Raw genomic sequence first — 139,451 nt, forward strand, 5'->3', positions numbered from 1 at the left:
TGACTCTGGTTAAAAAAACTTAACCTTTGCTTGCCTCAGTTTCCCCAACTGTAAAATAATAATAATAATAGCACTCTAGGGGCAGCTAGGTAGCATAGTAATGGAACACTGGATCTGGAGTCAGAAAGACTCATCTTTATGAGTTCAGATACCTACTAGCTGGGTGACCCTGGATAAGTCATTTAATCATGATTGTCTCAGTTTCCTCATCTGTAAAATGAGTTGGAGAAGGAAATGGCAAACAACTCTAGTATCCTCGCCAAGAAAACCCTATAATGAGTTAGACACAACTGAAAAATGACTGAACAATAACAGCAATTACCATACAAAATTGTATGAACATCGTATGAGACAATATTTGTAAAACTCCCTAAAACAGGATGCCTAATACATGTAGGTGACTATTTTCTTCTTCCTCCCTCCCATGTGTACTCTAGGACAGGAACCCACAAAGTAGCAAGGTTAGGAATCAATCCTTAATATCCTTGGTTCACTTCCTGGTTTCTAACCATTAATCTTGCTAAGTTTGAGGGCAAAGAGGAGTCAATGGCAGGTGAATGGAATTCATAGAAAGGTAAAGAGAACTTACCTAGTGCCAGAGCCCAAAGAGAGCAAGGTTCATGACATTTAGCACACCTAGAAACTATGGGGCTTCCATCAGGGTTCCCGCTGAAGCCTTCAGCTCTCTCTACACTTTCTCTAAAGGAAGCCACCTCATCAGTTCTCCATGTTTAAATCATACAGATGACTCCTAAAACTAGAGAAATAGCCCCGGTAGCTGTCCTGAATTTTAGTTTTTCAAAAGTAGTATCTAGCATTTCAAACTCTATGCCTCAGAGAAATCTCAAACTCAGCATGTTCAAAAGAGAATTGATTCTATTCCTCACCCCCATCTTGGAAACTCTACCCTCTTCCAAATTTTTCAATTAAGTACTCCCTCCAAGCCACCCAGGTTCATCATCTCAGCATTATCCTGTACTACTCTTTCTCACCCACATAAGCAATTACTACCAATTCTTGTTATTTCTACTTCCACAGCATCGCTCACATTTGACCCCTTCTCTCCACCAACACAGTCACCCAACTGGAGGAGACTCTCATCACCTCTCATCTAAAGTATTGCAATGGCTTTCTAATTGCTTACTTTGCCAATCCTATACACAGCTACCAAAGTGGTTTTTCTTGGGGCTGCTAGGTGACAGAGTGGATAGAGAACCAGCCCTGGAATCAGGAGGACCTGAGTTCAGATCTGGACTCAGACACTTAATAATTACTTAGCTGTATGACCTTGGGCAAGCTACTTAACCCCACTGCCTTGCAAAAAAAATTTTTTAAGTGTTTTTTTCTTAAATTCAGATCTGTCATTTCCACTGGAGTACTGATAAGGAAAAATGATTCTTCTCACTATCTTCACTTTCCCTTATTTCTGGTCAATGAACCTGAGATAGAAGGCAGATAATGTTCTCATGAACTAAGAATGAGCATGGTCAGACTTTCTCCAGACCACACTAGAAAATATAGGAGGACAATTTAGGTCTGTGGTTTATTCTGGGAGATGATTAGAAGGGGATTCTTCATGCAGAAGTTATTTGGTCTAGTTCCTTTTTATTTTATTCTTCATTGTCTATAAATTATGTGATCATATCAGGCTGTCTCTGAATCTGTAAATGGAATAGACAGTGAACTGAAAGACGGGATTCCCAAATAGAGTGGATAAGAGATTTAATATTTTAATATTTTGGGCAATATTCTATTTAACCCCTCGAATTCATTTCAGAACTGATCAGTGAAAGTTCATCTAGGGGAAGCTGGGTGGCGCAGTGGATAGAGTACCAGCCCTGGAGTCAGGAGGACCTGAGTTCAAATCCAGCCTCAGACACCTAATAATTGCCAAGCTGTGTGACCTTGGGCAAGTCACTTAACCCCATTGCCTTGCAAAAAACAAACAAATAAATTGTGACAAGGGAAGGTTAATCTAAGACTACAATATTAAGTTCAAATGTAGTCCCTGATGCATCTTTGGTTTGAGAGCTAGTGCCCAGATATTGGAAGATTCAGTGTCTTCTGAATACAAAAAGTTTTAGAAAAAATAATCCCTAAGCACATGCTAAGACAGGATCCAATTGTTGACTCAAGGAAGGTATCACTTGATGGGTAAATCATCTATTTCTCTCAGCTAATCAAATGCCCTGTTGGATAATTAATACTATAACAAGCTGCCTTTTTTAAAAAATTGTTTGTTTGTTTTCATCCATTTGTACATGCATATTTCCAAGTTACAAAATTTCCCTCCACCCTCCCTTCCCACCTCCCTCCCCTCAGCAGGGAACAGTCAAGTTAGCATTTTACAGACACTTTTTGTTAAACATATTTACAAATTAGTAATTTTTGGCATAAGGAATTAGGATTAAGGGAAAGAGATCCATAAGAGATCATTTTTATTAAGAGTTCATCAGATTCGGAAGGGTTGTTTTTTACCTGCGTGTTTTGTTCTGTTTTGTTTTTCTTCCTCTGGTTGGGGATAATATAGTTCAGAAGCAGTCAAATAAAGTTGTCCTAGCTCTCTGGACTGTGGAGAGGACTTCGTTCCATCAAGGCTGTTCATCCTGTAATGCCGTTGATGTGTACATTGTTCTCTTGGCTCTACTCCTTTCTCTCAGCATCAGATCCCGTTCCATGCTTCTCAAGTCCAACCATTTATGGTTTCTTATAGAACAATAATATTCCATAGTATTCATGTACCTTAACTTGTTTAGCCATTCCCCAATGGCTGGGCATCCCCTCAATTTCCAATTCTTTGCCACTACAAAAACAGCTGCTAAGAATATTTTGGAACATGTAAGACTTCACATTTTTTACAATTTCTTCTGGGTACAGTCCTAGAATTAGAATTGCTGGGTCAAAGGGTATGAACATAGTCACATATTACAAACTGCTTTTCTACAGGATAAAGATGTCAGAACCAGAGTCACACAACCCAAGGGACCCAAGTGGGGCACCATTGTCACAATTAGGAAGTTTGTCCTTACTCAAGCCTGAATCTATCTCTTGGCAATTTCTATCCACTGATCCTCTTTTTAGTCTCTGAGGCTAAAAGGAAGGCTAATTCCTCTTCCAAATGAGAGCCTTCCAAATAAAGACAGTTATTATATCCCTTCCAAATTTTTGTTTCTCTGATCTCAAACATCCCTGATTCCTTTCAGCAGTCATCATGTGAAATGAACTTGAGCAACTTCACTGTCCTGGTTGCCCTCCCCTATTGGTGAATGCCATTCCAAATCTATCAAAGACAATACTCCAAATGTGCTTTGAACAGGAGAGAGCTAGGAAACCTCTTAAGGCTTTTTTTTTTTTGCAAGGCAAACAGGGTTAAGTGGCTTGCCCAAGGCCACACAGCTAGGTCATTATTAAGTGTTTGAGGTCGGATTTGAACCCAGGTCCTCCTGACTCCAGGGCCGGTGCTCTATCCACTGCGCCACCTAGCCGCCCCGCTAGGGAACCTCTTGATGATCAAATTGGCTTCTACTGAACTGAACCTAAGAATCTCATCCTACTTACTCAGAGGAAGCACAGATGAAGTATTCCAGATTCAAGGCAGGCTCAAAACAAAGCTCAGGAGCCTGTACCAATGGGGCTACTTTTGCTAATCATCCAAAAATTAGCAAAAGCTCAAGGAAAAGGTGTGTCATAAAGACAAAACATGCATCCCTCCCCATAAATCTGGGATACCACAGATATGTTCAGTCCTTTAGTCATGTACAATTCTTCAGGATCCCATGAACCATGGCATGCCAATAACTGTTCATGGGGTTTTCTTGGTAAAATTACTGGAGGTTTGCCATTTTCTTTTGCAATGAATTAAAGCAAACAGAGGTTAAATAACTTGCTCAGAGTCGGTGTCTGAGAACAGATTTAAAGTTAGGAAGATGAGTCTAAGAAAACTCATGCTCTGATGCCTTATAGCACCCCCCCCAATTGCCACCCCCAAATAAGAAAACTAGATATGTAAAGGTATCCTAGGTAAAGCACACATATGCAGAATATCTCCCAAGCTCCCCGTCCCGGGGATGCTATCCTGAGCCCAGGGACTGCCACAGAGGAGGTGCTTGCTGGTTGAATGGATAGTGTGAAGTTAAACCGAGGCTGCTTCTGTGCCCCTCCGCTGCCACCTAGTGGGCATCAGTGGGGAGTCCTCAACTGAGGTCCTGCCCCTTTTCGAGAGGAGGAAGACCAGACCCCACCATTTCTCTTTGAATAAAGCCAAGAGATCAAGTTCAAGCCCTTTAAATTAGCTAGAAAATCCTCCCACCCCACAATTCAAAATTTTCTGGAACATAGATCACTGCCTAGGGACTTGTTTTCAGTTACTTAGCCTTGGAAATCCTTCTGCCCCGAGCATCTTTCTGATTTAGGGTTAAAGGGTTCTTCTGTCTTCCCTTTGATCCTTTATGGGAAGTCTATGCCCCCCAACGTCCGTGAGGGAAGGGGGATGAGGGAGGGAAGGGGATGCATGTAGAAAGACTATAGAGGGATGGCTAGGTGGCGCAGTGGATAAAGCACCGGCCTTGGAGTCAGGAGTACCTGGGTTCAAATCTTGTCTCAGACACTTAATAATTACCTAGCTGTGTGGCCTTGGGCAAGCCACTTAATCCCATTGCCTAGCAAAAAAAAAAAAAAGACTATGGAGATGAATGCTTCTGATGGACACTCTGACCTCTCAAATCTTTTAGAACTATCATGCAAATGAGACAAGAACAAAGAGGCTGGAGTGCCCCTTCCCAATCACATATCTTTGGCATCATTTAGTTCAATTTCCTTACTTCATCAAAAAGGAATGAAGTCTTTGCTCCAAATTCTTAGCTGTATGCAAATGTAGTCAGTCACCCACCACAAGCCCTGCAGGCATGGAGCTGGTGGGTATCCAGTTGTTATATTTTATTTGTGTTGTTTCATTATTTTTTCAATCTTGTCCTTTTCTTGACCCATGTTTACCATTTCCTTCTCCAGCTCATTTTATAGATGAAGAAATAGAGACAGATAGGATTAAGTGACTTTCCCAGGGTCACAGAGCTAGTAGGTAACCTGAAGCCAGATTTGAACTTGGGAAGATGAGTCATCTTGACTTCAGGCCAGGCACCCTATCCACTATGGCAGCACCTAGCTGCTCTAGATGGCACAGTGAATAGAGCATTGGACTTGGCATCAGGAGGACAGGAGTTCGAATCCAACTTCAGACACTTGTTACTCATTAGCTGTGTGACCTTGGGCAAGTCACTTAACCCTGATTGCCTTGCATCCAGGGCCATCTCCAATCATCCTGCTCCATATTTAGTCAGTGGATCCAGATCACTCTGAAGGAGAAAGTGAGGCTGGGGACTTAGCACAACCTCCCCTCACTCAAATCCAATTCATGTGCTTGTCATGGCATCGCCTCCCTGATGTCATGGTCTTCGAGAAAGAAGGATAAACATTATCATCATCACCTAGCTACCCAAAATATTTGCTGAAGATCTCTGTAAAATGGAGATTAGGGTATTAAACCCACCCCATCCCCTCCCATAGGTTATTGTGAGAATCACAAATGAGAATACTGAAGAATCACAAATGAGAATATTGCTTTGCAAACCTTAGAGGGCTATGTGAAAGTTAGTTTACTAGTAGTAGGTTGGATTAATGGGAGCGCAGTGTCTAGAATTCTGTCTCAAGAGGGACAGATGAACAGGAAGATCCTTCTAGGGCGGAAGCAGTCCCAGCACAGGTGCATTTGTGAAACCAGGAAGAGATTCCTAGGGTAAGGGCAGAGGAGAGAATTGAGGGAGCCAAAGATTTTAGAGGCTGGGCAGGCAAGCAAGTCAATCTGGACTCCCTCCAGAAAGCCCAAGGCAATCCCATCACCATAATAAGAGCTGACATTTATATTGAACTGTTGGGCTTACAGCACTTTACAAGCATTATCTCATTTGATCTGGTAGCATGAATATTCTGGATTCTAGCAAGCAGCTGTGCCCAAACAAAGTAGCACGTGATAGATACCAACTGGGAGACTGCAGTTTATTAAAAATACACATCAGTAGAAAATGGACATACAAGTCTCACAATTCTGCAAAGCACATGTACAATATCTGGTGCTGAGCAGACCTGGTAATTTCTGGGTAGGGCCCAGAAAAAGCTACCTATAGAAATAAAACAGCTGTTATAAAGGGGGAAAAAGTGTCCTTGTTAATATAACCATATAAACCTGCACCCAAAAGAAATTATCAATAAGTGAATCACTTAGCTGCTTTATCAGATAGGATGGAATGGATAGAGAGGATGATTTCTTTCAAATTAGTCAGATTCTTAGGTTTTGTTTTATAGAATGAAAGGGATTTTGTATGTACAGATGTGTGTGTTCAGCCATTAAACTGGTAGTCCACTCCTCCTGATTCCATTTGAAGTTTTCTTGGCAAAGATTCTGGAGTAGTTTGCCATTTCCTTCTGCAGTTCAATTTATAGATGAAGAAACTGAGACAAACAGGGCAGTTAGGTGGCATGGTGGATAGAGTGCTAGCAACCTCAGACACTTTTGTCCCCAGATTTGTCACTTAATCCTGGTTGCCTCAGTTTCCTCATTTTTAAAAATGAGTTCAAAAAGGAAATGGCAAACCACTCCAGTATCTTTGTCAAAAAAACTAAATAGGGTCACAAAGAGTAGGTCATAACTGAATAACAACAAGGTTCCGTGTTTCTTGCCACATCTGTGATTCTACTATTCTTCTGACTTCAGATCCAATAGTCTTTCTACAAAGCTATACTGTGTTCTGTTTTTAAGTTTTATTTTATTTTCACTTCCAAATTCTTCCCATTGCAAATGTGTATAGTAATGCAAACCAAAATCCCCTGATTAGCCATGTCTTTAAAAAAAAAAAAAAATGAGGCAGCTAGGTGGCACAGTAGATAAAGTCCTGAGCCTGGGTTCAGAACTACCTCAGTTCAAATCTGGTCTCAGAAACCAGATGTATAACTTTGGGCAAATTTCTTATCCCTGTTTACCTCAGTTTCCTCATCAGTAAAATGAGCTGGAGAAGAATGGCAAGCCACTCCAGTATCTTTGCCAAGAAAATCCCCAATGGGAGAAGCTAGAAGTATCCCCAATAGGATCAGGGGTGAAACAAGGATCACCACTATTATTCAATGTTATATTTGAAATCTTAGCTTTAGCAATAAGAGAAGAAAAAGAAATTGAAGGAATTAGGAATGGGAATGAAGAAACAATACTCTCACTTTTTGCAGATGATATAATGGCATACTTAGAGAGCCCTAAAAAAATCATCTTAAACTTACTAGAAACAATTAGCAATTTTAGCAAAGTCACAGAGTATAAAATAAACCCACATAAATTCTCAGCTTTTCTATATATTACTAACAAGATACAGCAGTAAGAGATAGAAAGAGAAATCCCATTTAAAAGAACTTCAGGGGGCGACTAGGTGGTGCAATGGATAGAGCACCAGCCCTGGAGTCAGGAGGACCTGAGTTCAAATCCCACCTCAGACACTTAATTACCTGGCTGTGTGGCCTTGGGCAAGCGACTTAACCCCATTGCCTTGCAAAACCCTAAAAAAAAATAAAAATTTTAAAAAAATTTTAAAAAAATAAAAGAACTTCAGACAACATAAAATACTACCTGCCAAGGCAGACTCAGAAACTCTATGAAAACAACTATTAAACACTTTTCACATAAATAAAATCAGATCTAAATAACTGAGTAAATATATAATAAAAATGATAATTCTATTTAAATTAAACTACTTATTTGGTGTCATACCAATCAAACTTCCAAAAAAATTACTTTAGTGAGTTAGAAAAAAATAGCAACTAAACTTATATGGAGGAACAAAAGGTCAAGAATACCAAGGGAATTAATGAAAAAAATGCAAAAGAAAGTGGCCTAGCCATACCAGATATAAAATTATATAAAATTGTATTAAAAAGCATCAGTCATAAAAACTGGTACTGGTTAAGAAATAGAATGGAGGATCAGTGGAATGAATTAAGTGCAAAAGAGATAGCAGGAAATGATTATAGTAATACTGTTTGATAAACCCGGAGTCCAGCTCCTGGGATAAGAACTCACACTTCAGTAAAGATCTGCTGGGAAAACTGGAAGACAGTATGGCAGAAACTAGGATTAGACCAACATTTCACATTCTATACCAAGATAAGGTCAAAATGGGTTCAGGATTTAGACATAAAAGACATTATAAGCAGATTAGGAAAACAAGGAACAGTTTATATCTAAAGAAGAGATAGAGAACATTATAAAAAACAAACTGGATAATTTTGATTACATTAAATTAAAAAATTTTGCACAAGCAAAACCACTATAACCAAGCTCAAAAAGAATATAGTAATTGGGAAACAATTTTTTACAATTAGTATTTCTGACAAAGGACTCATTTCTAAAATATATAGAAAATCGAATAAAATTTACAAAATAAAAAGTCATTCTACAATTGACAAATAGTCAAAGGATATGCAAAGGTAATTCTTGGACAAGGAAATCAAAGATTTCTATAGTCATATGAAAAATTATTCTAAATCATCATTGATTAGAGAAATGCAAATTAAAGCATCTCTGATATACCAGCTCACACACCTCTCAGATTGACTAATATGACCAGAAAGAATAATGATCTAGGACACTGATGCATTGTTAGTGGAGTTGTGAACTGATCCAACTTTTATGGAAAGCAATTTGGAATTATGCCCAAAGGGCAAGAAAAATGTGCATATTTTTTGATCCAACAATACCACTACTGGATCTGTATCCTAAAGAGATCATGAAAAAGGATAAAAATCTCACATGTATAAAAATATTCATAGTAATGCTGTTTGTAGTGGCAAAGAATTAGAAACTGAGGGGATGTCCATCAATTGGGGAATGGGTGAACAAACTGTGGTATATGTATATGATGGAACACTATTGTCCTATTAGAAATCGGGAGGGACAGGATTTCAGAAAAGCCTGGAAAGACTTGCATGAATTGATTAGTGAGATGAGCAGAACCAGAAGAACATTGTACACCTTAACAGCAACATGGGGTGATGAGCAACCTTGATGGACTTGCTCACTCTATCAGTGCAATAATCAAGGACAATTTTAGGGGATCTGTGATGGAGAATACCATCTGTATCCAGAGAAGGAATTGTGGAATCTGAATGAAGACCAAAGTTTATTATTTTCAATTTTTTTAAAGTTGTCTTATTTTACGTAATTTTGCTGTCTCTAATGTTTTCTTTCTTCCTTTTGAATCTGATTCTTCTCTCACAATACATTCAGTTTCGATCTATGCTTATCATAGATACAAATGTGAAGTCTATATCAGAATGCCTTCTTTTGGAGGGAGGGGCAAGGAAAGGGAGGGAGGGAGAAAAAATTGTGCAACTCAAAACCATGCAAAAAAATAAATGGTACAAACTACCAGTGTATGTAATTGGAAAACAAAATATTTATATAATTTTTAAAAATAAAATAGGGATAATCAAAAAAGGAAAAAAGAAGATCCTCAATGAGATTACAGAGTCAAACAAGATTGAAGAACAACAAAAAGGAAGAAAATTAAATATGATTCAGTCTCTATTCTTGAATCCATCAATTCTCTATCATGTTTCATTATGTGTTCTCTGAAATTGGGGTGAGTCTTTGTATCAGTAAGCTACCAAGTCTTTAGAAGTTGTTTCTCTTAACAAGACTGTAGTCATCATATATTCTCCTGGCTCTCCTCACTTCACATCGTTTCATGTACATCTTCCCAAGAATTTTTTTAAACCAGTCCCTTCAATATTTCTTTTTTTTTTTTTTTTTTTTAGGTTTTTGCAAGGCAAATGGGGTTAAGTGGCTTGCCCAAGGCCACACAGCGAGGTTATTATTAAGTGTCTGAGACCAGATTTGAACCCAGGTCCTGCTGACTCCAGGGCCAGTGCTTTATCCACTGCGCCACCTAGCCGCCCCTCCTTCAACATTTCTTACAGGACGATGACATTTCATTGTGTTGAAAGAAAATGTCAGTTAGGTTTCACCCCAATGAATCAGACAAACTCAGGAAACTGGGACCTGAACTTTATTCTAGCTGGACCAGGTGCCAATTTCAAACAGGCCTCTGCTTTTAATAAGTCAACTTTTCCTTTTCCTACTAGAACAAGAAAATTCTGATAGAATTGCGTCTCAGTTCCTCCCCCATTGAAACATTACGGGGAAAAAGGCTAAGATATAAAGGGAATGGCATGAAAGCAGTGGTGACTATGTGGTGACTAGCGCTAGCTGACTAATACAAAGGGAAAAGGGATGGGATCAAAGTACGTGATGCCTCTCCTAAAAGTCAAGGAAGATAAGCAAGACTGGAAACAATGAGGTCACTTGGTCTAAGCCAGCATAAATTGTGATGACTGCATTGATATAATATATCATATATATCATAATATATCATAATCCATCTAATGACCATCATCCCTATACAGCCACCACAAAAAGAGCTACTATAAATATTTTTGAGTTAAAGACCTAGTAGCTAGGCCAAAGGGTTTAATCAATGTGGAATATAGTTCAAAATTGTTTTTTATATAGGTTGAAATAGTTCATAGTTCCACCAACGGTGCATTAGTATATCTGTTTTCCCATATCTCTTCCAGCATTTGTCATTCTCTTTTTCTTTGTCATCTTAGCCCATCTGATGGATGTGAGTTATTTTAATTTATATTTCTCTAATTATTAGTGAGGACATCTAGGTGGTATACTGGATAGAGCAGGAAGGCCTGAGTTCAAATCTGCTCTGAGATATATTTTAGCAGTGTGACCCTAAGCAAGTCACTCAACCTATTTGCCTTAGTTCCTCTTCCATAAATTCAGTTGGAGAAGGAAATGGCAAGCCACTCCAGGATCCTTGCCAAGAAAACTCCAAATGACATGATGAAGAGTCAGACATAACTGAAGCAATTTGAAAACAGCAATTATTAGTAATTTAGAGCAATTAGTGATTTTAGCATTATTATTTTTTCATATCTATTAATAGCTTGAATTTCTTCTTCCAAAGATTCCCTATTCATATGCCTTGACTATAAACTGGAGAAAAGCTCTTATTCTTGTAAATTTATTTCATGTCCCTACATATCTTAGAAATGCAATCTTTGGTTGGAAATTGAGAGGATTGCCCATCAATTGAGGAATAGTCAAACAAATTGTGGTATATGTATGTGTACATTATATTTCTATAAGAAATTATGAGGGAGGGGATTTCAGAAAAGCCTGGAAAGACTTGCATGAACTGATGCTGAGTGAGATGAGTAGAGCCAGAAGATTCTTATCACAAAAGGATGGGGTGATGATCAACCGTGATGGACTTGCTCACTCCATCAGCGCAATGATCTAGGACAATTTTAGGAGATCTGTGATGGAGAATACCATCTGTTTCCAGAGAAGGAACTATGTAGTTTAAACAAAGACCAAAGTTATCTTCAACCTTTTTTAATTTTAGAAAGGTTTTATTTATTTCAAGTTTTACAATTTTTCCCCCAGGCTCATTTCCCTCCCCCCACCCCCCCACAGAAGGCAGTCTGTCAGTCTTTACATCATTCCCCTAGTATGGATTGATCTAAGTTGAATGTGATGAGAGAGAAATCATATTTTTAAGGAAGAAACACATAGTATGAGATATAGCAGAAGTAATAGTCAGGGGGCAGCTAGGTGGTGCAGTGGATAAAGCACTGGCCCTGGAGTCAGGAGGACCTGGGTTCAAATACAGTCTCAAACACTTAATAATTACCTAGCTGTGTGGCCTTGGGCAAGCCACTTAACCCCATTTGCCTTGCAAAAACCTAAAAAAAAAAGGTAATAGTCCTTGGAAAACAAATATTTATAAGATATTAAAAAAAGAAATGAAATATTTGTAAAGGAACCTTATTATAAATATTTTTCCCATTTTCCTCCTTTTCTTCTAATTTTAGATAATTGCTTTTATGGAACAGTGGATAGATAGTTCACCGACTCTGGAGTTAGGAACGCCTGAATTCAAATCTGATCTCAGATCCTTATTAACTTTGTGACTTTGGGCAAATCACTTAACTTCAGTTTGCTTCAGTTTCTGTCTCTATAAAACTAGGATGATAATAATAATAATAATACCTACTTTCCAGGGTTGTTGTAAGGGTTAAATGAGAATTGTAAGACCTGGCACCTAGTAGGTGCTGTTGAGTTATCCCTTCCACATCAAGATTCTTTCCATAATGTTTTGCTATGTCACACGTTGGTATAAGAAATTAAGTGGGAATTTTGGAGTTTTACGGAAAGCATAGATGACATGAAAAAATCAGATGATGACAGAGTCTATGACCAAAATTTTACAATAATGTACTGTAAATCTCTCATAAAAAAAAAAGAAAAATTCAGATTTCTTCTCTGGCACAAAGGGAGAGTCAAAAAATTCTAATGTTGATTTTCCATTTCCCAGAGGCACCACTCCCCTAATCCTTGCAATGTGGAAGAGATAATGATAGAAGTATTTGCTTTGTAATTTTACATATCAGAATTGTTACTTCCTATGTTACCTCTCTGTCTCTTGTTTGGTCATGAAATTCTCCCCTATCCATAGATCTTACAGGTAATTTCTATCATCATCATCCATGTTCCCCTAAAAGCTACCTTTATATCTAAATCATGGAACCATTTTGAGTTGCTCTTGATATATTGTTTGAGATGTTGGTCTACACCTAATTTTTGCCGAAAATTTCTAGTTTTCCCAGCAATTTTTACTTAATGGTAAGTTCTAGCCCTAATAGCTGGGATCTCTGAATTTATCAAACACTAGGTAACTATGCCGATTTGCTTCTATATAGAATATCCCAAATCTATTCCACTGATCAACTCCTTTATTTCTTATCCAGTACCAAATTATTAAGAACAGCTAAGTGGCATAGTAGATAGCAAGCTAGACTGGAATCAGGAAGATTCTTCTTATGTTCAAATCCAGCCTCAAACACCAGATGTGTGACCCTGTGACTTAACCTTCTTTGCCTCAGTTACCTCACCTATAAAATGAACTGAGAAAGAAATGACAAGCCACTCCAATATTTTTGCCAAGAAAACCCCAATGTAATCACAAAGAGTCAGACATGACTGAATATCACCATCAAATTGTTTTGATCATTATAATTTTGTAATATAGTTTAAGATCTGATACAGCTTATTCCAATTCATTCACTTTTTTCATTTATTCCCTTGATATTCTTGACCTTTTGTCTTTTTTGATGAATTGTTATGTTTTTCTAGCTCTAAAAAAGTAATTCTTTGATAGTTTGATTTGTATGGAACTGAATAAATTGGTTAGGCACATCCATGAGCAATTATTATTTCTCTGATTATTTAGCTCTTTATTTGTGTGAAGAATATTTTGTGACTGTTCATTTAATTCCTGTGTGTTCCTTGACTATCAATTATTTTACATTATCCAGAGTTATTTCAAATGAAATTTCTCTACCTTTTCCTGCTAGATATAGTTGATTAAATGTACAAAAGCATATGATTTGTGTGGATTCATTTTATATCCTGCAAACTTTGGTGAAGATGTTAATTGCTTCAGTGAGTTTTTTGACTGACTCTAAAAACCCTTCTCTAAGCAAACCATTACATCTGCAAAAAGTAATACTTTCTTTTCCTTCTTTGCCTAAGCTTATAATTTCCATTTCTTTTTCTTGTCTTGTCATAGCTTTTGTTTTTAGCTATATATATATATATATATATATATATATATATATATATATATATATACAGAGAGAGAGAGAGAGAGAGAGAGAGAGAGAGAATAGCAATGATAATGGACATTCCTTCATTCTTCATCTTACTGGAAAGACTTCCAGCATATCCCCATTACAGATAATGCTTGCTCTTAGCTTTAGATAAATACTCAGTATCATTTTAAAGAAAGCTCCATTTATTCCTATGCTTTCTAATGTTTTTAAGAGGAATAGATGTTACATTTTATCAAAAGCTTTTCCTGCATTTATTGAAAATTTTGTTGATTTTGTCATTAATATGATCCATTATGTTTACAGTTTTTCTAATATTGAGCCAACCTCGAATTCCTGGTATAAATCGATTCTAGTAATAGTCATGACTAGTGAGTCATAGGCTTTGTGATGGATTGTAGTCTTCATGCTAATATTTTATTTAAAGGGGGGTTTTGCATCAATATTCATTAGAGAACTACATTGCTTTCCAATGCAAGAATAACAACAATGGAAAGAATCTTCAGGTTTATTTGATCCCACTTTCCTTATTTCATAAACTGAAAAAATGAGATCTAGAAGACAATCCACATTCTCCAATATCACTCAGATAATTTGTGTCAAAGAGAGGAAAAGGGAGCATAGTCACCCAACTTTCTGAATGAAGAAGCAATATGAAAAAATATTCTAGGAGGATTGCAGAGGTATTTCTAAGGATAAGGGGTTGTAAATAGGATAAAATTCTACCAAATTCTTTGAGAACCTAGAATTTAAATATGCCTCTGACTGCAAGGAGGTAGATGATAAGAATGGAAAGGAGACTAGACGATGCATAGAGAGAACAGAAGTCAAGTCCTGGTTTGCACTGGAAAATGAGGAGACTATTACTGTCTCTGTGACACTGGGAAAGTCCCTTCCTCTCTTTCTCTTTGATTTATTACCCACTTGAAACAAGAAAGCCACTGATGATTATATACTCTTTTAAAATAGACAAATCAAAGGTCCTTTCCAGTTCTAACATTGTATATTCCAAGGTCCCTCCCTTAGCATTAATATTGTGTGGTCTTTTCAAGTTCCGATATCACATTTTCCAAGCCTCTTTCAAGGTATGATATTGTGATATTTTTCGTTCTGTGCAAGAAATCTCCCAGTTTTGCCATTCCATGCTCTAAAGCTAGTTTTATTTCTTCCAGTTTCAAGTCAGCATTTCTTGGGCTATTGTAATCTTCACCCTTCACATACACACACACACACACACACACACACACACACACACACACACTCCACCCCCCCCCCCAAGCTTCTAAATCAGCTAGCAAAAAAGCTCCCTTTCACCTTAAGAGGCAAAGATGAAGAAAAGAATGGGAGACACATTTACAGACTTGACTTCACCTCTCTCAAGTTACCTCTCTTCCTATCTCAAGAAAGCCTCTGGCTCTGGTGCTGAAAGTGCCTGATCAAAATATTAGTGAAGCACGTCTGCCCCCTTGTGGCAAAATATGGGGCATGCGTCTATTTGGCTCATCCACTGATCAACTACGTTATTTCTTATCCAGTACCAAATTATTCAGGAGTAGTCAGGTGGCATAGTAGGCAGGTAACCACATTCACATCTGGCAGAGAGAAATTGTTGAGGATGGAAGGCCTGCATTACTGAAGCAGGCCTCACAACACAAACATAAAGCTACTGAAAGTTTGGGACAGAGTGGGCAAGAGATTTCAGGGGGTCTATGACCTTGGGGAGGGAGAAAAAACCCTCCATCTTTACTAGCATCTTTCTACAAAATGTACATACAACTTTATTTCAAATACAATTGGTTTCCTTTGTTTTATTTTATGCATTAAAAGCTTTGAGAAGCTTATAGGCTTCACCAGACTGACAGCCAAAGGGATCCCTCACACATCAGGATTGGCTAAAATGACAGGAAAGAAAAACGATAAATGTTGGAGGGGATGTGTAAAATAAGAGCTGTGAGTTGGTCCAAGAAGCATTTTGGAATTATGCCCAAAGGACTATAAAACTGCTCTTTAACTCAGCAAGATCACTAGTGGGTCTGTATCCCAAAGAAATCAAAGGAAAAAGGGAAAGGGCCTATATGTACCAAATATTTGTAGCAGCTCTTTTTGTGGTAGCAAAGAATTGGAAATTGAAGCTCTGTCCATCAATTGGCAAATAGCTGAATGAATTGTAGTATATGGTTGTATGGGAACAGTTATATGAACTCATGCAAAGTGCAACAAGTAGAACAAAGAGAACACTGTATACAGTAATAGCAATATTGTAACAGTGATGACCAATTATGAAAGACTCTGACCAAGACAATGATGCAAGATATTTCCAAAGGATCCATGATGAAAAATGCTATCCACCTCCTGAAAGAGAAATGATGAACTATGAACACAGATTGAAGCATATTTGTTTGTACTGTTTTATTTTCTTTATGTTTTCTTTTGCAACATGGCTAATACAGAAATAAATTTATCATGATCTTCCATGTATAAATGAAATCAAATTTCTTGCCTTCTCAAGGAGGGGGAGAGGGAATGAGAAAGGGGAGAATTTGGGATTCAATTTTTTTAGATGATTGTTCTAAAAAGTTGACATGTAATGGGGAAACAGCTAATGAAATAAAAATAATTTCAATTTAAAAAAAAAAAAAAGACCTCCTGGTATAGGAGAAATACCACTGTATTAGAAGTATTCATTACAGACACATAATCAGGAAGATTCATCTTCCTCAGTTCAAATCTGACCTCAAGACACTTCCTAGCTGTGACCCTGAACAAGTCACTTCACCTTATTTGCCTCAGTTTCCTCATCTATAAACTGAGCTAGAGAAGGGAATCGCAAACCTTCCCAGTATCTTTGCCAAGAAAACACCAAATGGGGTCACAGAGAGTCAAACACTACTGGAAAAGGACTAAACAAAAATTCCTCTGATTCTTTCAAAAAATATCCAGGTCCATTAAATTCATCAAACAAGTCGTTTTTCAGAAAAGGATATTTAAATAAATGCTTTTTATGAATTGATCGATCAATATAAAGCTGAGTCAGAACCCCATGATGACCCACAAAAGGCACTCTATTTACAGTCAGCACTTCCAAGTTTAAATTTTGTCTCTCTGATACTATCTGTGTGACCTTGTACAAGTCCTCCTTGGCCTCGGTTTATTTCTCTATAAAATAATAATGATTGCTAGGATCTATTATAAATTGAAATTCTATGTCCAGTCCTCTGTTAGATGGAGATTAGATGGTAGAAAAAATGGGGCAGAAAGGAAAGGGGGAAGGACCCTAGAGCCTTTAAAGTTAAGTCACAACAAGAAAGAAGAATGAGCTGGGCCCTTTGAGGTATAAGAAAGTCTTTATCCTCCAAAGAATTAAGTTGTGGACCTAAAGGTTCTTTCAAGTGTGAGATCATTCATGTAGATTCTGAGGAAGAAGGGCTGGTCAGAGATGGTTGATGACTCTCAGCGCAAGGATACTGAGGCAGCTAATTGCCAACCTTACAATAACAAGATGAAGATTCTGAAGCATGCAACCTTCCAAGACTTGTCAAACTTGATGCCTAATATTTATTCCTGGTAACATATATGAACAAAAAATGACACTGCTAGAAAGGATTATGAAAGCATTGTGAAAGATTGTGAAAGATTGTGAAATATACTCAAGAAAAACTTAACAAAGTAAAAAGTACAATGTGACATGGGTAATATAAATTTGAGGTTTTCTGGGACAAAACATGACCCATAGTGCAGTGGGTAGAGAGCTGGCTCTGAAGTCAAGAGAATCTGAGTTCAAATCCAGCCTCAGATACTTACTAAGTGATCTTGGGCAAGTCACTTAAGTCTGATTGCCTCAAGGCCATCTCCAGTCATCCTGATTCAGATCTGGCCACTGAAGCCAGATGGCTCCAACAGAAAAAACAAGACTGGTGATTTAGTCTAGCACCCCTTCACCCAAATCCAATCCATGTGTTTGTCATGGCATCACCTCCCTATGTCATGGTCTTCTTTGAGAACAAAGGACAAAAAAACCCATCATTATCATCATATAATAACTTAAAATAGATAGATATATAACATATTCTTGGGGAGAGGTGGGAAGTCCCAAGGAAGAATGGTAAAAATACATTTGCATCAAAGTTTAAAAATCTATTCCCAGGACTTGAAGCAGCAGCCTACCTTTGCAGACTTATGATATAAATTTACTCCAGTTAACTAAATACTCTATTTGACATTCCCATACATGAAATTCCATCTCCCACCTCCATGTCTTTGTACTTCATCCTTATCTCTTAAAACTTATAATTCATCTCAAGGTTCAATTCAATTGCCTCAATAGAACTATCATGATTTCTCTAATTGCTAGTCCCTATATTTCTCCACTCCTTTCATCAAATCACTTTGAACCTGGAGTAAGGAAAAACTGATTTCAAATCTAACCTCAGACACTCACTCACTAGATGTTTGATCCTGGTCAAGTCACTAAAAAAAATTCTATGAGCCTCAGTTTCCTCATTTGTAAAATGAGGACAATAATAATCTCAAAAGGATCAAAGGAGCAACAATTACAATGTTCATTATTATTATTATTATTGATTATTATTATGATGATGTACTTATCTTCCTGGTAGACTATGAGTTCTATGAAGAAAGGACCTGGCTCATTTGTGTCTTGGGTGCTTAATAAATGCTCATTCTGCAGAATTCAGTGGAAGTGGTACTTTGAATTTAAAATGAGATTATTAGAGAGGTGAGGCAGTGCTCTGTCCACTCTTTCACCTCTCCCCTTTACTTTCTGATCTCTAACAACCACCATCCTTCATCTGGATTTTGATAGGAAACACCTGGTAAAAACATTCTGAAGGGATGCCAGGAAAATGACCCAGTTTCTATAAGCTCTCTGTTTTTATTAGAAGATGGGAGTTTACTTTTTTCTTTTTTGAAGATGGGGTGGCATTTGGGGGGATTTTTTTCTCTTTCCTTTGTTTTTCAGGGACAGGAGTACAGGGATGGGCTCTATTCTATAGGAAGACACCAAAATATAATCCCAATTTGGACCACCACACTCTTTTCCTAGTACTAATGGTTAGTTACCTTACAATTTTTGGTGAATATTCAGTTTTCTTCTATTCCCATTCCCTAGGGGAAAGGATTTTTTCCCATTATTTTCAAAGCTTATGATTTCTTTACCTTAATTTCCAGATTGAATTTCCACCAAGCTGAAGTACATGGTTAGAAGTTTTTACTTTTGTTTCCTGTCTTGTCTATAAAACTTTACATATCTAGGACAGGACACATAAACTCTGAATAGAATAGAAGTTTTGGGGTTTTTTTGCTTTTTTCTCCTCTGGAAAACAAACAACCACATCAACACAAAATCATCATCAAGATCTGCCTTCTTAAAGCTTCACTGTGGACTTCAGCTAAACAGATGCTGTTACTATCTCAAAGTACTTTCTTAGAGCACTGAATCTGAAGGCTCCTGGTGGAGTTTAATTTTAATGCCTCCTGAGTTTTGTTTTAATTACCTCCTGAGAACAGCCAGTCAGGGTTTTCCTTCATTCCCCACCCATTCCCTCTGCCCACCCTGCCAAAGGAAATTCATTCCAAATGTTTCATTTTCTTCCAGGATTTTTGAAGGATTTAAAAAATTTCAGATTGCAATCCCATGTGACCTCAGGTTGCTAGAGTAAACACTTTCAAATTTCAAAGATCCAGATAGTTATTTTTGACTGCAATAGTGATGGTCCTAACAAATACCAAAACTCTTAACACTTGTGTATCTATTTAAATAACTATATGGTGACTTTTTAATCGATCTCATGTTATATGATCCAGTCTTATTCTTGCACTACAGTCACTTGATTAAATACAAAAAGTGGTTTTTGTACCAGAAATAAAAGAATGAATGAATGAATGAATGATTAAATAATGAAAATGAATGAAAGGACAAATAAATAAATAAGCAGACAAATAAATAAACAGATGATCACCCTGGCTCTGTCATTTTATACCACTGACCTTGGGCACTTACTCCTCCCTCTGTGGGCCTCAGTTTCCTCATCTATAAAATGGGAAGGTTGTACCAAATGACCTTGGGCACTTACTCCTCCTTCTGTGGGCCTCAGCTTCCTCATCTATAAAATGGGAAGGTTGTACCAGATGACCTTGGGCACTTACTCCTCCCTCTGTGGGCCTCAGTTTCCTCATCTATAAAATGGGAAGTTGTATCAGATGATCTCAAAGGTCTCTATCTAGCTCCAACTCAACATTCTTTTGACTGACTAATTGAGATAGCATCTGTACTGAGCCTTGGAAGAGGCCAAAAATGCCAAGAGGCTGAGGTGGGAATGAAAAGTATTATAGGAATGGGAGGCAGGGTGTGCCAAAGTAAGGGGGAAACAGAGAACAGAAGGGAGGATGGTTTTGCTGATATGGAAATTATGAAGGGGAAGTGGTATAAATGGAAAGTATTTTGAAATAAGTACTGAAATATAGGCTGGAACCATGTTATGCAGGGTATTAAATGACAACAGAAGAGGTTGCATTTCTCCCCTTTGAAGGCTAACCACCAGGGCCAGCCTCTAGGTGGTACATTAGGGCGGCTAGGTGGTACAGGAGTACCTGAGTTCAAATCTGACCTCAAGACACTTAATAATTACCTAGAGTGGACAGAGCACTGCCTCACCTCTCTAGTAATCTCATTTTAAATTTTTGCCTTGCAAAAACCTAAAAAAAAGGAAAAAAAGGCTAACCATCTGAGAAGTATTTGCTCTTCCTTTCCTCACTTTCTCTTCTAAACTCCTTTGCAGTCTGAATTCTGAGCTCTGACCTCATCATTCAACCTCAATCTCCCTTCAAATTTATCAGTCACCTTTTAATTACCAAATCCAATGATCTTTTCTCATATTCTCACCCTTCTTGACCTCTGGGCAGACTTTGAAACTGCCCAGCACCCACTGCTCCTTTCTCTTCTCCTCTTTCCTGCTTCTTCTTATCGATCTAATCCCTCCTCAGTCTTTTTTTTTTTTTTGCTGGATATTCTTCCAGGTCATGGCCACAAATCATGACTGTTCCTCAAGGTTTTGTCCAAGGTTTTGGACCTCTTCTCCTTCTAGATTTTTCTTAGTGATCTCATCAGCTCCCATGGATTCAATTATCATCCCTGTGCAAACCATTCTCAGATCTATTTATCAAGACCTGATCTCTGCTGACTTCCAGTTTCATATCTCCAATGTCCCATTGATATCTGACCCTCCACATGTTCATAACTGAACTCATTATCTTTCTCCCCAAATCTCCTTTCACCCTAACTTCTTTTTTACTGCTAAGTAAACTCCCAGGGACCCAGGCTCTCAATCTATAGGTCATCCTTGACTCCTCAGTCTCTGTCACCTTCTAAATCCAATCAGTTGTCAAGTCTTATTGATTTTCTTCACTAAGTAACATTTCTCATGTACATCCCACTTCTCTCCATTACTGCCCCCCCCACCCTGGGGCAAGCCCTCATCACTTCATGCCTGAACTTTTAGAGTGGCTGCTGGGACATCTGCCTGCTGCATCTACTTCCCATTCCATCCTTCATTAAATCATCAAAGTGATCTTCCTAAAGCATAAATCTGACGATGCCATCCCCCCTACTCAATAAACTCCAGTGGCTCTCCAATATCTTCAGGATCAACTACAAAATTCTCTATTTGGCTTCTAAAGACCTGCATAGCTTAGGTATTCTGACCTTTCCAGTCTTCTTTCCCCCTCCTTCCTCCATCCTTGAGATGGAGTAACACTGACTTCTTTACCTTTCTAGAATACTCCAAATCAGTGAAACCTGGCAGTCCCTCAAGTCTGACATTCTCTCTCCTCATCTCTGTCTCCTGGATTCCCTGGCTTTCCTTTAGATCACAGTTAAAAATCCCTCCTCCAAGAAGTCTTTGCCACTCCCCCAACCCAATTTGGGTCACTTCCCTCCACCAATTATTTCCAGTTTATCTTACATAGATCTTATTTCTACATGCTTCTTTTCAAGTTATCTCCCTCATTAAATTACAAACTTCTCAAGAGTAAGGACTTACTTTTGTTTGTTTTTTAAGGGTTGGGCTTTTGGATTTGTGATGGGTTGTTTTTCTTTTCTTTCCTTTTTCTTTTTTCTTTTTTTTTTTTTTTTTTTGCCTTTAGTACAATGCGTAGCATTGTATAGGCTCTCCATAAATACTTCTTGCTTGTTCAGTCATTTCAGTTGTGTCTGACTCTCTGTGACCTCTTTTTGGGGCTCAATCACTCTAAACTAAGTATTCACAAGCCATTGATAACAATAATGACATGGTAAAAGTCATGGAGTTAAGGAGGCTGAAGAACATGGATGCCAAGATGGGGCTGATGAACATGCAGGTCAGGAAGGGGAAAATGAGCATGGAGGCCAGGATGGGGAGGATGAACAGGAGGCCAGGATAGGGATGATGAACATGGAGGCTGGGATAGGGGTAAGGAACATAGAGGCCAGGTAGAGTTTGACTAGGAGCTAGGCACTAAAGCTGGGATAATTCAATGGAGAACCAGGTTTAATGAGTTTTAAGTGACAATAGTCACATAGTTACTAAAGGTCAAGGGAAAAATCTGAACTCAGGTCTTTCTGACTCCAAGTGTATACATAACTATTACACTGACTTGGGACATGACTACAAGCAGGATTGAATGGGGTGAGATAAACAAATGGAGAGCCTATCAAAAGGAGAAAGCATGCCCAGGGATAGAGGTAAAGGTGAAGAGGAAATGTCTAGATGGATCATTGAGAAGACAGGAGGATGCCTAGCCTCTTGACATGAAACAAGCAAAGGTGCATCTCAAACTAAAAAGGGTCTGGAGGGTATTTGAAGAGAGCCAGCAAGAAGACAGAAGGAATGCAGGTGAAAGTTCTTGAGCTCTAATAGAACAGGTTTCTAGGTGGCACCATGGATGGGATAAAAGGGAAAAGAAGAACAGGATAGGGACTTGAGTGAGCCTGAAACATAGAAGGAGCTTAATAATTATTTACTGATTAACTGCAGAATGGGGTTGAGGTAGATGTTTTGTCTTTAGTTCTCAAAGACCATGACATCAGGGAGGTGATGCCATGACATACATGTGAATTGGATTTGAGTGGTGGGGAGGGAGATTATACTAAGTCACTAACTTCACTTTCTTCCCCAGGGTCATCTGAGTCCAGGGTTCAGATGCAATTGGAGATGGCCCTGGATATAAGGCAATTAGGGTTAAATGACTTGCCCAAGGTCACACAGCCGATAAGTATCTGAAAGCAAATTTTAACTCAGATCCTTCTGATTTCAGGGTGGCACTCTATCCATTAGCTGTCCTTGATGTGTAAGAGCATGTATAGCAGCACTAGGGAAGGAGATCTTCTCTCATTCTGAATCAAAAGTTTTGGGAGAGAAGCTGGAAGCTTTCTAGCCACAGGACAGAGAAGTAGGTTCATACATTTAAAAGAATCTCAGGGATCACCTAAGCCAACCCCTTCATTTTATAGATGTGGTCACTAAAATTGTCCCACCTACAATAAAAGAGACTGAGGCAGAGTTCTGAGCCAATGGCACTTTATTAAAGGGTCCGTGATCTCCTCTAATGAAGTGCACCTCAGATTTTCCTCCCAACCCAAGATATTCTCTCTTTCCAGGGTCCTATATTTATAGGGGTTGATATCTAGACATTCAAGAATGACAATCTCAAATATAGAATTAATTCCCCAGTTGACACATGATAAAAGAGGCAAAATCAAATGTCAGGAGAGTCACAAGTTGGGTAAGGCAGGAAAGGTCTGTGCTGTTTAAGTGGTCATAAGATGGATGGGCCCTCCTTGGTTAGCCTGGAGGAGACAGTACAGAATATGTATGTATATATATATATATATATATATATATATATATATATATATATATATATATATATATATATGTATGTATATATGTATATATGTATATATGTATATATGTATATATGTATATATGTATGTATATATGTATATACGTATGTGTGTATGTATGTATATATGTATGTATATATGTGTGTGTATATATGTATGTATATATGTGTGTATATATATGTGTGTGTATGTATGTATATGTATGTGTGTATGTATGTATATATGTGTATATATATATGTGTATTGTTGACTAGGCGATCATAAGATGGTCATATCAGACAAGAGAGAATGGTGTGGAGGTACAATAATAATAATACTTTGCATGTAGCTTGAGTCACCTCTGCCACACTGGGCTTTATCACCAAGATATCAAAAGCCAAGGGTGGAGGGCCTCTAGCCGGCTTCCTCTAATTATGCGAACGATCTTATCATCTGCTCTTCTCAGCTCTAGAATACAACGTACAGAACTTATAATCACTACCTCTATGGAATCACATCAGATTGATATTAATTGGGATAGATGGCATTTTCCCAACTTTAAAAAGGCAGCAAAGTGGCAGTACAGTGGTTAGCACTGGGTCTAGAGGCAGGAAGTCTTACCTTCAAATCCAGCCTCAGATATTTACCTGTTATGTGTCCCTGGGCAAGTCGCTTCACTCTGTTTTCCTCAGTTTCCTCATCTGTAAAATGAGCCAGAGAAGGCAACAGCAAACCACTCCAGACTGTTTGCCAAGAAATAAGGGATCACAAAGAGTCAGATACAACTGAACTACTGAACACCCCAAAAGATCTAAAAGTGATTTCAATTAAAAGATATACATCTTCACTTGGAAAGATTAGATTTCTTTGGCTTGGTCAGATTTGGGATTACTTAAAGATGATGGAAGTAGAGGTGCATCTTTAATAAAGATAAAATTTTTAAAAAAAGGAAGTAGAGGTGCTTCAGACCAACCCTTCTCCACTATAGCTCCCACTGCACCAAAAGATATCCAGTAAATTCAGCCTTTTATTTTGAAGTTTGCATGTGGACATGCAACGGTAAAGTTAGAGTTTTGACTTCTTATGAGCAGAGCCATTTTCTGAATTATCATTGTCTCAAGGAAGAAATCTAATGGAATCTGGTTATGTTCACTTTTGATTTTTAATGTGTATATACTGTGAGGTACTAGAGATAAGCTAATTTGGGAGAACTGTCTGATAAGTTTTCAGCTTGAGCATTTATACTTTAGAAATTAGGATGTTATAAAATCAGAATTTAATTGATAACTTTTTTAATTTGTCTAGACTAAAGAAAGTGATAGAGAAAATAATACTCAAGGTTAAACTAAAAATGTACAGTGCAAACATTTTTTTCAGCAAGCCAGTTATTAAACACTTACCAGCACACCTTCTTGTACATCCCTGACTTCCCTCCCCAGCTACCTGGCTCTTTGTGGGCCAAAATTGTCTAAAAGTCTACAGTTCTTTAGACTACCAACTAGTCAGACTAGAAGGAATCTTAGAGACCATTTAATCCAACCTCCTCATGTTACAGATATGGAAGCATACTAAAATCTCAATTTAATTTTTCTAAAAAGATGAAGAAATATTATTTTTCCAGCCTGAAACTTCTCAGACTTTTCCCTTTAGGAAAGCAGGAAGAACAAGAAGCTGAGACCTTCCTTTTTTGAAATTGAATTAGGCTACAATCGAACCCAACTCTTGTCTAGATGGGATCACTGCCTTCCCACCAACCTGGAGAGACTGGTTCCATCATTCACTGTCTCAAAATGCAAGGTTGAGAAAGTGACCCCATAAGGGTCTCTGGACAGTGGTCCAGGAAGGAATGATTAGGGAAGATAGAGCACTGACCTTGGAGTCAGCAAGGGAGTCCAAATCCAGCCTCAGAGACTTGCCACTTACTAGCTGTGTGACCTTGCACAAGTCACTTAACCTTGATTGCCTTGCATCCAGGGCCATCTCCAGACATCCTGAATCATATCTGGCTCCTGGATCCACATGGCTCTGGAAGAGAAAGTGAGACTGGTAATTTAGCACAACACCCCCTCACTCAAAATTCAATCCATGTGCTTGTCATGACATCACCTCCCTGATGTTATAGTCTTCTTTGAGAACCAAGGATAAACATTATCATGGTGACCATTCAGGAATGTTAACCTCAAAGTGTTATTTTAACATATCATGATCTTTATTGAATATTCCAATAAATATAAAGTAGAAGAAATGTTTAAGAGAAATATGTTCTCTAATTAAGCAATACTTAAATAAACCTTTTGATCTCTAAAATTTCTTCTGAGTCAGACTGGGTCTTTTACATGAATTCTTTAAAGTTCCTCCAACCTTAGCTGGTTACTTTTTCCCTAGCATCAAACATTACCTCGAATTGACTTAGGGATAATCGTTAAAAAGTAGAGGCTATACCTGTTGGACCTCTCTCTCCAAATTAGAAATATTTTAGATACATATTAAATAAAATTATTTCTGGGAGACCTAAGCCTAATCACAAATTACATTATTAGTATTAATTTATTACAACAGTTGAGGAAATGTGAAGCAGAAAGGGAAGAAGGTTAGAGGTTAGAGGCCTCCTGAACTCCAGCCCACTGTTCTTTCCTGTTGCCTCAGGACATCTGAGGAAACACTCTCCAGAAGCCTTAAGGAGGAACAAAACCAAATCAAGTTAAAAGCAAATTCATCGGGCAGCTAGGTAGTACAGTGGATAGAGCAGTGACTCTGGAGTGAAAAGGGCCTGAGTTCAAATTCAGCCTCAGACACTTGTGTGACCTTGGGCAAATCACTTAACCCCATTGCCTTGCAAAAAAAAAAAAACCAAACAAACCAAAAAATATTGAGGAAAAAAAAATCAAATTCATAGATACCTTGGCTAAGTTTCAGCCTTCTTAGGGGAATGCAGTCTTAGGACTTGATCCCAAATGATGGGAAAATGTCATTTCCAGCTATCCAATCAAAGAAAGGTATAGACCCCAAGGCAGGATGGGGCGGGTGCAGGCTAGGTAGGACAAGTTGAGGAAGGAGGCATTCCAGTAAAGATCTTGAAAGTAAAAGTAGACTTCAAAGGGCTTTTAGAAGGTGAGCCTTTTTCTTTATTTTACTATTAAGGGATTATCTCTAAGAACTCTTTTCAAATGCAAATTAGCTTAGTTACCAGAAGGTACTTTAGTATCTTGCTTCCTTTCTGTTCCCTAATTTGATTCATAGGAAGCTTTAAGAAAGAAATAGGGGGATTTCCAGTCACTTGATACAAATATAAAAGTGTAAAACTTATTCACTTTTGATACATCTCATTGCCAAATGCCTTTCCTTTCTCCTCCCCCACAGAACCTAGGCTCAGGTGTTTGCACTTTCACCAGCCCTCAATAAATATTTGTGGACTCTCGAAGTTTCTACCAGAAAGGAACTATTTAGAAAGTAGGAGGGCAAGGATATTTTTTTAAGTGGCTGACTCATTTCTTGTCCTTTCATTTCATCTTGAAGAAACAAGTTGTCCTCTTCTTTCCCTTTGCCCAGATTTAGTTCCAGGAAAGATAAATTTTCAGAGCTACACAAATCCTGCCAGATTTTTCAGCCTAATCCCTCCTATTCCCTTTTCTTACCCAACCCAAGATAGGTGCAAGGCCTCATATGGGGGAACAATTAATATTTAATTTGAAAATGACAAGATTATAAAATATTACTATCAAGACATCTTCAGCCATTTACCTTATGCTGGCAGACACACACTAGGAAGCCCACCTGTCTCAACTAATTAATTCTACTGACAAAGGTCACCATCAATAGCTGGTCCCTCTTTAGTTTCTATTCTGCAAAGGCCTCTCCCTGGGCCCTGGGGCAAAGTTAGCTAACTTTCCCATTATTCTTTGTGGATCCTGTGAAAGGAAATTAACCTTTTTTGTCAAAAGACTTGGAGAGACAGTGAAGAATAGGATAGAAGGCTCTGGCATGCCATGTTCCTTGGGATCATAAAGAGTCAAACCATGTCTGAACAACTTAACAACAACAACATTCCAGCCCTTTGAGCCTCAGTTTCCTCATCTATCAAATGAACAAATCAGACAATATGATTTGCAAGATCCCTCCCAGTTCTGGTAATACATGTTCAAAGGTCCCTTTCAGCTCTAACATTCCATGTTCTAAGTTCTAAGGTCATTCCAAGCTTTGAAAGTTTCTACTTCAAGGGCTCCTTCCAGCCATAACATATTCTGTGTTCTTAAAATCTCTCCAGTTCTAACCACCTAGTTTTAACCAGCTCTATTTTCTCCTAATCCTACTGAAGCAGGGAAACTCTGAGCAAAGAGAAATGTAATCTTTTTGTATTGTATAAAGTTTTCTATACCATGGTGGGTGTTGTCCAGTCTGTGAAGATTCTTTGTGAACTCTACCACTTTGGACTTTAACAGTAAGGCTGACCTTGGATATCCTCTTTGTGGCAGGAGCAAGTGTAGTTCTGATGAATTCTGCTAATGTTCATTGAGAGCTGTCTTACAATCAGACATTAGCAACTCCTTGGGGACTACCCCTGAGGCATGAGCATTGGAGGATACTTGAAGCCAGGTGCTAAACCACTCCTCAAGTACCACCCTTATTCTACCCCCTGCAGAAATATATTTGAGCGTGGTTCTGCCCAGGTTTGGCCTTTTTTCCTACTTGACTACCAGTCAGGTTGCTTTGGTTTCTTCTCCCTTTCCTTTTCCTTTCTCTAAGCTAGATCCATAGATTCCGGCTCCATGCTGCCGGACCAATATGGTCTCAGCCTCCTTTCCTTCCCTTTTTCCTTTTTAATTTGACTATCCCTGTTGCCATTCTCTGTCAACCATTTCTTTTTGCTTAACTTTATTAGCTTCTTAGAAACTATCTCCTTTAAGAAACTCACAAACTGCTTCTCCAAAGGATCTAACTTGTAAACTTTACATTAGTCTTCGGACTTTTTGTGATAACTTATAAACTGTTTGTGTAACCTGTGAATTAAATTCTAAGTCTATCTTACTTCCCTGAGTCAGAGATTGGAGAGTTCTTCTCAAAACAAATCCTTTCCCCAAATCCCATTTTCTCCCATCTTTACGATCAGTCCCTGGGAGACCTGGTTTCTTCATCTGGATAGGAAATCTTGTCCCATTTTTCCCTTTTCCCCACAAATTTATCATCTAAATCAGAGGTGGGAAACTTTAGCCCTAGGCCTATTGGTCAGACATTGCCAAGGTAACTACAGGCAGGACTCAAAACTGAATAAATTTAGGAGTGTTCTAGGGGTAAATTAAAGGTTTGACCAAATCTAGCCCACAAATGATGCTATATTCAAATGGCCCTTGCTGAAAAAAGGTTCCCTATACCTGATATAAGCAAAGAAAACAAATTTCTGAAAATCAAATTTCAATTTAATATTTATTTTAAAAAACTGACTATAAATCAACAAGCATTTTTTAAACACTTTTTGTGGGATACTATGGGGTATAGGTGTGCCTGTTCCCAATCCAGGGTTCTTTTGGAAAAACATCAGAATATAGTTCTGATAGAATTCATGTCTGTGTAACAGGAAACTTGCCAATGAAGTAGCTATCTGAGGAGGCTGTTTCCAGGCCTATGTGATGGAAAGTAGTCTATAGTTGTCTATGCTCCTCTTAGAATGATGTAAGGAAAGACTTGGATTGGCATCAAGCAGAAATGCATGCAAAAGGCCCCAAAGACTTGATTTTGCTTTCTTTCCTGCCTAGTTGGGCAGCAAGATGGCACAGTGGATAGAGCACTGGCCTTGGAGTCAGGAGAACAGGGGTTGGAATCCAGCTTCAGACACTTCACTTTTTCTAGCTGTGTGACCTTGGGCAAGTCATTTAACTCTGGTTGCCTCACATCCAGGGCCATCTCTAGTCCTCCTGATTCATAACTGGCCACTGGACCCCCCATGGCTCTTGGAGCAGAAAGTGAGGCTGGTGCCTTATCATAGCACCTACTTAAATCCAATTCATATTCTTGTCATAGGATCACCTCCCTCATGTTGTGACTGTCTTCAGAAATGAAGGACAAACATTATTATCCATAGAGTGAGCAAGATAGTTGCTGTAGGTTTCCAGGCAGGGAAGGGACCTCAACCCTCTCACACCTCGGACACAATTGTGAGCAATGAACACACAGTCCTACCATTGCTCTGTCCCTTATTAAGACTATTCTTTCCTGCCTTAAATAAAAAACAAGCTTTGTATATAGAACAGAATAGCTGTGACCACATAAACTTAGAAAGGTCAAGAGAGTACTAGAAGTCCAGGATCTAATAACCTTCATAAGTTTGGCCTAATAAAAATTAAACTACTGTGTTGCCCTTCTGAGTTTACACTAAAAGGAAACAAATGGAATCAGGCCAACATGTTAATCTCTAAAGACTGATGTTAGGAACAAATGGAATTAGGTTAACATATGTGTCTATTGTTTTTAAGTTTGTGGTTTATGAATTTATGGGGTTCCAACTAGGGAAGTGAGATTTGATAACACCTATTTATAGGAATTTAAAAAAAAGACCATAAAATTAAAAACAGGATCCAATTAAATTCCAAATTCTATCATAAAATGTCACAGAATATACTATAGTTTTCCTTCTCTGATTAAGGATATCACTTCATATCATGACTGTTAGAAATATCATTAGGGGGATGGCTAGGTGGTACAGTGGATAGAGCACTGGCCCTGGAGTCAGGAGTACCTGAGTTCAAATCCGGCCTCAGACACTTAATAATTACCTAGCTGTGTAGCCTTGGGCAAGTCACTTTAACCCCACTGCCTAGCAAAAACTAAAAAAAAAAAAAATTAGGGAAGGGGTGTGCCTCCTCCTAATTCAGGATAATTATGCCTTTTCAATTATGTTAGACTTGCATAAAACATAAGAATCTTTCTCCCCTTCCAGGATATCTATGCCAGCCTGTGACTGTGGATACAATGAGGAGATTTATGGTTATTAGAGAGAAGTAGACAAAAATTTATATTTCACCAGAACTAACAGCCATATCGGATTTTACAGGCAGCTGAGGCAACCCATTCTAGCAGTGACTCAACACTAAGTTGCTGGGTTTTGCCAGCAAGGGAGTGGCTTATTCCATCAGCACATTCAGAGATGAGCTTAGTGGGGTCCAGAGACTAAGGTGGCATTGCCAAGAATGTGACCCTAACTTGGTGGGGGTAAAGAGTGGGGAAGGTGGCAATGTTTGTCATCAAATTCTTTATCTTCTTTGCAAATATTTCTTGGTAAAAGTTAATTGATGTTCATTGGTTAAATAATCCTAATCACTGGTGATCAAAAACACTAGGAGGCCAAGCTAAGAACTTTAGAGAAATCCCCATCTCCCCAGTTGTGATAGGTCCAGCATTTCCCTTACATAATTTCTTTCTTCTGCCCTTCTTCCTCCAATCCCAACATAAAGAGGCTTTATAAACCAAAACAAGAAAAAGTTGTCCCTGGGATCTGAGAGACCTGAGCTTCCCCAACACAGGCTCTTCCTAGGGGAATGCGAAATCCCAGACTCGGGAGTCTGACTTTCTCTGACTTAGTGGGTACCTATATGACCAGAGGTGTCAACCAGAAACAGATTAATATATAACTAGGGATGTGGAAGAGCTAATGAAAAGTGAAGTGAGCAGAACCTGGAGAACATTCTACACAGTAACAGCAATAATGAAACAATGACCAACTGAGAAAGACTTGTTACTCTAGTGGAAACAAATGATCCAAAACAATTTCAAAGATTTTATGATGAAATATGTTTTCTGCCTCCAGAGAGAAAAATAAACTCCAAGTACAGATTGAAGCATGGTTTTTTTTTTCATTTTTTCTTGGTTTTTTTCCCTCCTAGGATTTGGCTAATATGGAAATATGTTTGGCATGAGTTCATATGTTTAATGGATTTCATATGTCTTGCCTTCTCAACGGATGAGTAAGAGGGTAAAGGTAGGGAAAGAATTTGGAACTGGACATTAATATTATAAATGTAATTGGGAAATATTTTTTAAAAATAAAAATATAAAATATACTATGTATTTTTCTAACTCAATATGTAGCTCAGAAGGATCCTTATGTACATTTTAGTGGGCCCCATTTCCATTTGAGTCTGACATCACTTGAGTCTCCATTGCTTGATGGCCTATTGGCCATACATGTCTCCATTAGGAGACAGTGACAAGGGGACTACATCCAAAGAAGCTTAGTGACAGAGGGTCAGTCACATTTGTCCTTGATGTATTAGGGCAAAGTAGACTTTTTGTAAATGTCAGATGACTTACAAGTGCCTCATTTCATCCACAAACCCAACCTGAACTAAGGAAGCATTGGCATTAGACCTATGCCTCAAAGAATCCTTAGAACCTCTAGAACCCCACAAAATTGTTTCATGTTCTGGGAACCCAATTTGCCAACAAGAATGGAGTTCAAATAAAAGCTACAGGAGTGTGGCCTATTGTAAAAACTAATTGGTAGTTACTAGTTAACTAACTCATCCCTGATTATTGGCAATCATTTGGGGAGAAAATGCATCAGAATAGAGGGCTGAGCCAAAAACCATAGAAAAACACCCCAATCCCTCAACTATACCTTTACTCAAACTTGCTTTGGGAACCTGACTTAACAGGAATCTGGCAAGGGGATAAAGATGCTCAGAGTCTACCACCAGCTGTGCCCTTGGAGACCCAATTTGCTATGGAAATTGAGAGATGGGATCAGGAACCCAGAACTTATAAAAGTGACATAGACCTTAAGTTCACACAGATGTGCCTAAGAGGTTCTTAAGGCTCTAGGCAGATAGATGATGATCCTAGATTTTATCCCACCTACCCCAGCAAGACTTCAAAAACCCACAAACAAGGGGCAGCTAGGTGGTGTAGTGGTTAAAGCACCGGCCCTGGAGTCAGGAGTATGTGGGTTCAAATCTAGACACTAATTACCTAGCTATCTGACCTTGGGCATTGCCTTACAAAGACAAACTTCAAAAAAGCCCACAGATAACCAAATTAATCCTCCTCCTCCCACTCTAGCAAATCCAACACACGCCCCTAGGCTCAGGGCAACATACTATTGTTCAAACTATGTGCAGGGTTGAAGCTGCTACTGGGACCCCAGGGCATCCACACATGATGAGCCAGGGTAGGATGAGAACTGAGAGCAGGGATTACCTGAACAAATCTGGCCTCAAACACTAGCTGTATAATCTTGGGCAAGTCACTTAACCATGAATGTCTTGAACTGAGGGCCATTTCCAATTCATATCTGGCCACTTGTCATGGCATCACTTTCATGATGTCATGGTCTTGAGAACAAAGGACAAACATCATCATCATCATTGTTCAAACTCCTCTCAGAAAGGCCTCTGAGGAGGCAATATCCCCAAACGCTGAGGATCCATCTCACTTTACCTCCAGGGACCTAGTAAAGATTTCCAGTCTTAAGAAAACTATACTGAGTTCTTAAGAAGGCAACTCCCTTCCCATGGGACCTTCACTGTCCAAATGATTCATGGGAAGAGCATGGGCCTGATTCTCCCCTTTTGTACCTTGATCTCTTACAGCTCTCTCAGCTAGTCAACAAGTATTTTATTCAGTGTTCCTACATGTCAGAATTCAAAGTGATTCAGTCCTGCACAAGGAGCTCACATTGTCCAACTAAGGGAATCAGGAATGACCTCTTGATGGGTGTGGCATTGAGGGGATATGAGATTCCAAGAGTCATCTGTGATGTGGAAGGGATAGCCTGGTAGAGTCCTGGAGTCACATGGAGAGAGCCTCAAGCAGGCCTGTTTGGAGACAGTACAGACCAAGGAATCTCTACTGGGTCAGAGAACTTGTCTCTTTTCCATGATCACTGGTTTTCTTGAGAACATGATGTCTTATATTTTGTATTTACTTTTAAATGTTATTTTATTTTTCCAATTACATTCAAAGATAGTTTTCAATATATTTTGCACTTAGAAACATGATTGGGAGAGGAGGGGGAAAAGGGTCCATAGACTTCATCAGCCTAATAGCCAAAGTGGGCCAGACCCTACTGAATCAGGTAGCCTAAGAGACAGGCTGGAGGCTTTAAAAGCCAAATGGAAATGACAGAGCTTTGGAAGCTCCTTGGGCAGAGAGATGACCCTCCTTGAACTCTAGTGGGTGGAGGAGCCTGTGTGTGACCCCAATAGGCTGATCCTTCCTGGGAACTCCCCCTTCTCTCTGGGAGATTGGATTCCTGGATTCTCTTGGACAATACCAGGAAGTTAGTACTGTCAGAATTTGAAATTCTCTAGAAAATCTCTCCCCAGTTCCAAACCCACCCCAATCTGGAATTCAGGAGCTCCCCTCTTGAGCTGAGGGAGTGAAAACATGAGAGGCTACCATTTGCCAGTTCCAAGGCAACCTTTACCAACTCCCAGGGTTTCAGGGATTGCTTATAGGCACAGACTCCCAGCCATCCTCATCCCTGGAACACAATCTGATTGTAGATCTGCTGTTCCCCAGTTTTTTCTCAAAAAGGGGGAAGAGGAAAAGGCTAGCTCTTAAAGTGACCCCCTGTTTTTTACATCCAGGGAAAGGGATGTTTTCTACAATCCAATCAACTCATTTCCAGTTGATCCCACAGTAACCCAGGTCAAATTATTTCATCTTCCACTAATGATCCCTGACCAAAGCCTTACCCATAGATAAATAAATCTGTGACTAATTTGAGAGGAAAAGAACCCTAACAACTGGAAGAGATGGCTGGTGAGCTGGGCCCTGATGTGGAGAGAAGACATTATGAGCAACCAACACAAATGGTGAGAAGATGGAAAGTAAAGTCTAAATAACAGTTTGGTAAGCCAGTTGGGCTGCAGCATCAAGTTTATGAATAGGAATCATTCCATGTCATAAGGTCTAAAGGTAGGTTGAATGAGGTCTGGGATGGGCCTTAAATGACAGACCACAGAGTTCTAATTTTATTCCAAAGGTGATAGGGAGCCACTGAAGGTTCCTGAGTAGGGGAATAATATGGCATCTGGCTCAGGTTGACTGGCATTTGTTGGAGGAAGTGACTGTGGAAGATGGATTAGAGGGAGAAACTTAAAGCTGTGGCACCAAGCAGACAGCTGTGATAGCTGTAACAGTCTGGGCAAGATGGTGACTACCTCAACAAGGACAATGAGCTTGTGGGTAGAAAGAAGAGAGAGATTTAAGAAACACTTGACAAGTGACTGATCAAGTGAGGTCAGGAAGAAAGAGTGTTTAGGACCACAGCACCATAGGTTTAGAGCTAGATGGTATGTGTTTCTTTATCTGAGCCCGTTTATCTAAAACCCATGGAGGTTTCTACTTTGGTCAAAGTAGACAACCTACCCTGCCCATCCCATCTCTTTTTTTCCCTAAAGATTTTATTTATTTTGAGTTTTACAATTTTTCCCCTAATCTTACTTCCCTCCCCCCACAGAAGGCAATTTGCCAGTCTTTACACTGTCTCCATGTTATACATTGATCCAAATTGAATGTGATGAGAGAGAAATCACATCCTTAAGGAAGAAACATGAAGTATAAGAAATAGCAAGATCAGACAATAAGATATCAGCATCCCATCTCTTGACTATGGTCTCTTTGAGGGGTGAGAAGGCAAGGAGGCACCTCTTTTTCACTCCTAAAGGGATCTGTCTAGGGCTTAGATGTGCAGTAACCCAGTTTTGGAGAGTCAGCAGGGATTTACCTGCCCTCCCTTTTGTGGCTTAATCTCTCAACTGGTCAACAAGTATTTTATTCAATGTTCCTACATGTCAAAATTCAAAGTGATTCAGTCCTGCACAAGGAGCTCACATTGTCCAACTAAGGGAATCAGGAATGGTCTCTTAATGGGTGTGGCATTGAGGGGTATCAAGTTCAACCTCTAATTTTTACATTTGGGGAAACTGAAGACCAGAGAGGTTAGGGGATTGACCAAAGTCATAAAGCTGTCCAGCATTTGGAGCAGGATTTGAAACCAGATTTTTCTACCTCAATGTCTAAGCAACTTGGAGGATTGTAGAGCCCATGACCAAAACAGGAAGGTTAGGAGAAGTGGGCTTAGGTGGGAAGATGTGCCTCATTTGAACATGACAGGTCTGAAGTAACAATAGAACATCCCTCTGCCTCTTACCAAGGATAACTTCCATTTCAAGAGGTGCCCTCTGGGGCACAGGCAGGGAAGAGGTTCCATGTCTGCTGCTTCTGCCAAGACTCTTCTCCATTCATCCCTCTGTTGGCCATTGTGCTGGGGAAAGGCTGTCACCACAAGGAAATGGAGACCAGAGGGACTCACAAGAAGAGGCGGGACGGACTTGGGGCTGCTGCCAAGCTATCACTCACTTACCTGCGCTCTCAAAGTTCTTTTTTTTCTTTCCTTTGTTTAATCATTTTTGCCTCCTAGATTCCCGTAAAGCACATGGTCTCACCTATAACCTGAATATCAACTTCATACCACCCTCCAAACTGCTCCTCCAATGGAAAGACGTGCGTTAGATTAAAGAGGAGGCCAAAGAGGAGGCGACCAACAACCCTTAACTCACACCTGAGCAAGCTTCCTCTCCCACAGGGACCCAGTTCCTACACACTGGATCCAAGACTCAGTAGAACCACAGCAAAATGAGAGCCCCAATCTTCTCCCTCTTGCTCTTGCTGCTGCCACCACTGTCAAAGGCTTCCTTCCACAGCTCCAATCCAGGTAAATGAATTCAGTTTTCTAGGTGAGGAAGAAAGAAGCTTCTGGGGGACCCATAATTAGAAACAGGAGGCACAGCCAAGATTGGGAGGGAGAAGGGTTCTAAGTTTCTGGATGGTGAGAGGACCTGCTGGCCAATACTTGCTAGAAACTAGGGAGCCCACATACAGGGTTCACTGTCCAGTCCAAGGCCATCTCAATGATTCCAGACTCACAGTTCACTACCCAGCCTTCCTGATCCGGCTTTGACTCAGGAACATAACTGGATTAGAACTCAGAGGATTTGGATTTTTATTTTGTGTCCACTCTTGAAATTGACTGTTTTCTTTTCCCTCTCTCTGGGTCTGTTACCTCATCAAGTAAAAGGAAGGTACAAGACAAGGCATTTTTCTCTAAAATCAAAGAGGCACTGCCATACAGTGCTTCATAAAGGAAAGCAGATTGGTCCAGTTGCATAAGGCAGCTGAAGTCACCAGTCCTGATGCCTTAACCACTGATCTTGTGTAGAATTGATCCTGGGTATGCTCTCATTTTTCTTAACTGCAAAATGTGCATGGGGAAATGGTGGTGGGGGGGAGGAATAGATATAACTCTGCTAATATCACTTTTAGCTCTAAAAGTCTGTGTTTTATATTCTAATATTGTATCTTAGAAAAGTTGCTCATTATCTCTCTCTGAGCCTGTTTTTTTAATCTGAAACCCATGGAGGTTTCTACTTTGGTCAAAGTAGACAACCTACCCTGGCCATCCCATCTCTTGACTATGGTCTCTTTGAGGGGTAAGAAGGCAAGGAGGCACCTCTTTTTCATTCCTAAAGGGATCTATCTAGGGCTTCAATGTGCTGTAATCCATTTCTGGAGAGTCAGCAGGGATTTACCTGCCCTCCCCATTTTGCCTGCCCTCCCCACTTGTTAGTAATCTGAGGGAACTCCAGTTAAGTACCTCTTTCACATAGATCTACTCTTTAGAAAAATACTTCTGCCCTCCCACATCAAACAGGAAAGAGCCTAGAAGCAGAACTGGGGGGGGGGGGGGGGAACAGGTCTCTTATCTCCTAAATTCAATATTCAGAATAAATGGGGCTCAAATAACATTTTAAAAACTCTTTTGTTAACAGAGTCTCAGAAGGGTAGAGTTTGAAGGAACCTCCCAATTTAGAGATAACAAATGTGAAGCCTGGGGCTCCATCAGATTAAAATGTCCTTGGAAAATGTTTAACTAAACGTTTTAACAAGAACATTTTGAAAAGTTTAACAAAATAAACAAAAAATCAATACAATAGAGGTAATGTTAATTTTTTGATTTTCTAAATTAATATGCTCCTGCTAGGATCCATTTCTATTTGAATTGTATACTACTGCCCTAAATAGCCCTCATTTTTCAGAAGAAGTGAAACTTATGGTTGGGAGTAGGGTCCTAGAAAGAAGAGGTAATGTGAATCCTAAGGTCAAAAAAGTCCCTGACAGGGACTGGAAGTACTGAGGTACCCCTCAGGTTCTGCCAGGATTTACCCATTGAAAAGACATTTTCAACCCATCGACATTAACTAGCTTTATCATTTGTAAAGGGAAGAGTTGTGGTGTAGGGGGGGCTAGGTGGCGCAGTGGATAGAGCACTGGCCTTGGAGTCAGGAGTACCTGAGTTCAAATCCAGCCTCAGATACTTAATAATTACCTAGCTGTGTGGCTGTGGGCAAGCCACTTAACCGCATTGCCTTGAAAAATCTAAAAAAAAAAAAAAAGTTGTGGTGTGGAGTCTAGGATGACTCATGTGTTGCCAGCAGGAAGTTCTGGGAAGATAATAGGACCCTAAATAGTAATAGAGAAGACTAGGTTGGGGCAGGGGGAGGGGGGAAGGAGAGCCATTACTTCAGTTTTAGACAGTTTAAAATGTCAATGGGAGCACTGTACATTATACATATTTTTCAGACTTTTTCAATATATTAATCAGTTATGTTGATTTTTTTCCTCATTTTCTTTTTCTTGTCTTAAAATACTGTTTAGGGGCAGCTAGGTGGTGCAATGGATAGAGCACCAGCCCTGGAGTCAGGAGTACCTGAGTTCAAATCCGGTCTCAGATACTTAAAAATTACCTTTGTGGCCTTGGGCAAGCCACTTAACCCCATTGCCCTGCAAAAAAAAAAAAAAACTAAAAAAATACTGTTTGTTCTACAAAATGACTGAGAGGAGGAAACTATGGTGATATTAAAAAAAACCCCTGTATATAAACTAATTTTTTAGGAAAAACTATTGGGCATCCAATTTGAGATATCCAATAAGCAGTTAGAGATGTAAGACTGTAGGATCAGGGAGAAGTTAGGGTTGGACAAGCTCATCTGCATAGAGATGAGAATTGATACCCAAGAGTTGATGAGATCACCAAGAGAAATAGTACAGAGAGAGACAAGGCCAGAGTCCTCAGTCAGATGCTCTGTGACACAGATGAAGATCTAGCAAAGGAGAGGAGGAGAAATCATACAGGGAAGAGAAGAACCAGGAGGAAGTTGTGTCATGAAAACCTAGAGAAGGAGAAGATCAAAAAGAAGAGTGATCATCAGTATTAAAGGCTACAGAGAGATCAGGAAAGGTGAAGGTTGACATTTAAATGATATGTCAGTTGATGACTTTGGAGAAAGTACTTTCAGAGGGATGATGAGATTGGAAGTTAGACTACAAGGGGCGGCTAGGTGGCTTAGTGGATAAAGCACCAGCCCTGAAGTCAGGAGTACCTGGGTTCAAATCCGGTCTCCGACATTTAATAATTACCTAGCTGTGTGTCCTTGGGCAAGCCACTTAACCCCATTTGCCTTGCAAAAACCTAAAAAAAAAAAAAAAAGTAGAAGGGAAGTTAGACTACAGAGTGAAGAAGAAAGTGAGAGGAAAGGAAGTGGAGGCACTGATTATAGACAACTTTTCCAAGAAGTTTATTCACATAAGGGAGAACAGAAATCCAAATAGGCAGCTAGGTGGCACAGCAGACAGAGCACTGGCCTTGGAGTCAGGGAGTTTGAATCCTGCCTCAGACACTTGACACTTAGTAGCCGTGTGACCTCAGGCAAGTCACTTAACCATGATTGACTCACATCCAGGTCATCTCCAGTTGTCTTGATTCATATTTGACCACAGGACCCCTATGGCTCTGGAGGAGAAAGTAAGGCTGGTGGCTTAGCACAGCACTCCCTCACTCAAACCCATTTCATATGCTTGTCATGGCATCACCTCCTTGATGTCATGGTCTTCTTCGAAAATGAAGGACAAACATTCAACAGATCAAGTTAGGGTTTCTCCAAGGCCTGGAGAGAAATGGGAAATGTCTGTAGGCATCAAAGAAGTAGCCAAAAGACAGGGAGAGCTTGAAGATTAGTGAGAGTGAGGAAGATAGAGGGGAAGATCTGCTGCAAAAGAATGGAATGGCCTCACTTGGGCAAGGTGAGGGGTTTACCTTGGCCAGAAAAGAGGCTGTATCTTCATGTGAGACAAGGGAGAAGAAAGCATCTGAGTGATGGGAAGGGAAAGCTCTTGGTTTCCAGGAACCAAGAAACAGAATGGCTTCAATTTTTTTGCCATATTTTATTTATTTTATTAAATCTTTCCCAATTATATTTCTAAAAATTAACATTAACTTTATAAAATTTCAGATTCCAAATTATCTTCCTATCCCCTTTCACCCTTTGAGAAGGCTAGCAGTACGTTTTCAATGAGACATGTGGAGTCATGCAAAACTTATTTCCATATTAGCTGTGTTGCAAATGAAAATACAGACAGAAAAAAAATTTTAAAAATATGCTTCAGTATGATCAGATCTCACTGACAAGGTGGAGAGCACTTTTTCAGCATGAGTCCTTGAGGACTGTCCTGGATCATTGTCTTGATCAGAGTAGACAAGTCTCTCAGAGCTGACAATATCCTTTTTTCATAAGTACTGAAATGAATTTCTCATTGGAGAGAGTGAGGGAAGCGGAAGGCGGGGCCCTGTATGAAGCGTTAAAGAGGAATGAAAAGGTTTACAAGACCCACTCTGGTGAATGGGCTTGTGAAGTAATTAGGGAAGTATAAAAGAATGTCTTGCTAAAGTAAAGACTCAATGAGATTAGGGGAGATAATAAATTGAGCCTTAGGACACTGAACTCACCTCCTCCTATGACTGAGACTCTACTGGGACTGATTCTAGGACTCAGAAAGGGAAACAGATTGGCCTGAAGTCACAAAGTAAATCTATCCATATCAAAGGTCCTAGCAAAATGACTTAGCCAAGAGAGCTGGCAAGAGTCCCCAGAGGCCCTCGCCCTGGAAGCCCATCTGGTAGATCAGCCCAGCTGCTACACTTCCAACAAGTAGTCACCCAGATATCACTGGCATGGCTCCAGTGAACAAGACCCCTAGGGCCTTGACCAACAAGTTGCTAGCCAGAGGGGGCAGGTTCTCTTGCCCTCCTGCCTTTCTTCCCACTGCTTTGCTGAGCTATTGGACCCATATCAGCCTTCATCTCCAGGACCCACTTCAAGCTAGGGTTCTCAGTACCTTGCCCCACCAGTTGTCAGAGAAATAGTTTGGCAGCACAAAGCAGAGAATAAAGCAACCTAGGGATGAATTAGACAGGCTAAAGTGGGAAGGACAGAATGATACAGATATGGGAGCAAAAGGAGGGGTTACTTTTCTTTTTTTGTTTGTTTGGTTTTTTTGCAAGGAAATGAGTTAAGTGACTTGCCCAAGGTCACACAGCTACATAATTATTATGTGTCTGAGGCTGGATTTGAACTCAGGTACTCCTGACTCCAGGGCTGGTGCTCTATCCACTACCACCACCTAGCGGCCCCCCCAGGGTTATTTTTCAATATTAGAATTTTTAGACTCAGTTTCCAGATGGCCCAACAACTTGGGGGGTTAAAGTAAGTCCTGGTTTACCAATCTCCTCCTTACTTCTTTTTTTTCCCTTATGTTTTTGCAAGGCAAATGGGGTTAAGTGGCTTGCCCAAGGCCACACAGCTAGGTAATTATTAAGTGTCTGAGACCGGATTTGAACCCAGGTACTCCTGACTCCAAGGCCGGTGCTGTATCCACTAAGCCACCTAGTCGCCCCCTCCTCCTTACTTCTTAATGTTACTATGAGGCATTTCTGGTCAGGTAAAGAGATTTGATAACTTTAAAGTCTACCAATTTAGAGGAAAAAGACAATACCAATCTCCTGAATCCAGACTGTAAAATCCAATTTCTCATCTCCAGAACTAAGCAGCCTAACCTCTCTGCAATCGAAGTAGTGCTATAACAACAGACATTGATATGTGTGGGTTAGGACTTACAAGCTATCTTTTACCTATAAAGCTGCTTTGATCCTCACACACACTATAATACAAAGTATGCAACATTGTTTTTCCATTTTATGGAGAGAGAAACTGTTAGCTTAATAAGATGGTAGAGCTTGCTCATGATCACACAGCTATATGGGCCTGGATTTAAACCTGAGGCTTCACACTCCAAATCGAGTGCATTTTCCAGGGCTCTGGTATTCAGAACCACAGAAAAGTGACTTCTGTTTCCTTCCTTCAGTGGCAACTGAAGTTCAGAAGGACAGCAAACTGCCTGCAGAGAGGTTTCCCAGGAGCACAAAGCAGGATTGTCCTTGTGAAGGTGAGTGATATCATTTATATTCATTCCCCCTTGGGCCCATCTTGGCACTAGAGGAGGGGGGAAGAGATGCTATCTCATCAACACCCTTTCCCCCTTCCTCTCCCCGGGCAGGTGGGTACAGTGCTCATGTTTCTGTTTCCCAAGGAGTGAAGTCCTGGGTAGGCAGGGCTGGAGACCCACTTGAACAGCATCACAGAATCCAAAGACTAATGAGCTTGAATTTTCAATCTCATATACTAATCCTTCCAATTCTAAATTCTTGCTATTAGAGCTAGAAGGATTCCATTGTCATGTCTTCAAATGATGGATGGGAAAACTGATGTCCAGAGAGAGGAAGGGCAATGCCCCCCTGGCATGTTGTTGTTCCTAACTTCTGTCTACAGGGATCAGCTGGAAAGGACCTCGGGGTCCACTTATACTTTCACAACACATGAGCACCCAGTCTTTATCTGAAACCCTCCAGCCATGAGATACCACTAAGCCTTAAATTCCCTTTCCTCTTTGGGAGAGCCATGATTGATTGTCAGGTTCTCAATTAAATGGAATAGGGAGAAAGGTCCTCTACAGTATTACTTCTAGTCTTGTCCTAGGGGCTCAACGGATCCAGGTCTACACTATGTGGTGAATGAACGAATGGGAAAACATAAGAGTTTGTTCTAGGCCAAGTACACTGTTCAGCTCCCTCACTGGGAACACAAGTACAAAGCCTGGAAAAGTAGGTCATGGCCTCAAGTGCTTGGCTGAGGAGTCTCATGCTCTCCCATGGGCAGGGGGAACCCTTACTGGCTTCTGAGCAAGGGAGACCAACAAATCAGAAAAACTGGGGAGCTGGGTGGAGGCTGGGTCCAAGAAGTCAGAAACTAAAGGGAAGGAGATGGATTAAAAAGCAGTCAGCTACAAGAATCTTCAAGACCAAGACAAACTTTGTCTTCTAAAAGAGGCAGCTCAGTGTCACAGTCAATAGAGCCTGAAGTCAAGCAGATCTGAGTTCAAATCCAGCCTCATCTATTTAATTACTAGCTGTATGACCCTAGGCAAGTCACTTAACCTCTGTTTGCTCAGATTACTCATCTATAAAATGGTCAAATAAGAATAACCCCACCCAGTTCTCACAGGTGGTTGTGAAGATCAAATGCTATCATGTTTGCAAAGTGACTGATATACAGTAGGTGCTACATAAAAGCTCCCCCCCCCCCCCAGTAGGAACATACAACCCTTGCTGGAGAATAGTGGCCAAGGAAGGATTGTTTTGGTCTGGAAAGCCATGGGGATGGTGAACAGATCAATGGGACAGGTCACTGACACAGCATCACCTCCAAAGCAGCCGGTGGAAGGAAAGGCGGGGTGATCCACTTCCACTGCAGAGGGCTGGGACACCATCTGGGCTGAGGTCTCCAGCAAGATCAGCTCCTCAGGGCCCAGGCCTCGCACTACCAGCCTTCACACAGTTCCCCACATTTTTCTAACTCATTGGCCTTCCTCTATGATTCCCTGGCTCAAAAAAGTCTTCAAGGGTCCCCCAGTGGCCATGGGAGAAGAGAGAACATCCTGTGCCAAGTACTTCTGTCCCTTCCAGCATCATTTCACCCTATTCTCTTTCCCATTCTCTGTGTTCCAACCACATTTCCCCACTCTAAATCTCATCCTCATACACTCTCCCAGCTTTGGACAGCATTCCCTCCCATTTCTGCCCACTGAAATTCTCTTTTTCCTCCAAGTCTCAGTCCAGGTGCCACATCCCCCTCCCAACCCCACCATTGACAGAGAGAGAGGAAGGGCATTTCCCATGACTGCAATGGCCCCCTTACATGTTGTTGATCCTGACTTCTGTCTACCTGGCTTATCTACCTATGTCTCTCTGCCCTATTAGATTACAAGTTCTTGGAGACATCATTTTTTATTTAGTATCCTCTGCAGCTGGTCCAATATCTTGTGAATCATTTGGGTTTAATATATGTTTGTTGAATCCAATTGATGACCTTGAGAAGCAGCACAAGGTTCCCACAACATCCACTTGAGAATTTTAAACAGCCTAATGATGAAAAACATGGCAGTCCCTTCTTGACTCCATAAGGCACTGAAGACAGTCCTCATGTTCCTCCCCTCCCAGACAGTTGTCTTTTTGCCAGGCAAAATACCCCTGGTTCTTTCAACAGATCCTTCTAAGTCTTTCAAGACTTTAAGAGCCAGCAGATGCCCAAGAAGCCCAGCCCTGGGGAAAGCTCTCCCCCTTCCCTTCTTCGGTGCTTCAGTTGTAAAATGATGCTAATGCCTACACTACCTACTGCCCAAATCATTCAAATCAGGAAGCGTTAAGTTCCTACTACACATTGGCTGTTACATTAAGCTCCAGGGCTACAAAGAAAGGCTCTCCAGGAGCTTCTGATCTAACAGAGGAAAACAGCATGTAAATAACTACAAACAAGCTCTAGATGGGGTAAACTGGAAGTGATCTACTGAGAGAAAACCCTAGAATTAAGGGAGATATGAACAGGCTTTTTTTAGAAAGTGAGATTTAAGCTAGGCCTTAAGGATGCCAGGGAAGTTGGGAGGCATGAAGAGATAAGGAGGGAGTGCTCCTGAACAGGAGGCAGCCAGGAAAGATGCCCAGAGTCTGGAAATGGATTGATTTGTGTGAATAGCCATCAGAAGGTTGGAGAATTAAGTGTGAAAAGAATCAAAGTCCCTCCCAGCTATAAATTCTTGATCCTATATAAATGTGTGTTGTGAATTATTAGCAGTGCAAACTTGGGCCTACAGGCCCCAGTTTCGTCATCTGTCTCTGAAAGTCCTTTAAATCTCAGGATCCTTTTATCAATTATTCTTACCCTGAATTGATGGTCACTGGATGGGAAATGGGGGGTTTTTCAGATGCCTTCCAGATCATTCATGGAGGAAAGAGGGCATGGGTAGCCAAGTCACCTGCAAGCAAGTGTCCATGTGACCACCTTAAATACAAACGGAGAAAAACAAGTAAGTTGTCAGTGAAGGCGCCAATTTAAATAAAACAGAGTCATTTGGGAGGGAGGGAGGGAGAGTAAATATAGGAAAATTAAGATTTGAGTCCAAGTTTGAGGATTTTTGCTACATCACAAACTTGAAGAGCTTAGAAATCTAGATCCCTGAAAGTCTTTATTGAGTCTATCCCTGGGAAGAAACTGAGACCAGCAAGGTGAAGTGGTTTGTGGGAGATCACACCTTTGTCCACAGCCTGGCTGTAATGGGAATTCAGATCCTCTGACCCCAAATGCTTCTCCTTCCTGTCCTGCCCAGGTCCCATCCAGGTTATGTCCAAGAAGCAGTGAGGGTGGGGGAGACAGGGAGAAGGGAAGACACCAACTTGGACTAACTCTCCAACCTCCCCATGCAGGGGAGGTGGTGACACCCTTAATATCCATCACTGAATCACCAACTTCTGACGCCAGAAGGCCTGGCTCTGATTCCCCACCTGTAGAACTATGGACTCCTCATTTAACTGTTCTGAGCCTCAGTTTCTTCCTCTATCAAATGAGGATAATAATCACTGTGAGCCACTGGGAAGGAAGCAGAGGAAAGGAAGACAGGCTGAAACACCATGCCCCGGGGGCAAGTCCTAGTTCTGGCCCTCCCAAGCTGTGGGACCATATGGAGCAGCTCACCTCCCAGAGGTCTCCTTTACAAGGTCGTCCTGAGAAATGATTCACATACCTCCAAGTGGTTAGAGAAATGGGAGGAATTCTGATTCATATCCACCAGAAGGCCAACCTTGATGCAATATCCAGGGTCATTAAAACTTAGCTGGTTCTAAATATCTTTTGTGTCCTGGACACCTTGGGCAGATGGTCTGGTGAAATCAATGAAACTCTTTTCAGAGAAAAGGTTTGAAATGTGTAAAATAAAGGATACAAGATTACAATAGAAACCCATTGTATTGAAATAGTTATTACAATACTAAAACAAAAGAAAAAACTTTATGGACTCCCATGTGAAGACTCCTTGGGCTAAATCCTGTTATGGGGGAATATCGGGGATGCAGGTCATAACAGTTTCTATGGTGATTGCAGCTTTCCTCCTCACAAAAACCCTAGGAAGTAAATGGTAGCAGTGTAGTCTCCCCATTTGACAGCTAGAGAAAATGAGGCTCAGAAAGGCTGGTGTCCTGACCCCAGGTGACACAAGCAGGGTGAGGGGCAGGATTCAAAGTCTTTCCAGACTCTTAACACCACACTAGCCCATAGTCTTTGAAAATGGCACTGCTCAGGGCCACTCCCCTAGCCCCCACCAATAACACACTGCAACCCCACACATGAGGTGATCCCAGACCCTCAAGGGGTATGGCAGAGAGGTGTGGCAGGCAGTGAGAAGGTCTGGCCTACAAGCCCAGGAATGATCTGTGACTTTTGTCAAGGAAAGCCTAACAGTACAGAGGGTCACTAACAGAAGGCCAGTCAGTTCAAGGGGATGAGTTTATCATATATGGTGCCTTAAACTAAGAGGAAGATTCAAAGATGAAAAATGCCAGAAGCCTCGCCTGCACACAAGTAGCCAAAAAATCTAATAGTTGGGGTGGGGGGGAGAGATTGCCTGTGCTACAATGGCAGAACATGATGGGGTTTGGGTGGGACAGCCCAGCAAAGTCACGAAACAACAAAGGTGGTGCCAACAAGCTCTACTGGCGCAGGGGTCAGGAGGGAGGAGCTGGCCTGCCCCTGGCAGGGGGAGACATCTAGGCTGAGTCTCCAAACAAGATGGATGGAAGGCAGTGTGTGTCCTAAGCAAAGGAGTTGGCCTAAGCCAAACACGGAGATGGGCAGGCAAGGCAAAGCAAGACCAAGAGAGATGGCAAATCATCCAGGATGGTCTCCTTTGATCCTCACAATCATATTGGGAGGTAGATGTCATTGCTGTTTTACATCTGAGGAAACTGAGACAAACAGAGGTTAGGTGACTCGTCTAAGATCACATAGATAGTGTCTGAAGCCAGGCAGGAACTTGGGTTTTTCTGACCCTGGCCTTAGGACTGAGCCACCAGATTCCTCAGGAAGGGCAGGAGAATAAAATAATGTTGGAAAGGCAGGCTTCAGGGGAGACTGGGGTGGGCCTTGAATGCCAGAACTAGAAATTTAAAGCATCTAACAAGATAGTCAAGAATTGGCTATCTACAGCAGTGGAGGGTATAGCCATAACAAAGGCATAATGGGTCTTTCAATACTCAATGGAGTATTAAAATAAAAAGAATCACAAGCTTTCAGGGCAAAACAACCTCATTTGACATAAGAAAAGGAGGAAAAGAGAGGAAAACAGAAGTCAGTAAAGGTCTGAGTCAGAAGGAAGCATGGAACCATAGAAAAAACACTAGGTTTGATGTGAGAAGCTCAAGTTCAAATGCTGGTACTTTTGTTTTATCAACCATGTGATCTTCGGCAGGTCCCTTAACTCTGGAGGCCTCCATTTTCTATTCTGTAAAATACCAGGGCCCTGAACCTGGGTGATTCATCTCTGATGGAACCCCTGACTTCCAGTCCTGTGTTTTCTCCACACCTCAGAACCAGGTTGTGGACTTACAAGAGAAGGGCTAATCTCACCTCTCTTTTTGGGCTTAGGGCATCAGAAGCACCAGAGACAAAGCTGCCTCCGGTTTCTGAAGCAATGTCAACTGCGGGACATTACTCTGCCTTTGTAAGCACTCCAGTCTATCTGAAGGGCAGCAAGGTAATCCCTGTTCTCCCAAGATTGCTTTAATTCCCCAAAAATATCCCCCAGGGACATGTGGACTTCAGACTACCCTGTTTGATCTCTCTGGGGAAAAAAAAAGCAGCTCACCTCTCTTCCCTGTCTCTGCCCATCCTTTCACAGATCCAAACTGGACAAAGAGAGGAAGCATCAGTCCTTAGATCCCTTAATCACTTGGGAAATTTGCCTTCCGGGCCATCTGCCCGATTCTCAACAATCTGAACAACCACCAACATGCAGCAATACACGGCACCCTGGGGATCAGTATTCAATAAAGAAAACATTTCACCAGCTGAAGTGGTTGGATTCCTTTCCTAAGGCCCTGGCAGCCTGCTGAAACCCCTCAGGCCAATCCCCTTTCCTCAGATACTGGAGAGACCTTAGAAAAGGGCAGAGGCATCAGGTCTGGGAGGGACCTTAGGAATTATCACCTCCTACCTAGTCATCAAAAAGAGGAAGCCACTCAGACCCAGCCAGGGCCAGTGGGTGGCAGGGCCCCTCAGGAGAATGCTACGCTAGAATAAACAATAAGTCATTGATACTCTGGCATCTAGGGTAGGTTTTAAGAATGGGCATGACCCACTGCCCAGAGAACTATCAAGGCAGGAAGCTCCTCTTCTGACAGGCCCTGGTTTTGTGAACTCTTGGTAAATCACTCCTTTCAGGCCCCAACAATTCTTCAAAGTTATAAGGGGCTGAGTCTATGAATTAGTATAGGGGAATTTATTCACCAGGATTTTCTGGCACCTGTAAAATCACAGGCCTGTCCAAAAATCCCAATAATAAACTTTTTATGGCACCTTCAGGATGATAAAGTCCCTTACATGGGGCAAAGGGCAGGGAAGGCTAGAAGCAGGAAGGTCACAGTATCAGGATCACAGCCAAGGGCAAGGGAGGCAGGCCCAGATGCCAGTTGTTGTGGAGATGAGATCATCCACAGTAATGGTCTGGCAGTGGGAGGTAAGAGACAAAGAAGATCCCAACCAAGGCAATACCATGGGAGTGGAGTTGCTCCAAAAGGAAATGGGAAAACCAGCTGGCTTAAAGAGGAAAGGTCATGAACCCAGTTGGTTTGGGGAATGGTAAGTCTGTGGTGTTAGTGGCAGCTGGAGATCCAGAGAGAAGGATCCAAATCCAAGAACCATCCAGCAGACAGGTCAGCCAGCATTGAAGTTAGCTAACTGAATGAGTTTGCCAAGAGAATGAATGAAGTAAGCATGCTAACTGGAGGTTAAAACCAGTGCTAAAGGCTGGGAAAAGAAAGAAAAACAAACAGTCCCCCCTCTGAAGGAGTGACAATACACAGAAATGCTGGATGGATGGATGGATGGATGGATAGATGGAAATGCCCCAAGTCCTAAGGGGAGCAGCAGAAGAATAGATGACAAGGCCCAGGGTTGTTGGGGGGGTTTTTTTTAATGGATTATAATGTATTTTTTTAATGGAAAAATAAAGAATGCTTCAGTGTGTATTTAGATGCCACCAGCTCTGTCTTTGTATGGATAGCATTCTTTTAATTTTTGCAAGGCAATGGGGTTAAGTGACTTGCCCAAGGTCACACAGCTAAGTATATATATTAAGTGTATGAGTCCATATTTGAACTCAGATCCTCCTGACTCTATGACTGGTACTCTATCCACTGCTTCACCTAGCTGTCCTGATAGCATTATTTTTTTTTTAGGTTTTTTGCAAGGCAAACAGGGTTAAGTGGCTTGCCCAAGGCCACACAGCTAGGTAATTATTAAGTGTCTGAGACTGGATTTGAACTCAGGTACTCCTGACTCCAGGGCCGATGCTTTATCCATGGCACCACCTAGCTGCCCACCTGATAGCATTCTTTATCATAAATCCTCCAGAGTTCTCTTGGGTCACAGCTTTGCTGAGAAAAGGTAGGTCATTCTCAGCTGATTATCCAGCAATGTTGCTGTTACTTAGTATACAGTTCATTTCTCATTGCATCTGCTCTTACAAGTCTTTTTAGGTTTTACTGAGAGCATCCTGCTCATCATTTCCCATAACAGAACAGCATTTCGTCTCAATCATATACCATGATTTGTTCTGTCATTCCCCAACAGCATCCCTCAATCTCTAGCTCCCCATCTCCAGAAAAGGCCCTGGGGTCTTTAGGAGCACCAGTCAGATAGCAGATGAGAAGGCCCAGAGGACTTTAAGACAGGTGGGTGCCTGATAGTCACCAGAAGAAGTTCAGTTGTCATTCCCTGGCTCTCCCAAGTGATGTAAGCAGCCAGATCATTCTCCAGTGTTCCCCAATGGAGTGTGGCATCCCAGGTTCTTTACAGGAGGGCACCCCTCCCTATAAACATCTCTATGGGGTCAAAGCTACTCAGAGCTTGGGGCAGCTAGGTGGCACAGTGGATAATGCACTGGCCCTGGAGTCAGGAGTACCTGAGTTCAAATCCAGTCTCAGACACTTAATAATTACCTAGCTGTGTGGCTTTGGGCCACTTAACCCCATTGCCTTGCAAAAATCTAAAAAAAAAAAAAAAAAGCTACTCAGAGCTGAAGAAGGAAAGAAGGGAAGGGGACCAAGCTAGTGGAACAGACCCTTGGAAAATGAGAAATGCAATGTCAAAGGATCATTCCAACCCCAACTCAGCCACTGCATGACCTCAGCAAAGTCCCTGAATTCACCCTCTCTGGGCCTCAGTTTCTTCATCTGTTCAATGAATGGGTGGGACTGCCTTCCTAAATCCTATAGTCCTAGGGGTTTGTGAAGATGCTAAAGAAGCAACTAGAGAACTAGGATGAGAACCAGGAGAACGTGGCAGCTCTAAAGGCAAGAAGAAAAAGAATGCCCTCTGGGGGGGAGGAAGGAAGGGGTCAAAAGACCCCCATCTATCTCTGTGACAGGTATCTCTCCTTAAACACTAAGATGTTTTTCTGGGGGGGGGGGAAGATCTTTGTTCCAAGATCTGGACCCTATCTCCAAAAGACCATGAAAAACAAGGGATAAAGTTGGGATGCCTGCTTTGGGGGGAGGAGGGGGGTCCCCTGAATGAGGAGGAGGCGGGGTCCTGTCTATGACACAAGAGGCTGGGCCCCTCCCCTACCAGGGGAGAGCCAGTGGCACAGGCCCCTCCTTTCCACCCCATTGGAAAGGACAGAAGTGGCATCACTGGGTACAGCAGAAGGGGCCAAGTGTTCAAAACACACACCAACCAGGCTCAAGTGTAGGGAACTGGAGATGCCAGGATGAAGGAAAGCAGGAAGGAAATCAACGGGATGCACAGACATGAGGAACCAGTGAGAGATCTGTGAAGGGAGTGACCTGGGGGAGGGTCAGAGGGATGGAGGCTGGGCTGTCAGTGCCTCCCCTAACAACAGAGGAGCAGGGCTCTGCCTCTGAACAAGGACCTACATCACAGAAGGGGCCTGCCTTCAAGCAGGGACCCGGATTACAGCAAGAAACTTCATTAGAGCAGGAACCTGTCACTAAGAATGAACCTGAGCAGGGCTCAGAGTCTGAACAGACACCAATAGCACAGCTGGGACCTGCCCCTGAGCAGACCCCCCTTACACAGCTGGGGTTGCATGCTCCTGAGCAGACCCTTCTAATACAGCTAGGACCACATGCTCCTGAGCAGACCCCTCTAACACAGCTTGGACCATGTACTCCTGAGCAGATCCCTCTAGCAAGTCTGGGACAACATAACCCTGATCAGACCCCTCTAACACAATTGGGACCACACGCTCCTGAGAAGACCCCTCTAACACAATTGGGACCACACGCTCCTGAGATGACCCCTCTAACACAATTGGGACCACACGCTCCTGAGGAGACCCCTCTAACACAGTTGGGACCACATGCTCCTGAGAAGGCCCCTCTAACACAGTTGGAACCATGTGCTCCTGAGAAGGCTCCTCTATCACGGTTGGGACCTGCCCCTGAACAAAAGCTAACCTTCCAGTTAGGATCACTATCTCATCAAGAATCTGCTTCAGAGAGAGATTCGTCCCCACCATCACAGCAAGGCTACACCTTCAGACAGAAATCCATGATGCATCTAAACCTTAAATCTCTGGAGGACTCAGCCACAGATATGGGATTTCAACAGGACTCAGACTCGGAGAATGAATTCACAACCCAACTCCGGGCTGGAGCAGAGGTAAAGGTATCACAGCCCGAAGCTGCCTCAGAGAGCAAGCTTCCAGTCCAACCGAGGCCCGAGTCAAGACAGGAGCACATAATACAGCTGGAATCCCCCAGGTACCTGGGATCCAAGACAAAACAGGAATCGAGCTTTGAGCAAGGACTGGCATCCCGGCAGGCCTCTCCCTTTGTTGCATGGCCCCAAGAAGTGACCCTAGAGCAGCAACAGGCCACGGTGGAGCTAGAAGCTGGCTCGGAGAAGAGGCTGTTCATGTCCCAGTCTTCACCAGGGCAGTCGCTTGTCACAGAGAAGGAGAGCGAGACCCCGGACAGCACAGCCAAGGAGGATCCTCCTTCCCAACAGAACTATATCCCCCATAAGGCGGTATCAGCAATAGAGGGAACCTTGGACTCTGACGGGAAGATGCACATCAATCAGGACGGGGTTCCTAAGGATACAGGTGAGTCTTTAAAGGAAATGGGGGAGAGGGGAGGGGGGCAGTTATTGGTCTAGGTCATCCCCCAAGCCCCAACCTCAGAGAATCCCAGAGCTCGGGGCTGGTGGTCTGAGGGCTGGCTCCGGTCTCTTGCCGCCTGCCTGGGCAGAGTCACCTCTTGGACTGGGTCTGTAATTCCTTATGTATCATAAAGGAGGGGTGCTGGCCTGGATGTAGCCCCCAAGGCCCCTTTCACCTCTTCCCCACCTATGATCCTGTGACTGATGGGAAGGGGGAGGGATGGAGGAGAGGGAAGTCACAGCCGCTTGGCCCGGGACTCGGGGGCTGGCCCGGGACTCGGGGGGCTGGCCCGGGACTCGGGGGGCTGGCCCGGGACTCGGGGGGCTGGCCCGGGACTCGGGGGGCTGGCCCGGGACTCGGGGGGCTGGCCCGCCTGTGCAAGCCTGGTGGCCCCCGGACCCAGCAGATGCAGGGCTCAGCCCCGACCCCCAGTCCCTTTCCGGGGGGGCTCCCACTACAGGCATGTGCGCCCCTCGGGCCAGGACTTAGGACTCGAACCCTGTTCTGGACCACGGAACCCCCTGGGAGGGGGGCGGGGCAGGACTTCCAGTCACGTGGTCCATGGGGCGGTCCGAGCCACGCCCCCACACCTAGGCCACACCCCGCCGGCCCACTCCACCAGTCTCCTTTAGGCCACGCCTTCTCTCGGGCCACACCCCCTCTGACCCCGCCCCGTCCTGAGCCCCGGGCCCGAGGCGGGGGAAGGGAGCCTCGCACTTTCCTCTGCCTTCCCGCCTTTTCCGAACCCCGGTGAAACAGAGCTCCCACGTCACCCATAATGCGCAAGCGCCGCACTCGGTCCCTCCCACTGCCCGGTCAGGAGAGGGCTCCGAGGGCGGGAGGGGGTGAGGAGGGTGTCGCGGTCGGCCCAGCCCACTGGCTTCCTGCTCCCGCGGCCCTTTAAGGGCCTGGGAGGGCGGGGCCCTAGCCACCCAGAGCGGACGCCGATTGGCCCGCGGGGCAGGGGCCGGGCTGTGGCGCGGGGAAGGGATTGGTCCGGCGGCCGGGAACGGCCGAGGACGATGGAGGCGCCGGGGGGAGACCGGGTCTCCGCGATCCAGCCCAGAGCGGGCAGCCGGAGCCGCCTGCGATGGCGGCGAGGCCGGGCCAAAGGTGAGAGGGAGCGGAGCCGGCGCTGGGTCCGAGCGCGGCGGGCAGAGCAGGGCGGTGATCGGCCCCCCGGTGCGCCGCGGACTGCCTCTGTCCCGGGAGGGGGGAGAGCCGGGTGTCCCCAGTGTCCCTGGACGCGCCGTGGGGAGGGGGAGGGGGCAGTGGGACGTACCATGTGGGGGTGCGGACAGGGTGGGCTGTACCATGTACAGCTGATGGGGGGGATGCTAGAGAGGATGCGCGGGGAGACGGGAGAGTGGGGCCCCGCATGAGGGGAAGGCCATGGGTGAGTGGGGTACCCCATGGGAGGGGGATGGAGTGGGGAACAGGTAATGTGGTGTGTACCACTGACCCTGAGAAGGGGATGGGGAGCAGGGTGGGGCGGCCCCCTGTGGTCTGGAGGGGACGCAGCTTGGGTGGGGGCCACCCCCATGGCCCGGGCTGCCTCCGAGGTGGAGAGCAGCAGTGGGGGACCCACCCAGGGAGGACCAGTTAGGACTGGGAACCTCCAGGTGACCCCCGCCTTGACTCGATGAGGGACTAAAGCAAAGTCCCAGCGGCACCAAACGCCCCAGGCAGGACTTGAACCCAAGCCCCTAGGCTTGCAGGTGCAGACTCAGTCCGGCCTCACTTCACAGAAGGGGACACCGAGGCGTGTGGAGTATGTGGGACTGGAACCCAAAGCCTCTGCCCCCCATCCACTTGCTTAACTCACCGCTCTGAAGCTCCATTCTCCCATATGTGAGAGTTCCTAAGATGTCCCAAGAGAAGGGAGAGCTAGCTGATGCACTGGAGGGGGGGCCTGCAGATAACTGAGGAAGCTGGGGTGGGGTGATTCATACACGTGGGAGGAGGAGGAAGGGGTGCCTACCGGAGAGCGCCAGCTCGGAAGGGCCCGCCTGAATGAGCGGTGAGTCCCCGTCCCACCCCCACAGGCTGCCCAGCCCGGCTTGAAGAATGACAGGCCTCACCCAGCCCCTGGCCCAGTGGCCCCAGAGCGCCTCTTCCACCCATCTTGTAGCACAGGGACAGGAACGTCTGGCCCTGGAGCACTCTAAGACCCAAACCTGAAATCATGTGCTCTGGCACTGCCAAGGCAACCAGCCACAGGTCTTGGCACAGGACTAGAATCGACAAATCCAGGAGTTTAGGGATGAATTAAATGTTTGATCAAATATGGATTGATCTTTAAGTCGCATGGCCTGCGAAGGATGTTCTATCCAAACGGCCCTTGGCAGAAAATAAGGTTCCCCGCCCATTATGGTACACACCCAGGCCTCCCACAGCCCCTCCTCCACTGATCCCCGTGTTTCATGGGAGAGCAAGGCTGAGGTGATCCTGTCCCACCTTCTCCATGCAAGGACGGTGTTGAAAGGACCATTCCCCACCCCACCTACTGCCCGGGACAGAATGGAGCTAAGTTTTTCTAGGAATAAGCCCTGAGCTTTCTGGGGACAGCTGTTTTCCTCACTACAAAGTCATCCTTGTCATTTCTCCGAGAACCCCAGGCCTTCCTGGGAATTAAAGACACCCTTCTCCTAATCTGTAGGGAAGGAACTGCCTTGGGGCAGCAAGCACCTGCTCCTTCTGGGGCAGCATCTTCACCTCAGCTCAGTGGGTGGTTCCTAAAATTAGACCTCTAGCAGTCTGGGAAAGAGCCTGCCTTGGGGCGACAAGCACCCCAGCTCATCTGGATCCCCATCCTCACCTCGGCTCAGAGGATGGCTCATCAAAGGAGGAGACCAAATTAGACCGATGACTGTACATTGTGATGCCCACGCCCCCCAGGCAGCCTCAGAACACGGGCCATGCCCTGGTGTTTACCAGCCCTCCCTGAAGCCAGTGAACCATTTTGACTGAGGCATCTCCCTAGCCAAGGCCCTGCCCTCAGGGCCATATCTTACTTTTCTGCACAATTATTAAGCAAGGGGCAGATGGGAGTCCCTTCCCAGACACAGAGACACCAACTCCCACAGCTGCCAGTCCAGGGCCCAGGGCTATATGTATTCAGAGTCCTCTGGCGCTGAGCTCCAAACTGGCCCCTGAGCCCCAGGATTATACCTAATATTCCCTTCTGAGTTGGGGCCCCAAGACCATGCTTGGGAGATCAGACAGTGGGGCCGGATCCACATTGTTCCCCTGGCCCCAGAGCTGCACATTGTCCACACTCACAACTGGGCTAACTGGCTCCACAGCCCACCCCCACCCCCCACCCGGGCCTCACACACTCTCGCTCTTCTTGGGTCCAGGCCCCAAGCCAAGCTCCTCCTTTCCCTCCTTTTTTCCCTGACTTCTTGCATACTTGGTACCCCAGGAGACCCTCTTCTGGCTGCAGGCCTCCCCTTAGTCCTCATCCCACCCCCTTACCCCCTCTAAGCCTTCTGGGACAGATAGGATCAGAGACTCCATGACCTACCTCGCCCTACCCCCAGGCCCTGCTCAGGCTTTCTCAGGGACAAAGTCTAAGACATCTATTCCTTTAGAGGGCAAAGGGACAAAGCTGGCCCTGTGTGGGCTGTTGGCTCCCCCCAATTTGGGGCCCAGCCCTCCCCTCCCTTGCCTTCACTCATTTCTGAGCATCTGAGTTGGAAGGAGGATGAGAATCCCTCCTTTGGGGCCTGCCCTTGGCAGAAGGGAGTTCACATTGCTTTTTCTGCCCTCCCCCTGATGCCCATGCCCCCTGTCCCCATTCCTGTCTGTGTCTCGATCTCCAGACCTCTGGCCCAGCATGGACCCATTCCAAGTTTGCTGCCCTAGTACTAGCTAGGGCCCTGTGCCCCAATCCTCCAGTGGGCACATGCCCCAAGGCACAGCAGCCTCTGCTCTCACTCCCCTCTAACCCAACGTCTGACTGTCCCTGGCAGCCCGTATGGCCCGGACTGCTCCCTGTCCATTCTCCCCAGCCCAGTAGTCACCAAACAGGTCTGTCCCCAGCGTTGGATGCCAGACCTCGTGCCTTCCCCCTCGGCCCCTGCCCCCTGCTTGCTGGCTACAGGACCTGCTGCTAATCAGCTTTTGTTCTTGAAGCTGGGGGTGGGGGGAGAGATGAGGCACACCCCCAGCTGGGTCACCCAGTGCCAGGCAGGCCCCAGCTCTCGACCTGAATGGTCCTCTGTTAGTCACCCCTCAGGCTCAGTGGCCCCTCTGGAAAGTTGGGGTGATCATCCCAGCCCCCCCATGACCAATGGTTTTGGCTCCAGACTCCTAGTCACATAACAGAATCCACTTCTCAGTGATCCACTTTCTCTCTGGAACCTCACTTTCCTTTTCTGTTAAAATGAAGGGGGGGGATGGTTTGGAGGGGATCTGTGAGGTTGTTCCTAGTTGTTAGCCCTCCCTGGGAGATGGAGGCCAAGGATCACGCCCGGCTCCACCTGGGAGGCAGGAGCTAGAGGCTTCCGTGACTCTTGGGGGCCAGACTAGACCCCTGAGCAGCCACGGGGTGCAGAGACTGAAATCCCCCAGGGGTCATCCCAGACTGAGGGGATGGGAAGGGGTGCCTGGGCTCTGGGCCTGGGGACAGGGGCAGGGGTTAGAATCAAGGGAGGGGAGGCCAGATGTGCCAGGCCCTGGGCAAAGGGCTGGGGAACCCCCGGACTGATGGGGGAGATGACAGCAAAGAAGCTGGAGATGCCAGAGCCCGAAGATGGTCTGTGCTCAGTTGAGGAGAGGGAGGGGCTTCCTGGAGAGGTGGGAGTTGGGCCAGAAGGAAGAGATGAGGACGGGCCTGGGGAGGGGGCCCCGAGGTGGCTGACATCATGTGCTTCTCCCCCTGCCAGCGGCAGCGGCTGGGGGCGGGCCCTGGGCCGGACCCGGGGGGGTGGAGCCTGCCCAGGCAGGTCTTATAGAGGAGCTTTCTGGGCAGGCGGGTAGAGGCAGCGCCCCCAGGGCCAGGGCTGGTTCTGGAGATGCTGGGGCTGATCAGGGGAAGGAAAGGGGGTGAGTGTGTGGTCGGGGCCCTCGGGAGAGAGGGCAGAGGGGGCTCTGGGGTGGGGCTGTGGCTGTCAAGGTGGGGAGTCACACTGGGGCCTGGAGCCTGATGCCTGAGTCCCTGCAGGGAGAGGCCTGGAAGGGGCAGGCACTCCGGTCCTGGGAGGGAGACCTAGACACGGAATGCTCAGAGGGAGAAGGGACTCCTCCCTGGGTCCTGGGAAGGACGGGCGTCAGAAGCCGGAAGATGGAGGGGGGGCTCTGGGCTGGTGAGGGGGAGCAAAGGGGGCTTGGCCCGAGGGCAGATCCCCGGGTTCCCAGGACCCTGAGGGAGGGCATCACCCAGCCACCATCCTGTCTTCCTTCCCAGCCTCGCGCCTGACCCACAACATGGACCTGAGAGCCATGACGCAGTCGCTGGTGGCTATCTCAGAGGACAACGCTACCTATTTTGCCAGCCAGGGCCCAGGGGAGACTGCCCGCCGCCTCTCGGGAACCTTCACCGGGATACGGGAGCAGGCATTGGGGCTGGAGCCGGCCCTGGGCCAGCTGCTGGGCGTAGCCCATCTCTTTGACCTAGACCCCGAGACACCCGCCAACGGCTACCGTAGCCTGGTCCACACAGCCCGCTGCTGCCTGGCCCACCTGCTCCACAAGGCCCGTTACGTGGCCACCAACCGCAAGAGCATCTTCTTCCGCGCCGGACACAACCTGGCTGAGCTGGAGGCCTACCTGGCGGCCCTGACGCAACTGCGCGCCCTGGCCTACTACGCCCAGCGTCTGCTGGCCACCAACCGGCCAGGCGGCCTCTTCTTTGAGGGCGATGGGGGACTCAGTGCTGACTTCCTCAAAGAGTATGGAACACTCCATAAAGGTTGCTTCTATGGCCGCTGCTTGGGCTTCCAGGTGAGGGGCCGGGTTGGGGCGGTGGGGGGTTGCAGGACACCCCCTTCTCTGAAGCCTGCTCCTCATGGGGCACATGGGGAAGAGCCAGAGATCAGAGACTGTTGGAGCCTGAGGGCACCTTGGAACCCAGACCTGAGGCTGCCGGGGCTGAGAGAGCCCTAGATTAGAAAATGGGGTGTGGGGTGTCAGAAGTAGAAGTTCGAGAGCCCTTAAAAGGAGAGGAAGTAGAGGCCCAGTGAGGGGGCCGGCCTCCCCAAGGGCACAGGAAGGCAGGGGCAGAGCCTTGAAGCGTGGCCACACTGCCTTCTCCCCCCACCTCCAGAATCCCTCGGCCATCCTGGGCCCAGAATGTGACTGGACTTAGCACACCTGCCCAGGGAGGCTTCAGAGAGGGGGACAGCTCTGGTCCTTGGGATCGAGCCCACGGCCTTGTCCTCCACCCTTCCCCCACCAAAAAGAATCATAATGTCAGCAGATGTTTACCTAATACCCAGCACATGGTCTGGATGGTTCCCTGTGCTCATAAATACCCGGCTCTGACCTTGGGGTCCCCCCCCCCCCAGGAATCCCCTGGCAGGCCCACTGACCTTTCTCCCACTGGGCCAGGAACCTCAGTGGGCGGCTCAACCGGACCTGCGGGGGCTTGGGAAGGGAGAGGGTCAGTACGGGGAGATGGGCTGCCCACCCCCAGCCACAGATGGCCCCCCTCAGCCTGCAGTCACTCTGTCTCCCCTAGTCACTCCCACCTTCGGGTCTCTCCCCATCTGACTCCCTAACTCTCTTAAAAGATGTAAGAGTCTGTCCATCGGGGGGGGGGGGCACAGACACCAGTGGCAGGGGACAAGGCCAAGGATGAGGGGGCAGGATGGGGCACCAGAAGACCCACACTCTCACTCTGGCCCCCAGAGCCCCCCCCCGACTCTCCATCCTTCCCTCCTTAGCTCCTTATCTCATCTCCTCGCCCTTCCCCATCTCAGCTTCCCAGGGCTGGAATTTCAGTGCTGGCAGGGATGTGGTGGCCAGCCGCTGGCCCTAACACTCACCACGGGGAGGCTCCCCCGACATCTGACCTGGCGGAGCCGCCCCTGGCTTCCTCCCATTGTCCCCGGCTCCCCTCCAGAGCCAGTGTCTCCCATGGCCCTTGAAGGGTCCCAGCCTCTCTGGGGCAGACACAGAGCCCCCGGTCTCCAGTCGGGTGACAGCAAAACAGAATGTGAAATAAGGGAGCTGGGGGGCACTGGGCAGGGTTGCTTGGAGGAGGAGGGAGGAATCTGTCTGCAGAGAAGCAGAGGAGGAGCTCTGCAAGTGCACAAGCCTAGGGGCACTGGAGCAGGGAGCAGGCCCCTAGAATGCCACCCCAGGAGGGGCCAAGGCCTGCCCCTAGCACAAGTGCCAAGGAGACCGAGGCTAGGCCTGGGTGCCCCTGGAGGCCTGTAAGCCACCCGGGCCTCATCCTGGCAGCCCTCGGGGGTGATTGTGCAAGGAGAAGGAGCTAGCTGCCAAGAACTGAAGCAAAGTGCCCAAATGATAGGCAACTAGGTGGCTCAGGCAAGAGGGCACGAAACCCACCAGCAGCAGGAAGACCCGAGTTCAAATGTGACCTTGGACACTGGCCACGTGATCCCGAGTGGGTCACCTCCCTCTGTATGCCTCAGTTTCCCTCTCTGTCAAAGGAGCTGGAGAAGAGAATGCCAACTACCACTCCAATATCTCTGCCAAGAAAATCCCAACTAGGGTCTGATAGCCCCCCACTCTCCCAGAGGCCTGGCTTCACTGGCCCCCACAGGGTCCTAGGGGTGCCCCAAGTGGTTGGAGGGATGTTATCAGCTGGACCCCACTCTGGGGTGGCCAGTTACCTCCTAGTAGCCTTAATCTCCTTGCCTGGTGCCCCAGGAGCCAAAGCACACTCATTAGCTTTCACCCACAGGATGTATGTACCCCTGACCTGCCAAAGCTTGGTCTTCCTGAGTCTTTGCTGAATCCAGCCTCACTGCCAGCCTTCTCTGGGGGTGCCCCCCCAGTCATGGTGGCACCACTCCCTGGCCCCTCCAGAGCTCCCCAGGGTATGGCCACCTCTGGTGCTCCATCACCTGAGAGCAGGAAAGACTAGAAGAGACCCGGGGTGGTCTGGCCCTGCAGTGGCTCCATGGGGGAGCACTGGGCCCACTGTGGCCATGCCACCAGACCACTGAACTGCCCAGCTCCCTAAAAGAGCACAACAACCCCGGGTGGCAAGCACACCTATGATCCTCCTCTGACAGATGAGGAAACTGGGGCAAACAGGGAGAAGTGACCTGCCCAGAGGCCAGATTTGACCTCCCGTGGTCCTGACTCCAGCCCAGTTGGGGGCCTGCAAAGCCAGACTGGCGTCAGGCCTGGGGAACAGCTGAGCTCAGGACACAAAGCTGGGACGTCGCAAAGCTAAGGGACATTGGTCATGCATCAGGGGCAGCATTTGAACTCAAGATTTCCCTGCACAGATGGCATCCTGCCCTCTCCTCCAGAGGGTGTCTGAGCCCCTTGCTCTCCAGTCATCCTCACCTCCACCCTCTTCCCCACCCCCCAGGTCACCAGTCTTCTCCAGCTTCATGTAGCCCCGCCTGGGGTGAGGGTCTCTTCACTTCTATCACAGCAGCCTCCTGGGTGGTCCCCCCCACCTCTGATGGTCACTCCTCTCCTCCATAAACTTTGTGGCTTCCTATTCCCTCTGGACCCAAAGATGACCAAGTAAGGCCTCCCAGGGGTGGACGGTGCCCTCATCACAGGTGCCAAGGTCCAACCAGAGCTGCCCGCTCCCACCTGGCACTTGTGTCCTAGCCAGAAACACTTGAAGATTTGTTGACCGATCCTAGCACAGCTCTTGGTTAGGCTTCCTCCTCCTCTGAGGAAAGGTCACTTGGCATCGAATTTGAATTAAGGGAAGCCCCCAGAGGGCAGCTTCAGAGCCGGAGCTCCTAGTCCCCACTTTCTCTAGAGGAGCCGGCACTCTCTCTCTGGCTCATCCTGCCCCCCATCTGCACCTGCCCCTGGGACCATCTGTAACTCTCTGTATCTCCTTCCCTCCCCAGTTCACTCCAGCCATCCGACCTTTCCTGCAAACCATCTCCATCGGGCTGGTCTCCTTTGGGGAGCACTACAAACGCAATGAATCAGGGATTGGTGAGTTCCCCCCAAGATGCCCATGTTCCCCTAGCCCCGGGCTCCCCCTGGTCTCCCTGCTGCTCACTTCTCTCTCCCCTCTTGTCCCCTCCCCTTCCCCCTAACCTAAGCTGCACAGAGGGAGCTGTCCCTGCCTGTGGTAAGTCTGGGGCACCGGAGGGCAGGGGCCCAGACCCCGGGGCCCTTGCCAAGTGCCCCGACCTCTGCCTTTCCCAGGTGTGGCTGCCAGCTCCCTCTTCACCGGAGGCCGCTTTGCTATCGACCCGGAGCTACGAGGGGCTGAGTTTGAAAGGATCACCCAGAATCTGGACGTGCATTTCTGGAAGGCCTTCTGGAACGTAACGGAAATCGAGGTCCTGTCGGTGAGTGCAGCAGGACAGGGGCCAGGTTGGCCTGGCAGGAGAAGGCTGGGGAGACAGACCACCTCCGTTCTCAGGCTCCATTTCCCCATCTGTAATATGAAAACATGAGAGGCTTGAACTAGAACTAGGCCCCTCCAGACATTCCCCTGTCCTGAGCCCCCCCCCCCCAGCTCTGACACCCCCTTCTTCTAAGAGCCCTTCTGGTTCTGGTTCTGTAATAACTCCCCCCAAGTTTAGCCCTTTCTACTGTTTGATCTCTGGACTCTGCTGTACCTCGCGGTCCGCTCTCCTTGGCTTCCCACTCCATAGGCCTTATGATCTTAGACCCTTCCATGCCCAGGTCCCTTTTGTCTGTACCGCATGGGCCTTTTATTTCTGTTGGAAAGAGGAGGAAATAACCTTGAGAGAAGTGAAGGACTTTAGGGGCAGTGAGGTGGCAGAGCACTAGCCCTGGAGTCAGGAGAACCTGAGTTCAAATCCAGCCTCAGACCCTTAATGCTTACTTAGCTGTGTGACCTTGGACAAGTCACTTAATCCTATTGCTTTGTAAAAAAAAAAGTGAAGGACTTTGGCAAAGCCTCGAACCCAGGTGTCCTTAGTGCCAGCCTAGGCCTCATTCTGAGCCTCCCCTTTGTCGCATCGGGGGAAGTAAGGAGAGGCCTCAGATGGCGTGGCTCACAGGGGAGGCGGGGGGTGGGGGTGGGACAAGACCTGAGCCCTGTCCCTCACTTGCCCCTCTTTCTGCAGTCTCTGGCCAACATGGTGTCAGCCACTGTGCGGGTGTGCCGGGTCCTCAGCTTGCCCCCTCAACCCTTCGAGATACCCCTGGCCAGCAACCCCCAGGTCAACGTCACCATCTCACCCCCGGTGGCCCACACAGGCCCAGGCCCGGTGCTGGTGCGCCTCATCTCATACGACCTTCGAGAGGGCCAGGTGTGGGCCGGGGATCCCGGGTGCCTCTGTGTCCTGCCCCTCTTCCCTACCACCCTCGGTCTCCCATCCCCTCCCCACCATCCCATGTCTCCTCCCCACCCCAGGACCCATCCCCTAACTTCCCATCATTCAGCCCTCCTTTTCCTGTGTTTTTCCCTATGGACCCCTTGGCCCCCTCTGCCATCCCTCAACCCCCCCCAGGCCATTGCTCATCCCCATTTCATTCTCCCTCACTCCCCGATATCCTCAGTGATGACATGGGGAGGGGAATAAGCTGGGGCTGGGGGTAATTAGGGGAAAGAGGGGCCAGTCCCAAGGCTGAGATTTAAATGGGGAAGGTGGGGAGCAGGGAGCCGACTTCCCTTTATCCACCCTCCCCCAAGGACAGCGAGGAACTGAACCTGCTAGCCCGGTCTGAGGGCCCCCGGACCCTGGACCTGCGGCCCCGCACCCATCATGCCCCGCGCTCCAAGTCCCTGGTCATTCACATCCACGGCGGTGGCTTTGTGGCGCAGACCTCCAAGTCCCACGAGCCCTACCTCAAGAGCTGGGCCCAGGAGCTGGGGGTGCCTATCCTCTCCATCGACTACTCCCTGGCCCCCGAGGCCCCCTTCCCCCGGGCCCTGGAGGAGTGCTTCTACGCTTATTGTTGGGCTCTCAAAAACTGCCGCCTCCTGGGTGAGCTGCCCTGCGCCTGGAGCCTGCTGCCCCCGGCCCTCCCCTGGGGGGGCCTCCGGCTCAGCTCCCCCAACACCTCACCCCCCCCCACCAGCCACCTCCTCCCTTCCCCCTCATGAACCTGACTCTTCACTGGCTCCAGCCTTTCTGACCTCTGAAGGTCCAACCTCTGGCCTTATCCCCGCCCCAGCTCGCTGTTCTCTTGGGGTCCCTCCTAGTGCATGGAAGAGCAGGAAGGAGGGCAACGGTCCTTCCTTGGACACTCAGTAGCCCCAAGGTCCTAGGTGGGGTCCCCCTCTGAGCCTCAGTTTCATCTGCTCTAGAATGAAGGATCTGCGCCCGACAGTCCCCCCATCTATGAACTTCCGACTTCTCCCCTGAGTCCCCGCCATCGCTGCCCCATTCTCCACCCTTCAGCCTCCTAGGATCTCCTGGGATTTCTTGAGCCAAGGGCCTTCTTGAAGGCTTACCTCCCCTACCTCCCCAAACTCTGACCCCTGACTACCTTCCCCTAGGCTCAGGAAGAAGCCCTGGCTGCCCCCCACCCCCTCCCAGGCCCCTCCCAGGCGGAGCAGGTGACCCCAGGGCTCTGAAGGTTTAGAGCTGGAAGGAGAGCCACAGATAAAGAAACTGAGGACCAGGGAGGGCCTGTCCAGGCCCTGGCCTAAGTGGGACACCAGTCTCCTGACTGGACCCGAGGGTCTTCTCCCACTGGAACATGCTGAGCCCTTGACCTTTCAGGTCCCATAAACAGAATGGTGACCCCTTATCCCTCCCCCCCAGGTTCTACAGGGGAGCGGGTGTGCCTGGCGGGCGACAGCGCCGGCGGCAACCTCTGCTTCACTGTGTCCCTGCGGGCAGCGGCCTATGGTGTGAGGATGCCTGACGGCATCATGGCCGCCTACCCTGCCACCCTGCTGCAGGCCTCGGCCTCGCCATCACGTCTCATGAGCCTCATGGACCCCCTGCTCCCCCTCAGCGTCCTCTCCAAGTGCCTCAGTGCCTATGCCGGTGAGGATGGGAACCAGGTGCCAGGGACAGCAGAAGGGCGGGAGCTGGGGGCCGAGACCCCCTTGGAGAACACAGGTGTGGGCAGTCAGAGGGTGAGACCTCAGGGGAACGAGGATGCCCCCCCACCCCAAAGAGGAAGAACGAAGGCTGAGGGTCCTTTCTCCTTCCTCTGCTCCAACCACAGGCGTAGAGCCCGAGGTCCAAGAAGACCAGGAGCAGCAGGCCCTGGGTGTGATGGGGCTGGTGAAGAGGGACACAGCGGGGCTGCTCAGAGACCTGCGGCTGGGGGCCTCCTCCTGGCTCAACACCTTTCTGGAGCTCGGAGGCCGGCGTCTGACCGAGGGCTCCCCATCGGCGACAGGTGAGGCCGCCAACCCGATCCCATTCTACAGGCCTCTGACCCGAGGCTGGGCGTAGGGGGAAGGGCTCTACACTGGGACACAAGGGCGGTCCCCAATGCTCCCTCACCCTCCCGGGGCAGTCTCTGACGTGCGCTCTGGGTCTGCCGGTCCCAGGACACAATCTGTGCCAGGGTGCCACCAGCTCTGACCCTCTGGGATCTTAGCCTAGGCTGGGACCCTCCCAGCAAGAGAATGAGGGGAGTAACGGCCAATCTGGGGAGTGGGGCTGGGTGATATGGTCCCACCCCTAGGGGCCCGGAGACCTGGAAGACTCGACAGCACTTGGGTCCTGGAGCTCCAGGGAGGTGATGTTGGGAGACCTTGAGGGAATGGACCCATTGTGGGAGGCTGCCCTGTGGAAGAGGGATGGCCCAAGAGTACAAATCCAGGGGCCCAAACCAGACCACCTTGTCCCTGTGGACTCATGTCCTTCCTCCAAGGCGGCGGTGGGAGACCTTGAAGCTCTTATTAGTGTTTCAAGGTTTATGGATGAAAAGGTCAGGGCTGTGCCCGGGCACTGAGAAAGTGGTCAGCAGCTGGATTTGAACTCTGGTCTCCCAAGCCAGCTTGGGGGGGGGGGTGGAGATACGGATCCAGCAGCCTGGAAAGGAGAAGGGAGAGATGAGATAGAAGAGGTTAGAAACTGGGGAGGATGGGAGGGGACTCAGATGGGTGGTAGAGAGAGACTGGACGGATCGGTCAGGGAAGGAGAGGTCCCGAGGTCCGACCTTGGGGAGTCTGATGGAGAGGATGTCGGGGCCAGAGCCCCAGGATAGAGGAGGAAGACGGGGCTCAAGGAGGGCTAGAGAGGGATCAGGGCTGGTCTGGCAGAGCAGAGCGGCTGCCTCCCCAGACTCGGGGGACCCCATATGGAGAACCGGGAAACACCCAGAGGCCGGGCAAGAGTCCCACCCCCTCGTTTGGAGATGAGTAAACGGGCCCAGAGTGGCACACAGTGAATTAGGGCCAAGCTGGGCTCAACCCAGGCCCTAGATGCAGGTTTGAGCCTTGTCAGCAGGGGAGATGCAGTGTGGGGCGAGGGGATGCAGTGGCAGAGAGCTCACCACCTCCCTCCAAACTTCCAGAGACCATGCGCCGGAGTGTGTCAGAGGCTGCTCTGCAGGAGTCCTCCGGCTTCCCCAAGGACTCCCCCAAAAGTTTGACCTTACAAGACCTGAACCTGGTGCGGAGCTCCACCTCCCCAGGCCTCTCCTCATCAGAAGAGACCCTGTCATCGGTCCCTCAGGAGGTGACCTTCTTCCTGCCTTCTTTGGGGTCCTCCGAGGATGAGGTGATGGCAGAGGAAGAGGAGGAGGAAGACAGCCAAGAAAAGAGTCAGGACGACCTGGGCTTCACCTTCCCTGAAGGCTTCCAGCCCCGGCGCTCCAGCCAAGGCAGGGCCACCCTCACCTTGCAGACGTCCCCCATTGTCAAGAACCCCTTCATGTCCCCGCTGCTGGCCCAGGACTCCATGCTCCAGTCCCTGCCACCCATTCACATCGTGGTGAGCTGATGGGGGAGAGAAGTGGGGAAGGGGCTGATGTGGGGGGAAGGGGCGCTGAGGGTAAAACCAAAGGAGGGGGACGAGGTTTAGGGCAGAGAAGCCTTTCCTAATGGCTTTTTCTCCCTCTTCTCCCTCTTCCTCACCTGGCTCCATGGTTCTCCGCCTCCATGTCTGACCTACTGTCCTCCCACTCTGGCGGATGCTGTTTTTACTCTGGCTCTCTGATGTCTGTCCACCCTCTCTCTCCTGGATCCATCCGTTGCTCTCTCCTTTCTTCCTCTCCATGTCTCTCTGTCTCTGTCTCTTTGTCTCTCTCTGTCTGCCTGTCTCTCTCCCCCTCTCTCCTTTTTTCCTTTCCATATCTCTCTCTCTGTCTCTCCTCTGCCCTACCCTTTTCCCCTCCCTCTCTTTCCGGACCTTTCCTTTGCCTATTGGTCCTGTCCCTCCACACAACACCCCCCTCCCCCTGTGGCTTTGTGGACCTCTGATCCAGGCCTGCGCCCTGGATCCTATGCTGGATGACTCAGTGATGTTCGCACGTCGTCTTCGGACCCTTGGGCGCCCCGTGAGCCTGCGAGTGGTGGAGGACCTGCCCCACGGCTTCCTGAGCCTGGCATCCCTGTGCCGCGAGACTCGCCAGGCCACGGCCTTGTGTGTGGAACGCATCCGCCTCATCCTCAATGGGTCGGAGATGCAGACATCCCCCACGCCCACCAAGCCACAGTGGTCCGAGTGGACCAGGACCAAGCATCCTCCTCAGACCCCCGCCTCTGCCATGAGATCACCCCCCAGCCTGCGGCCAGCCCCACCCTCCTGTCTTTCGGGCCTTGGCCCTGCCCACTCCTGACTAAAGGCCTCGCGCTCTCTCTCAATCCATTTTGTTTTGCACTACTATTAAGACTCGTGATAAGAGTGGGGCCCCCTCCCCTCTGTGGGGGCTGATGCCCCCCGGGGCCCACCCAGCACCCCGTGAGACACTCCATGAGTCAGAGTCACAAACCTCAGCACTGGAAGGTGCTCAGAAACCCCAGTCCTCATACATTCCACAGTGGAAGGAACAGTGACGGCGGGTCCAGGGGCCACCTTGGTGACCTTGCATGAGTCCCCCTCAGTTGCCCCCTCAGTCCCATGAGAGTTGGGCAGCACGGACTCTGGGATGTCTCGTGTCAGTGAGTTCAGGCTTCTAGGTCCAGGGCATAGAGCCACAGCTTATGGGACCCCATTTCACAGAGGAGGAAAGGGGACCCAGAGTGGAGCCCCCAGACTCCCAGCCAGTGCCTCTGGGTCTCCGGTTCTCCATGAAGAATGGTCAGCTCACTCCCACCGGGGAGGGAATTCCTTGGGCCCCCCAGGGAGGGAAGGAGGGAGTGCTAACATCCTGTGCCCCCCTACTCCCCCACTCACTGGGAACTCTGAGGGGGGCCACCTAGGCTGCCCCCTCCCAGCCACTGCCTTCTGCTGCTGCTGCTCTGCTCCGTCTTGTAAATAAATGTGTTGAATCCACCTCCGCCCCTCACAGTGACTGGAACCCAAAGGAGAAGGGTTCCCGGGGAGGCCACCAAGGCTCTCCACCAGGGGGTGACTGGCTTGTGGGGTGGCCAGGGTAGGGGGGCTCCAAGACTGGGACCAGAAACCCAGACCCCTGCCTCCTGCAGACATGCCTGGAGGGGGCAGGATCTGGGCCCTAGGCTTTGTGTAGCTGTTTATGTAGCAGGGACAGCTGGGGCTATCCTGATCCCCCCCAGCCCCTGAACCCCAGAGCAGACAGCCAAGGGGAGAGACTGAGTCACAGAAGAGAACCTGAGCACAGCACCAAGGGGAGGGGGCAGCACCCAGGGTGGGCATCGGGTAAACTGAGGAAGGTGATGGTGGCCAACATGGGGTCTCCAGCATCCTTTTCGTACTTTCAGTACCACAAGAATGCTAGGTGTGGGAACTAAGGCTCAGGATGTATGAGGGACCCCCACCTGAGCCAGGGTCTCTAGATCGCTCGAAAGATCCCAAGGGGGTAGAGTTCATGGGTCAGAGAGAAAGGTACTGGCTGAGATGACGGGGACCCCTGCACTGTGGCACCCGGGGCCGTAGTCGGGAGGAGCCCGTGCCTCCCAGGGGCAGGTTCATGACCAGCCTCACCCCATTCCTCGGCTGGCCACCCTGGGTGTGGATCCTCTGCCCTGGCAACAAAGCTTGGGCTTAATTGCCTTCACCACCACCAGTGGGAGCCAAGGGATCAGGAAACCTCTGTCCCTGAGGTCCAGGCTCTGGACTGGGCACTCCAACCAGGCCAGGAGCCTGGAGGTCCAGAGGAGGCACAAGGTAGTCATTAGGTCTGTAAGAGTGCACCTGGGGGGAGGGACCTAGGTCATCACCCCATTAGGAGATAAGGGACTGAGTCATGGGGAGGGGGGTGATGGGGGGTGGAGGGATGCTGAGAGCATCAGGAGTGGACCATCCCCACCTCACCTGCCCTGACTCCAGCTTTGGGAGGGGGCAGGGGCATAGAGTTAGGGGCCCCCCATCCCTTCCTGTATCTCTCTCGTCTCTACCTCTCTGGATCCCTCTATTTCTCTTTCAGCCTTCATCTCTTTCCACATTGCCAGAGACAGAATTTGGGGTCATCTATTTTACAGGTGGAGGGCACTTAACAGCTCCCACTCCAAGCCAGGGTGCAGATCCAGGTGGTCTGGATGCCAACCCTGGGCCCTTTCCCACCCACTGCATTGGGGGGTCTTTCCTCCTCTGGGCCTGGGACAGAGATTGTGACTCTGGGGGGTCCTCTCTACATTAGAGCCATTGTGTCTGTGTTGGGGGTCAGGGAGAAGAGGGAAGGAAGAGATTATGTCTGCGGAAAGAGACCTGGCATGGGAGAGGCCTGGCACAGAAGGCACAAACCCCAAGTCACCCCAGCCCAGCATCCCCTTGCTAGCCACGAGACCCTGAGAGAAGGGAAAGTGCTGGAGCGGATGCTGGCTAAGAAGCCAGTCCTGTGTGGAGAGGGAGATGTGTGAGTGTGTGTGGCCACTCAAGGATTTGGGACTCAATCCATGAGCCCCCCCACCTTGCTCTGGAGGTGGTTTCTGGGGGTCCCTCCCTTCTAGCCTCAGTTTCTCCCTGAGGGAGATGTTGGAAAGGTGGGGCTGGGAGGGAAGGAAGGAGGTATCCAGAGAAACCAAGAAGGGGTGAAGCAGAAGAGATGTCAAACACACACACACAGACACGCTCATGCTCACAGACATACACACACACACACACACACACACACACTCTCACTCACTCACACTTGCTCATACATGCTGCCTCATATACCTGGGCTGCTCTATCTCCTCATCAAGGCTTAGCTCAGGGATCCCTTCTCTCAAGGTGGGGAAATCCTTTTTTTTGGGGGGGCACAATGGCCCTAGAGTCAGAGACCTCAGTTCAAATCCAGCTTCAGACCTTCCTAGCTGTGTGATGCCGGACAAGGCGCTTGCCCTGCTTTGCCTCAGTTTCCTCATCTGTAAAATGAGCTGCAGGACATGGTGAACCTCTGCAGGGCCCTTGCCAAGAAACCCCCAGCTGGGATCGGAAGAGTCAGACAAACTCATCCCAACCTGGAATCATAAATTCTTCTATTGAATCATAAGGAGATTTAGGAGGTTTCCGGTAACTTGTAAAGGCTGAATTCGAATCCAGGTCCTCTGACTCCCTACCAGGTTGTGCCACACGGCCCCTTGTTAGCCCAGAGACAGAGAAGCCTGTGTAGACACAGAAAACCAATGCCTCCGGCAGATACCGGACAGGCAATTATCAAGAGCCCACTCCCCGGAGCCTCTGGGCAGCCGCCCACCCTCAGGGAGCTTCCGTCCTCCACAGAGCAGACCAGAAGGCCCGTCATGGGCACCCCTCCCCACAGCCCCAGACTGATGCAGACACACAATCACACACACAAACCACACATATGTGTTCACATGCATGCAATCACATACCATGCCTACCTGCAGCCATATGCATGACTACATGTGTGCTCACCAACACACACACAGATAAACACCCACATGCAATCAGAGGATTACATACACATTCACAGACGCAATCACACAACCACACAACCTCAGATTCAGATACACGCTCACGACCACACATGATCATCACAGAAACACACAATCACACACTCACACATACATAGAATCACAGACACAATTACACGCATGGTCACACACAAGCACCACACACATTCTCACACACAGAATCACAGACATTCTCACAATCATAAACAACCAAACACCCAATCACAGACACACATGATCACACCCAAACACACGCTCAAAGACACATGCACTCACATACACATACAGTCGGCTCACAGGGCCAGGCACACCTGGGTGGCTCCCATTCCCTGTCTTGGGCGGAGCCAGGAAGAAGCAGCCGGTTTGGGAAGGGAAGGGGGTACTGAGCCACCCCACCTATCCCCGGTCCAGTCGGCTTGGCTCGACCGGTTCCCCGAGGAGAGCCAGCCTGAAGTCACCTCCGTTGGGCAACCCAGGTTCCCCACCTCCCATCCCCCTCCCACTGGGCACCGGGGGCCCAGGCATCTCTTGGGTCCTGGGCTGAGTGCTTAAGTGAGGGCTGGAAGGGCAGGGGGCGGGGCCAGCCCCCCAGTTTTCATGCCGTCTCCCCCTGCCACCTCACCGCTGGGTCAGTCTCGGTTTCCTCACCAGGCCTGAGCCATCTGTGGCTAATGGGTGGCCCCAGGCTATGCCGGGCAGAGGTGGGAGGTGAGGGAAGCTGAGAACAGAGCGGTCTCCCTCCACTTGCCCCATCTGAGCTGCCCAGAGCTTGCGCTCAGCAAAGCAGGGCTAGGTGGGGAGGGGGACAGCAGTAGGAGGTCATGGGACCAAGGGGGGGGGGCAAGACCCCATTCATTCAGAGGTGAAGGAAGGGAGACAGCTCCAGAGATGCAGACAGTGAGGCTGAGAATGGGGGGAGGAGGAATGTTGCTGCCCCTCTCTGGACCTCAGTTTCCCTTTTTTGTACAATGAAGGAGTTGAAGTCAAGCTTCTGACCCTGCAGACTGGAGAGATTAAAACTCAGACTTCAGCAGAGACAAATACAACTCTCCGCGGCGGCAGGAGCTTTGCTGAGCCATTCACAACCATCTCAGTTGATGCCCACAACCACCCTGGGTGGTAGATGGGAGGTCCAAAGTTACCTAGAGATCTAGAGATCAGGATACCCCTGGAGAGGGGTGGAGACTGGGGCCCTGGATGCCTGGGTCCCTGAGAAGTGGCTGCCCCACCTAGGCCAGCGACATCACCCCATCCCTGCCCAACCCTGCCTGCCAGGTGACAGCTCCTTTTCCCCAGTGGGTGACTCCCCACTTTTCCGGTGGCTCCAGCATTTCTGGGGGTGACACCCGCTTAAAGGGCCTCACCCTGTCCTGACGCTGCTTCCCTGACTGAGTCACGCCCCCCCCCCCCAGTCTTGCAGAGCTTGTTAGGGTCAGAGGTAAACCTCAAGGAGGGTCCTTGGAGGTACCTAGGTTTCTAGATCCTCCATCTCTTCCCCAGAAAGGACCCTGGTCTTCTCCTCCCTCGGTCACCAACTTCTGGGTTTGGTATTGGAATAGGCTTGTTTATCTCTGGTTTGGAGGTCCTATTCCCCCCCAAAGCCTACAGGGAGAGGTTTCCATAACAAACCCCTCACCTCTGGTCTCCTGCTGCCCCCCCAACTGCATCTGCCATAGTGGATAGGATCAGGAGAGCCAGGGGAGTGTAGGGAACCAGGAGGCAGTTTAAGAGCCCCCCGATACTCTTCCATACCCACCCACATAGCCCTGCTTTCTCTCCTTGCCTCCCTCTTACTGTACCCTGTTTCCCACCTGTGAACAACAGAAAAATTCAGAGACAAGTCTTAGCCCAGATGGAGCAGTGGATAGAGCTCTGGGTCTTAGAATCGAGAAGACTTGGGGTCACATTCAACCTCACATACTTAGGAAATGTGTGACCCTGAGCAAATCACTTCACCCTTGTCTGCCTTAGTTTCCTCAACTGTAAAATAAGAATAATAAGAGCATCCACCTCCCAGAATTGGTGAAAATCAAACGAGAACATATTTGTAAAAGAGCTTAATACAGTGCTGGTATAATAGGTGATTAATAAACGCTTATTCCAACCATCCCCTTCTTTCTTGTATTTCTCCTTGCCCATTCTGCACCTCTTCTTTCTTCTTCTTCTCCTTCTCCTTCTTCCTCCTCCTCTTCTTCCTCATCTCTCTCTCTCTCTCTCTCTCTCTCTCTCTCTCTCTCTCTCTCTCTCTCTCCCTCTGCCCATCCAGCCTCCATCTTCCTCCATCTTGCTCTCTGCACATTGATTTCATTGCCTCTTAGGATCATAAGATTTAGCTCCAGAAGAGCCCTGGGGATCTTTGTGTTCAATCCCATCATATTCACAGGGGGCAACTGAGACTCAAGGAGAGAAAGGGAAATGCTCGATCACATGGGGAGCAACTTTCAGGTTGTGACTGTCCTTGCTTATCTCTTAAGAGTCAATGAGGAGAATACTGAACCTCAAGATCCAGGATTCAATTTCCTAGTCAAGTAGTTAGGAGTTCTAAAAAGCCTCCATTTGTCTCATTCATAAAATGGAGCTAATAGTATATTAACCAGTTAATTTGCAGGGTTGTAATAGGGGGAGCCCTTTGTACATCTTAAAAAAGACTATAAAATCGAGAGGCTATCGTCTTGTCTGTGTGTCTCTATCGCCCCATCTCCTCATCTCTGTCCCTCTGTATCTCAGTCTCCCCATGTTCTCCTCGCATCAGTTTTGACTTCCTTCCAATGCTAGGTCTCAGTCCCTCACCTTAGTGATCCCTAGAACCATCCTGGGACTCCCCCCAGATGAGCTGGCTGGCAGGGATGACCCAGAGGGGCTTGGGGGGAGGGGACTCCCCATCCCAAAACTTCCTTCCCTGTGTGTCATGGGATGGCCCCACCCTTGCAGCCCAGGTTCCCCATAAAAGACCAGTTCAGAATGACAGCACAATCAGAATCAGACTCCAGGTGAAGAGGCCAGAGGCAACCCCAGTGCCACTCATCTTGAAACCCACAGCAACCCTGCCCATTACTCTCCAGGTAGGAAGGAGCCATCCTGGCTGGATAGCCCACTGCCCTGGCATCTGCTTCCCCAGCCTGGCTTCTCTGGCTCCCATGACTCTTTGGGTTTCTCAGGGTCTGGTCTCTCCTTCACCCCTGGCTGGCTGAGATTTTATTGCTAACTTTTCTCTCTCCTTGGCTACCTCTCCCCAGATCCCTCAGGTGACTTTTCTGGGTCTCTTTTCCTGAGTCTCCCGTAGCATCTCTCCATGACTGTCTATCATGTTGACTTTCTAGCTCTGTCTCCCAAATTTGGGGGGAGCCTTTGTCTCTCCCTTATCTCTGGGTATCTCTGCTTCTCCTTTCATTTTCTCTCAGTGGGTGTTTGGGCTACTCTGCCTCCATGTCTTGGTTGGAGCCCTTGGGTGTCTCTGTCTTTAGCTGAGTCTTCCTCAGAGAGTTGGTCTCCCCCTTGGGATATCTGCAGCGCTCTCCATCCTGCAACCCGGAATCTGAGCATCTTTGTCTCTGCAGATTTCTAGGTCTCTGACTGGACTGAGATCTTTCTCCTACTTTTTTCCTGTTGAGCCTCTGGCCAGCCTAGCTCAAGCCTCAGTCTCTCCTTATCTGTCTTCCCTCAGTGAGATTTCAGTCTTGAGGCATGGGGTGGGGGGTGGATTCTCAGGCCCTCCCCCATGGATGAATCTTGCACTAGGCTTCACTGGAGGAAGCGGGAAAGATGAGGGGGGCTCTGACCCGGCCTCTTTCTCCCTCCCCAGAGCCCCCTTGGCCTACCATAGTCCGCCCCCTTACGCCAGTGCCCTTGCCCCTGCCCCACCCCCCACCCAGTCTCCCAGGTGTCCCGGGAATCAAGTACTCAGCGCCTCCTCTCTGCCTCGGCCGCACCGTCTCTTCGAGGATGCAGTTCGAAATGCACGACAACGTGAAGGGCAAAGGTGCGCTCCGCCCAGAGACCCCCCCATCCCACCAGATCCCCGTCCCCTCCCCCTCCCCGGGGCACACGGACACCGCCAAGAAGCTGACCCGGGCCCCCAGATGTGGAGGAGGAACGCCTGCGCTTTCCTTCGGCCCAGATGTGCAAGATGCCCCCCTGACCCCAGATGTGCGAGAAGAGGCCCCCATTTCCCCCAGCCCCCATCCTGTCTCCCGGGAAGGGAGCGTTCCCCTGGAATCCGCCTGCGGGGAATGTCATCAGACACCCTGCCCCCAGACCCGCAAGAGGCACCGGCTCTCCAGATGTGCGGGAGGACCCACGCTCCCCAGCTGCAGAAAGCCAGAGACTGGGAGGGGGAGGGAGACCCCCATGCGGCCCCACCCAGATGTGGCTCCAAATGCGTTTGAGGAGCCCCCTCCTAGATGAGGGTGGTGGCTGCTGTGTGGCTCCCCAGAATCCGTCCCCTTCTCTCCCTTCCAGCTGCCCAGATGTTTCGGGGAGGGAGGGGGAACCGTAGTGAGAGGAAAAGTGCCCAGAGCCCGAAGCCCCCTGGTCTAACCTTGTCTCTTCCCCTGCTCTCCCCAGCCATGTCCTACCCTGTGACCAGTCAGCCCCAAAGCCAGAGCACCTGCTACCAGACTCAACAAAGTGACTGGCACACAGAACTCACCGACTGCTGCAACGATATGCCCGTGTGTGAGTGCCCCCCCCACCCCTCCGCTGTCTACAGGCTCTGCCACCTAGAACTCAGAGGGATGGCAGAGCTGGGAAGGAGCTCAGGCCCCAGAGCGCTGGCAGAACTGAGGACTGGACAGCGTAGATTGTCCCACCTGAGAGGGAGCTCCAAACCTGGACCGCAGAATGGCAGGACTAGGAAGGGCCCTAGAAGGCAATGTCTGATCTAACATCATGCGGTGGGGAGGGAGGGAGGGAGAAAGAAACAGAGACGGAAAGCAGAGAGGCGAGGAGGAAAGGAGAGGCGACGGAGGGGCCGGCGTCCTGGGGGGTCTCTCTCTGACGTGTCCCTCTGCTCCCCTGCAGGTCTGTGCGGCACCTTCGCCCCCTTGTGCCTGGCCTGCCGAATCGCCGATGATTTCGGGGAGTGCTGCTGTGCGCCCTACCTGCCTGGGGGGCTCCATTCCCTCCGTACCGGCATGAGGGAGCGCTACCGCATTTTGGTAGGGAGGCTCGGGGATTCCGGGGAGGGGGCCGGGGCCCCTGGGTCCAGGAGCCCTGCGGCCCCTAAGCTCCCCGCCTCTCCTCCGACAGGGCACCGTCGGAAACGACTGGGCAGCGCTGACCTTCTGCCTGCCCTGCGCGCTCTGCCAGATGGCTCGGGAGCTGAAGATCCGACAGTGAGGCCCCGCCCCAGCCCCTCCTGCCCAGCCCTCCTGCCTCTGCCCTCCCTTCCGCCTCCTCCCCGCCGTCCCCCAATAAAATCGGAACCCCAAAGCTGTGTCCGAGTGGTCTGCGGGGGCTGGCTCAGCCTGGGAGGGAACCGGGGGCCCAAGGCTGAGGAGGTGCCTGGGGGGTCCCTCTCTGCCTTTCTCCCGGTGCTGCCGCACTACCTGGGAGGATGCTGAGACCCGGGGAGGTGCAGAGTCCCCCCACCCCGTCGGCCCATCCAACCTTTGCGGCTCAGAGCCCAGCAGATGCGGTCTGCTCGGCTTTGGAGAACTTGAGGTCGGGTTGAGGGGCAGCCAGTTCCACTGTGGAACTTGGTTTGGGGGGGGTTGGTTTGTTTGGGTTTTGTTTTGTTTTGTTTTGTTTTTGCGAGGCAATAAGGTTAAGTGACTCGCCCAAGGTCACACAGCTAGGTAATTAAGTGTCTGAGGTCGAAGTTGAACTCGGGTCCTCCTGACTCCAGGGCCCGAGCTCTATCCACTGCCCCGCCTCGCTGCCCTGGAACAGCGCTTATCAAAGGCGGTTTCCTGCCCTTTGTGACCAGGGAGCAAGTTTGACTTCCCTGTATGCACAGCCCTTCAAATCCTTGAAGACAGCTGCCTGTGTCTCCTGAGCACCCTCTTCTCCAAGCCAAACATTCCCAGTACCTTCAACCTGCTCTAGTCTGACAGGGAACTCAGGTCCTTCCAACAGCCCAGGAAGATAATTCCCAGAACACTCTCCAGCTAATTAATATCATGGAGATCTGAGTTCAAGTCCAGACTCTGTTACAGTGGCCACAACCTCTGTAGGTTGCCATTCCTCGAGGGTACCTACCTTACAGGGTGCTATGGGACCATCCTGAATGACTGAATTTTTAAAAGCTTTAAATTTAACTAATCATTGTCCTAAGCGTGGAGATATAATTGGGATAAGGAGGTGGGGACATCAGGGGAGCCCCTGATTTATTCAGTGATCTTGTATGAAAATGTAATGGGAGATTGGTTGGAAGAGCTTCCTGTCAGAACTGGAGCAGACAGAACTGGAGAAGGGCTACAGCTCCAACACTGCCAAGCTGTACCAGAGTACAGGAGGATTGCCCAATGGGTTCCCAGTGGGTGGGGCAGTTCCAGGGCGAGGTGCTTCTTCTGGACCCACCTGAGAAGAGGTCCACGATAGGCACCAGAAGAAAAGAACATTCCACACAGCCTTCCCAAAACGGAAGGACTCAAACATAGTAGCCAAGGCCGGAGCAGTTTAAAAGCTGTGTTTAAGCTACTGGATAAATCTGGATATTCTGAATACATGACTATCTGCAAAAGAGAAGTGAACAGTTCACCCATTTATCAGAATTCTGAACAAGTGGAAATGTAGTTCTTGTCCTAGAAAAGCAAAGCTAGTTAAAACTGACACCATTAAAAAAAGAAAAAAGAACCAAGTCAAGTGGAATAGGGGCAGCTAGGTGGCACAAGTGGCGAAGTCAGGAGGACCCGAGTTCAAATCCAACCTCAGACACTTAATTACCTACCAGTATGACCCTGGGCAAGTCACTTAACCCCACTGCCTTGCAAAAACAAACCAAAAAAGACAAGTCAAGTGGAATCCCCCATGCTCAGCCAATTTGTAATTGACTTGGAAACTCAAAGCCATCAGTGCCATCCAATACCAGTTGCTATCCCTATCTTTGGTCCCCTAGCCAGTCCAAACACCTCATCTCCTATTTTTGTCCCTTCCTTTATTCTTTTTTTTTGGGGGGGGGGGCAAGGCAATGGGGTCAAGTGGCTTGCCCAAGGCCACACAGCTAGGTAAGTATTAAGTGTCTGAGGACAGATTTGGACTCAGGTACTCGACTCCAGAGCCGGTGCTCTATCCACTGTGCCACCTAGCCACCCCCACCCTTCCTTTATTCTTCTGCCATTTTCTGATCATCTGAGCTGGTCCAGTGGGGAGGATGGTGGAGGGTGATGGAGCTCTGGATGTGCAGGTAGGAGACTCAGGTTCATATCCCAGCAGAAATAACTAGCAACACTTACCCTTCTGAGTCTTGACTACCTGATGTTGAAGGCAGAGATGTAAGGTACCTCCTCTATCTAGGGATGCAGATTCTACCTAGCTTACCTGAGAGTACAGAGGGGACATAGCTACAAGTTAAGAGAATCAAACACAAATAGACCTGAATCCTAGCTTTGTCACTTCTCATGTGACCAGGTTAAGCCTCTTTACACGTGCCTCGGTTTCCTCATTGCTAAAATGAGGAGGTTGGATTCGATAGTCCCTCAACATCCTTTCAAACTTTTGATCTATGCTCCTTGGAACTCTTTGGAGAGCTCCCAGACAAGTTCAGATACTCATATAATAGCAGCTGGGTTGCTCAGTGGATAGAGCACTGCATCTGGATTCAGAAAGCTCCGAGTTCAAATCTAATCTCAGATAGCTGTGCGACCCTGGTAAGGTAAGGACCCTTCATTATCAAATGAAGATAAAGTGTAATTCCCACATGTTGGCACCCAGTAGGTCCTTAATGTTTGCTTCCTTATTTAGTGCAGGAGGCAAACACAGCAGAAAAGCCTGTCTGAGAGATCGGGACAGACACTTGGGTAAGAGGAGGGATGGGCCCTGCCACACCCCACTTTCCCAGAAGCTCTGTCTGGCCTCCCAGTCTCAGTCTTAGTGCCAAGGGGCCTTCCTCCTTAGTCTGGGTCTCACTGGGGCCAAGTTGGAAGGTCCCTCAGTTCAAGGTTTAAGGGCCCCTGGGAGGGAGACCCCGCATCCACACTCTCATCTGACTGGTTCCCCCACCTTCTCCTTCTGGACACGGCCCAGTTTCTAATTTAAGGGACCGAAGAGATGCCTCATTGCCCTCAAAGGCAGGGAGGGAAGTTCTGTATTCCTGATTAGGACAAGGTGGGGACATCCTTGAGTAGTGGAACCAAGCCCAACTCCTTTATGATGTTGTCATCGGTCCTTTGTTCCCAAAAAGGACCAAGGAAGAAAATGAGGGGAAGGCCTTTCTTTGCCCAGAGGTGCATGTGTGCACACACGTTTGGCCAAACAGCCAAAGATCTCCTGGGCTTCCTTCCCTGGCCCCAAACAATAAGAAAACCACATCCATGGAACCTCAAGTCATCACCAGGCTCTGAGGGATTGGGGGTCATCACAGGATCCAGAACAGGCTGGCCAGGGGCCAATACACAGACAGGGGCAGTGAAGGACTAGAAATGGAGGATGGAACGGGGGGGGGGTCCCACAAGAGCCTGGTGGAAGGGGCTGAGCTCAAATTCTTTCCCATCTCACCATACAACCACCAGATGACTGGTTCCCCTGGTAATGTTTTATTTGGCAATTTTAGGTTGCCTCCTCCCATACATAGCAGCCCAATGATCTCCTTCCTACCCACAAGAGGGAAACTCTCCAAATCCTCAGACCTGGGGCTGGGGCAGCAAGTTCTAGGAAATGAATGATCTCCAAGGCCCTGGAGGGAAGGATGAGAAAGGCAAGGACAAGTGGAATTTTGGAATGAAAAGGTGGCTGGGGCATCCTGTATTCAGAGACACAGGAACCAGAGAGGATCATGATCCAGAGTGTTTGGCCATCGACCAGAGGAAAGAGAGGGTCGGGAGTTCACCTAAGCCACTGGCTGGAAGGAAAAGGAAGCATTCCTGCATTGCCTCGATGGCTATGTGGGCAGGTGCAGGACTGGAAGAGTTATTGATCATCAAACGCAAGAGCTGGAGAGGGGCTTCAAAGGCTGTCTAAGCCAAGCTGTGGAGAAGCAAGAATTCCTTTAACATTCCGAATAAACGGTCGTCCAGACTCCAGCTGGAGACCCACCAGGGGCAGTGAATTCACAGTTGTTGACCTGTCCACCCTGAATTAGAAATTCTCCCCAGAAGAGATGGGTTTGCTGGCTGGAATCGCAGCCAGGGGGCAAGGGGAGGCAGAGGAGGGGCCCTGGAGACTGTGGTTGGCCCCAGGCCTCTGAACATTTTTCATGATGACTGGGATGAAAGCCAAAAATGACACCCTTACTGAACCTACAGGTGACAGTCATGAGGGGTCGCTCACTATGCAATGGATGACAGATTCCCAAAAGGCCCCAATGGGAGGCACAAGAATGGGCCAACACCTGGCATCAGACAACTTCACAAGTGGAACCCCAGCTGGGGAGCTCGGTGCGAGTTTTTGCCTTGGACTGTGCTGCGTGGGACCCAACACTTTCCAGAGCCCAGGGAGAAGCACAGGGAGGCCATCCTAGGGCATGGGGTTCTTTGCAGACAAGGAGGGTGATGCCAATGTGTCTGAGGGCTGTCATGCAATGGGGGGGACAAAAGAGGTCAGAGAGGAAAGAACCAGGAGCAACAGGTGGAGGTGCAAAGGGACTGAGGCTTGATTTTAGGAAAATGTTTCCAACAGTGTGGTCTCCACCTGGAACAGCCTGCCTCAGGAGGTAGTGAGGGCCCCGGCTGGGGTGGTTTCTCAGGGAGGACCCTTCCACTCACCCCAGAAAGCTTAGGGGCTTCCAGGGAATCAAGGCGCAGCAACATCCAGAAAGTGTCTGCTGGGGAGTTCCTCGGAGGGCTACAGTGTGGAGCAGCTCATTTGGGTCTCAGGGAGGACGGTCTCCAGGCGGACCCAAGGGGAGGATTCCTCAGAGAGGTCTGAAACAGGGTGCAGGCCACAGTCCAGACAAGGGGCTGCTGGGGGGTGTGTTGCAAAACCAAAAATGAGCCGGCGAGTCCAAGAGCCTGGCCACAGGGGAACCTGTGAGGCTGGGGAGGGGCAGGGAGCAGGGACTGGGTGCCCCTCCCCACCCCCACACCCTCAGAGGGACATGCTGGTGAGGTTGTCGTGAGTCAGCAGTCCCTTCCTGCCACCCCCTGCTCCGTGACCCCCGGCCCCAGGTCCGCTGCCACCCCCACAGTACTCCTGCAGCCGGTGCCGCAGGGTGACCAGGGCAGAGCCCAGGCAGGCCCGGTTCGGAGTGTAGATGCCGCCAGGCAGCTGCAACAAGAGTGTGGCGACCCCGGCCATGCCGTCCTCTGTGGGCTCCAGAGTAATGGGCCCGGCCCTGAGGGCCACAGGGCAGCAGCTCCCACTGCCTGCTCCCCAAGGTCCCCCACCCCCGGTCAATAGCAACGGGGCCAGGAAAGGCTCAGAGCGGCGGAAGGCAGGGGGTGGGAGGCCTATGCCACTTGTTTTCCAGGGGATGGAAACAGCCGGGTCAGGTGGGAAGCAGACCGTGACCTTGGCAAAAGGGCGGCTGGCCATCTTGGTCATCTCCTGCAGGTGTCGCCGCTGCTCACGCCGCTGGTCCAGGGCCTGCTTGGCCTTCCAGAGCAGGACACAGAGGGACAGGAAGAGGAAGAAGCAGGAGAAAAAGACGGAGAAGAAGACGAAGAGGTCAATGTGCGCCTGGTCTTGGCGGAAGAAGAGGAGGCCCTGAGAGTCTGCAGAGCCATTGGCACCAGGAGCTGTGGGGTCCCCGATACCCAGCAAGAGCAAGTAGAAGCGGCTAGACTTGAGGGCGTGCTGCTCATGGGGGTAGGTGATGACGAGCCGGTCCCGTACCCCACGAACCACCAGCACAGCAGCGGGCTCGATCACGGTCACGTAGGTGATGAGCCCCCGTGGCCGCACCTCTCGGATCCGAGGCTCGGGGGGTGGACCCCCGGCACCCACCTCTCCCGCTCGCAGCCCAGCCTCTGCAGCCACTGCAGGTGGGGCTGGGGGAGGAGGCTGGATGTGGACAGAGTGGACACCAGTGTCTGGGTCCACACGGACCACAAAGGTGTCATACGACGTGGAGACATAGAGGTCAACAGCACCAAAGGTCACATCCAGCGTCAGGCGGATATCTACATTGGTGAACTTCGGCTGAACCCCAAAAAGCACAGTGCGTCCAGAGCCGAGGGCCCGGCGCTTGGGCTCATGGAAGCAGTTGGTCTGGGAGGTGGGGTCCAGGCAGCACTCCTGCTCCACGGAGATCAGCCGGTAGCACTGCTGGCCCCCGAGGGGGCTCCCGTGAAAAGACTCGCGACACTTGGCGCACTGTGTACAGGAGAGGCAAGAAAACAATCTCCCTCCCCTCCGTCCCCCATCCCAGTCCCCCTCCTCAGCATGACATTCAAGGCCTTCCCACTCTGGCCTCCACTTTCCACCTCTTTTACCTCATCCCCTGTCCACTATCTCAATTCTGAGAAAGTGTCACCTGGAGAGACTTCTGCTCCCCAGCTCTTTGTCCTTCCAAGACTCATCCCAGGTTCCCCCCCACTTCCAGCACACCTCCTTTGGTTGCCCCAACTCCTGGGGAAGCTCTTTTTGCCCATGGGACCAGGCTCCTCTCCTTCAGACCCTTCCTTAGAGCGGTACACCACTGGGTCAGGGAGGGCCCCTGTGGCCTGGGCCAGCTCTCAACGTCCTCTCCCCAGGCTGTAGTTGCCCCAGTTGCCCAGAGCTCTCACCTGGTACTTGTAGCAGTCCCGGCGGTCACTGGGGGAGCTCCCCTGACAGGTGCCTGTCTCAGTGTTATTCTGGCAGGGGCAGCCTGTCCCATCTTCATTACAGGTGTCTGCATGGCCATTACACTGACACCTGAAGGAAGGGATGGTCTCAATGGGGGGGGGGGGGTCATTGGCCTGCTGTCTAGGTCTTCTCTGGGATGGTCCCCCATCCTCCATTTCAGGGGGGCTGTCACTCACTTGGTACACCGTCCATCCAGAAGGAAGTATCCTTCCAGGCAGCGTTGACATTTGTCCCCAAAGCTGTTGTTCTGGCACTTTACACACACCGCCTCATCCTCGCTTGGCCCCTCAGACACCCACTTCTCAATCTGGCAATGGATAGAGCCCCTGAGATCCAGACACCACAGCCCAACACCTCCCCAAAAACAATCTCAGGGAGGCGGCTAGGTGGCGCAGTGGATAGAGCACCAGCCCTGGAGTCAGGAGGACCCGAGTTCAAATGTGACTTCAGACACTTCATAATTACCTAGCTGTGTGGCCTTGGGTAAGCCACTTAACCCCATTGCTTTGTAAAACAAAAGCAATCTTGGGGTCCTGCTCCCATAGCCTGCCTCCTCCCTGGTCCGACCTACCCCCAGGCCACTCACCTCCTCAGGGTCCAGGGAGTATGTGTCTGGATCATCCCGGGCCATTTCTAACTCTTTCTCAGAGACACAGATATCACTATTCCCTCTGCAGAAAGCTCGGCAGGGGCGGCAGGTCCCACCTCCCAGAGCTGAGCCCACAAACAGTGGCCGACAACGTTCACAGTGGGGACCCTGTGGAGAGGGACTGCTGTCAGGGGGTACCAGCCAGCCCCTGGGCAGATGTTGGAGCCCAGGCAGACCCATCAGGAGAGGAATCAAGACATCTGACCCAGGACTCCAGAATGACACAATAGGAAAAAGGGAATTACGGAATGAGAAGAGACAGCATCCAGGGATCAGGAAGGCAGTGGTGCTGCCTAGGGTTCAAAGCTTACTTCTAGATGCCTCAGTTTAGAAAGTACTCAAAAAGGTGGAAAACAGCCCAGAGAGGAACCAGGATAGCCATATCCAAGAACATCCCATACAGACACCAAGTGGGCACTGTGATCAGAGGGGAGGGCAGCCAGTCAGACGACTGGCCTCCAGGAAATCACAGTCCTAGGCTGGATGGATGACAGTCCAGCAAACGAGATAATGCTATCACAGAGAGCTCTGCAAGCTAATTCCAAGGTATTACTGTAATTATTATTTACTAGAGAAGAACTGACAGATGATTGCTAAGCTGCTCTTGGGGAGATCTCTCAGATCCCAGATAATGGGAGAGTCCCGTGGGTTAAGAAAAGGGCGTTTTCCTGATTCTCTAAAAAAGGCAAGTGGGTGAACCTGGTGTGTCTGAATAAACTCTGGGCCACACTAGTTAAGGGAAGGTTGGGGAATTGAAAAGAGAAGCGGTGATCACTAGTCATGATGTCATTGAGAACAGGTCACGCCAGATAGATGGCACCTCCTTTCTTGACTGGGTAAAGAGAGGGCAAATGGGGGGCCTGGCATAGACAGACTGTCTTCTGATTCCAGAGAGCATTTGGTCAGGTTTCTCATGCTATGGGAAGTCTAGTGAGTGACTAGAGAATTGGCATGGGGGGGACAGAGGTATTCATGTCCTTGGTGTTGCCAGGGTGTGCTCTTATTGCTGGGTGCAGTCGGGCCATGCTTCTCAAATCTGCACAAGCCCCCACATTTGGAGGGATGGCTCACACACTGGATGAGGGTTGGAAGACACCCTGCATTTTCACTGGCCACAAGAATGGACCAAATGGAATACAACATAATGGAATAAGGTCAGATATCAAGTTCTAAACTTAAGTTTAAAAATAAAATAAACTTAATCATTAACTAGTTGTGTGACCTTGGACAAGTCACTTAACCCCATTGCCTTGCAAAAACTAAAAAAAAAATCACCTTCAAAATGTAGAAAAGGTTGTGTGGCTGGTTGATTTGTCAAAATAATAAAAGGGTCTATTGTCCTGCTCTCTGTCAATCTACAGTAAAAGAGAGCAGGCACAGAGCAGAGTTGGAGTCTTGGGCTAAATTGGGAGGAACAGAAGTGGTCATCAGGATGTGGAGAGTGCCAGGGAGGGACAGATAGCTTGGACAGCAAAATGAGGAGTGATGGGCTCAGTGAGGGGCAGAGATGGTAGCACAACACTGAGAGCGGCACCTAGGACCAACTCACACTGAGGTAAGGTTTGCAGGTTTGCAGAACACTTCACAAACATCTCACTTGAAATTGGGAAGCAGGAGATGTTATTTTACAGATGACAAAACTGAGGCAAAAAGGGGAGAAGTGACTTGCCCAGGGTCACACAGCTGGTAAGGGTATGAGGCTTGATTTGAAGTCGGGCAGTCCTCATTGGAAGTCACTTGTTGGAGGCATCGTCTAGGGTCTGGGTTTGACCACATGGTTACCAAGGACCCCCCCCCATTCTGACACCCTATGATTCTATGGCATGCCACAGTGGCCACAGAGCCTCTGCTTGAAGACCTCCAGGGAAGGGAGGTCACTCCCTGCTAAGCCAGCTCGTTCTATTACTAAGCAGCTCTGATTGTGGGAATATTTTCCTTTTGCACTCAGGCTAATTCTGCCTTGCAGGACTCCCCTCTGCCTCAGGCCCACCCTGTGGAGTCAAAAAGCACAAGGTAAATAGTAAGTCAGTGGGCTCTAGGTTCAAATCCCAACTCTGGAGCCTCTTGACCTGGGTGACCTTAGGTGAGTCATATGATATCTGGGTCTCCTTCTTCCCTAGGAACAGGAGGGAGCTGGCATCACGACCCTCCAGATCTCCCCCTGTCTACCCCCACTCCCAGCATGTTCTTCCCAAGGTCAGAATAACCTCTAACACTGCCCCTTCATGATTTCAACTAACTTCTCTTTTCTATATGACGTACAAAACATGAGAATTACCACCCAAGATAGACAGAGAGGGCAGCCCACACCACCCAGGAGGGGGCAGAGGCCCAGAGGGGCCGAGGGTCTCTTCTAAGAGCAGATGGGTTGGCTGGCAGGACGCAAGGCCAGGGCTTGAGCACTTTCCTCTGGGTGCTTCCCTCCCCCCCCCCCAATCCAGTCTGCCTTTCCACAGATTCTGGTCCCCTAAAACATGTCCCACCATTGCTCCAAGCCAATCTATGTAGCACAAGGCATACAGAGACTAATACTTTCCTTGCTTTGTAGTTGGCCAAGAGAATGAGGCCTCCCAAGTTCTATTAGGAAATTTTCCCATTAGGACAGATTAGGAAATCTCCCCGGGCTGAGCCGCAACATCAACACGAGGCTCTCTAGATTTCCCATTCCTCCCTAGCCCTCCTGCTCTCCTCTTGCTCAGGAAACAGAAAATCTCCTCTTCAGGTCCGTTCCCCCCACCCCCATTCCCTGCCCTTTGACTATGAGAGACAGGGCTGCTGTCCTCCCGGTCAGCTGAGAAGGGATCTCTGCTGCAGAATCGAGAAAACTGCCATTTTTGTTTCAGGTGGAGTCAGTTCCTGGCTGAGCTCCTGCCCAGATCCACAAAGCCCCATTTTAACTAAGTCAGCACCTTCCCAGTCCCATGTGATGGAAAAAATAAGAGTCTGAATTCTGGCCGCCATGGCCTGGGGAGCTCTAGGCAAGCTCCTTCTCTCCCCTAACTACTGTTCTGGTGCGAAACCTGGCTCCCATGATCCCTTCCCAGGGGCTCTCAGACCTGGACAGAGGTCCCCTTGAAGTGGAGACATGACTGAAATTGTTGGGTCAGGCTCTCGGGTCTAGATTCAGAGCTCTGGGCTCTCCCTGGAGCAAGGTCCCTTCATTCTTCTAGCCCTTCCCAGAAGGCTCCCCTCCCCTCCCCTCCCTCCCAGCTAAAGGTCTTTTCCTCTACTGAAGCCACTAAGACCCTCTGACATGGGCTTCTTCTTCCTTTCAAGTCAACCATCTCCCCATGCTCTCCTCCTTTCCCTTTCTCCTGACCAAGACCAACCCTCCAACACATGCTCTTCTCCAGGGACGTGCTGCTAAATGAGTAACAACTAGCTTTCCAAAAGACAAAGGTGCTCCTAACACACAATCGGCACCATGAGCTTTTTCTCCACCTTTTCTTTAAATGTAGACAATCAACAAAACAAAAAATTAAGGCTGGTTTTCTTGTATTTACCAATTGCCAGTGTTAAGGCTCACCCTGCAAAGTTAACTATCCACTTTTGAGGGCCGGCACAAGCTGGTTCCAGCACCCTCTAGCGTTCTTTGTTCCTCTCCCAGCTTCTCCAACACACCCAATCCTCCATCATATCCTCCCTCTCTCTCTCTCTCTCTCTCTCTCTCTCTCTCTCTCTCTCTCTGTCTCTGTCTCTGTCTCTCCATAATCTTCACCTCATCCCTATCTCCTGGGTCTTTTCCAGCTGCCTTCACTCGTACCCAAGTCTCCCCTTAACTGCCATACTTGAGCTATTGTCCTCTATGTCTTTTCAACTTCTCAAAGGCCTCAAAAAAAAGTCGTTTACAATTGTTTCCTCTTTCCTCTCCTCACTCTTTAACCATCTGCAAACTAGCTTCTGAGGTCATCCTTCAATTAAAACTACTCTGTTCCAAAGTGATAAACAATTTCTTAATGGCTGAATCTGGTGGTCTTCAACAGGATGTCAGAGGACTCCAGATGATGCCTGTTCTTGAGGCAGACACAGAGGTTTTTGGAACTGGCCAATGTGGGGCTGTGCTTTACCTGACTCAGTTTACTTGATTTAAGGGTCATTATATTTTCCCTAGGAGAGGGACGATAAGAGTTTCCTAATAGAAAACCATTTTCTTTTTTTTTTTAGTTTTTTTTTGCAAGGCAATGGGGTTAAGTGACTTGACCAAGGCCACACAGCTAGGTAATTATTAAGTGTCTGAGGTCGGATTTGAACTCAGGTACTCCTGACTCCAGGGCTGGTGCACTATCCACTGCGCCACCTAGCTGCCCCATAGAAAACCATTTTCAAATGAAAGAACCAATCTGACAAGTCTTTTTTTCTGCCTTCTTTTTGACTTGACTTCTCCTTTATTGACTTCCATCTCCTACCGGATACTGTGTCCTCTGGGTTTTATGACACTAATCCCCCTCCCCTCATCCCTTCTACCTGTCTCATGTCCCATTACCCACTCTGCCAGACACCCCATCCCAGACGCAAAGAGACAGTCTTCATCTCATCATCCACCACAAGCATGAATTCTGAAATCATCATAATCATTTATCATTTCACCTTTCCCTTTATTTTATGTCTTCTAACCCTGTTCTTTGTCCTGTGATCTCCACTCTCTCCACCCCTGAGTTCTTTCCTCCTTCCTCAACTTGACCCTAGGTGAACCAGCTGTAGTCTACACTGTTCTCTAAAATGAAGGCCTTTGTCTCCATACCCCATCCTGCTTTGCCAAAACCCAATCTTGGATAATTCCCACCATCCATCACTGCCTGGTTCCCACCCATGGATTACTGAACCAAGCTGCTGCATTCCATCTTCTCCAGCTTCCTCTTTCATATCCATTCTCTTACTAATCTTGAATCTCTCCATATCTACTTGTCTGCTTCCTCCCCTTCCTCCTTTTTTACAAACAGGTCCATGTCTTTGACAGCTCTCCTCCTGTAGCTCTTCTCCCTTTCATGGCCTATGCTCCTTGAGAAGATCATCTACAACCATTGCCTCTGCAGCCTCTCCTCCTACTCTTCTCTAACTTAAGACTTCATCTTTTCACAGACACTACTCTCTCCAAAGTGACCATGGATCTCTTGGTTGCCAAATCCAGTGACCTTTCCTTATCCTTCTCACCCTCCCCGCAGCCTTGGACATGATCTATCACCCACTCCTCTAGGTTTTCAGAAAATCCCTCTTTCTCCTAGTCTTCCTCCTCCCTCTCTGGCCATTCCTTCTCTTGTCTCCTTTACTAGTTCTTCATCTGGGTCATGCCTGCTAACTGCAGGTGTCCCACAGAGCTCTGAACTGGGCCCTTTTCCTTTCACCTGTGATTGCATCAACTCCCTTGGATTCGAATATTATTCAAAGCTTTTCATAACCTAGTCCTATCTTTCTTTCTTTCAAGGCAATGGGGTTAAGTGACTTGCCCAAGGCCACACAGCTAGGTAATTATGAAGTGTCTGAGGTCGGATCTGAACTCAGGTCCTCCTGATGCCAGGGCCAGTGCTCTAGCCACGGTGCCACCTAGCCGCCCACCTTAGATTCAATTATTAGGTCTGTGTAGATGGTTCTTAGGTCTATTTACCCAGGCTTTACCTCTCTCTTGATCCCCAGTTCTCCATCTCCAAGGATCTACTAGTCAACTGGAACTGGACGTACCACAGTCATCTTAAAACAGATCTGAAACTGAGCTGCCTCGCTTTCCCCCAAGATTAAATAACAATGTTTGGTATTCCAAGATCTTCCTGACCTGACCTCTTTCTATGTTTCCAGGCTTCTTATACATCACTGCCCTCCACATACGCCCATACCCAGTGATCCTGGTCCTGTTTTTCTGACAAGAGCCTATATGTCTTGGCTCCAGGCATTTCCTTTGCCTAGGCCCTAAGAGGCCAGGGTCTGGAATGCTGTCCCTCCTCACCTCCCAGGCTTCCTTCAAGTCCCAGCTACACTCCACCTCTGCACAGGAAGCCTTTCCCTCTCCCCCTTATCCTTCTCTCAGTTAATTATCTCCAATTTATCCCCTATGAAGATATCTGTATGTCCACAGACTGCCCACAGCCGTCTGCATAAGCTCTTTGAAGGTGGGGCCTGGCATCCCATGCATCTCCAGTTACAGGTGCCCAGAGGAGAGGATTCTCTGTCCCCCAGTTTCCAGTCCAGCCTCCACACTGCTGCTGCTGGTCACTCCTCTGCCTCCAAGTACCTCTAAGGAAGCCATAACCTGCCTGGCCCCAATCTCTCAGTCCAGCCTCACAAATAGCACTCTGCAATATACTCAAACTGGACTTCTCTGTAACCCTCACATATCCCTTTCCATCAACTACCTTTGCACTGGCTATCTTGTCCAGATGGGCACTGCCCTCCAAGATGGTGCATCCCCTTATGAGTCATTTTGTATCAAACTGCTTATTTATGTGGACTCATTCTTACATGGGTGTTTTGTTTTTTTTTTGGTCTACTTATGGGGCAGTAGGTGGGGAAGTGATTAGAGCACTAGGTCTGGAGTCAGGGAGCGTTGTCCCCTCACCTGTGCCTCAGTTTCCTCATCTGTAAAATAGGGATAATAACAAGCACCTACCTTGCAGGGTTATTGTGAAGATCCAGGGAGAACCTTAAAGGACTAAGTTATGCTGGCTACTGCTATTATGATGAACGTATCTGTAGCCCAGCAGGGTGCTCCAAGCATAGATCACACCTGCTAAGTGATGGCCACGGCAGGGGAAGCAGGGAAGGCCTAGGGGAGAACCCGAGGAGGCTGGGGGACAGGTGGGGGAGGAAGTGGTTGGGGGAAAGGCAGGGATGGTGGGGGGGGGGTAAGGCACAGAGGTCATAGGCAAATCTGGCAACAGCAGTGAAGCTCCAAGGCACAGGCCAGGGCAGACGCTGGTCAGGGTAAAGGTCAGGATGAGGTCGGGGTGAAGGGTGACAGGTCAGGAGCTCCCCAGAAGCCAGGAGTGGGGATGAAACTGGACCCCTATCCCCAGGGGATCCTCACCGCAGTGTTGTTATGGCATTCGAGGCAGCGGTCCCGGGCCCCCACACCATCACAGTTACTGTGCCTGTTGCAACGACACTCAGTCGAACAGTTACGGCCGACAAACCCAAAGTGGCAGAGACAGTGGTCAGGCTCCACACAGGTGCCATTCACGCAGCCTTGGGCGCAGACTGGGCGGCACTGGCCCCGCACACTGCCCGGGGAGGAAGCAAAGGTAGATCAAAAGCCCAGTCCAGAAACAGTCCCCCAGCTCCCCCAATCCTGTCCTCCCTGGTCCACAGTGTATCAGTCCACAGTGGAACAGTCCACGGTGGATCAGTCCCCCATCCTCACTGGTCCATGGTGTATCCGGTCTTGCAGGTACACTCGTAGCCATGAGGTTGGTCATGACAGTTCTGGGTCTCATTACAGTCATGGTGACCATTGACACATTCATTCTCAGGAGGGCAGGACAGGAAGGCCCAGGAAGCCCGTGGATCTCCATGCCCGCATGTCAGTCCTGTAGGTGAAAGGGCAAGAGAGACAGCTCACCTCCCTGTTGATCCTCAGAGAGAAACCAATCTCACTTTCATGACCCATCCTGGCCCCATACCCATGCCATGGTCCACCAAGGACAGAGCTGAGGTTGTTCAGATATTAAATCCACCCCCCACTCCCATTCCTATGCCCCTGACCTTTATAGAAATGAGAGATCCAAAGAAGGGCAGAGAACTGTCCAAGATCACAAGATAAATGGGACAGAGGTAGGACTAGCATTAGAACTCAGGACTTTTGCCTCCTTTCCCCAGCTCCCATCACCACTGCAAGCCCCCACCACTTGTATCCAGGCCAATGTTCCCACACTCACCATTTCGGGGTCCACTGAGGCCACCCTCCATACACAGTCCTGCCCCATCCTGGCCAGGGTCTCCTCTGGCACACCAGCCACAGTGTGGACGTCGAAGGCAGAGGGCACATTGGGGGGCATTACCACAGCCCAGGGAGCAGCTCTCTGCTCCTCGCAGCAGCCTCCCGCAGCCCCCTGCCAGGCAGCGCAGAGGTAGAAAAGATGGACTCAGACACTGCAGGGGGCAGAGGACGAAGGGTGGGGCAGGACCCCCAAGCAGCAAAAGAGACACAGAGGAAGAGGAAGGGATGCCAAAGAGGAATCAGATTTGAAGTGTTCAGAGCAGCCCCTGCCCACCCTTCCCTGTGAGCCCTGCCCCCTCTCTCCTGATGCCTACCCCTCCCTGAGCCCTCCCAGGGCCCTCCCCAGGGCCTCTGCGCCCTCCCTCCTGGAGTGCCCATCCCACACCTGCTGGAGGCTGCTGCTCCAGACACAGTGCTGCCAGCCCCCATCTGCACCCTTGGAGTCGAGGCAGGAAGAGCAGTTGGGCAGTCGGTGACAGGGTGTTGGGCAGGGCATGGGGGGTGAGGATTCCACGGGCATCGGGGACACATTGAGCAGCGAGTGGCTGAAGCAGGTCCAATCATAAGTGGGCTGGACCGAGAGGATGCGGCGGGTCTCCCCTGGGGAAGGCAGTCAGAGCTGGGACCTAGGACCAGCTTGCCCTCCCCCCAGCCCCTCCCCTCGGGGTCTCCAGGCACACCCACTCACCAGTGCGCTTGAACTGGCGCGTCCACATACACTTGCCCTCCTGAGTACACTGCTCACAGTCAGCCGCCCCACACGCAGCCTCCGAGCAGTTACCGGCCCAGAACACCTCCCGCTGGTTGATGCGACAGTCGTTCTCAGAGGTGCAGGAGCCATTGCGGCCAATGCAGGCCCCCTCCGGACAGTTGGTACACCACTTACAACGTGGGGGGGCAGCCTGGCAGGGGAGGGAGGTTCAGGACCGGCCCCTTTGTCTCTGTACCCCAAGATCTCCTTTAGCCCAGTCCAAGCAGGGGCTTGGGTGCACAGTCAGGGCTAGAGCCCCCTCCTCTTTGGCGACACCACCCCAAGAGATCTAAGAGTTGGCCTTGTCTCATCTCTCAGACTTGAGGCCTGGGGAACCCAGACCACAGCATGGGGGACACCTCACCTCCTCCCCTTCCCCCAGTCTCAGGGTGCGGGGGTGGCGGGCGAGACACTCGCTGCAGGTGCGCAGGCGGCGGCATTCCTCTGGGGTGCGGGGCATGGGGGAGCAGGAGGGGGGACTGCAGCCCAACCTGGGGACAAACAGCAATTGAAGGACACTCACTAGCACGCTCCCCTCCCCCTTTGTCCCATGGCTGCTTTGGGGAATGGGGGAGGCACAAGCAGGACTGTGCCCGCCAACCAGCTGGCCCCTGGCCCCCTTCCCTGCTCACCTGTGGGCCTGGTCTCCTGACAGGCAGGCTCCATGGCACCAACTGCAGGCCCCTGAGGTATTACAGGCCTCGGGGGAGGACACCAGGTGGCAGGGGTCCGAGGGCAAGCTCAGAGACAGCAGACGCCCCAGGGCCACCCCACCAAAGCCCCCAGAGATGTAGAGGTGACCCCCCACAGCCGCCACGGCATGGGCCACAGACTCCTCCATCGGGGGGCCCACAGAGGCCGGACCTGGAGGGGTGGCAGAGGCAGAAAAAAGAGGCTCACAGACAGGACCCAAGAAGGCAGGAGGAAAGGGAGAACAGAGTGAAGGAGAAATCAGAGCCAGAGGCAAAAAAGACAGATGAACACTGAACCAGAGATAGACAGATAGACAGAGACACAGAGAGTCCCAGCACTGACCAGCAGAGGTCCAGAGGCAAACATGGACAAAAAGATGGGGCAGAGGATGCAGACAGGATCGGCAGACATGGACAGGGGATTGGCAGATGTGACAGGGGGTCACCAGATGTGGACAGGAGGTTGGCAGACATGGACAGGGGATCAGCAGGCATGGACAGGGGGTTGGCAGACATGACAGGGGGTCAGTGGGCTCCTAGGGCAGACCCTAGGCAGGGCAGCCCTAGCTAGGACATGTCTAGTCAGGGTGACTTTATGGAAGGAGGCAGCAGAGTCTGATGCCAAGGTCGATCCCTGGACTGGAGGTCACTGGGAACATTTTCCAGCCCAGTGAAGTCATCTGAGGCCAGGGTGCTGGTGCTGCCCAGTAAAGAATGAAGCAGTAAAGAGGGCCCTGGGGAATGCCTCCCTAGCTGTGTGCTCTGGTCAGTCAAAATCCTTCTGTCCAGGCCTCAGTTTCCTCATCTGTAAAAAGGGAGGGCTGGCCCTGCCAGCTCTGACTGGTGTTGTCCTTCTGGAAGGGTGTGGGATCCCTACTGGCCCAGGCACCCTTGGCCCTGTCCCTCCCGGCGTTCTATGCCACTCACGGGTCAGGTTGGGGAGCAGCCAGGCATTACAGTTGACCTGGTACAAGAGGACATCACTGCTGAACTCGTCCGGCTCCGAGCGGCCCCCGAGGACCACCATGGTATCCCCAAGCAGAGCTGCTGCATGGAACAGCCGGGGCCTAGGCTGGGGGCAGGAGGCAGGGTCACAAAAGGGGACCCCAGAGTCCAGGCCCTTTCCTGGCCCCCCAGGACCGCCCCACTGTGGACGTCCCCATCACTCAAGGCTTCAGGAAGCCCCTGAGATTGGCTCACTTCATTTGTTAAGCCCTTCCTTCTAGGAGGCTTGGTTTAAGCCTCCTCCCCTAGGAGCCACCTCACTAACTCCCACTGCCCAGATGAAGCCCCTCTGTTCTCCCCATCACCACCTCAGGCTCTTCCCCAGCCTACAGGCTCCCAGTTGCCCCCCCATCAAGCCTCCCAGTCCCCCTGCCCCAGAAGCTCTCCATGATCCCAGTGTCCCTCTGGGCTCACCTGGCTGGTTTGAAGCAGCCTGGGGCAGACCTCGGTGCCACCGCTCATGTGCTGAGCTGCAGCCCACCCCCGGCCACCTTGTCCTGACCCCTCCACCCATCACTGGGCTCCCAAAGGGTACCTTTGCCCCCTGAGAAGGGGCCAGCAGGCTCCAGGTGCGGTCAGGGCAGTGCAGGGAGTAGAGCTCTGGGGAGGGGGCGGCCAACTCAACGTGAAAACGAAAGCCACCGAAGACATACAGAGAGTCTGTGGCCTCGTGGTAGACTGCTGAGTGACCATAAAGGCCTGGAGACATGAGAGGAACCAGAGAGATGGGTGATGAGAGGCTGAGGGGGCTCAGAGGGTCCCAGCCCCAGGCTCCTCACCCTCACCAGTGGGTGGTGTCCCACTCGAGGGCCCAGCCAGCCAAGTGCCCGTTGCCAGTTGATACTCCAGGAGTTGCTGGTTGAAACCATTTTCAGGCGAATATCCACCGACGAGCAACAGGGACAGGCCTCGCCGGGAGGTTAGTGTGTGGCCGGCCACCGCGGGCAGCAGCAGGGTCTGTGAGGTCTGAGGTCGGAAACAGAGGTGAGCCAAACAGCACAGGGTGGGGGGGAGGTCATGGGGATGGTGGGATCCAAGGAGGAAAACAGGAAGGGGGTGAGGAATGCCTAATGCAGCCCAAAGGGCCTGGGGAAGAAGGGTCCGTGGTCAGTCACCTTCTCTTGACGCCACTGCAGAGTGGTGAGGTTGAGAACCCAGAAGTCTCGGGCGACCCCCGCCGCCGTGAGGCCACCCAGTAGGTACATGGCTCCACGGCCAGCAGGAACATAGGCAGCCGCATGGAATGAGCGGGGAGCAGGTCCTGGCCCCCCATCCTCGGAACCAGCCAGCATCTGGGTCCAGCGCCGCTCCCCCACCGAGTACCTGCAGAGAAGCCCCATCGATGGTCAGCCCTCAGCTGGGCAGGATCCCCGGCACCCCTGGAGGCCACCCCTCACCTGTACAGGTTTCCCAAGAGCCCCTGAGGCAGGCCCAGACCCCCGAACATCCAGAGGGTTGAGTCGGGCCCCTCAACCATGGTGTGGCCCAGACGATGCAGGAAGCGGCTTGCCGTGTCCTACAGGGAAACAGAGGGCTCAGGCTTGAGTCTGGAGAGGAATGCACATGTGTGCATGTGTGTGTGTGTGTGTATGTGTGAGCATGTACACATGTATGTGTGGAAGGGGGAACATGTCTGACCTAAAGACACCTCTTCCTCTCTCAACCTCTAATGGGGAAGGCACGGACCAGGCCGAGGTTCCTTTCAGCTCCCTCTGACCTCGCAGGCTCCAGAAAAACAGCCCCTTGGGAAAGGAAACCAGAGCCCACCCAGAGGGGTAGGGGCTGGCCCCTCTCCACACACTCCTCTGCCTCCCAGCTCCCCCATCTCACTCCCCCCCCTCCCACTGTCATCCTCAGGAGGACCAAAGAACCAGTGGGAGCATCCACACATGCTTATGGCTTGGTCCTTGTGGTGACTGGGCTAGGAGGAAGGAAGGGGTCCCCAGGACCTTAAGGGATGAAAGCTGAGGAGGGAAGGAGCAGGCCCTGGGGAGAGAGTTGGGGTACAGAGGCTGGCTGTGGTCCTGGGGTGCTCCAGAGAAATCAGGGTTGGTCCACAGGACAAGACTTACAGCAGAGAGACGGCTATCCAGGAGCGTCTCCCAGACAAGCTGCCCCCCATCCAGGCGTGTGGCACAGTCTGCTCCCCCAAAACCTTCAAAACAGATGCATAATCCTAGGCTCTGCAGAGGTGGGGGAAGAAATCTGGGGTCAATGACAGATGACTTCCTCCAAACATGCATTCCCCTTCCCCGACCCAGAGAGCCACAAATTTTGTTGGACCCCCCGCCCACAGTCCGCTCACACCTGGTTGCAGATGCCCCCCCCAAGGTGGGCAGAGCAGTTTGCAGGACAGAGGGCGAGGATGCAGGCCGGGCCAGCCCAGCCTGGGGGGCAGCGGCAGCGGCCGGCCCCCCCACCCCCTGCTTCCTCAGAGACACATTCCTGGGGAGCTGGGCAACTCCCAGGGCCCCCTGGCCCCATCTCACAGCGGCCGGAGCCCACAGATGCATTGAAGCCCCACGAAGATGAGCCATTCGCCTCCCAGTGGAGAACCAGAAGCCCTGGGGGAGCAGGAGTACAGGAGCAGGTGAGCTGCCAGTCCGGGGGGGCTCAAAGCCATGATCCTCCTCCTTCAGGGTGGGCCCCCCCAACACATACCTGAGAGCGCCTGCACAGTGAGGGGCCGGTCCCGCCGCTGGCCACAGAAAGCTGCAATGAGGCTGCGGTCAGACTGCACGACGCCCGTGTCCAGGAATCGTGGGAAACCATCAAAGGCCAGGACGTAGCTCAGCTGAGGAGAAGAGGAGGGGACTGGTCAGTCTTGGGGCTCAAGGCACAGGGCAGGATGGTCCCTTCCATGACAGGGTGCCCCTCAACCCACATGGCTGAGGATGATGCCCAGCATCCCCACACCCAGTGCAGGGATCTCCCCTGAAGCCCACCCAGAAGGCTAGTCCTGGTCTCCCTGGGGCAGGCCCCTCCTGCACCAACCCTAGACCAGGTCCCAGGTGGCTCTGGTCCAAGGGGGTGGCTCTCTACCTAGTCAGCAGTTCATGAGGTAAAGCCTGAGTTCTGGGGAAGATCAGGGCTGGGTGCCCTGTCCCACCTAGAGCCTCCCACCTCCCCAATGCTCTCTCCAAATGCTCACCGTGCAAGGGGTGCTGCTGTCTGGCGAGAAGGTGAGGGTCAGTGGAGGGCAGGGAACTCCAGGAGGGCAGGGCTCCAAGTTTTCTGAGGCTGACACCACCCACACGCAATAGGCCAGCCCAGGCCCAGCATGACTGCCCACCTGAGGGGGTCCCCCTGCCCGGCGGGAGCCCAGTGCCACAGAGGACACATTGGTGAGCAGGGCTCTGCCACCACACTCCCGGAAACAAGAACCCCCAGCCCTGTGGGTAGGAAAGTGAGGAGTCAGAGAAGCTACCCACCCTCAATCCTGGGGGTCCTTTGTGGGACCAGCAAGTCCTTGGCGCTAACATTTCACTCCCCACCCCCAACCCTTCCCTACTTTTTTTTTTCTTTTTTTGGTTTTTGCAAGGCAAACGGGGTTAAGTGGCTTGCCCAAGGCCACCCAGCTAGGTAATATTAAGTGTCTGAGACCAGATTTGAACTCAGGTACTCCTGACTCCAGGGCTGGTGCTTTATCCACTACACCACCTAGTCACCCCCCTTCCCTACTTCTTCCTGCCTCACTATCCTCACTCACCCTACTAGGACCCCCCATGTCTCAGGATCCATCCCAGTCTCCCTACCCCAGGCTCCAGCTTCTCCTTGGGCCTTCACACTCTTAGCAGAGGTCCCCCTACGGTCCCCCCTTCAGCCCCTCACCGCGGGTCTCCGTAGTAGCCAGGCGCACAGAGCTCACAATGGGCCCCCTCCGTGTGGTCCTGGCAGAAGCAGAGCCCAGTGTGGCCATCACAGTGGCCCCTCTGGGGGTCTCCGTGTCCATTGCACTGGCATGGCCGGCAGCCGGCGGGTCCCGTGGCATTGCCGAAGCTGCCCGGCCGACACTGCTCACACCGCTCCCCCCAGGTCCAATCTGCAGGTGACAGAAACATGGTGGGCATTACTATACAAAACTAGAAAGCAAGATGGAAGGGGTCTCCGATGTGATTTGCAAATGGTGTGAGAATTCCTAAATACAGATCCAACAGGAAAAGGCAGCAAAGAGCAGAGGGGTGAACCCAGAGCCACACTGCCCACCTGCAGAGGCAGAAGTCCAATGTGCCATTAATTAACATGGTTATGTTGCGGCTGCCTCATGGGGGACACGGTGGATCAGGTCAGAGGGAAGACCCAGAGAGCATTTGGTCTCAGGCCTTCTGACTCCAAATAGACCAAAGGAAAAAAATGCTACATCTTGGGAGAATAAAACTACGGGTGGTCCGAGGAAAGGGGAATGGGCAGACTCGAAAGCAAAACTGTGGGATTCTGACATTATTCCTGTTATAAGCCCCCTCCTGCCATCCCTGTCCTAGGGCCCCTCCCAGCTCTGACATCCCTTATTCTAAGACCCTCCCAGCTCTGACATCCTCTCTTCTAAGGCCCCTCCCAGATAGGACTCTGAGGTTCCATGGCACCTCACCATGCTCTCAGCCCAGGGCTCTAAGTTTTATTTCAAACTTTATCAGCCAGAACAATTTGTAGTCAGAGCTGAAAGGAGCCTCTGGAACTCCCTAGGTCCCCCTACTACTCCTCATGGCCGGCCCAGCCTCCTTACCCTGACACTCATCACAGACGCCCGGCCCCTGTGTGTAACAGTAGCTATGGAAGTTACAGCCACAGTCCCGGGAGCAGAGAGGGGCAGGGGGCCCAGGGGCAGGCGTGGGCAGGGGGGGATCCGAGGTCCAGCCCAGGTCGCAGACACAGGTGAAGTCAGGGGGGCCGCTACACAAGCCATGGCCACAGTCCTCCAGACACCTAAGGGATCCACAGGGGAGGGAAGAGAGGTCGGATGGGCAGTCACAGCCCAGGCTCCTGACCTCCCGTCTCCATGGTAACCCACAGCCTTCCAGCTGATGACCCAAGTCTCCACGGCAGCCCTATTTCAGTCCAAGAGCCTGGTCTCCAGAGTCATTCTATGGACAGACCCAACAGAAGGAGTGACCCCTGCCTTCCAGGGACCATCCTCTCTCCCACCACAGTGACCCCTGCCCCTTCTCACGTCTGGTTGCAGTGGGTGACCCCATCACCATGGTAACCATGTCCACAATGACATTCATAGCTGACTGGGGTGTTCAGGCAGGACGCCAGGGGGTGGCAGCGTGCCAGACCCAGGCGGCACTCATCCACATCTGGACACTGGGCATATGACCAAAGGGCAGGGAGCCCTGGGGGCAGCCCCTCCCCAGCTCCCAGGGAGCAGGGACCACCTCCCAGGGGTCCCGAGAAGTCTCCTGGGAGGCACCTAAAAATGAGGAACAGAAAAGGGCAGAGGAAAGGGAGAAAGAAGATGGGGCGCAAAGGGAGGAGACCACGAGTGAGGGGAAAATAAGGGAATGAGAGAGAGACAGAGACAGAAAGAGAGACAGAGAGAAGAGAGACACAGAGACAGAGACAGAGACACCGAGAGAGACAGACAGAGAGAAGAGAAAGAGAAATGGAGAGAGATAGAGACAGAGACAAAGAAAGACAGGGAGAAGAGACGAGAGACAAGAGACAGAGATAGGGGAGACAAGCAGACAGAGAGACAGATGGAGTGACAGAGAGAGAGAGAGAGAGAGAGAGAGAGAGAGAGAGAGAGAGAGAGACAGAGACAGAGACATGGGGGGGGGAGATAAGCAGTTAGAGAGAGAACAAGGAGAGGGGAGAGAGATAGGAGGGACAAAGGAGGGATGGAAAAATAAAAAGTCACAGGTGAGCATGAGCCCACAAGCCCTGCCCCACCCCAATTCAGCCTCGCCCTCGCCCTCGCCCTCACCCTCACCTGCCCAGGGTCGGGTTGTCCTCATTCCCGCACCAGCCACACTCATGGCTCTGTAGGCAATCATGGCAGGAGAGGAAACGTGCACAGCTCATACATCGTGGCTCCGAGTGGACACTGGGCCAGGTAGGGGGCATCCGTCAGCATGGAAGACCCACCTCTTAGCCCCCCAACTCTCACTTGGGACCCCAGTCAAAAGTGATGGAGACCACAAAGGCTTGCAAATCACTTTCCAATACTATCTGGGAGAGAGGCACTATCATTATCCCTAGTTTACAGAGGAGGGAACCGAGGCACTCATGAGTGACTTGCCCAGGATCACTTAGACTGTGTCAGAGGTCAGATCTGAACCCAGATCTTCCTGACTCCAGGAAGGGACCCTATAACCCGAACCCCCTAATTCCTTCCCTCCTCCTCTCCCCATCCTGCCCACCTGTCATCCCAACCCCTGCAGCCCCCATGAGGATAGCGGGCGAGGTAGGCAGCAAAAAGGAAGCAGGTCTGTGTGGACTGGCACCAGGCACACTGGCTGGAGTTGGCCAGGCAGGTCTCACAGGAGTGTCGCCTAAAGGAGGGAGCCGGGGGGGGGGGGGGCAGATGTTGGATCTGGCCAGCCCCCCCAGTCTTGGGCTTCCCTCTCCCCACTCCATCCATGAAGCCAGTCCATCCCCCCAGGGCCCTGGACCAGGCCTTACTGGTTACAGAGTGGGGGGCAGTTTGAGGGGCTCCTCACAGCTGACCCAGCCCGGCCCCGGCGGCTGCAGGTGGCGTCACCCTTCCGACTCAGACTCTGCTGCCACTCACAAAAAGGATCCTGAGGGAGGGAGCAGGGAGGGAGGGAGGTTCACAAGCGCTGGCTCCAGCCTCCCTGACACCCCCCAGACCTGGCCTCATCTTCACCCTCCCCAGTGTTTCTGCCTGGAGCACAGCCCCCTCCCATCTAAGCCCTCCATCCCACCCCCCATCTTTTCAGTCTCACAGAATCCTGATAAATACTAGGAGAGGGTCTCAAAGATTACCTGGCTTGGTCCTTCCCCTTTACCCTCTTCTCCTCAGAGACCACAGGGTCAGAAAGTACCCCCCCAGCCCAGCCCCCCCCAGGGGTCTCCCATGCTCCTGGTTTGCCCCGGGGCCTGTCAGAACCTGGGCACAGGCGTGGCAGTCCCTGTGCTCCTCGCAGAGTGGGCAGAGGGCCGGGGCCAGCACCAGCAGGGCCCCACCCCCGCTGCAGCGCGCACCATCTTGGCGAAGGATGCAGGAAGCGCTGAGTGGGCACCAGCCGCAGCCCTGGTCCGCCAGGCAGCCCAGGCAGGAGGTGTAGGAGGTGCAGGCGGATGAGCGAAATGGCTCCAAGAAGAAGAAGGAGATCTCCTGGGGGAACAATTGAGGTCAGCAGGCTGGGCCTCAGGGGCAGCACCTGACCCATGGGCCTCAGGGGCAGGGCTGGGGAGGGCTGAGCTGATCACTCACACTGCCCCCCGGCACACCGGTCCGGTCCCACAGCAGGGTCAGCTCACTATTCCCAGACCCCGCCGAGCTATTCAGCTGGCCCTGGATCTCCACGGCATATTTGTGGCCACGGCCTGGGAGGGGGAAGAGGCGGGCCGAGCCGGGGCGCTGGAGCCTGCGGATCTCCTTGTCCTGCTGGGCCACCCAGCGCCCCACTTCTTCCTAGAGAGGGTGAAAGACAAGGAAGAAATACCATGACAAAGACTCAGACCCACCATAAGCCTGCTCTTCCCCCAGGCCTCCACCCCTCCCATGGGTCACCCCAAACATTCATCCAGTCCCATGGACGCCCACCCCTCCCCTCTGGCAGACCCCTGCTCCAGACCTGGCCCCATCACATCCCATTCCCCTTTCCAGACTCCCAGATCCAAGCTCCCCATCCCCCAGGATGCAATGGTCCCTCTTTGGGACTCTCTGAAAGTACTGCCCCTGCCCACAAGCCCCTTCCCCACTAACCCTGGGGGCCACAGGACCCCCTTCAATGCCTCTGGGGTCTCTGCCAAGCCTGACCCCACCAGGAACAATGGGAAGGCGACGTAGGCTGTCTGTGGGCAAGACCCTTCCCTGCTGCCTAAATCCTGTACGATCACCCCTCTCAATGTCCCTCCTAGAGAAACAGGGGTGACTCTGTGAAGGCAGCTCAGCTCTCAGGGGCCAGCCTCTTCTCCCTCTTAGGGAGGCAACCCCCCCAGCCACCCCCCCCCTCCAGTGGTCCAAGCCTTCTGTCCTGAGCCACTGGCCAGGATGGCCACTAGGCCCTGGGGCTCTCCGAGATGGCAGAGGGGTCACGTGCCCCAACTTCCACAGCCACCCACCTCCACCCCCACAACTCCTCCCAGGGGCCTAACTGAAACTGCAGAGATGCCCCAGCTCTGGCAGATCATTCCCCGGCCTCCTTCAGGCTGCCCACCACCCTCACCATGTGCTGGCTATCAGGTCCCCGGGCCATCCGAGCCAGGACCCTCAACCTCTGGGCCCGGGCCCACACAATAACATCATCAGCCCCTGAGCCTCCAGGCCCCCCAGGCAACAGCGGATGGATGAAGCCCCGGTAGACAAGAGACACATCTGTCTCTGTGTTGGACGTCTGTGATAGGGTGATGGTTGTGCTCCGGACAATCGACACCTGCCAGGAATGGAGGAGGGGGCAGCAGTGAGCGAGGGCCAGCGGGGGGCCCTCTCACCTCCCGAGCCCAGACTCCTGGGGGTTTGCTCTCAGAACCAGCAGGGACCCCTAGAGTTCTGCTCTCCCAGGCACATGGAGGAAGGGGGCCTAGGACATGCCTGTGTGGGCAGAGCCAAGGCTGGCACAGGCCTGGGCTGTCCCTCCCCACCACCAGACCCCTGACCTTGTCAGGCTGGGAGGCATTGGGGGGCTGCTGGAAGGTGAGCAGGTGGAGGCCAGGCAAGAAACTCTGAGTAACACAGGCATCAAGAGTTGTGACAAAGACAGGGGCTGCCCCCCACCAGCCCACGGTGCCAGAAATCTGTTCCCCTCGACACCGAGCCTGCTCTGGGGGAAGAGGAAGATGATCAGCCGGATACCCCTCCCACCCAACCTCATCCCTGGCCTGACCCCCAGCCCTTTGTCCTCTTGTTCTACTGTCCACACCCCTGGCAGCCCAGGGCAGGGAAGCCAAGCCCACCCTCCCCAATGCTGCAGAGCAGCCACGCTCATCACTCACCAGGCCGGGGAAGGCAGCTCTCATTGTGGACGCACCAGCCCAGGGCACCAGGCCCACGAGGCGGGGGAACGGCACCGCTGAATGCCAGGCAGGCCTGGCAGTCACCCAGCAGGCGGGCCAGGCCTAGGCAGCCAGCTGCTGGGCACTACAGAGAGGGAAAGGAGAACATGTCAGGGGTTGGGGGGAGGCTCCAGGCATGCAAGGGGAGCAAGGAGAAGCAGGACCACAGAAAAGGGGGCAGGGGGTCACTCACAGCTCCAGGGGGGCTCCCAGGAGGCGGGGCAGCCTGGCAGGCTCCTTGGCACCAGCTGCACTCAGGGTCCCTGGCACAGACACTGTGCTCTGTGTACATGGAACAGTAATCCAGGTGGTACTGGTGGTGGTGATGGGTCAGGAGGGGGAAGGAAGTGAAGGGCTAAGCCTTGGGCCTGCACCCCGGGCCAGGCTCCTCCTGAAACCCTCCTCATCTCCCCACAAACCCCCAGCCCTTCCATAAGAGCCCCGACCCCCATGTCCTCCCAGACTCCTCCTAAGGGCCCCCTACCCCACTGTCCCCTAGCTCAGCCCCAGCCCCAGGCCCCCACCCCCTCATCTGTGAGTCTGTCGTGACTCAAGTCACCTGGAGTCCCAAGTCATCCCTGGCCTCGCCTGTCTCTGGCCGCCCAAGGCCCCTCCCCTCATAATCATGCCCCTTCTCCGTCCCCCACAGGAGCTCACATCAGGGGCTGGAGCCTGGAATACGAAGGGGGGCACTTTGTAGGCCATCAGGTCCCCTCGCGGCCGCCCACTGTACCCACCAGCCACCAGCAGGACACTGCCCCCCAGCACAGCTGCCACATGGGAGTACCGGCCCCCGGGAGGCGCTGCCCGGCCTGGGGGGGGACAGGAAGAGATCCCAGCTGACCCCCTCACCTCCTCCAGGGCAGGGCCCCAGCCTCCCCCTCTAAGGAGCCCTGGCCTGGTGCGCTCAGCACAAACAGGGTGTGGGGAGATCAGACTGAGTGCATGGGGAGAAGGCTCTGAAAAGCTCAGCTACCTTCAGGGGTCCCTGGAGGGGCCAGCTCAGCTCCTGACACCCACTGGTGGCAGCCAAGATGGTAGAAGAAGATGCCATCCTCATAACACTTTTCCTCCTGGTAGTGAGTATGTACATTGCCACCTGAAAACCAAGGGGAGGAGAGATGAGACACACCTGGGGAGGGGGAGGGGCCAGGCACACCTGGAGAGAGTGGGGAGGGGCCAGGAGTTCTCCCACACCTGGAGGGGATTAGGCAAGAAGGACGTGAGAAGTTGGGGAGACAATCACTGAGGGAGCACCCAGTCCAGCCACAAGCCGGAATGCAGGAAGGGTGGGGGGGATACCCTTACCATAGACCACCATGTAGTTGCCAAGAACGCTGGCTGTGTGGAAGGCTCGCTCCCGGGGCCCCCGCTGACCGTCCCGGCCACGCAAGGAGGTCCACACCCGCAGGTCCACATGGAAGAGCTCGGTAGAATTCACTCGTACAGAGAACCTAGAAGGTGGAAGACGGTAAGAATAAGGCAGGATCTCAAGGGGATGCCCGTGAGGCCAAGAGGGTGGAAAGGGGGCACCACCCGGGCCACTCACCGAGCCGTGGAAGGCCTGTGGCCTCCATAGATGAGCAGAGCCCGAGACGGCGGGTGGAAGATCATGGAATGGCCAGTGGCCGCGGGGGGCCGGCCACCCGCTGGCCGCACCTCCTCCCAGTGGCCCCGGCCCCCACCAGGGCCCTCCAGACGGAAGCGGAAGAGGCCAGAAGAGAAAAGGTCGTGCTGTGTGCGCCCCCCAAAGATGTAGAGCCAGGAGTCGTCCACTAAGGCAGCAGCGTGTCCGGCCAGGCCTGGGGGCCCCGGGGCCCCTGAGGAGGGGGGAGCCAGCAGTTCCCAGTGACCCCCAGCACGTGGAGTGAAGGCCCACACGTCACTTGTCAGAGAGCCGTCAGCCAGCTCCCCCCCCATGAGCACCAGGGAACCAGCCCAGGCCACGGCCACATGAGAATGACGGGCAGCCTGGTGGGGAGACAAGGTCTGGCCTCAGACACCAGCCCGCTTGGAGGAACGAGGAGAAAAGGGCAGGGAGACAGGGGAAAAGAGACAGGTGGGCTGAGACGAGGAGAGGGTGAGGGCACCCCACCATCAGAGAAGCCATGGGGACCCGACCAACCCCACGGGGGTGGGGGGTTGGAGGGAGGGTTGGGCAGGGCAGGGGGAGCACACCCACTCGGTCCTCACCGGGCCAGGGCTCAGGTCCCATCGCTCCCAAGCGTTGGCAGAGAAGTTGTACAGAACGAGATCACCCAGGGCCGAGTTCAGGTCCTGCCCTAGGAGGGGAGGGGTGGGGGACAGGTTGGGAACAGGCCTGCGTACCCCTGCCCCCACCCACCCACTGCTCCCAGATGTCCCCTGCACCTCCAAAGACAGCAAGCAGCCCCGGAGGTGAGAGGAAGGCGCCGGCGGCCCCGACACGGGCCGGGAAGGCGGCATCCTCGGAGCTCACGTTGTGCCACCAGCCGGCCCCCTGGTTCTCCCATAGCCTCAAGTCACAGGCACGGCCCAGAAAGCCCGGCTCACAGCGGCAGGGGCCCGCCTCCTGGGGGGGAGACCCAAGTCAGAGGATGAGGCAGCTGGGGGTCAAAGGTCAGAAGTCAGGGTCCTAGGGTTAGGGGGCTCAAGGACCAGGGTCAAAGATCAGCCTCTCTAAAGCCAGGGAAGGTCCTCACCGAGGCACAGGTGCCGTGCTCGCGGCAGTAGGTGGAGCAGTCCTGGCGGGCACAGGCAGGGCCGCCCCAACCGGGGTCACAGGTACACAGGCCCGAAGGCTCACACAGGCCCCGGCCAGAACAGCCGCCGGCACAGAGCGAGAAGGTGAATGAGGCATTGAAGCCCAACAGGTTGTAGTTGGCGTCAGAGAAGAGGTGAAGCAGCATCTGCCAGGAGACCAGAGGAGTCAAGCTGGGAGGAGTGGGCACCCACCGAGGACAGGAACAAGGATGGGGAAGGGGACAAGGATGGGAAGGGGGACCAGGGCAGAAGGACCAGGAGGGGAAGGGGGGTCCAGCAGGGAGGAGTAGGGTTGAGGGAGGCAGAAGAGACAGGGAAAGCCTCACCTTGCCAGAGGAGGCCTCAATGCGTGGGGGTCGGGTGCTGCCGCTGAGACTGGCTAGAAGGGGTCCCCGAGGTGAGTCCCCATCATACACAAAGAGGTAGTCATAGGTACACTCCGTATCCAGGAAGAGGAAATCCAGGAGGATGCGGTGGCGCGAGCTAGGGGCTGGGGGCACAAGCCAGGGTACCCTCTTGGATTTCTGCCCACCCTAAGACCTCCCAGGGCTCCCTCCTGCCCATTCTCATACCAGGGGCTGGCCCAGGGCCCCCCAGACTCACCCTCGATGAGCCACTCGCAGTTTCCATTGACGCTGTAGTTTCCTGCCCCATCAGACACATAGCCTGGAGCCTCACGCAGCACCTGCCTCTGGCCCTTGCAGTCACCAGCCTGGACCCGGTGAACCAGCAGCTGCAGTAGGGCCACTGCCACCAGGGCCACCAGGGCCCAGGAGCCATGGTGGCCCTGGATGGAGGCCATGGCCGAGCCCGGAGGCAGAGGTCACTCAGAGGAGGGGTCCTGGATCATGAGGCCTGGGTGCAGAGAGAGGATGGATGAACCCCAGCAGCAGCATCGGGGCAGCTCTCCAGATGTGCCAGGTCCTGTGCCAGAACACGAGAGGCCTTGCCCAGCTCTGGACTGGTGTCCGTCATCGGGTCCCTGGGCACGTCTGCTCACCCCTGGATATCCAGAGCTCCAGGCCCACAGCTGGACAGCCCAAGGTCACCCAATATCTGGACATTTAAGCCTCAAGGATTTAAGCAGCCAGAGTGTTGGAGAATAGATTCCTGAGTGACGTGGGTTGAGGAGGGAGGAGGGTATCTGTCTGCCTCAGTTTCCCCCAACACAACAGATCTTTCCTGCCAGGATTGGTAGGAAGAAATGAGCCCCAGCGACAGGGCCAGGCCCATGGAGGGATTCCCAGAAAACCTTCCTGAGCCAGAGGAAGGGGCAATCCTGGCGAGTAGCAGCACCCTCCTCCAAGATCATTAAGTGCCTGCCTGTGGTAAGGGGCTGCCCTACAAAGGAGGAAGGACCCCTCTACTAGGGAAATCCTCTCAAGAGAAGACAAGATGGGGGTCCTGGGCTGGCAGTTCAATGTTCAACCTTCTTGGTGTCATGGACCCCGTGGCCCTTGGGAGGAGAAAGCTGGCTGACCCCTTCTCAGGACCGTGTTTTTAAATAAATAAAGAAAATGATGCATTTCAGTAAAAGGCCAGTTCAAAACATATGGCTAAGTAGGTGGCACTGTAGTGGCACAGTCTCCAGGACTGAAGTCAGAAAGACATATCTTCCTGAGTTCAAATCAGGCTTCAGACCTACCAGCTGGGAGACCCTGGACAAGTCATTACACTCTGTGTGCCTCAAGTTTCCTTATCTGTCAAATGAGCTGGAGAAGAAAATGGCAAAAACCACTCCAGGATCTGGGCCAAGAAAACCCCAAAAGGGGTCACAGAGGGTCAGAAACAACTGGAAAAAACCCAACCTCCTAGTTTACAGACCCCCTGAAATTGGGGGGATGTGGAGCTCACGTTAAGAACCCTCACTATGGAAGGGGGGCAGTCCCCTCCATGCTCGTTTGCACACACACACACACACAAACACAGACACACATGCACAGACACAGATACAGACATACACGCTCACACAGGCACACTCATACACAGACACACATACATAGACACACACATGTAGTAGACACACAGACTCACACAGGCACACACATACACACACAGGCACAGACACATACACTCACACACACTTAGACACACACACACGCAAGTACACACACCCTTCTATATTCTGTGTTGTCACAGCCGACTCTAGATAAGATTCCCCACAAAACAGACAAAGGAGCCCTGTAGGGAAACCTGATCATCTCCACGTCCCCAAAGAGAGGAAGGACCTCTCCATAGAAGAATGAATGACAGAAATTTAGGGTCGGGGTCCTCGGCAGCCTTCCAGGCCTCTAGAGGGGATCACAGCCTCAGTGGACAGAGCTCTGGAGGCAAAAGATCTGGGTTCAAATTCATCCTCAGACACTGAGGAGCCATGTGACCCTAGCCAAGTCACTTCCTCTCGGCCCCACTTTCCCCAGTGGGGATAATTAGAAGCCCTTCCCCCAGGGCTGTTGAGCTGAGAGCAGTTCCTAGAAATGCTTGTTCCATCCCTCTCTAGCTCAAGCTATACAAAAAGAAATCCTTCTATAGCCCCCTCCCCAAATGGTCATTCAGCCTCTACTCAAAGCCCCCTCGTGTCCCCCTCATGCTATGGCCACCCTTCTCAGGATGCTCCTGGCTCATCCATGGCCTGCTTTATAGGGGGTCCCCAAAAGTAGGGGGGTGCCCACCAGAAGCAGCACAGTCAAATGATACATCCTGATTTGTGTGCAGTGTTGGCCCCCATAGCCCATCACTTGCTTCCTCTCACAACATCCTCCTCCCCACCCCCCCCAAGGGTCCAGACTTCCCCGGTAACCCACCTAAGGGGGGGCATGAAGAACAGAGAACTCCATACAGAGGGAGACTCTCCTCTCAATAGAAAAAGAGTCAGGGGAGACTTCTCTTGGGGTCCCCTCCAAGCTAGAAGGTCCTCTCCTGGAGATGGGGGGGTGGTGAAGTCCCCTGTATGTGAAAAGGATCCCTTGCATTTAAGGGGAAGTCCGCTACATGTGAAAGGGATCCCCGGCACTTAAGGGGGGGGGTCCCCTGCTGTGAAAGGGATCCTTGCATTTAAGGGGGTCTTCTGCATGTCCTGCATTTAATGGGGCCCCCAGCGGTGAAAAGGATCCTTGTATTTAAGGGGAACCCCTCCCTGAACATGAAAAGGGATCCCCATATTTAATGAGATCCCCGGCATATGAAAGAGATCCCAGTATCTAAGGGGGGTCTCTAAGGATCTCCAGGGTGGGGGCCCTGCACATGAAAGGGATCTGCTGCTTTATGGGGTCCTCTGCCTATGCAAGGGAGCCAGGGATCTAAGGGGGGCCCTGCTTTATTGGGTCCTCATTAGCATCTAAAGGGGGGCCCCTGCTTTATGGGGTCCTCATGGGCATCTAAGGGGAGCCCCTGCTTTAATGGGCATCTAAGGGGGCCCCGCTTTATGGGGTCCTCTGCCTATGCAAGGGAGCCCTGCATGGGGGGCCTGCAGAGGGGAAGGGGCTGTGGGAGGGCGGGGGCCAGGGTCACCCCCACGGCAGGGCCCCCGGCATGCAGGGCCGGCCTCCTGTGCAAGGGGAGGGTCGGGGGAGGAGGGGGCAGGGCGGGCCGGGCCCCGGCAGGGCCCCCGCGGGCCCCCGTAGCCGGCGCGCGCACTCACCGCCTCCTCCCGGAGCCGACCCGACCCGACGAGAACCAGCGAGACGGCGGGGGAGCGGGAGAGAGCGGCCCCGGGGCGGCAGCGGCAGCGAGAAGCGGCGGCCAGAGGGGCCCGGAGGACCGCGCCGGCCCCGCCCCCGGCCTCAGGCCCCGCCCGCCCCGCACATGCGTAGTCCGCTGCCTGCCTCTGGCTCGGCTCCGGCCCCGCCCCCGGCCTCAGGCCCCGCCCGCCCCGCACATGCGTAGTCCGCCGCCTGCCTCTGGCTCGGCTCCGGCCCCGCCCCCGGCCTCAGGCCCCGCCCCGCCCCGCACATGCGTAGTCCGCCGCCTGCCTCTGGCTCGGCTCCGGCCCCGCCCCCGGCCTCAGGCCCCGCCCGCCCCGCACATGCGTAGTCCGCTGCCTGCCTCTGGCTCGGCTCCGGCCCCGCCCCCGGCCTCAGGCCCCGCCCCGCCCCGCACATGCGTAGTCCGCTGCCTGCCTCTGGCTCGGCTCCGGCCCCGCCCCCGGCCTCAGGCCCCGCCCGCCCCGCACATGCGTAGTCCGCTGCCTGCCTCTGGCTCGGCTCCGGCCCCGCCCCCGGCCTCAGGCCCCGCCCTCCCCGCACATGCGTAGTCCGCCGCCTGCCTCTGGCTCGGCTCCGGCCCCGTCCCCGGCCTCAGGCCCCGCCCTCCCCGCACATGCGTAGTCCGCTGCCTGCCTCTGGCTCGGCTCCGGCCCCGCCCCCGGCCTCAGGCCCCGCCCCGCCCCGCACATGCGTAGTCCGCCGCCTGCCTCTGGCTCGGCTCCCGGTGACTTCATCCTGGCCCCCACTGGTCGTCTCTGGCCGTGCACGGCGCCGCGCGTGCCCTTCGGGCCCAAGTGCGAACAGCAAAGCAGTCCTTCCTCCCAAGAAACCTCCCTGCCCTCGGAAGGGACAAGAAAGGGAAAATGCATGCAGCCTAGGGAAGACATTTCAAAATGTCTATGTGCGACCTAATTCCTCTACAGAATGGAATAGGGGCTAGCCTGGGAAGGGGGGCTGGGAGCTGGGCAGGACGGGAGGGCCTCAGGCAGAGGATGGGGCTGGACCTGCGTCTCTTGGAAGGGGGGATTCTGGAGCTAGGGTGGCAGAGGCAGCGCCCCAGGACTGAGTCAAGGCCAGAGCAAAGGCCCCGTCAGCGTGTTTGTCCTTCCTTCTGGAAGAAAAAGACCATGACGTCAGGGAGGTGACACCTGCCAAGCACAAGTCAATTGGATTCCAGGGAGGGGATGAAAAACCTGTAAACCGTAAAAATAGAAGGTTAACAGAACATAACAGAAAACTGTAGATTAGGTATGAAGTTTTATTCTCTGGGATTTGCCATCTAACCCATAAGTGACCATCTGTCCAAGGTGGTCACCTCGAACTGGGGAAAAAACTTCGACTTTGTACAGAAACAAAGAATAGGGGAGATCATTCACTGTCCTCGGTGGCCTAACCATGAGAGCTGTACAATATCTAGAAACTGCTCCGCAAAGATTATCCTCTTTGAACGATATCATCTGAACTCTGGTTGTCTCTTCCCAGGAGGATGGTCTCAGCATCCTGCTCATTGTCTTCCTAAGTTGGCAATTCACATAGGCAGAGATGCCTTGGAGTCTTCATTTCTAACTAGGTTTGGCAAGGTGACTGATATAGTATCCTCTAAAGAAATCAATCTGGGGTGTCTAGGTGGCTGGTGGATAGAGCACTGCCCCTGGAGTCAGGAGTACCTGGGTTCAAATCTAGTCTCAGACACTTAATAATTACCTAGCTGTGTGGCCTTGGGCAAGCCACTTAACCCCGTTTACCTTGCAAAACCTAAAAAAAAAAAGAAATCAATCTTTTACCAGGATTTGATAAATTCATTTTCTTTCATAGTCACCAGCCTCACTTTCTCCTCTGGAGTCATCTGGGTCCAGTAGCCAGATAATGAATCAGGATGACTAGAAAGGGCCCTGGATGGGAGGAAATCAAGGTTAAGTGACTTGTCCAAGGTCACACACCTAATAAGTGTATGAGATGGGATTTAAACTCAGCCACTCCTGATTTCAGGGCTGGCTCTCTACCCATTGTACCAAAGGTATGGAAACTGGAGACAGGGTACCCTGGGTAGAGAAGGCCAGATTAGTTGAATTGCAGAGTGCAGAGTTGGGAATGAGAGGGTAAAGCAAAATGAGTCTGGAAAGATAGATTGAGACCAAAAGGTCTAAGACTTTAAAAGCTAAAAGCTCTATAGTTTACCCATAACCTCTGGATATGGTTGAAGAGGGGAGTCACATGGTCAGATCTTCAGTTAAGGGAAATTCATTTTGGCCAAATTGAATAGAATGAACTGGAGTGGAGGAACTTGAGGAAGGAAGACCAGTAAGCTGGGAGTGAAAGATGATAAAATCCTGAACTAAGATATGTATGTAGAAGGGGGGCTGGCTGCAGAGTTATTCTCATATATAACAACTGGCTCACCCCTTCAAAAAAAAATAAGCAAGACAAGTTCATAAGTTTATTTTGCATTATTAGCATTTTCTCCATCTCTTTTAAAAATCCTATTCAATCACCAAAGCAACAAAGCAAGTCTTGGTTTGTAGAGTTCACTGATTCTCAAAGTTTAAATGCTCACATGGAAAATTTAACAATTAGCTCTGGGAGCTGGTAAGAGCTGGCTCCAGCACACCTCTGGTTGGAAGTGAATGATTTTTTTGGAGGTTGAAATAGCAAGATTAAGCAACTGATTGTTCAGAAAGAATAAGACTAATGTCAGAAGCCTGGAAGACTAGGAGGATGGTGGTGCCTTTGACAAAAATAAGAAAGTTTTGGAAGGGAGGAGGAGAAATTATAATGAGTTAAATTCTAGACATATTGAGTTTGAGATGTTTCTGGAATATCCAGTTTGAAATGTCCAATAGTCAAGCATTTAAGGGATGTTAAGCATAATAAAAGTCTCAAAACTATAATCTTGATAAAAAAAAAAAGATTGAATTCTTTAGAGTCTTCACATATCACTCAGCTTGGTAACTTAGTAAGGAATTAAAGAGCCCTAAGTAACTTCCCCTGGGTTAATTACAAGCCTAGGAAGACAATGATCAGGATGCTGGGAGACTTGTCCTGCCAGGAAGAGACAAGAGATCAGATAGTATTGGTCAAGGATAATAGTCTTTGAGGAGAGTTGTGGGCAGAGATATTGTGCAACCTTCATTGTCAAGTCACACAAGGGAGGTTAATAATTTTCCCTGTCATCTGTTTTTGCATAAAAGATCAACTCCCAGTTGAAGTGAGGTCATTTTTGTAATGGCCTCAGCCTTAAGGTTGAGATGGTAAATCCCAGAGAATAAAACTTCATGTCTAATCTATGCTTTCTGACAGTTTTGTTTTAACCCTATATATTTTTAAGGTTTTTACAGTTTTAGGGTTCACAGTGCTTACTATCACATACAAGCACACAACCACATTTATTAGGCATCTGTTATATGCCAGACCATCCTCATAGAGCTGATAGTTAAACCCAAGGAAAACAGACAAGATTAGGAAGATGGGGAGTACACCAGAAGAAAAAGGAACCTAGGACAGAAGTTTAGGGGAAACCCTCAGTTCGGGCACTTGATGTAGATGATGAGCAAGCAAAAGAATGAGAGCATGCAGTCAGAGAGAGACAGATGATAGAAGATTAGGAAGGAAATAGGTATTTATTAAGGTCGGGCACTGCGAGGGAGGTATTATTATGATTCCCATTTTACAGTTGGGGAAACTGAGACAGACAGACATCAAGTGATTTGCCCAGGGTCATACATATTGTAAGTGTCTGGGGCTGGATTTAAACTCAGGTTTTCCTGACTCCAAGCCTTGTGTTCTACTCACTGTATCACTTAGCTAAATATGCCAAAGGAGGAATAGAACCAGAGCTAACAACCTGAGGAAAGTACTAAGGGGTAGTAGGATTGTAGGACAAATAAAACTTTGATAAGATCTAATGTATGAGTCTTGTGTGTGGAAAAAAGGAATAGATCATGGGACATGAGAAGATCAAGCAATTGTGAAGCTGAGGAATTTGAGGGAGGGTTGCTGTATATTTTAAAGTCCCCCAGTCTAAGAGCAAGAATTGGGGAAGAGAAAAAGGGGGTGAGACAGATGCTGAGGTTCTTGAGCAAAGAGGAGGAGTGCCCTGGGGCCAGTAGATTTACAGCCACCATGATTTGGAAATTGTTGATAGAGTGACCTTTAAATGAGGAATGTTTGCTGAGGGAAGTAGGCAAAGATTGAAAGGCTGGTAATGTTGGAGAGAAAGAATTATTCTGACTCCTCCTTGACTAGAATGTGGTGTGGGCAGTGGGGAGGAGAAGGTCCCAGTGGCAGGGAACCCAGCCAAGGATACAGTGTTATCAAAAGAGGGATCTTGTATCAGATATACAGAAACATAAGATATACACAGAGTGGATGGAAGGCACTAGCAGCTCAGAGGACCTAGGAAGACCTCCTGCTGGAAATAGGATTGGAACTGAGTCTTGAAGGAAGTCAGGGAAACTAAGAGACAGTGATGAGGATGGAAAGCATTCTAGCTGTGGGAAAATAGGCAGTGCAGAGGCAAGGAAGTAGGAGATGGGGGTGATGTGGGAAGAATCACAGATTGGCCAGATGACTGAATCATAGAGGACAGGGAGAGAAAGTCTAAGAATATGGGAAAAGTAGAAGGGGCTCAAGTTGTGAAAAACTATTAACACCCAACAGAGACCTTTCTATTCAGACCTGGAGATAATAGGGAGCCACTGAAATGTGTGAGTAGGAAAGGTAATATGGTTAGACCTATATTTTAGGAAACTCACTTTAGTAGCTGAGTAGAATATAGATTGGAGTGAAAAGAGACTCAAGGCAGGGTTGATGTTTATCTTTTGTTATCAAAGAGGACCAAGACATCAGGGAGGTGATGCCTTGTCATGCCAGTGAATTGGATTTAAATGAGGGAGGGATGTAAGGGAGACCAATAATCTGAAGTCTTCCCAAGTCCCCTGAGCAGCTGGTGCCTCACATCCACTCCACATATTTCTTAGGTTTCTTTACATCTGATACAAGGTTCCTCCTTTGATAACATTGTATCCTTGGCTAAGTTCCCTGACACTGGGACCTTCTTTCACACCTTCTCCTCCCCATGATTCAATGTGAGGTGATAACCTGAACTAGGGTGGTGGCCATGGGAATAGAGGGAAGGGGACCCATAAGAAATGTACTGTGAAAGGGAAAATGGGGAATGTGATCATTGGATTGGGTATGCAGCATAAGGGAGACTGAGGAGTTAAGGTGGTTAACCAGAGGAGGAGGCAATTGGAACATAGTGCCAACTTCAGCAATACAGCAGTGTGGGGGCAGCTTGGTGGGCCAGTGGACAGAGCACCGGCCCTGGAGTCAGGAGGACTTGAGTTCAAATTCAGCCTCAGACACTTAATGATTACCTAGCTGTGTGGCCTTGGGCAAGTCGCTTAACTCCATTGACTTGCAAAAAATGAATAAATAAACCAATACAGCAATGGGACTATCTTAGAGAGAACCTAGGGTTAGCTGAATAGATGACAGAACTATCTCCATAAAAACAATAATTGAACCAAACCCATGGGAGCTGATGAGGTCATTAAATAAGATCATATAAAAGGAAGAGATGATGATGATGTTTGTCCTTCTTTCTCAAAGAGGACCAAGGCATCAGGGAAGTGATGCCTTGTAATGCCAGTGAATTGGATTTAAATGAGAGAAGACTGTGAGGGAGACCAATAATCTGAAGACTTCCCAAGTCCCCTGAGCTGCTAGTGCCTTCCATCTATTCTGTGTATATCTTATGTTTCTATACATCCATAGAGATAATAATTGAACCAAACCCATGGGAGCCGATGAGGCCATCAGGTAAGATCATATAAAAGGAAGAGATGATGATGATGTTTGTCCTTCTTTCTTGAAGAAGACTATGACATCAGGGAAGTGATGCCATGACATACACATGAACTGGATTTGAGGAGAGGGGGTGGCCCTGTGCTAAGTCATCAACCTCATTTTATCCTCCAGAGAGAAAATGAAGGGGAAAGAGGGGAGACAAACAAGGAAGAAGAGAGGAGAAAGAGAAAGAAAGAAAGAATGGGAGAGAGTAAAAGGAAAAGGGAATAAGAGAGAAAGAATGAGAGAAAAAGGTATTAAGAGAAAGAGAAAAGGAGTACAAAAGAATAAGAGTGAGAAAAAGAATGAGAGTAAGAAAGAGAAAAAGAATAAGAGACAGAAATGGAGTGAGAGAGAAAATGAGAAAGAATAAGAGTAAGAGAGGAAAAAGGAAGTAAGAAAAAGAGAGGAGATGGAATAAGAGAGAATGAGAGATGGGGCAACTGGGTGGCACAGTGGATAGAGCACAGGCCCTGGAGTCAGGAGTATCTGAGTTCAAACCCGGCCTCAGACAATAATTACCTAGCTGTGTGGCCTTGGGTAAGCAACTTAATCCCATTTGCCTTGCAAAAACCTTAAAGAGAGAGAGAGAGAGAGAGAGAGAGAGAGAGAGAGAGAGAGAGAAGAGAAAGAATGAAAGCAAGTAAGAGAGAGAATGAGGAGAGAGGAAGAATGAGAAGGAAAAAGAGAGAGAGAACCCAGGATAGAGTCTGAAGGAGGGAGCAGGAAAGGTTGTGGCCTGAGAGCCCCAGTACAGAAACTTCTTGTTAGTTCCACAGAAAAATGTGATTGGACCAGCTGAGTCTCATGGAGGATAAGAAGCTGCACTGACCAGGAGAGAGGAGACCAGACAACCTATAAAATAAAAGATTGGGGAATAACAGCAGGTGATTGAACCAGATCTAAAATGATTCAGATGAGAGCAAATGCAGACAAATTCAAAGTTTTCTATTATAAAAATAAAGGCAGCTAGGTAGCACAACGAAAAAAAGGGCTGAACTTGGATCAGGAAGTCCTGAGTTAAAATCTAGCCTGAGATACATCCTAGCTGTGTGTCCCTGCGCAAATCATTTTTACCTGTCTCTGCCTCAGTTTCCTCAACCATGAAATGGAGGTCATAACAGCACCTACAACTCTTGGGTGTGGATCAAAGGATATGCTGCTCTTTGAAAAGTGCTTTGCAAACCTTAAATTACTACCTAAACACCGTCTATTATTAACCATCATTAGAAGGCTATCATCAAGGGAATCTGGTGGAGTTTGCCAAGGAGATGATTGGAAGGACAATGCAGAGAACAGACTGGTGGCTTAGAAAGTTGTTACTGATAGTGAAAGTTTTTGCTTACTATGCCTGCTGTCTCCCAAATTTTTTCATATTGTACAAGAAAGGAAGTTAGGGCAGCCAGGTGGCTCCATATCAGGGAGAGCACCAGACCTGGAGTCAGGAAGACTTATCTTCTCAATCCTCAGATACACTAGCTGTGTGATCCTGGGCAAGGCACTGTACCTTGCTTGCCTCAGTTTCCTCACCTGCAAAAGGAGCTGGAGAAGGAAATGGCAAACCATTCCAGTATCTTTTCCAAGTAAACCCTAAATGGGGTCACAAAAGAATCAGGCACAACTAAAAAACAACAAACATTGATTCTGGACAGGATGTCTTTCAATTGACTCACTTATGACCTATCTCACCATTCCTATTATTTCCAGACCAAAACGCCCTTCCCTTGCTACCTCTTCTCTATCTCCCTCTATTGGACTACACAGAGAATCTCAATTCAAATTCCTATTGCCAAGGTTTAATACATAACAAACACTTACAAAAAGTTGACCATCAAATCATTCAAAGATTGCACAAATATCAGCTTACACTCTTGCTAGATTAGGAGTAACTTCAAAGGTGAGGAACTCTCCTCTAAATCTTCATTTTCTATGTCTTCCTCAACCCAACCTGGCACCATGTATACCTAGAGGAGCATATGATCTCCTTCTGGGTATTGAGCTCTCTCCAGAGATTACTTTTGACATTTGAGATTTAGGTTTGGTTTATTAAAGCTTAACATTCATTTCATCTAGTAAAAACCACACAGAGTCTGTGTCTATGACGCCATTCAGAAATGCACTTCTAATTAAAGGCTTCTGGGCACTGGTCCTAGAATCAGCAAGACCTGAATTCAAATCCAACCTTAGACTTTAATTTGCTGTGACCCCGGATAAGTCATCTCACCTCTGTTTGCCTCGATTTCTTCAACTATGATATTACAGTGATAACAGCCAAGTTATTATGAGGATCAATATCAATGAGATAATATTTATAAAGATACATGATGCTAACCAACTCTTCCTGCTCCCATTTCTTGGCAAAGATACTGCTTTTCCAGTTCATTTGATAGATGAGGAAACTGTATTAAGTGACTTTCCCAGATTCACACAGCCATTAAGTTGTTGAGGCCAGATTAAAACTTAGAAAGATGACTCTTATCAATGGTATTAGCTTTGATTTGATGATGGTTCCCAGAGAAAGAGATAGGTAGTGTAGCATGAAGGGGGATGGCAGCTGTATAGTAAATGGAATAAGGCCTGGTCTGGAGTCAGTTGAATCGGTTATGGAAGCTTTTCTACTCCCTCACCAGTCCTACTGTCACTCCCCTGTACCCACACTTCTACCCTGAAAGCCTTCCATCTCTAAAAGAAAATCATTAAGATAATTCTCATTTTCTTTCTCTGTAAAATGGGGAAAACACAGAATGCCAGAGCTAGGGGAGACACATAGTACATGGAAAGCCAGAGCTGGGTGGGCCTTTAGAACAGGGAATGTCAGAGCTGGGGGAATGAAGTGTCTTAGAAAATGGAATGTCAGGGGCGGCTAGGTGGCACAGTGGATAAAGCACTGGCCCTGGAGTCAGGAGTACCTGGGTTCAAATCCAACCTCAGACACTTAATAATTACCTAGCTGTGTGGCCTTGGGCAAGCCACTTAACCCCATTTGCCTTGCAAAAAAAAAAAGAAAAGAAAATGGAATGTCAGAGTTGGGAGGGATCTTTAAACAGGGTATGTCAATGTCAGAGCCACCACACATTAAACTGGATTTTAAGAGATGGAAGTTATTAAAAATCCCTTCTACAAGTATTATGGAGTGTGGTGTGGAGTGTTGGTTTAGTTTCTGCCAGATCTCTTACCTTTATCCCCAGCAGTTTTTATCATATAGAGATTTTTCTCTTAGATAACTTATGTTTTCCAACTGAGTTATTGAGTTCTAGTCTTTCTGAACATCCCCTATCTAGGCTATTCCATGGATTCATCTTCCTATTTTTTTTTAAGTCAAATGGTTTTGATGACTTTTGCTTTATAGTGTGATTTAAGGTCAGGAAGTACTATTTCCCCTTCTTTTCATCATTTCTCTTCATTTTCTATATGTTCTGTTTTTCTAAATGACTTTTGGCAAGTTCTGTAAAGTATCCTCTTGGTAACTTAATTAGGATAACATTAAAAGTATAAATTGGAAAAAAAATCCCCTCTTCAATTCTGAGAGGCAATCATACATTCTTTGATACAAAATCTCCAGTGATGGGAAACCCCCTCCATTTCCCTTTTGGGCAGTTCTAATGTTGAGGAAGTTTTCTCCTCCATCAATCTACAATTTCTCTCCCTGCAACTTGGACCCAGGGCAGTTAGATAGTACAGTGGATAGGTCAGTTGATCTGGAGTCAAGGAGATTCATCTTCCTGAGTTCAAATCCAGCCTCAGACACTTATTAGCTGTGTGACCCTGGGCAAGTCATTTCACCCCTTTGCCTCAGTTTCCTCATCTGTAAAATGAGTTGCAGAAGGAAATGGCAAACCACTAGCTGTGTGAACCTGGGCAAGTCACTTAATCCTGTTTGCCTCATTGTCATGAATAAAATGATCTCAGGAGTAAATTGCCAACCACTCCAGCATCTCTGCCAATTAAATCCCAAACAGGGACATCATGACATGACTAAAACAATTCAACAATAACAACTCCCCCCCCTTTTTCCTAGTTATGTTTACTTGAAATGAAATTAAACACTCTGTTCTTTCCTCTCCAACATGAGGCTGGGAATATATTGGAGTTTTTCCAACTCTCTCCATAGGTCTTCTCTCCCCCAGGATAAACAGTTCTTCCTGTAGGGCACAGCTCCCAGTGCCCTCCCTATCCTCGTTGACTTCCCTCCCTCTGTTGATTCTTTCCAATTCAATGTTTTTCCCTTACTTATACATAGTTGTTTTCATGTTGTCTTCCCCATTAGACCAAGTCCTTGGCACATAAGAAGGGCTTGCTAAATGTTTATTGACTGACCCTTATCTGATCCCACTGCAGTTTGTCAATGCAACTTCCCTAAAATGGAGTGCTGAGAACTCTGGAGCAGTTAGCTCATCTCTCTCAGTCTTAGTTTCCTCCTCCATAAAATATAGATAATATCAGCATTCAGAGGGCTGTAGTGAGGAGAATAGGATCTTGGACTAAGAGCAGAAAAGACTAGATCATTGAGTCCAAGCTGCTGATGTTTACAGATGAGAAAACTGAGGCTTACAGATTTGCCCACTGTTGCACTGATAAGTGTCAGAGGTGAGAGTTGAACCTTCCTGACTTAGCCCTGCCCTCTCTCCACTAAAATACATCCATCTCTCCAATAAGGTGCCCTGGGTAAAAGTCTGCAAACCAGAAGGTTCTTTCTAAATGTTAGCTATTGTGAAATGTTGCTTGATAATGGTTTTAAATGTTAAGCCCCAAGATGGGAAGGAAAAGCCAGGCAAGTACTAGTTGAGGTCAGGGAGAACCTCTCAGGCCGAGTTCAGAGATGCAGACCAGCCCCAAAGGGACAAAACTGTCTGGAAGAGGTCTGAATCGATGGAACAAGCTCAGATCACCATCTTGTGGCCAATGCTAGGATCACACTCGAGGCTGACAATCTCAGCTACATCTTTGGGCCACACCTAGGTATGGATGCCCACCCATCTATCTGTCTTCCCTTTTCCAGTGCCCTTGTAACAGACAGATGCTTTGGAAAACAGGAAAACTACCTGTATAGGAACCCGAAAAACTAATCCTTCAAGTTTGCAATGGCCATCTTGGTTCCAGAGAATAGGTAGGTCATAGTTCAAAAGCTGGGTCATTGACAGCCTATTTTACAGATGAAGAAACTGAGTCTCAGGTTGATGATGTGACTTGTGCATAGGTCACATAGATATTAATCGTAAGCAGTGGAATTTGAATTCAGATCTGCTCCCAGTAGTACCACATTGTCCCCAGAGCTGTAGCACTATATAGCTGAGAAAGACAGAACATATTTCCCTTCTCATGGTAGAGAGGCACAGGACTATGGGTATGAAAATTCCCCTTCTCTGAGCTAGAACATACTACTGCTATGATGGAACAAGTTTCTTCCCTCAATGCAAAAAGGCCTAAGATGGTGGGTATGGAAATGTGCATATTTGATCAGTTACTATATGGTTAAATTGCATTAAACTGTTTTTCCTTTGGGAGTAATTTTGGAAGGTCTTAAGAAAGAAAAGATAGGGGGCAGCTAGGTGGCACAATGGATAGAGCACCAGCCCTGGAGTCAGGAGTACCTGAGTTCAAATCTGGCTTCAGACACTTAATAATTACTTAGCTGTGTGGCCTTGGGCAAGCCACTTAACCCCATTGCTTTGTGAAAACCTAAAAAAAAAAACAAAAAAGGAAGGAAAAGATAATTTTTTTAAAAAACATCAATGGGACAACTAGGTAGCTCAGTGGATAGAGCACCAGCCCTGGAGTCAAGAGAACCTGAATTCAAATCCAACCTCAGACACTTAATAATTACCTAGCTATGTGACCTTGGGCAAGTCACTTAACCCCATTGCCTTGCCAAAAAAAAAACATACCAATGAAACATTAAAAGAAAAAAAATCCTCACTACAATTCCAGTAGTTATAAACTGACCTATTTAAATAATCTATTGATTCTAAATCTGATAAAGAAGAAAAATGAATGTTGTCTAAAGAGTACTGTGTGGATGCCCAAGCAACTCAAAATCATTTTTTAAGTAAAAAAAAAAAAGAACTACTATAAAAAATTTTGTATAAATAAGTCTTTTTCTACTTTTTTCCTAATGTCTCTGGAACTTAGACCCAGAAGTGGTGTTGTTGGATCAAAGGTTATAGACCGTTTTATAATCCTTTGGGCTTAGTTCCAAATTGCTCTCTAGAATGGTTCCCAACTACAACAACTGCATTAGTTTCCCAGTTTTCCCACATCCCATTCAATAATCATCATTCCTTTTTTATAGTATCCAATCTGATAGGTGTGAGGTAGTACCTCAGAGTTGTTTTAATTTGCATTTCTCTAATCAATAAAGATTTAGAGCATTTTTAATATGATTATTTATAGCTTTGATTTTTTTGTCTGAAAACTGACTGTTCATAACCTTTGACCATTTATCAATTAGGGAGTGACTTGTGTTCTTATAAATTTGACTCAGTTCTCTATTTGAGAAATGAGGCCTTTATCAGATACTGCTTTCCTTTAAATTTTGGTTGCATTTGTTTTGTTTGGGCAAAACATTTTAATTACATATTATCAAAATTATCTATTTTACATTTTGCTTTGTTCTCTATATTTTCTTTGTCCTAAATTCTTCCCATAGCCAAAGATCTGACAAACTAGTCGATGCTCTCTAAATTTGCTTACAGTATTATTTTTTTATGTGCAAATCATGTACCTATCCTGGTATAACTGTGTGAGATGTTGGTCTATAACTAGTTTCTCCATGCTATTTTCCAGTAGATTTATCAAATAATGAGTTTTTGTTCCAAAAAACTTAGATCTTTGGGTTTATCTTATACTATATTAATATGATCATTCACTATAATATATTGTGTACCTAATCTATTCCATACCCATCATTCTATTTCTTAGTCAGTACCAGATTGCTTTGATAATTACCACTGTATAATAAAGTTTGAGATCTGGTATGGCTAGACCACCTTCTTGCACATTGTTTTCATTGATTCCTATGATTTACTTGACCTTAAGTTCTTCTTGAAGAATTTTGTTATTAGTTTTTCTAGCTCTATAATTTTTTGATAGTTTAATCAGTATGGCACTGAATAAATAGATTCATTTAGGTAGAATTATCATTTTATATTTATATTTTATTTTTATATTATCATTTTTATTATATTTATATTTATATATTTATATATAATAGATTAGGTATACATTACATTGTAATAAATAGGTTCATTTAGGTAGAATTATCAATTTTATATTTATATTTAAATATAAAATTGTCATTTTTATATATTGACTCAGCCTATCCATGAGTAATATTTTTTCCCAGTTGTTCAGAAATGACTTTATCTGTGTGAAAAATGTTTTGTAGTTATGATAATATAGGTCCTGGGTTGTCTTGACAAAAAGACTACCAAGGGGGGGCTAGGTGGCATAGTGAATAGAGCACTGGCCTTGGAGTCAGGAATACCTGAGTTCAAATCTGATCTCAGACACTTCATAATTACCTAGCTGTGTGGCCTTGGGTAAGCCACTTAACCCCATTTGCATTGCAAAAACCTAAAAAAACAAAAACAAACAAACAAAAAGACTCCCAGGTGTTTTATGTCTACAGTTATGTCTACAGTTATTTTAAGTGCGATTTCTCTATTTCTTGCTGTTGGACTTTGCTGGTAATATATATAGAAATGTTGATGATTTGTGTGGGTTTATTTTGTATCCTGCAACTTTGTTAAAATTATTACTTCAAGTAGATTTACATATATATATGTATATAAGTATAACATCATATCATCTACAAAAGTGATTTGCTCATTGTCAGTTCTTATTCCTTTGATTTCTTTTTCTTCCCTTATTGCTACAGCTAATATTTCTAGTATAATATTGAATAATAGAAGTTATCTTGCCTCACCCCTGATTGTAATGGGAAGGCTTCCAGCTTATACCCAGGATAGATAATGTTTGCTGATAGTTTTAGATAAACACTATTTAGGGGGCAGCTAGGTGACCCAGTGGATAAAGTGCTGGCCCTGGAGTCAAGTCAAATTCAGCCTTAGACACTTAATAATTACTTAGCTGTGTGACCTTGGGCAAGTCACTTAACCCCATTGCCAAGTCAAAAAAAAGATAAATACTATTTAGGGTTTTAAGATAAGCTCCATTTATTCTTAAGCTCTCTAGTGATTTTCATTGGAATAAGTACTATATTTTGTCAAAAGTTTTTTCTGTTTCACCAACTAATTTTTAAAGGACATGAACAAAAGATGGGATCAAATTATGGGTAACACAAGATGAATACAGAAATATGTCTTGATCCTAAAAAAAATAATATCAGAAGTCCTAAAGCTTGTAATGAGCTGAACCTGATGAAACACCAAAAACAATTTTACAAGGGGGTTGTTATCTTGCTTGTTTAAGAAGAGATAAGATCATCTGCTAGGGTGAATGGAACAATGAAAACTGGCAAAAGAGAGAAAGTAGAGCTGCTCTATGTTTATGAAAAACTTCTGATTCCTCCTTCCCTTCCTCCAAAAATGTTTCTTCCACTAGAACAAAAAGGGAGATAGTAGAGGGAGAGAAACTTCTTGGGGCACAATATCTGATCAGATCACCAGGGGGTGCTCTAAACCTGAGCTTTAATGACTTCACCCAACTGGGCATGTTGGAATACTTACCATCTTCTTCTCCTTGGGCTACAGACTCCTTTCCCCTTTCTCATGCTCTAGTTATATGAAATTCCCTATATTACCTAGAACTTTTTGAGATCTTTTCTAAGGGTATGTTTACTCCACTAATAATTCACAAATCTCTGAGAGTGAACTGGCTGCCTCTGCTTCTCCCTCCTCATCTCACCCTCATCCTCAAATTCACTCAACTGGCCTTTAGACTAAAACATTTTTATTGTAATTGGAAAATGATGAGTATAACTGCTTTAGATCTGAGAAGTGAGAGTAGCCACAATTGAATTTCCCCATCTTTTTCCATGTCATATCCTTTGAATTTTCATAAGAAGGGAAGACAAATGAATCTAAAGACCTTCGTTGAGAAATGCTTCTCAATATACCCTTTAATATCAGAATTATAGAGAAAACTCCTTCTCTCCCAAGCTCATTTCCCAACTAGAATTTGAAATCAAACCCCTGACACTAGGTACGTCTACAGCTTGGCTCAACCTTCCAGAAGGCTTCCTGGTACTTTTCCACGGCCCTCACCAAAAGTATCTAATCATACGTAATCAGTTCCTTTTCCAAGGCTTCCCCCTAATGTGACTGACAAATCTACAAGTCCAAGGCTTCAATTCTTTCATCAATTGTTCTCTGGGTCACTCGCATGATCAGTTTTATACATCTTCTCTCAGATCTTCTCAGGTCTTCCAGTTCCAAGAATAGCACTGTATATAATGTACCTTCAGCTGCATAAGAATGTTTGGCCTAGTTTCTTTTTTTATTTTGCTCTATGTAAAGTGATCATAGTATTTTAATGTTATGAATCTATGAATGAAGTAGGAAATGACCTGAGGGTGCAGAAGATTCCTGTGGGATGGGGGATATGAATTGAATACCAATAGAAAATATCTTATCTTAATTCCGAGCAATATTCCACTTCATCCCTATATTAAATCAGAACCCAGTCAGCAACTAATGCCTCTTTTTACACTTTGTCGGCTAACCTTGTTGAAAGAAAGAAATATAGGTATTTTCAAGCAGAGAATTTTCTAGTTGCATTCAATATAAAGCTATATTTGCATTTTAAACTATGTACCATAATAAACTCAAATGAATCTATTACTTTAATATGAAAGGTCATACCATAACATTATTGGAAGAGAATGAAATGATGAGCAGAAACAGAAGAACATTGTACATGTTAACAACAGCATGGGGTGATGATCAACCTTGATGGACATGCTCATTCCATCAGTGCGATGAACAGGGACAATTTTAGGGGATCCATGATAGAGAATACCATCTGTATCCAGAGAAGGAATCAAGGAAGTTTAAATGAAAACCAAAGATTATTATCTTCAATTTTTAAAAAGTCATATATATTGGAAAATTTTTCTGTCTCTAATATTTTCTTCCTTATAGATATGTTTTTTTCTCTTAAAACATTCAAGCTTTATCTATCCATAACATGGAAAAAATGTAAAGACTATATCAGATTGCTTTCTTTGGGGGGGAGGGGGGGAGGGGGGAGGGGGGAGGGGGAGGGAAAGGAAGGAGGGAGGGAGAGGGAAAAATTGTAAAATTCAAAACCTTGCAAAAAATTATTGGTAGAAATTACTATTGTATATAATTGGAAAACAAATAAAATATTTATGTATTTCTTTTTAAAAGATGAGAATGAGATCAGGCATATTTCACACTTATGACTAGGGAGAGAATTCTTAGGCAAACAAGGGATAAAAGGGAGATCACAAAAGACATATATAATTTCAAATACATTTTCTGAAATGCTTCTCCTTGAACAAAATCAATGAGTGAGACCGGATTTGAACTCAGGTACTCCTGACTCCAGGGCCAGTGCTTTATCCACTGTGCCACCTAGCCACCCCAAAAGGTAACTTGTTAATCGAGGGAGGAGGACCTGCTTTCATCAAGTATCTCTGAAAAACTTCTCATATCCAAGATGTATTTAGGAAATTGACAATATACATATACAACACCAATTTCTCACTGAAAAAAAAAATGTCAATGTATATGAACAAACCATTCTCAAAAGAAGAAATTCAAACTATTAGCAACCATATGAAAGACTGTTGCAAATCATCTGTTCTAAAAGACACTGCCAGGTCCACCATGGGAAGATAAAAAGTCTAAAAACCTTCAGACGTTTCCAAGCTCACAAGGTCCTCCTCTGATCAAGGTAGGGGAAACCTGAGGCTGAGTCTAAAAATCTTTCTCAGTCCCCCTCCCAAAAGGGATTCCTCAGTATTTTTAAATGATTCACGGGTTATAACCATATTTCCTTAGCCAATCTGAACATCCTTCCTATCATTCTAGTTCCTCTGATAGCACTCAAAGATTTTTGCAATTAATCTAAGGTCATTAATTGATTGATTGATGCATATTCTCCTGGTTAAAGTATCAGAGCATCTTATCACTCACTTTAAGTGGAGTGTAGTGATTGATCCACAGAGTCAATGACCCAATACACTTACAACAGAACTAAAGTCTTATGTATACCAAAATATTCATAGTAGCACTTTTTTGGTACCAGAGGACTAGGAAAAAAGTTGTAATATTTTTACAGAATATTATGGTGCTGTAGGAAGTGACTAACCTGAAGAATTTTAAAAGACTCATGCAAAATGATATGGATTGAAATAAATAGAGCCAAGAAAGAGTAGAAAACTTAGTTAAACTGACACAAAGTGATGTAAGTAGAATCAGGAGAGACATGTTGTAATCGTAACATTCTGCAGAGAGACAGAGACAAAGCCACTCCAACACTCAAAAAAGTCTCTCTTTGCATTAAGCCATTTCAGAGCATTCTCAGATAAAATTCCACAGTGAAATAAATATTCACACTGCACTTTGCTTAGTAAAAATAACCATTAACTTTACCAATTTTAATAAAGAAAGCAGTACAACTGTGGGCACACCCTTGGAGAATCATTTTCCTTAAGTCATTCAATGCATCTTTATGGGTTCTCCTTTCCAGAAGGTCAAAGGTGAACCTAAGAGATACTTCCATTAAAAGAAGGCATCAACCTAATCTCTTCAGGGAGTCAAGAGGATTGGAGTTCAAATCCAGACTCAGACACATGACACTATGTGACCTTGGGCAAGTCACTTAGCCCAGATTTCCTTGCATCCAGGGTCAGCTCCAGTCATCCAGATTAATATTTGACTACTGACCTCTAGAGGGGAAAATGAGACTGGTGGCTTAGAACAGCACTGCCCCCCCCCCCAAATTCTTGTGGCATCACCTCCCTGATGTCTTGGTCTTCTTTGAGAATGAAGAATAAATACAACAATCTCTTCAGGGAATAGGGAAAGAAGTTAAAGGCCCTTTGCCCTAGTCCAGTCTTCTGTCTACTTGCTGGATGGACTCTGGGAGGAGTCCTTTCCTGGGCTGATAAGGAGAACTGGACATTGTTTCAGAATTGATAAAAACTGATAAAGCTTTTCTTTCAGACCAGTCCAAAAACTTCAGGCTAGGATAATTTCAAAATGCTTTCTTTATCTGGGTAATGGGAGGTAAGGGAGAGGGTTAGTATGCTTCCACACACCAGGGATCTCAATTCCCACTTCTTTCTCAGTTTCCAAGTTTCTGTTGCCCTTGAGCACCCTTCTCCAGGATGCTGTCTCTCCTCTGGGGTTTTCATAATTCACATTACTCTCTCTCTCTCTCTCTCTCTCTCTCTCTCTCTCTCTCTCTCTCTCTCTCTCTCTCTCTCTCTCCTTTACCGATCCTTTCATGCTGGTGAATTCTCTCTGTTGATTATCTCCAATTAATCCTGTATAGATCTTGTTTGTGCATGTTGTCTCCCACTTTAGACCAGGAGCTCCTCAGGAGGTGTGACGGGGGTTTTTTTTGGGGGGGGGCACTTTCTTTGTATGCCTCCCACTTAGTGCCTGTACTTAATAAATTCCAGCCAACATCTCATGTTTCCTTAAGACTTTGGTAGATAGAATACTAGGTCTCGAGTCAGAAAGACCTTGAGTTCAAGCCTTAGACACTTAAACGCTGGGTGACTCCAGTCAAGTCACTTGACCAAAGTCTGCTTCAGTTTTCTCCTCTGTAAAATGGGGATAATAATGTCTACCTCCCAGGATTATAATAAAGATCAAATTTGTAAAAAACCACTTCACTCAGGCTCAGTATTGTAAATACTTATTCCCTTCCATTCCCTTCAACCATCTTCACCCAATATACCACAATTCAAGCCTTCGTGGCTTTTCCTCTTGATGGCTTGCTTATTCTTTCTCTAATCTATCCTCCACAAAGTTGCCTAAGTGATACTTCTAAGAAGAGGTCTCACTTCTTATTTTCCCCCTAAAGAAGTTTCAGTGACTCCCTTCTGTCTCTTGGGGAAAATATAATAAAATAACAATACAATAAATATACAACAATATAGCAATATTCTATTGATGATATGCTAATTATATTAATAGCTATAATGTTGATAAATAATAAGAATAAAATCATAAATTATAGCCTTTCACAGTTTGCCTCCACACAATCTTACCAAACGTATTTTATGTTATTCCCCTTCACACATTTAACATTACTGCTCAAGATGACCTGCTCACTATTCCACATAAAGGGTCTTCCATCTCTTGCCTCTGGGCTTTTATCCAAGTTGTACCCATCCCTGAAACACCCTTCGTCTTCACCCATATCTTTTGATAACCCTGGCTCCCTTTAAGATAACCCAGGTGTTCAGTCCTCACCCACAGGGCCTTTCTTGCCACAAAATGTTTGTTTCTCATCATAAAAAAATATTTTAATACACTTGAACATTATGGTTGGTACATGGCCTTTTTCCATGGAATAAAATGAATCTATGTATCTGCCAATCCTCAATATATGAATGAAGTAGGAGAGAGGCAGCATTATCCTCATTTGACAGATAAGAAAACCATAGAAATGATTAAACAACTTTCCCAAAGATATGTCAAAAAGCCTATGGTAGGAGCTAAGATCAGAGTTCAGGTGGCCTTCTCAGGCTCGTCTCCCAGGTTTTCTGTTCTTGATAAAAATAATAATAGCCACCGTTTATGTAACAATTTAAGGCTTACAAAGCACTTTAATTGATCCTCATAACAGCCCTAGGATGTAGGTGCTACTATTATTTCCATTTTACAGATGAAGAAACTATCATACAGAGATGAAATGACTTCCCAAAGTCACACAGTTAGTAAGTGTCTGAATCAGGATTCCAACTCAGGTCTTCCTAAATCTAACTCCCCACTACAACACTACTCATCTATCAAAATTAACAGTTGAAACCTGTGTGTAAGACAGTTCATAATTTCAAATACAATCCACCTTTGTGCTTCTCTTTGGATATTGAAATATGCATGTTTATAGATGCCTGTTAAATTCAGAGTAAAAAGGAAGTATTTCTGCAAAGAAAAAAATCAATTATTGGAAGAATAACAACCCAAAGACATCTGCTGGCAGAGACTCAGAAGGTTCCAAATAAAATTGGACAGGTGGGTGGTGCAGTGGCTAAAGCTGATGATGATCATCATAATTGTTGTTTATGTTAAAATAATACGAAAATGTGGAATTTTATTTTACAAAAAAAAATCACATCTAAGAGTTTTTAGTGTTCACCACCTCAAAATTACACCATGGAAGTATAACCTGTTGCATCCCTCACTGTTCTATCTCTGTGAAGACCCTGAAACATTCCAGGAAGTGATTCATAGAGAGAGATTATTGGAGCAGAAATTATGAGACTTTCTATAGGAAATGAGATTACTCCTAGATAGAGAGAATCCTGCAAGGGAGTCCTGACCCAAGTTCTGTCTGAGGCAAAGAGTCATATGATAGAATAAAAGATTGCAATCTATGCTCACTTTCACTTCTTTCCTCTTAGAATTTGCGATTGGAATTTCTGGATGATGCCAATGGAGACCAGGACAGAAGGCTCAGAACCTTGGACAGTAAGTGCAAGCAAGATGAGGACAGGACCCAGTCAACATGGACAATGAGAGTCAGCACACCAAGGTGCAACAGCCATTAGGATTTCTATTTGCCTGAAGACTGGTGAACTATAGGTGAACTAATTTCCCTGCTTCTTCTTTTGAGCCCATGAGCTAGAGAGTGAATGCTCCTCACAACTTCTCTCTTTTCATTATCTCAGGGAGTATAGGCAGTTGGAACTTCCCACTTCCACCATCTTCACCCAAATATCTGGGAGAGGGCAAGAAGAATTAGGAGAGGGAATTCTTGGTGACTATTTCTACTCAGGACTAATTAGTCTAATTTCTTTTTACTTTATTCTATGAACAGTAATCTGCATTATCACAACATGGGAAGGATCTGAATGCAGTAAGAAGGGACCTGAGAGAGTGGAAAACCCACAATGGGGTGGGGGCTCTGAATCTGCTGGATAATGGATTTCATTTTCTCTATCACATGGACTATTTATATGTAAACTGTGGTAGAGTATTCCAGTCTGGTCAACCACAACCAAACGTACTATAACTCACCTCTAATATAGTGATGTCATTTTGTTCCTCTTCAGGAATGAAGGACAGCTAACTAACCAAGAATCAATGGGATCCCAGATAGCAAGGGGTACACACAAAAACTGTCTAGCACTGAAATGGCAGCCCAGGCATTTGTAGACTTAGGCCCTTCCTAGAAGCCAACAAGCATTATGCAGTCTTTCAGAAAGTGGCCAAGCTATATCACTGTTCAAGTAGAAGGCAGCCTGAGAGACTAATTTAGAAACTGCCTTCCATTAATTTAATTTTGGCAGGATAATTCACAGAGTGAATAATGTCTCTGTAAAGATGAGGGAGACAGTTGTGAATCCAAAAGAATAATATTTTTTTTCTTTGTACTTGTTTCTCTCAGCTTCATGTGCACATAGTAGGTACTTGACAGAGGCTTGTTGATTATAATGAACACCCGTTAAGCTTTGGCCCTAAAACTTTGCTTGGTCCAGAAGCCACACTGCCCCACTGCTGCTGTCACTGGGACTGGCAGGATCCCAGAGATTGGGTGGTGGGCTTGCATGAGCCTCCAGCAAACCTCATGGAGGACTCAAATCCCCTCTTGTGGGTAGTCCTGCTTCCTTCTTTCCTTCCTCTGTTTCCTGGTCCTTCTTTTAGGTTCTCTGTGTAAGGGAATTACACACCTGTCTTCATTACACTTAAATCGCTATTTCTTCAAATATCCCCATGAAGTAGATGGTATATTAATATTCCTGTTTTATAGATGAGGAATTGAAAGCCTGCAGAGCCTAGATGAAGTCATCTAGCAAGTGCCCAGGATCTCAGAGCTGATAAGTATGTAAAGCTGAAATTGAACTTGGAATCTTTAGAATGTAAGTTTGTTGAGGGCAGGAAAGAAAGAAAGAAAGAAAGAAAGAAAGAAAGAAAGAAAGAAAGAAAGAAAGAAAGAAAGAAACAAACAAACAAACAAACAAACAAACAAACAAACAAAGAAACAAAGAAAGAAACAAAGAAAGAAACAAAGAAAGAAACAAAGAAACAAAGAGAGAAACAAAGAGAGAAACAAAGAGAGAAACAAAGAGAGAAACAAAGAAACAGAATGGGAAGGAAGGAAGGAAGGAAGGAAGGAAGGAAGGAAGGAAGGAAGGAAGGAAGGAAGGAAAAGAAAGGAAGAAAGAAACAAGCAAAGAAAAAGAAAGAAAGAAAGAGAGAAAGACAGAGAGAGAAAGAGAGAAACAAAGAAACAAAGAAAAGGAAGGGAGGAAGGAAGGAAGAAAAAGAAAGGAAGAAAGAAACAAGCAAAGAAAAAGAAAGAAAGAAAGAAAGAAAGAAAGAAAGAGAGAAAGAAAGAAAGAAAGAAAGAAAGAAAGAAAGAGAAAGAAATCATGAGCAGCCAGACTTCAGAAAAGCCCGGAAAAACCTACATGAACTAATGCTAAGGAAAGTGAGCAGAACCAGGAGAACATTATTAGCAACATTATGGATGATCAACAATGATGGATGTATCTCCTTTCAGCAGTTCAGGGATCAAGGACAATCTGGAGAGACCTGATTTGGAAAATGACATCCACATCCATAGGAAAAATATATGTAATCTGAATATAGAGTACAATATACTATGTTCTTTTTGAAAAAAAAATTGTTTTTTCTTTCTTTTTCAAGGTTTTTCACCTTTAGTTCTAATTCTTTTACAATACAACTAATATGGAAATATATTAAACACAATTGTGTTGTTCTGTATCAGATTATTTGCTGCGATGGGGAAGGAGGAGGGAAGGGAGAGGTAGAAAAATGTGGAACTCAAAAGTTTGTTATAAAATGAATGTTGAAAACTATCTTTGCATGTAATTGCAAAAAAATTAAATATTACCTAGAGGAAAAAAAAAGACACCAGACTCCTGGCTCTGAACATTACAAACCAAGAATGGTAGAATGGATAGAGATTTAGCCTCAGAATCAGGGAGACCTGGCTTTAAATTCCATCTCTGGCACAGGACAGCTGAATTGCCTTGGCCAGGATACTTGCAACTCTCTAGGAATTGAATGGACAAAGAAGGTGCCATTCTGCCCAGGGAATAGGAATTTCTTCACTGGGCATTGTTTACACCAATGAAATTGCATGTCAAGATAAAAAAAAGTTTATTATTATTCTATTGACATTACTGGCATCTTCTCTCTTCTTTCTCTGTCTCCCCTTGGAAGCTGGGCTGATCAGTATATGTGACGTAACATTATATTCTTGATATTTAATCGCTGGGCCCAGACCATCCTGTCTGCCAGGAAGAAGATTGCTAGGAAGAAGGAATCACTCTGTTTGAAACACTATTCTTTCTCCTCTAAGGCCAATGGAAGCCATCACCAGGCATAGGAGAGAGGAGCAAGGAAGGGAAAACAGTAATTGGTTCCTGACTCCTTGATCTTGGTGTATAAGATAGAAACCTCTATATCTTTGTTCAGGGTGATTCTCCCAACCTTTTATTACCTTCGTCTCCACCTCTCCTCTGCAGTCAAATGTCAAAATACAACCTACCCATCCTCCAAGACCCAGCTGCCTCCTCTATGGGGCCTTTCTTGGTCTCTAAATAGAAGTCACAAAATGTAGTGTGGGGGAGATGGGAAGGAGGGAGAAACATCATAATCACAGCCAGGGTCTATAGGGACAGTCTCATTCAATCCTACCTCTTCATTTCACAGAAGAGGAAACCATCAAATGGAGAGAGGTCTTTGTCAAGGTTTCACCTGGCAAAAGCAGGACTAGAATCCAGACCTTTCAACTCCAAGATGAATCCTCTTTTCACTTAAATACACTGAACTTTCCTTCCTCAGAGACTCAACAGGTTGTGGGCCTCTCTTAGAAACTTCATCCCATCATGCCTAGTATTGGAGTTCTCTGGTTCTTATTCCCTCAATGAATAAAAAGAGAGGCAGCTGGGGTGCAGGCAATAGCATTCTGGGGTTGAAATAAGGGAGTTCTAATCTGAATTCAGATACTTACAAACTTATGACCCTCGAGAAATCATTTAACATGTTTGCCTCAGTTTCCTCATCTGTAAAATAAGTTGGAGACAGAAACAGCAAACTGCTCCAGTATCTTTGCCAAGAAGACCCCAAATGAGGGCATCTAGGTGGCACAGTGAATTGAGGAGTCAGGAAGATCTGAGTTCAAATTTGGCCTCAGATACTTAATAGTGATTTAGCTGTGTGACCTTAGGCAAGTCACTTAACCCCACTGCCTTGCAAAAAAAAAAAAGGAGGACCCCAAATGGATTCATGAAGAGTCAGACACAGTTGAACAACAACAATAATAAAAATAACTAGAATTTACACAGTTTTTCATATCTTCTCTCATTTGGTCTCCACAACAGCCCTGGGAGGTAGGTGCTATTATATTAATCCTACTTTAGAGATAAGGAAACTGAGGAAGGATGAAATTAAGTGACTTGCTGAGGGAGACTCAACTAGGCAGGATTTGAACTTGGGTCTTTGTGACTCTAAATCAGTACTCCATCCACTATAAAACCAGTCATCTTTGTAACCAGACTGTGGCATCAGAAAAGGCAGGAACCAAATGTCATATGTAGCTGTATTCTCATGTGGCCCCAAACTTAGGGTCCAGCACACAGTACACAACAAGGGAGGTTTTGTAGATGAATGAAGGAACCAGACCCTGCTCTCAGAGAGCCCCAAGTTTGACTGGGAAGCTAGTTCTCTTCCCCGGGGAAAAGATGTTGACTGGCCTTGAGTTCAGAGTCAAAGGAAAAGGCTTAGAGTGGAAGCTGCTCAGAAGAAGGAAGAGAATTCTAGAGATTGGAGCAGCCCCAAGGAGTTGCCTAGAGGATGTGGCTCATCTTCTGGCAGGCTCTGAATGACATAGAGGATATGTGAGTGGATGGAACAGAAACCCAGGATATGATCCTTTGGCCCTTCTGCTGACCATGGTTGCTCTGTGATGGTGTGCCCCCACCCCCCCACCCCGGGCCTGTTCCAGGAAAAAGAGACAGAGAGTGGAGGAGAGGAAGAAAGGAGGAGGGACAGATAAAGAGGGAGAAAGGAAATTGGAGAACATCATGTGTCCAGGTGCCCTGGTTATCTCACCTCAGACCTTGGCACCTGGCCCAGAAGCTACTCATCTAGCTAGCCTCCATCACTAGACTCTGCTTTCCCTTGAGTAAATTGGCTCTGTGGTTACAGTATAAAAAAAAAAAAAAAAAGGAACTGTATCCTGGAGCTGCTGTCCCTCTTCCCCTTCCTCCCCTGTCTGCTGCCTACTCTCATCCTAGAGGACACTCAACCCAACTTAGGGTCTCAGGACTCCTCCTAGGTGTTCTCCCTGCCCACTCTCAGTCTTGGGATGGGGTAACCATATCTCCTCCCACCCTATCCCTATTTCTTAGTCTCCCAGACTCTCTTCCCTCAATTTCAACCTAGCTCTGAACAGGATTCTACTCTCACAACCTCCCCCAAATGGTCAAATCTCTTCAAGTGATGGAAATGCACCTCTCAAGGCAACCCATTCCACTATGGGGCACCACTGACAGTTTGGAAGTTTTTTCCTTATATTGAACCTCAACCTACCTCTTTGTGCTTTCAATCCAATGATCCTATCTTCAGAGACCAATCAAAATAATATTATGAAAGCAATCCTATATGCCACAAAATAATACTAATAACTAACATTTATATGGCAATTTAAGGTTTGTAAAGTGTTGTACATAGGTTATCATAATTGATATGAATTAATATTATTTCTATTTCTACTATTATTAATAATAATGATAGATAAGCAGTCTAAGCTCACATACAGTCCTTCAAATACTTAAAGACAGTCATGTATGTCTGTAAGTCTTATCTTGTCCTGACTAAATCTCCCTAGTTCCATCAATTCATGCTTGAACTGTTGTGGTGGTGGTGATTGTAGCAATGGTTGCTTGTTTTTGAAGAGGACCAGTGACATTACAGGCAATGCTTTGACTTGCCCATTAAATAGATTACAGAGCTACCCAAAGGGTAGTTAAGTAGGGGTACAACTCACTAGCACCTAACCATGGAGGTGGAGGAAAGAGTCAAGACTGATGGGAGTTCCCTCTCACAATGGCATTAGAGAAAAGACCCTCTGAATCTCTCAGGGTACTTTGAAAACCCTGAATAGGAGGAATAGAAGCCTGGCCAAAACATATTCACTACATCATAATCATATTTTTAAATGCAATAAAGACATTAAGTTCAAAAATAAATTAATCATATTGAATTCCAGTTCTTACAACTAAAACACTTCTTAGAAACACCTTCCCTCTCAGATTAAGAAACCTTGATATAGGAGAAAAGAAAAGGGCCTGGGTCTGCTTCTTGGGAGGCTGAAGGAGGAATATGAAGCAATGGAAAGTGGACTGAGCAGTGGTCCCTTGCCAGCAGAGTGGAACAAGCCACAGAAACACAGAGCAAGCCCATCCTGGAGCCATCAGAATAGTGAGAGTGTTGAGGGGTATTGTCTGAAGAGATCGAAACAGAGGAAAGGTCATTGATAAGTCAGCAATAATTAACAACCCACATTGCTCCTTCCTCACCTCTGAATAAGAATAATCTAACATATTGTCAGGGCATGAGAAGGGAACACACAGGTCTTCACAAACTTTACAATGAACCACATTATGGTCATACAACAATCCGAAAGATGTAGCGATCTCTGTTGGTTGACTACAAAAAAAGCATTGGATGTGGTTGAGCAAGGGGCTAGATGGCACAGAGCACAGAGTACCATGCCTGGAGTCAGAAGGGGCTAAATTCAAATATGGTCTCAGACTTTTAGTAGCTGTGTGAACCTGGGCAAATCACTTCACCCTGTTTACCTCAGTTTCCTCTTCTACAAAAATATGCTGGAGGAGGAAATGGTAAACTACTCTAGAAACTCTTTTGCCAAGAAAATCCCAGTCACAAAAACCAATGGACTGAACAAAATGGTGGAGCAAAATATTGCTATATTCAAATGAGTAAAGACCCAAGCATAAAGATAATTCTGTTCTATGACCTTTTGATGATTAATATGAAGCAAAGTATATAATGGGGAAGCGTATGTTCCTCAAAAGTACCTGAGGTTGCCATTAAAGATTGGTCAGAGTGGTAGCTAGTGACACAGTGGATAGAGAACTGGCCCTGGAGTCAGGAAGACCTGAGTTCAAATCCGCCCTTAGACACTTAATAATTACCTAGCTGTGTGATCTTGGGCAAATCACTTAATTCCATTGCCTTGTGAAAAAAAAAAAAAAAAGATTAGTCAGAATTCAAATTGCAAGAGGGATGCTCTGCACCCCCTGATAGATGGTAAGCTCCTTGAGGTCAAGGACTGATCCATGTTTGTCTTTATATATCAGCACCACAGAGAGCATCCAGCAACCAAGGGCTTTATAAAAGTTTATGAAGTGAAGGAATCCATTTGTGCTAATTATATCCATGCTGGATGACAGTCCATTGATTTCTGCACAAGATTTATATTCACTTGGGAGTTCAGCCTAATTATTCATACAGAAAAATAAAGAAAGTGAAGAATGCCTGTTATCTAGTCTTATATGCAGTTGAATGGACAGCTCATGGAGCAGGTCCATCAGTGCATGTATTTGGGGCAGATTTTGGAGGTAAACAGTTAGTCACTCAACTAGAATTTATTAAGTGCCTACTATGTGCTATAGGATACAGAGTAAGGTAAAGGACAGTCTGTTTTTCAGGGACAACAAAAATGAAAATGACTAGATTGCATTTGAAAAATTGGACAATGATGCTAAAATTTCCACATTGAATCAAATCCAACTTTTAAAAATTGTTATTCTTTGTGAGAATGATGGAATACCATACTCTCCAAAAAAGTCAAGGTCTGGTGAGTGTTCTCAGGCTTCCATACACTATATCAACAACCATTCTCCATCTTGGCCATAAGGATATTTAGTATGGTCAGAGATTTAGAGGGGCAAAGGTTTCTATGTTTTCAGAGTAAGAAACAGAGACCCAGGTGAGCAAAAAAATGATTTGCCCAAGACAATGATAATGTGTTAGCATCAATTCAAAAGTCACAAAGAGCCTTATATGTTCTCTCACTTGATATAGATCAGCTATCTCATTCAGTAATATTTATTACCAATGCTACATTAGTCACCTCATTTTACATTATTATTAATGGCTAGTATTTCTAGGGTTCCTTGAGATTTGCAAAGCCTTCCTGCACGTTGTCTCATTTAATAATATTATCATCATTATTATCATTAATGGTTAGCATTTACATGGTGCTTTGAAGTTGGCAAAGCCTTTATAAATGTCTCATTTCAGATGATGATGATGATGAATGATTAGCATTTACATAGTGCTTTAGCAATGTTGTCTCATTTCATATCATCATCATTATTATTTTATCATTTCATATTATGTTTATCATTGCATATATTATTTTATTCATCATTTCCTATTATTATTTTTATCAATTCATGTTATTATTTTTATCATTTCATAGTATTATATTATCATTTCATATTATATTTTTATCATTCATATTATTATGTTTTTATCATTTCATAGTATTATATTGTTTTATCATTTCATATTATATTTTTATCATTCATATTATTATGTTTTTATCATTTCATATTATATTTTTATCATTCATATTATTATGTTTTTATCATTTCATAGTATTATATTGTTTTATCATTTCATATTATATTTTTATCATTCATATTATTATGTTTTTATCATTTCATATTATATTTTTATCATTCATATTATTATGTTTTTATCATTTCATAGTATTTTTATCATTTCGTGTTATTTTTATTATTTTTACCATCGGCGGCTGCATTTACACGGTGCTTTGAAGCCTGCAAAGCCTTCCTCACACGTGTTTTTTCACTGGGGAGAGTGTCAGCACTCATTTTACGGAGGAGGAAACTGAGGCCCGGAGCCAGCGGGGTCCCTGGCAGCATCGGCACGGCGGCCTCTGCCCTCCTCGGGAGCGGGCAGGCCTCTGCCCTCCTCGGGAGCGGGCAGGCCTCCCTCCGGGCCACGCCCCGCAGCAGGAGGGCGGCCGAGGCTCCACCCCAAGGGGGCTGTGGGGGTGGGGCGGCGGGGCTGCTGGGCCTCGTGCCCCCGGCGCCTCGTGCTCGCCCGCCCCCGCACTGCGCCTGCGTGCCCGAGGCCCCGCCCCCACACGCCTGCGCAGAGGGGCGCGAGCACATGGCGGGGGCGGGAGAGCGGCCCCGCCCCCCGAGTCACGTGGAGAGGGAGGGGGGTCGGTTGGGGAGGTAGGAACGGCCTGTGGGGAGGGGAAGAGCCCGGGCCTCGGCACCCTGGCTCTCTGAACCTCCCCCCCGGCCCACCCCTCCTCCTCCCCGGACCCCCAAACTCTGACCTCCTTTGCCCTTGGCCCCGCAAGGCCGACTCCCGACCCGAACCTCCCCGTAACTACCCCAAATTCGGAGCTCCCCAGCCCAGAGTCCTGACCTCTGACCCCTACACGCTGACCTCCCCTTGTGTCAGATTCCCTAGCCCATGACCTTGGCCCTCCTCCCTGACCTTAACTCCCACCCCTCAGCCTCTAAGCCCTGACCCCCTTCTATTCCCCCCCCCCCCCCCCCGTGACCTCTGCCCCCTCCTGGGTGCCCCTGGCCCAGGCCTGGTCAGTCTCTGGCCTTGCCACCCTCGCCTTTCACCTCTGTGGCCCCTGCCCTATGGGATCTTCCCTGCCCCCTCTTGCTCCAGTTCCCCCTTCATCCCCAGACAGATAAAGGGGTGGTCCCAAGAGTTCCCGTCTCCATGAGCATGCTGTCCCTGCTCTGTCACAGGCTGCCATGGAGCCCCGGGGGCTGGACCCCCGACCAGTGCAGCCGGCTGATCGGTTGACCCGCATCCCGCACCGCAGGACCAAGCGGGAGCGGAACCAGGCGAGGGCCAGCCGAGGCCTCGGTCCTGGGGGGCCCCCGGCGTCCCGGGCTCGGCCTCGGTGCCCACTGGCCCACGGGGACCCCACTCTGGGGCCCCCCGCAGTCCAGCCAGTGATCATCACCCAGGGCCGGCTGAGCCGGACACACAGGGGCCTCCTGAGCAACGAGGTAAAATCCCTGAATGTGGACAGGCTGCTGAGTGGCCTGACCCAGGAGGCGAGCAGCCCCCCACCTGGGGAGGCCCCAGCCCTTGAAGCAGCGGTAGCGGCAGCAGCAGCAGTGCCATCCCCAAATCCCACCTGGGCGGAGGAAGCCACCCCTCTGCCACCCAAGGGCAAAGAGAACGAAGTTCCCAGAGGGCCCACCCCGGGACCCCCCAGCCCTCGCACACTGCTGGAGGAGCTTCAAGTTCAGCTGCACCTTCCTGGGGCCTTCCCCAGGCGCAACCTGGTCCAGGAGGCCCGAACAGAGATCATCAGGGCCCTGCTGGCTCACTATGGGGAACTGCCTGACCTTAGCCAAGTCCTCAGGAGCCTGCCGGAGCCGGGAGCAGGTGAGAAGGGGCCCCCCTCCCTATCCCTCCCCCCCCCGCCCCCGTCCAACCACCCATGCTTGGTCCAGGCCTGGCCAC

General features: G+C 48.2%; 5 protein-coding genes and 3 long non-coding RNA genes across 18 annotated transcripts in view; 5 read left to right on the forward strand and 3 right to left on the reverse strand.

Annotated features, from left to right (window-relative positions):
• Nucleotides 1–15,559: 15,559 nt before the first annotated feature.
• LOC141509663 (uncharacterized) lies at nt 15,560–44,932 on the reverse strand. The gene is made up of 4 exons (XR_012474687.1): nt 44,818–44,932; nt 25,529–25,681; nt 24,304–24,399; nt 15,560–16,131 (listed from the first exon to the last, which is right to left on the reverse strand). It is a non-coding gene; the product is annotated as an uncharacterized LOC141509663 (long non-coding RNA).
• Nucleotides 36,098–48,015, forward strand: CXCL17 (C-X-C motif chemokine ligand 17). 2 transcript variants are annotated; one of them, XM_074219363.1, is made up of 5 exons: nt 36,104–36,365; nt 41,909–41,989; nt 44,861–44,962; nt 47,572–47,680; nt 47,825–48,014. In XM_074219363.1, exons 1-4 carry the CDS (start codon nt 36,287–36,289, stop codon nt 47,649–47,651), a joined length of 342 nt encoding a protein of 113 aa, XP_074075464.1. In that variant the 5' UTR covers nt 36,104–36,286; the 3' UTR covers nt 47,652–47,680; nt 47,825–48,014. The 2 variants fall into 2 exon arrangements, with proteins under 2 accessions (XP_074075465.1, XP_074075464.1); XM_074219364.1 differs by lacking the exon at nt 44,861–44,962 and having other exon boundaries at nt 36,098–36,365; nt 47,825–48,015.
• A 2,780-nt stretch (nt 48,016–50,795) lies between these two features.
• LIPE (lipase E, hormone sensitive type) lies at nt 50,796–67,196 on the forward strand. 3 transcript variants are annotated; one of them, XM_074219365.1, is made up of 10 exons: nt 50,796–52,273; nt 57,741–58,276; nt 61,345–61,435; nt 61,652–61,797; nt 62,545–62,730; nt 63,114–63,408; nt 64,192–64,494; nt 64,604–64,780; nt 65,906–66,324; nt 66,818–67,196. In XM_074219365.1, exons 1-10 carry the CDS (start codon nt 51,010–51,012, stop codon nt 67,169–67,171), a joined length of 3,771 nt encoding a protein of 1,256 aa, XP_074075466.1. In that variant the 5' UTR covers nt 50,796–51,009; the 3' UTR covers nt 67,172–67,196. The 3 variants fall into 3 exon arrangements, with proteins under 3 accessions (XP_074075466.1, XP_074075467.1, XP_074075468.1); XM_074219366.1 differs by having other exon boundaries at nt 50,797–52,273; nt 64,192–64,419; XM_074219367.1 differs by lacking the exon at nt 50,796–52,273 and adding an exon at nt 57,297–57,379.
• On the reverse strand, nt 61,506–75,639 carry LOC141509667 (uncharacterized). The gene is made up of 3 exons (XR_012474688.1): nt 75,470–75,639; nt 62,071–62,172; nt 61,506–61,886 (listed from the first exon to the last, which is right to left on the reverse strand). It is a non-coding gene; the product is annotated as an uncharacterized LOC141509667 (long non-coding RNA).
• CNFN (cornifelin) lies at nt 73,332–75,791 on the forward strand. Of its 2 annotated transcripts, XM_074219368.1 has the most exons (5): nt 73,334–73,432; nt 74,243–74,349; nt 74,934–75,044; nt 75,390–75,526; nt 75,618–75,791. In XM_074219368.1, the coding sequence occupies exons 2-5, from the start codon at nt 74,313–74,315 to the stop codon at nt 75,705–75,707; spliced, it is 375 nt and encodes a 124-aa protein (XP_074075469.1). In that variant the 5' UTR covers nt 73,334–73,432; nt 74,243–74,312; the 3' UTR covers nt 75,708–75,791. The 2 variants fall into 2 exon arrangements, with proteins under 2 accessions (XP_074075470.1, XP_074075469.1); XM_074219369.1 differs by lacking the exon at nt 74,243–74,349 and having other exon boundaries at nt 73,332–73,432.
• Nucleotides 75,792–79,044: 3,253 nt separating this feature from the next.
• MEGF8 (multiple EGF like domains 8) lies at nt 79,045–108,920 on the reverse strand. Of its 4 annotated transcripts, XM_074219372.1 has the most exons (43): nt 108,837–108,909; nt 108,001–108,142; nt 105,800–106,051; nt 105,523–105,686; nt 105,136–105,342; nt 104,825–105,005; nt 104,648–104,736; nt 104,004–104,425; nt 103,763–103,908; nt 103,431–103,553; nt 103,112–103,266; nt 102,648–102,767; nt 102,395–102,539; nt 102,059–102,222; nt 101,629–101,835; nt 100,671–100,871; nt 100,344–100,571; nt 99,896–100,014; nt 99,634–99,765; nt 99,204–99,317; nt 98,442–98,684; nt 97,998–98,197; nt 97,106–97,316; nt 96,426–96,666; nt 95,936–96,068; nt 95,582–95,838; nt 95,347–95,457; nt 94,672–94,790; nt 94,390–94,597; nt 94,060–94,240; nt 93,810–93,973; nt 93,197–93,341; nt 92,210–92,441; nt 91,942–92,068; nt 91,515–91,728; nt 91,212–91,426; nt 90,765–90,978; nt 90,251–90,416; nt 89,918–90,110; nt 82,840–83,010; nt 82,430–82,560; nt 82,193–82,322; nt 79,045–81,779 (listed from the first exon to the last, which is right to left on the reverse strand). In XM_074219372.1, the coding sequence occupies exons 3-43, from the start codon at nt 105,996–105,998 to the stop codon at nt 80,553–80,555; spliced, it is 8,349 nt and encodes a 2,782-aa protein (XP_074075473.1). In that variant the 5' UTR covers nt 105,999–106,051; nt 108,001–108,142; nt 108,837–108,909; the 3' UTR covers nt 79,045–80,552. The 4 variants fall into 4 exon arrangements, with proteins under 4 accessions (XP_074075473.1, XP_074075474.1, XP_074075475.1 ...); XM_074219373.1 differs by lacking the exon at nt 108,001–108,142 and having other exon boundaries at nt 108,837–108,920; XM_074219374.1 differs by lacking the exons at nt 104,648–104,736; nt 104,825–105,005; nt 105,136–105,342; ... (2 more) ...; nt 108,001–108,142; nt 108,837–108,909 and having other exon boundaries at nt 103,112–103,126; nt 104,004–104,090.
• On the forward strand, nt 98,285–106,726 carry LOC141509669 (uncharacterized). Of its 4 annotated transcripts, none has more exons than XR_012474691.1 (4): nt 98,292–99,326; nt 100,381–100,588; nt 103,104–103,925; nt 104,034–105,429. It is a non-coding gene; the product is annotated as an uncharacterized LOC141509669 (long non-coding RNA). The 4 variants fall into 4 exon arrangements; XR_012474690.1 differs by adding an exon at nt 105,854–106,726 and having other exon boundaries at nt 98,293–99,326; nt 103,104–105,280; XR_012474692.1 differs by having other exon boundaries at nt 98,293–99,326; nt 103,104–104,513; nt 104,812–105,429.
• Nucleotides 108,921–138,097: 29,177 nt separating the features above from the next.
• PRR19 (proline rich 19) overlaps nt 138,098–139,451 on the forward strand; it is a 2,204-nt gene continuing 850 nt past the window's right edge. Inside the window, exons 1-2 of the mRNA XM_074192681.1 lie at nt 138,098–138,181; nt 138,722–139,373. Of these exons, the coding sequence (XP_074048782.1) occupies nt 138,728–139,373 (646 nt within the window). The 5' untranslated portion in view covers nt 138,098–138,181; nt 138,722–138,727. The remainder of the gene's footprint in view (nt 138,182–138,721; nt 139,374–139,451) is intronic.

The sequence above is a fragment of the Macrotis lagotis genome, chromosome 1, assembly GCF_037893015.1.
Source record: "Macrotis lagotis isolate mMagLag1 chromosome 1, bilby.v1.9.chrom.fasta, whole genome shotgun sequence".
Lineage (NCBI taxonomy): Eukaryota > Metazoa > Chordata > Mammalia > Peramelemorphia > Peramelidae > Macrotis > Macrotis lagotis.

What these genes read in the sequence shown, in the direction of transcription:
- LIPE (XM_074219365.1), top strand. Translation starts at nt 51,010, where the DNA reads ATGGAGGCTGGGCTGTCAGTGCCTCCCCTAACAACAGAGGAGCAGGGC. An exon ending in CGGGGTTCCTAAGGATACAG is followed by an intron (nt 52,274 to 57,740) that starts GTGAGTCTTTAA and finishes CTTCCTTCCCAG; the next exon opens with CCTCGCGCCTGACCCACAAC. An exon ending in ACGACCTTCGAGAGGGCCAG is followed by an intron (nt 62,731 to 63,113) that starts GTGTGGGCCGGG and finishes CCCTCCCCCAAG; the next exon opens with GACAGCGAGGAACTGAACCT.
- CXCL17 (XM_074219363.1), top strand. Translation starts at nt 36,287, where the DNA reads ATGAGAGCCCCAATCTTCTCCCTCTTGCTCTTGCTGCTGCCACCACTG. An exon ending in CTTCCACAGCTCCAATCCAG is followed by an intron (nt 36,366 to 41,908) that starts GTAAATGAATTC and finishes TCCTTCCTTCAG; the next exon opens with TGGCAACTGAAGTTCAGAAG. An exon ending in GCAGGATTGTCCTTGTGAAG is followed by an intron (nt 41,990 to 44,860) that starts GTGAGTGATATC and finishes GGGGTTTTTCAG; the next exon opens with ATGCCTTCCAGATCATTCAT.
- MEGF8 (XM_074219373.1), bottom strand. Translation starts at nt 105,998, where the DNA reads ATGGCCTCCATCCAGGGCCACCATGGCTCCTGGGCCCTGGTGGCCCTG. An exon ending in TTGAGGCCTCCTCTGGCAAG is followed by an intron (nt 105,343 to 105,522) that starts GTGAGGCTTTCC and finishes GTCTCCTGGCAG; the next exon opens with ATGCTGCTTCACCTCTTCTC. An exon ending in CGTCTGTGATGAGTGTCAGG is followed by an intron (nt 97,317 to 97,997) that starts GTAAGGAGGCTG and finishes TGTCACCTGCAG; the next exon opens with ATTGGACCTGGGGGGAGCGG.
- CNFN (XM_074219368.1), top strand. Translation starts at nt 74,313, where the DNA reads ATGCAGTTCGAAATGCACGACAACGTGAAGGGCAAAG. An exon ending in CGACAACGTGAAGGGCAAAG is followed by an intron (nt 74,350 to 74,933) that starts GTGCGCTCCGCC and finishes TGCTCTCCCCAG; the next exon opens with CCATGTCCTACCCTGTGACC. An exon ending in GGGAGCGCTACCGCATTTTG is followed by an intron (nt 75,527 to 75,617) that starts GTAGGGAGGCTC and finishes CTCCTCCGACAG; the next exon opens with GGCACCGTCGGAAACGACTG.